Consider the following 135850-nt stretch of genomic DNA (forward strand, 5'->3'; position numbering starts at 1 on the left):
AGAGGGGAAGGGGGGTGCTAGGGGGTGAGGGGCTGGTGTGTGCTAAGTCGCCTCCGTCGTGTCTGACTCTTTGCAACCCTGTAGATGGTAGCCCGCCAGGCTCCTCTGTCCATGGGATTTTCCACGCAAGGATACTGGAGTGGGTTGCCACTTCCTTCCCCAGGGGATCTTCCCGACACAGGGATGGAACCCATGTCTCCTGCTTTGGCAGGCGAGTTCTTTACCACTAACTCCACCTAGGAAGCCCAAGTGGGTCAGGGAGAAGCTAATTTAAATAAGTGTTTGGTTGACTCCTGCAGAGGTGACATTGGAGCTGAGAGGGAGCCAGCCTTTCTCACTCATCTGGGAAGAGTGTCCCGGGCAGAAGGCACAGCAGTGCAAAGGCCCTGAGGCAGGAGGCTGGGGACCTGAGGGAGTGGGATGGAAGGACTCGGTAAACTCTGCAGGGCTGTGCACTTGGGAGGAGGGGTCACTCCTGTGACTGTCATTATGTCAGGACCGGGGAGGAGACAGGGATGTCAGGCAGACAGGCCCCAGCTGAGAGCTGCCCTGCATCGCTTCCTGTTCATGTACTCCACCTCAAGAATGCCCGGCCGGCTGGCCAGCCAACGTGCCCAGGTCCTTGAGCTGCAAAGGGCGTTCACTCAGGCCAAACTCGTTTGTTTCTTTGATCCTCCCAGTAGCTGTGTGGTAGGGCTGGCCAGGCTTATCTTCGTTGCGTCCATTCGATGGACAGGGAAACTGAGGCAGGGGTGCACACAGGATGGTGGCAGCGGCTTGCTGAGATCACCTAGCTCAGTCATGGTGACGCTAAGCCGCACACACGCTCAAGAAGCTGGTTCTCGGGCTGGTCCACACTCCAGCCTCACCCCAGCATCTGGCCCAGCACCCACAGACCAGCACACAGCCTCCACCAGGAGGTGCCAGCCACCCCCCAACCCAGGCTCCAACCCAAGAAGAATGCAGCCTGACCCTCCCCGTGGGAGCTCTGGTCAGCAGGCCTTGGCAGGAGAGAGGCTGGCTGAGTCAACAAGAGGCTGGCAGGGGCTCAAGCTGCCCACTGAGGTGGAGTCAGGGTCCTAGAGGGGCGGCCCACTCCCACTGCTCACTGTCCGTGAGACCCTCCCTCCTGCTGCGCGCCGGCCCTGTTAACCCCTGCAGGCCTGGCAGGGGAAATGGCCTGGTGAGAATCAATTGATCAACTACCCTGCAGAAAGGTGCTGTGGGACCTCGGGTAGGTCACTTCACCTCTCTGGGCCAATTTCCTCACCTGTGAGATCCTTTACTTACCCATGAGGATGGTGTCAGAGTCTTTATGAATTAATAAACATTACTCTGCACAAGACCCTGATGCTGGGAAAGATTGAAGGCAGGAAGAGAAGGGGACGACAGAGGATGAGATGGTTGGATGGCATCACTGACTCGATGCACATGAGTTTGAGCAAGTTCCGGGAGTTGGTGATGGACAGGGAGGCCTGGCGTGCTGCAGTCCATGGGGTCGCAAAGAGTCGGACACGACTGAGCGACTGAACTGAACTGAACTCTGCACAGGGCTGCCCAGGTGGCACTAGTGGTAAAGAACCCGCCTGCCAATGCAGGAGATGGAAGAGACCCCTGGGTTGGGAAGATCCCCTGGAGGAGGACATGGCAGCCCACTCCACTATTCTTGGCTGGAGAATCCCATGGACAGAGGAGCCTGGCGAGCTAGAGGCAATGGGGTTGCAAAGAGTCCGACGTGACTGAAGCAGCTGAGCACATCCTCATGTACTCTGCACATAAAACTATACAAGCCATTGCACCTCCCCTCTGCAAGCTGCGGTGCAAATTCCTCAGTCCAGAGGCAATGGCTGTGCCCTCTTGCCAGGCGCTGAGGAGTCACTTAAAGAGTGCTTGCTATGACGTGACAGTTCAGTTCATGAAACATCCCGGAATAATACAAACATCCTAAACACCTGCAGTCATTATGACACACCCCCAGCCTGCGTTTGTAAAGCTTCTTTCCCAGCCATCTTCTTTGATCACAGGTGTTATTACTCACCTGTTATTACAGGTGAGAAAACTGAGGCATAGAGAGGCCAAAGAATTTACCCAAGACCCACAGCTGGGACTGGTTGGAGCCAGGTCTTCTGATTCCTGGCAGACGTTTGGAAAGGGGAACTTCAGGGGCATCTGGGTGCAGCCCCAGGAGGTGAGGGAGAAGCAGTGAGCAGAGCTTGTGGGGAGCTGATTTCTGCTCCATTTCAGGAGGGACCTCCCGGTCACCAAAGATATAAGTATAGGGAACATCCATCAGTCAGGGAGGCTTCTGAGCAACCCAGCGCCAGGGGGATGTGAGTGCGACATGTAGGGTTCCTCCCCACGTCCTCACACTGGGAGGAAAGCCCCCCTTCATGGGCAGCAGGGAACTGTGGATGCCACAGACCGAGGCTTATATCCAGTGGGGCTACTTCTGAGCCATGAGAGGTTGAGGAGGTGATGTTATATCCTTGGCGTCAGTTTCCTTACCTGTATAATGGTGTTGTGAGGATTAAGGCCAATGCCAGTAAAGCACCAAGCCCAGAGTTCAAGCTCGCATCTGGCACTAAGCGGGGGGCTTAATTACCACTCCCTTCCATTCTGTGCTTCATTTATTTATTTATTTTTGGCTGTGCTGGTCCTTCGCTGCTGTGCCGGCTTCGCCCTAGTTGCAGCAAGCGGGGGCTACTCTCTAGCTGCGGTGCCCCGGCTTCTCATTGGTGGCTTGTTTTTTGGAGCCCAGGCTCTAGGGCAAGCGGGCTTCAGTTGTGGCAGCACATGAGCTCAGTAGTTACGGTTCCTGGGCTCTAGAGCACAAGCTCAATAGCTGTGGCGCACGGGCTTAGTTGCTCCATGGCGTGTGGAATCTTCCCAGATCGAACTCGTGTCTCCTGCATTGGCAAGCAGATTCTTTACCACTGAGCCACCTTTGGAAAGCCCTCCTCTCCCTTCTGATCATCCTTCTCTTATCATCCGTGCAGAAAAGAGAGGAGGAAACCAGGAGCTAAGAAGCACTGTGGGAAGGGGATCATGGGATGAACCCAGGATTCAGTGCCCAGGGTACCGGGTTCGACTCTAGCTCTACAGACAACAGGCAGGGCCCACAAGCCAGTGGGAAGGGCTTTCCTCCTCCATTTCTGCATCCATCACACAAAGGAGATCATGTTTGTACAAGCCCTGCATCCACCGAAGTGGGCTGGCTTCTGTTAGAAGAAAATGGATGGACCCATGGATCCCGGAATGAGTCCGTAGTTGTGGGGGTGAGGAAGGAGCCCCCTGCTCCACCCAGGCAGGACCACGTGCAGCCCCAAGCGCGGGGCTGGGCTGGAGGAGGCCATGCTGGAGATGGTCAGGACAAGGCAGGGCTGGCCTCCAGCCCACCGGCCTATCTCTCAGGCCAGGCGGGGCAGCAGAGAATAGGCCATTGTTTCTGCTCCTCAAACACTTTTCCTGTCTCCCCGCCCTCCTCTCCTTTCTCCATACCCACCCCTCCTCATGTTGAGAACAAAGGTCTCCTGGAGGACCCCACCCCCACCCCAACACTACCCTTCCATCCAGGTCTCTAGCCACCTGTTCGAGCTTTGAAGAAGCCACCCCATCACCCCTGAGATGACAGGGGCACCCGGCCCGGGCCCCTCTGCTATCCCTTGCTGCCCCCTGCAGCTCCAGGCACCTCAGATGCCCACGCCCCCCTCCATCCATCCGACTGTCTTCCTCAGGGGTGGGGCTGGAGGAACTGACCCCACATCCTTCCTTAGCTCCCCCCCACCCCCACCCCCCGCTTCCTCCAACTTCTTGTCCTGTTCTCCAGGAGAAAGGGAGCCTGTGGGGGGAGGGGGCTTCCCCTCCCCCATTTCCCTGAGGAGCAGTGAATAAGGAACCAGGGCTGAGTTGGCCTGGAAGGCTCCGGCTGAGAAAACTCTTCCATGTGGCCAGTGCTTTTCCCAGAGCCTGGAATTCCAGAGGCGTTTCCGGCCCTGACAGCTGCCTGCTTCTGGGAGCCATGCTCTCCCTGTAGGCCTCACAGTCCCGCCCTCTAAAATACCCTTGGGATTAACTCCCATCCTGACCCTGCTGCTCCCAAGAAGCCACTGACACCCAGGCATCACTTCAAGAAGCAACCCAGCAGGGACAGCCAGGGACTCATCTGTCATCACCCAGCCCCCAGGCCGGTCCCCGGCGCCCCAGCAACTCAGTCATCACTCCAGCTGACACCCTCATGGCACACACACCCATGCCAAACACACACACTCGGTGTACTCAGCCTGCCTCTCACACTTTCTGGTTTTCACGTCTGCGTAGAGCCGTGTCCCACCTCCTCCAGGCAGCCTTCCTGGAGCCCTGCCAAGTGTGTGGTCTGTCTGAGCCTTACTCTCTGTGACCCTGTCTGCTTCGTCCTGTTAGGCTGGGAGCCGGCATGCAGTAGGAACTCAGCAGACACTCCCTCACGCTGAAGGCAGCCATGGGGTCTGCAGTGGCCGGGGACTCCGCTGTGCAGCCCTGGCAAGTCTCTGGGCTTCAGCGTCCTCAGAAGTCCACTGAGGCCCTGAAACTTCCCACCAAGTGTTGACTCTTGGGGGTCTGAGTAGGAGGAAGGAACTAGAACGGAAGGCTTACGCTTCCTTCCAGGAGGGTCTCCGTCCCCTGGCTTCCCTCAGAGCACATTCCTATCCTCAACGTCAGCCAGGGGAAAAAAAAAACCTGGGGCCAGCTTGCTGCAGACCTCTGCTAATGAGAAAGCCCAGGAAGGATCCCAAGACACCCCAGGGGTCTGTGACACCTGAGGGCAGCCCCTGCAGAGGAAAGGGCAGAGGCCCAGGCCAGCCCACACCACAGAGGGCCAAGGGCAGTGTTCAAGGCCTCTCTCCCATCCTCCACAGCAGACCATCTCCAGTTCATCTGCTCCCTTTGTGAGACCAACTCTCTCCCAAGCTCACCTGTGGGCACTCTTACCCCAAAACACAAGGTCCAGATCAAATGCCACCTCCTCCAGGAAGTTTCCCTGGACCTCCTCAGGCAGTCCTCTGCCTGCCTGGCCCCTTCTACTGCTGTTTTGGCCCTTCTGCTGCTAAGTCACTTCACTCGTGTCCGACTCTGTGCGACCCCATAGACAGCAGCCCACCAGGCTCCCCCGTTCCTGGGATTCTCCAGGCAAGAACACTGGAGTGGGTTGCCATTTCCTTTGGCCCTTCAGCCCCCACCAATTCCTGGCCTTGATCTTTCCCACCAGACCAGACAAATCGCTGAGGGCCAGAAGTGCATGTGGCCTGGCCCACAGCAGGCACTTACTTAATGTGTGTTAAGTGAAACTGTCTCCTGGGGAAAGAAAATTCTAACAATAGTAAAACTATAGCTACCCTTCCTTGACCATCAGCCACAAGTCAGGTCGTGAACTTGACGGCTCATCACACATGAGGCCCAGGTAAGGAAGTGGCTCGTCCAAGGTCACTCTGCTAGGGCAGCGGTCCCCAACCTTTTTGGCAACAGGGACCAGTTTCACGGAAGACAATTTTTCCATGGATTTGGGGTGGGGAGAGTCGTTTCAGAATGATTCAAGTGTGTTATATTTATTGTGCACTTTATTTCTATTTTTATTATATCAGCTCCACCTCAGATTATCAGGGATAAGATCCCAGAGGTTGTGGACCCCTGTGCTAGTGAGAGGCAAAGCCAGGATTTGAACTTGGGTTGGTCTGATTTGGAAATGCATGCTGGATGCTAGAACTGAGAAACATGGGGATGGCACCCTTGGCCCCACTGCCAGTCTCCCCAAGCTGGGGAACTAACCCACAGCACAGATCACTTGGAGAACACAATGCCGCCCACTTCCCTGCAATGCCCAGGTCTGTCTGAGCCCCTGCCAGGATTCCAGCCCATAGAGAGTGTTCCTGGAGAGGTCCAAGGAGGGGTGTACCTGCCCTTGTGATGGTGCAGACCAGTTGGGGTGACAAGTACCTGCTTCTTATGCTGGCCATAGAGAGGTGATATTGCAAAGCAGTTTTCAAGGATGTTTTGCCTAAGGGTGACCCACTGATGAAGGTGAGGGAGGTGTGTGCCTGTGAGAAAAATAAGGACATATTCAGAAACTCATCCCGGTCAGCAGAGGCCAGGTGTGAGCTGGTATAAGGTTATCATAGGATGGAGAGGCAGATGAGTGCATGAGGCCATGGAGGGACAGGCAAGAGGTAGGCGGCGGGGGTTGTTGGCAGTAGAACAGGATGCTGGGTGGATAGGTGGGGGAAGATATATGGGTGGGTAAATGGATAGGGGTGGGAGGAGGCACGGGCGGGTAGGTGGATGGATCGGTGGGGGCAGATAGATAATGAGTAAGGGTGTAGGCAGTGGGTCAACTGAAGATTAGTAAGTAGTTAGGTGACTGGATGAAGGAAATGGCAACCCACTCCAGTGTTCTTGCCTGGAGAATCCCAGGGACAGGGGAGCCTGGTGGGCTGCCGTCTATGGGGTCGCACAGAGTCAGACACTACTGAAGTGACTTAGCAGCAGGTGACTGGATGGGTGTGAGTGGTAGGTTAACAGACGGATGGGTAAATTGGTGGTTAAACAGATGGGTAGATGGGTGGAGTGGAGTGTGGGTGGTGGATAGATGAGTGGACACTCAAAAGGTAGTCCTCACTGGGAATTCCCTGGCAGTCCAGTGGTTAGGACTTTGAGCTTCCACTGCAGGGGCATGGGTTAGAACCCTATCTGGTTGCAGAATTAAGATTCCACATACTGCATGACATCTCCAAAAAAAAAAAAAGAAGAAGAAGAAGACTGAGAAGACCAATCGAATCGGTCAGTGAGCAGATGCATAAGCTGACCAAAAGCCAAGCCAGACTGGGACGGAAAGGATGCACCCTCTAGGGAGCGGCTGGGATGCAGGCTGGAAGATGGGGCCAAGGCTCCCCCGCCAAACCTCACTGGAGCCTGGTGGGCAGCCACTGGCATCCCTGGGTCCCCAGAGGGGAGGCGACCCCGTTAGCTGTGCCCTGCCCCCTCCACTAGAGCACCAGAGAGGACTCCCTGCCCAGAGACCGCCTCCTTCCCATAAGCCCCGTGCCTCGGCCCACCCAGCCTGCAGGGTGAACTGAGGGAGCAGCTGAGCTCTGTGATTACAGTCCAAGGGGCCTGGTTCCTCAGGACAGGGGAGGAGAGGGGGGCCTCCTGAACTCCAGGCAGCCAGTCCCACCTAGCAGCTCCCAGTCCCCAGCTGGGAGGCATTTGTTCTGCGTTCTGCACGGTGATTACAGCTCTGCCAGGGTTAACCCCTGCACTCCTGGGCACAGTCCCTTGACAAGGGAAAGACGGGGACCACAGGAAATTGGGAGAGGAGAAAACCATGGGAAATGCACATCCCTGCATCTTTCACAAGGATGCCCAGACTTCCCCCTTTCTCCCATTTCCATAAAGAAAAACTGAGTTGGATCCTTCAATCAGGAGTGGAGCCAGGAACAGGAGTGCAGCCTACATAGAGAAGTACTTCTATCTGGAGGGAGGCTTAGAAAGAGGGGAGAGTGCCTCTGGCCTCAGTTTACCTATCTGTAAAATGAGGTGCAGAATTTCTGACTCACGCAGTGCTTTACAATGAGCTAGCAGAGACAAACGACTGGCACAAAGTAGGAAGTTCGCTAAGTTGTGTCCAACTCTTTGCGACCCCATGGATTGCAGCACGCCAGGCTTCCCTGTCTTTCACTATCTCCCAGTTTGCTCAAATTCATGTGCATTGAGTTGGTGATACTATCTAACCATCTCATCCTCTGCCACCCTCTTCTCCTTTTGCCTTCAGGCTTCCCCAGCATCAGGGTCTTTTCTAATGAGTCAGCCCTTCACATCAGGTGGTCAAAGTATTGGAGGTTCAACTTCAGCATCAGTACTTCTAGTGAATATTCAGGGTCAATTTCCTTTAGGATTGACTGGTTTGATCTCCTTGCAGTCCAAGGGACTCTCAAGAGTCTTCTACTGCCCCGCAGTTCAAAAGTGTCCATTTTTTGGCGTTCAACCTTCTTTATGGTCTAACTCTCACATCCATACATAATGACTGGAAAAGCCAAAGCTTTGACTATACAGACCTTTGTCGGTGAAGTGATGTCTCTGCTTTTTAATATGCTGTCTAGGTTTATCATAGCTTTTCTTCCAAGGAGAAAGTGTCTTTTAATTTCAAGGCTGCAGTTACCATAAGCAGTGATTTCGGAGACCAAGAAAACAAAATCTGTCACTGCTTCCACTTTGTCCCTTCTATTTGCCATGAAGTGATAGGACCTGATGCCATGATCTTAGTTTTTTTAATTCACTGAGGGCCTCTGACATCACACCAAACTGCTTTCTTTACCAGATGCTCTGGGCAATCTTCTGACTAGAGTGATGTGTAATTTATTGTCCAACCAGGTCATCTTTGAGAGTGAAAGGAAGTCTTATTAATAATTATGCTGGGATATTGGGCATCATGTGGGACTCTCCTGGGAAAACCAGGAGATATGGACAACTTGCCACAGCTGGAGGCTTTGCAAAGTCATTTTGCTTCTCTGCAAAATGGACATGATGGCAGTATCGTCCCTACAGGGATCTCATATGGATTCAATGATGAGCAGGTGAGGGGCGACAGGGCCTGGTTGTTGTTCTGATGTTGTTGTTTAGTTGCTAAGCCATGTCTGACTCTCAGTCCTACTGTTACCTCAGCAAGCACTGGAATTCTCTAAACCTCAGTTTCCCCATCTGTCCTGCTGGGGAAATAACCTCCTCCCTTGGTGGCTAGCATGTGCATTCTGGGAGCCCAGGTGGAGCTAGTGGTAAAGAATCTACCTACCAAGGCAGGGGGCTTCCCTTGTGGCTCAGCTGGTAAAGAATTTGCCTGCAATGTGGGAGATCTGGGTTAGATCCCCAGTATTATGGCCTGGAGAATTCCAAGGACTGTATAGTCCATGGGGTTGCAAAGAGTCAGACAGGACTGAGCGACTTTCACTTTCACTTCACTTTCACCAAGGCAGGAGGCATAAGAGACTCCATCCCTGGGTTGGAAAGATCCCCGGAGAAGGAAGTGGCAGCCCACTCCAGTATTCTTGCCTGGAGAATCCCATGGACAGAGGAGCCTGGTGGACTACAGTCATGGGGTCGCAAAGAGTCAGACACGACTGAAGCAACGGAGCACGCACATGAAGGAGGTGCAGCCAAAAAACCTCCTCTTTCCACGTGTGTGTAAATACGGCCCCTCCTCCTCCAGCCACACCTGCCTCCTGCATGCGGATCCTTAGTTCTAAGCCTTTGCTTGTTCTGTCTCTTGCCAGGTGTGTGTGCGTTCCCACTGCCCTTCCCTTTGCTGTGTGTCCTTTACAGCTTAACTCAGGTAACACCTCTTCCAGGACACCTTGCTGAGCCCCGCCCCTCTCCTGCAGACTATGTTATGGGGCTGTGTGCAAGATCTTCCCGCTTGTCCTCAGGAAGCTCACGGTCCCAGAGGAATATCGTTCCTGTTGTTTAGTCTCTAAGTTGTGTCCAACTCTTAGGGAATGTTGAAACAGCATAAGCTGGGGATCAGAGATCCATCTCCCCTCCTTGAGGACAGCACAGAGTCCTGTGCCTGGCTGATTCCCTGACCCTCGTGGGTGGAGTTGAGGAGTGCTCAATGAAGCTTCGGGAACCCACCCATCCGAGATGTGACCTCATGTAATTAATTGTTCAGCAAGTCTGCTAGGTGCTGACACAGCAGAGAACACTTAGCCACATAACATTTTATGCCTGCTGTTATTATCCCATTTTACAGTTGGGAAAACCAAGGCATGGAAAGGATAAGCAGCGATCAGCACAGGATAGGAAACCAGGCTGTTGGGTTCCAGGGTCCACAGCCTTGACCACAACACCACACCACTCTACCAGCGGCCTGGCCCCAGTGTGGCTCATGTCTGTGTTCTGGTAACGCGGGGTGGGGGTGGGGGTGGGAGAGCTGTACTGGAGCAAAAAGGAAAGGGGGGTTAGGAGAAAGGGAGTGGGTATCCCAGCTTGTAGAACTTAAGGTTTAAGCAGGAGTCGTGCAGGGCCTCGGAGATCTGGCTTCCAGGTTCCCCAGACTCCTACAGGGTGCGGCTGGAGAGCCCAGCAAGCGGAGTTGTCAGGTCAGGCACCCCAAGGCCCTGCGAGGAGACGGTGGGAGAGGGTTTGGGAGTTGGGGACCCGAGTCACCTCTCCCGGGGAACCCGCACGTTCCCGGTTCCCCCTGCCCAGGGCAGCCTACAAGAGCCTGACCTGGCGCCCCCTCCAGCTTTCACAGTCGCCGCTCGGGGCGGCCGGATCGGTGCCCGGGACTGGGGGCCCCGCCCCGCCCGCGGCCTGGAGCAGAGAGGCGGGAGGAGGGAGCGCGCCCACACCCCGCCCCCGCCCCCGGAGCCAGCCCGCGGAGCCCGCGGCCAGGGCGGCGCAGACCGGCCCAGCCACTCGCCAGGGCTGCGCGCGGGGACGCACTGCCGCCGCCGCCGCGTCCGCCCTTCACCCCCGGCTCCCGGGGCGCGCGGAGAGAAGGTAACCGCGAGCTGGCCCGCTGGTCGTCGAGCCCAGGGTGGGCGTGGACGCGGGCAGGGGGATCGCGGCGCCGAAAGATCTTGGCACCCCCTAGGTTCCTGGGGCGGGGGAGGGGGCCAGCCTGCCAAAGTCGCCCGGGTGCCAAGGGACAGGTCGGGATCGCCGGCCGCGGGAGCGGCACCGGACGCTCCAAGTTCTCGGGTGGTTTCGCGCTGGTCCCGGCGAGTAGAGGGCGGCAGAGAATTGGAAGGTAAAGCGGGTTGCGGGAGGAGGGGGCGAGCCGAAGGCCGTCTACGCTCTTTCCCGCTCTGGGAAAGGAAGGGAAGGAACGGGGAGGGGGGCATGTGTCGGAATGTCGGGCCCCTTGGCGAGGCCGGCGGGGAGAGCGGGAAGTGGGGGGGACCGCTGGGGAGATGGTCCAGGCACCCTGCCCCCTCCCCAACCGCCGCATTCCAGGCCCGAGCAGCGGGTGAGGTCATCCCGTCCGGTTCCCCTCGGGCCAAAGCAGCCGGCTGCCCCCTTCCCCGCGGAGCGACGACCCTCCAACATTCTAACCTCGTTCCTCCCAGAGGGAATGTTTTCTGGCCGAAATCTTTCAGGGACTTCCCATCCCCACCGCCCTCGAGACTGTTCTGTTCTCGCCAAGCCATGCGAGACTCACGAAGTTTGAAGCCCCTTTTCTGGATCGGGAAACTGAGGCCCAGAGTGGCCAAAGGGCTGGCCCGCGGAGGCCACAGCTGCGCAAAACGCGGCGCAGTGTCTGGAGACCCTGCCCTTAGGCCAATCAGCCTCGTCGTCAAAGGCTGATTCGGCTTTAACTTGGGGTCCATGGTGCTCCCTCCTACTGTCCCCCTTGACGGCCTGAGAACAACGTGCTATCCTTTTTCTCGCCTCAGTTTCTGCCTCTTGAAGCGGCTGGACTTTGAGGAGCTTGAAAAGGCAGCCCCCAGGGAGTTAACCCCTTATTCTGGGAGGCTAGAACAGCCCTAACGGAGACAGGGTCCCTCTGTCCAGCGGTAAGGATGGTGTTACTACCCAGCTGGACCCTGGCGGGCGGGGTGCTGTGAGCAGGGAGTGGCTTCCAGGATGAGAGGTGGTGCCCCCTAGGGGCCTGCGCGTGACTCCCAGGTGAGCCCTAGGGTGCCGCCACCCCCACCTCCGCCTCACCCTTGCCTCTGCCCCCTTCCCCACAGCCATCAGACAGCCCTTGGCCTCCAACCACATGCACTTCCACAGCGGCCCCTGTTGGCCTCTCCTAACCGCGAGGTCCCTACTTCCGGCCCCAAACCTTGTCCTTGTGGTCACCACTGCTATTGAGTAAGCTCCTACCCCAGTACCCGGGCCTGACTATCTGTAGGGTAAGCTGAATCTGCAGGGCTGGGTCTCCTGCCTCCCTGGCCTGCCCTGCTGTGCTCAGCGGCTGGGCATCTGCTCAGCACTCCTGGAGCCTTCACCCACTCCCCTGACACTCACTGCTGAGGCTGGTAGACTCCTGACTTTCCCCAGTGGCTCAACAGGTGAAGAGTGCACCTGCAGCGCAGGAGACCCAGGAGGTGCAGGTTTGATCCCTAGCTCGGGAAGAGACCCTTGAGGAGGAAACGACAACTCACTCCATTTTTCTTCCCTGGAAAATCCCATGGACCAAGGAGTCTGGTGGACTACAGTCCATGGGGCCACAAAGAATCAGACAAGGCTGAGCAACTAACAACAACAGTAGAATCCTGGGGAGATTCCTGGCTACGCCTCTCTTTTTGCTCTCCAACCTGGGACAAGTCAGTTTCCTTTCCATGTCTCAATTCTTCCATCTGTAAAATGGGTGTTTGTGAGCATTAGCAGGTAGTATTTCTGGGTTGGTGAGCAAAGAGAGGCCACATACCTGGACAGGCAGAGCCCTGCTTACTCTGGGGCCAGGTGGGGCACACCTAACCACCAGCGATACCTGATGATCAGCTTCAAGGGCCAAATAGGCTACATTGAGGTTGGAGCCTCTCCGTCTCTCCAGAATGAGAGACATTATTAGTGTAAGAATGTTGGCTCTGAACCCAGCCCTGCTTCAGGATCCAAGGGTTTAATTACAGCACCTTCCACTCTTAAAACTCTCCTGGGAGAGGACCAGCCTTGTTTTGCACATGGGAAAACAGGTCCCCAGCAGCAGTGTCCTGTCCTTGGCTGAAAAGTGCCATGGTTGTCCCTACAACAGTGGGCAGGGTGGAGAGCTTCTGGAGATGCCCAGAGGCATTTGAGACATAGGCTTATCACAAGACTTGGGCAGAAGCTGGTGTCTCAAGTCAAAGTGGCCACAGTGGTGGGGTGGGGACCAGGACCCCTTTTGCTGAGAAGGGAGGGGCTGGGGAGAAGTAGGTGTGGCCACATGACGGACATAGTGACCTCTCCTCATGACATTTCAGAATGACACTCCCCCCCCCGCCAGTTCCCTCCCCTCTGCCCCCAGATTCAGTCTTCCCCAGAGCAAGGAAATGGCTCAGGCGAGGTACCTGCCACGTGACCCTGGCCAAGTTCCTTCTCTCCAAGCCTTGGCTCTTCCTGTAAAATGGGCTAACCTTCCAGCTTCAGAGCTGTTGGAGAATCAGATGACATCATGCAGTGGTTGGCCAACTGCAGAGTGCTTCATTACTTCAGCAAACATTCCACGAGGACATCTTGGTGCCGGGGGTGCCAGGGAAAGGAATGATTCAGATACGCCCCCCCGGGTGGGGAGGAGTCAGGGTTGGGGGAGGATCCCATGGTGGGAAGGAAAGAGAATGCAGTCAGAAAAGAAAGCAAGCTTTGTCTTCTTGCCTCCTTTGTTTTTATCTTGTTATTTAACCTATTTTGAATTTCAAATAACATTTGAAGGGCAGTATTGAGATTTTTATGCTTGGAGGTAGCAGAAATTTTTTATTTTTATTTTAAGTTGACACTCAGATCTAGGTGTTAAGAATCTATCATTATCAAATTTTATCAGCTCGGGTCCCAGGTCTGGGCAGGTAAATAACTTGCCCAAGGTCACACTGTGAGGCCACTAAATCCTCTACCTGCCCTCACTCAGTCGGTGGCAAGGGTGAGCCTTTGGCATGAAGGTATCACGGAGAACTCCTGGTACTGATTGGGCACTTGGCCGTGTGCAGAGCCCAAGCTGAGTGCTGGAGGGAGGGAGGCAGGAAAATCCAGGCCCCACCCTTAGAGTGTATTTCGATCTGGAGAGACAAGACAGGGCTCCACGGGCCACTAAAAGCCATGTGAGTCAGAGGCTCTGAAATGACATATCTACTCGTTCTCTTGATGTGAACTTGAAGAAGCTTGGCCTCTCCAGGCCACAGGAAAACCAAATATGGGACCATAGGTTCATAGGTGTCCTCCAGTGCATACTCCTAGGGTACTAGAAGGGGTGATGATGTCAAACCAAGGGAAGCTTAGAGAAGATTGGGATGGAGGAGGAGGGTGAGGAAGAGATCAGAACAGAAGGGAGTAGGCAAAGAACAGCTTTTGGCACCAGCTGAGCTTTTTCCAAAACTTGTTCCCTGGTAACAAGGCTTTGACATCAGTTTGAAAAAAAATAATGTTCTTCCTGCGGGCCTTCTCAGAGCCTTGAATGTGCTCAGACATGTAATAAGCAGCTGGAAAAACCACTTTTGACCACAGGATCCTTTTTCCAGAAAGCATTCAGAAAGCGAAGGGTTCTGCTGGTTACACAGCAGTTCATAAAGCCTTTGCCTGTCACCTCCTAGCCTCTGTGAGGGGAAGACAGTTTAACACACCAAGAAGGGAGGTGACTTAACTCCACCTGCCAGCAGGAGGCAGTGTAGTTTGGGGCTCAAGGGCTCTGGGGTTGGAGGCTCCGCTTCACCATTGCCTACTGTGTAGCCTCAGGCAAATCCCTTCATTTCTTTGGGCTTCCGTGTCTCCTCTGAAGCCTATAGTGCCTCCCTCAAGGTTAAATGAGTGATGAACATAAGCCATTGGCACTCAGTAGGTGCTTCATCAATGGGGACCATATAATGACCATTCATAGGTTTTAACCAGTATACAGTTGAAGAAGAGTACAGCTCCATGAATTTTTTTGTTTTGTCGTTGTTAGTTGCTAATTCGGTCCGACCCCATGGACTGTAGCCCTCCAGGCTCTTCTGTCATGGGATTTTGTTTCACCTGCACTTAAATTTCCTGGATGTGGAATCATGCCACGTGCCCTCCTCTGTGGGTCTGTTCAGCATTTTCTCCATGATCCTCATGTATTCTCTTCAGCTGTTATTATTGGACCAAGATGCCCCCAGACCCTCCACTACCTTCTTTCTCTTAGGTCTCCGCTCCTGGGCAGGAGAACTGTCCACATCTGAGGCACATTTGGTGCCATCTGCGTCCTTGGCCAGAACATCTGCAGCTCCTTCCACGGGACTGGGAGCCAGGCCTCAGGGCAGACAAGCCATGGACCCCCCACAGCCTCAGCATGTGGGGGCAGCACCTTAGCACAGAGGGGCAGCTTCCTTCCACCCCCTCCCACCAAGAAGGAGGGAGCTGAGAAGTGAACCCTTCACCTAGCCTAGCGCTCTCCCCAGGCCCCGGTGAGCATGGACCAGCAGCTGTGAACAGCCAGAGCCGATGCCGGGCCCCCAGGGGGCCGGAGGAGCCCCGACCATGAACCTGGGCAAGCTCTCACCCGTGGGCTGGGTGTCCAGCTCGCAGGGGAAGAAGCGGCTGACCGCGGACATGATCAGCCCCCCGCTTGGGGATTTCCGCCACACCATGCACGTGGGCCGCGGTGGGGATGTCTTCGGTGACACCTCCTTCCTCAGCAACCATGGTGGCGGCTCAGGGAGCACCCACCGCTCGCCCCGGGGCTTCCTGGCAAAGAAGCTGCAGCTGGTGCGGAGAGTGGGGGCCCCGCCCCGGAGGATGGCTTCTCCGCCTGCACCCTCGCCTGCTCCACCAGCCATCTCCCCCATCATCAAGAATGCCATCTCCCTGCCTCAGCTCAACCAGGCGGCCTACGACAGCCTCGTGGTGGGCAAGCTCAGCTTTGACCGCAGCCCTGCCAGCTCCACAGATGGCCACTCCGCTTACGGTGAGGGCCTGTGCTGTCTGCCTATTTTTCAGGGGCTGAGGTGCAGCGGGTTTGATGGTTCAGCCAACCCTCCAAGTGAGTTCTTCCCCACAGTAGTTTGGTCTCCATGGAAGTCAGACCCAAACCTGAGATCGTGAATGGCAAGGGTGGGTCAGAGGGTGGGAGCCAGTTCACTCCCCACAACACTGAGGTTGAGAGGTGAGGAGGTGGGGTTTGAGTTCTGCCTGCCCCTAAGCTGCCTCCCCTTCTCTGGGCCCTCGGCTAAGCCAACCCACCACCCTCCTTCCCCTATCCCTTGCCTGCTTCAATGGAAGCAGCTCCCTTGTGTCAGAACAATACAGGGGAGAGGTGGAGAGCCAGGGCCCTGGATTCAAATCCTGGTTCTGCCTGATTCTCAGTGAGCAAATTGACCTCTGTGAAGTCAAGTCCTGACCTCTATAATGGGCACTTAGGGCCACTGCTAAGATTCAGTGAAATGATAACACATATTCGATTGTGGCCTAGAATCTCTCACACAGTAGGTGCTCAGGACACAGGAGCTGTTGCTCTGTTGTTATTTGAACAGAGGTTCCTGTAACTTGACAGATTTGGAAAACCCCTCACATGGACAGACACCAGAGGCCCTTCCTGCCAGCGTGGGGAGGGGTGGGTGTCACTAGGCGCCTCTGGACAGCTCACTTGTGAACTGGGGCCCCTGCTGCCACCTGGTGACCATTCCCTGCCGTGCAGCTTTGCCCAGCACCAGAGGCTTCCTCTGGTACTCCCTGTCCAGGGGTGATGCTCAGAATCCCACTGAGGACTGGTCCACGGTCCCACCACTATGTCTCAGGCCTGGTAGTCCTGGAGCCAGGGTCTGAGACAGAGGGCGTTTAGAAGGCATTTGTCTGTCCTTTGGGTCTTGACTTCTATGTTGTCACACTGGCGGCTGGTTCTATCCTGTGCCCACAAACCAGTACATGTGCTGTGGATTCACGGCAGGGGACCAGGGGTCATTCAGGTTCAGTGTTGGGCCTGAGAGTCAGGAGGTTTGAGCTCCAGGCTCAGCTCCAGCCCATCAGACTTTGTGGCCCTGGGCAAGCCTTTCCCCTTGTCCCAAACTGAGCCTCACTTTCTTCATCTGGAAAATGGGAATGAGGATTATGTCGATTTCCAGGGCTGACAAGATTACTCAAGAGACTATAGAGTTCACTGTATTGGAAAGATGGAGGAAGCTGCAGTCAGATTGGGGGGTGGCTTGCTAAAGGCCACATAGCAAGCAGGTGTTGGTCCTGGCTCTGCCTTCCCCAGTTCCTGGTTAGGGCCTCCAGCTCTGACCCTGGTCCCTATTTGTCTTCTAGGCCTGGACTCCGGGTTCTGCACCATTTCCCGCCTGCCTCGCCCTGAAAAGCCTCGTGACCGAGACCGTGATAGCTCCTTCCCCGCTGAGCCTGAGCTTCGCCGCTCTGACTCCCTCCTGTCCTTCCGCCTGGACCTTGACCTTGGGCCCTCTCTCCTCACTGAGCTCTTGGGGGCCATGAGCCTCTCAGAAGGCTCTGCAGCTGAGACCCCCGCCCCGGCTCCTGCTGCAAGTCCCCCAGCCTCTGTTGCAACCCACCCGGCCCCTGCCTCAAGCCCCTCACCTCGTGGACGCTGCCTCAATGGGGTAACCACCAGGTTGGGCCCAGTGGCTGAGGCGAGGGCCAGTGCGGTGGAAGAGGGCCCCCGTGCGCCTGCTGACGAGGGCCCCAGCAGGCACTGGGGAGCTGTCTCGGGTGGCAGCCAAAGCCACCGCCACTACACTGAGGTGGATGCTCGGGGTGAGGGGTTGGGGGCGCTGTCCCAGGCTCGGGCCTCCTGGGGGAGTCTGGATGAAGAGTGGGGGGCATCCCAGGCAGGCAGCAGGACCCCCGTGCCCAGCACAGTGCAGGCCAACACCTTTGAGTTTGCTGATGCTGAGGAGGACGACGAGGTCAAGGTGTGATTGGCTGGGCACAGGCTGAGAACCCCGGTCAGCCTCCGGGCACTGCCTGCGAGGAGCCCAGATGCAGCCCCAGCCCCTGGCAGCTGGGTCTTGCCAGCGACAGACAGGAGAACCCAAGTTGTCCCCAGGCCCTTCCACACCTCTGCTGGACAGACATGGGAGGGAGGCCAGGGGAGACCAGCCTTGTTCCAGGACCCAGGTGTTCCCCTGGGCCTGCTCGGCCACCCCGCCTCCCTCCACTGCCACTCCGGACCTCCGGACACAGTAGCTATTCCCTGGGCCCACCCTCCACCCCAGGCCCCCAACCCGCTGGAGGGCCCAGCCTCACAGTGTAGCCTTTGTGTTGGGAAAGCTGCCCTTGCTGGGTGGGGGTGGGGAGCCTACCACATAGAGCCTTTGTCTCCTCTCCCGAAGAGACCCTCGGCCCCAGCTCATCCTGGAGTTGCCCCCAGCAGGGTCCCTCCTGCCTGTTTGAGAGCCCCTACAGCTGCCTCCCCAACATTCCCACCACCAGCCCCATGTCCCAGAAGCCTCAGAAAAGTCAGGTGTGACTTCACTGAGAAGGGGGAGGGTCCCACCTTCCCGTGCACCCCAGACCTGCCTCTAGGTCCTGATTAAAAAGGCTTTTTTTGATAAAAGGTGTCCCGCGAGATGCTTGAGGACCTGGGAAGACCGTGTCTGCACCACCTGCTCGAGTACCTTCAGCACTGGGCTTGGAAAGCCAAGGACATCCCTCTCCCCAACCAGGGCCCCCAGTGAGGGGAGGGACCAAGCCAGGGGGTAATGAGTAACCAGACTGGAATGAATAGCCCTGAGATAAGAAGCCCAGGTGGGAGCCCTTATCTGCAGTTCCGGGAACAGCCCCTGGCCCAGGTGCCTGGGACTGTAATCCCACAGAGCAACTTGGCACTTGTCCTGGTGACAAAAGGGCACTAGCAGGCAGGACCAGTGGCTTTGAGGTGTTTGGAGCTTATCCCCCACTGGGCAGCCTCAGTTTCCTTGTCTGTATCATGAGGATGCTAGGAGCATCAAGATAATGGAAAACACAACAGTTGGAAAGACTATAAAGGTGGATTCTTTTGTTGGTTCTGAGCCTTGAGGGCAGAGGATTAGGAACAGTAGGTGCATGGCTGATCCCACATGAAGAGCAGCTCTGGGTCAGGGATCTGCTTGCAGGGGTGGGTCTTGCTCTCCGGTGAGGTGCTGCCTCACTCCAGCTTGAAGGAGGAGACGAGGAAGTTCTGCACACCCAGGTAGCTCAGGTGGCTGTGGCCCAGCCTGTTGGGAAAGGTCAACTGGTGCCCATCTGGCAGCTTCACCTTGAATTCATTGTTCTCGAAGGTCACAATGAGCTGCAGTGGGAGGGAGGGCATCAGGGAGGCAGGAGGCACCCTGGAAATGGGCCAGGGCCATGCCTGGTGGCTCAAACAGTCCCAGCACATGTCTAGGCCAGGGTGCCCCCACAATCTGTGCTCCCCCCTTGAGATCTGTTTTCAGGCCCCTTTCCCCTTTGACCTCACCTTGACTTCTGACCCTGGGCTGAAGCACATGTGATTGTCGCGCTGCTCCGCCCCCCAGCTGTTGCCATCACGCGAGTTGCAGACGATGGTGGATTCACCAAAGCGTGGGTTGAAATGCAGGTTCAGTTTATCCGTCCCCTGGCCCAAATTAATCACAAAGCTGCCAGAGAAGGAGTAAGGAGTGAGGATAAGGGGCCAACCCTGGGTATAACAGCTTGGGGGGCAGCGTCTTGACCATAAAATTGGTAGAATCACCAAAGGTTGTGTTAATTGAGGTTTGTGCCTTAAAACAAGGGAGGTGACAATTTGATCGGACTTGGCACTGGAGTATCACATTCCATTTAGAGCACAGACTAAGGCTCCTGACAAGTTAACTAACAGTGACATTTCAGGAAATGAAGGTGTCTATCCTTGGGAAAAACTGCTGTTCTTAACTATTTCTGAAGACCCATTAAGTGTGGCCAAAAATAGTTGTATGCCTAAGGTAGTGAGGTCCCTGTCATTAGAAGTTTGCCATCAGGAGCTGTGTGATCTTTTAGAAAGATCACAACAGGGGCCTTGGTTAGCCCTTCATGGTCCCTGAGAGTGGGACATTCTGAGTCACGGGGTGTCTTCATTGGGAGGACTCAGGCCAGAGGTATCCCACATCTCTGCAAACTTGAGGGACCCAAGTAGGAGAAAGAGGTGATTTTTCTCTTGGCTCCTACCCAATGCTTCTGCCTGCCCCTCCCCAATCAAAAACTGATTGAGGTCAGTCTCAAGAAATACTGAGACTGTCCTGCACACAGGACAGCCTAACGCTGACCTGTAGCCCCTGAGGTGAGAAAGGTCTCCGGTTCCAATGGAGAGGGTACAAACCAGACCACTAGGTGCCCCCTAGTGGCTGCCCCTGGTTTGGTGCTGGTTGTAGTGGTTGTAGTGGCTAAGTCTGACTTTTGCGACATCATGGACTGTAGGGCTAGGCTCCCTGGTCAAGAATACTGGAGTGGGTTGCCATTTCCTTCTCCAGGGGATCTTCCCGACCCAGGGACTGAACCCTGGTCTCCTGCATCACAGGTGGGTTCTTTACCAACTGAGCTATCCCTGGTTTAATGCATGTGAGAGGCCAGTCCCTGGTCCTTCAGCAGTATCAAGAGGGTAGTGTCCCCGGGGGTTGGGGCCTTCAGTAGAGGCATCTGACTCGCAGAGACCTGGGCAAAGACTCAGGGATTTCTCACTTGCCCCTTCTGTGTCTGTTGGGGCCAAGGAATTGAGCACATGGCGTCCCATGTGAATTCTGCAGGTCCCTGAACCTGGCCTCAGATGTGAAAGCAGCCCACATGGAGCCAGCAAGGGCGAGGGAGGCATGCGAGAGGAGCAAGAATGTACAAAAGGCCCCCTGGGCAGAGGTCACTCCCACTGTCCCAACATCTCACAAGGCTGCCTTGCCTGCCCCCATCTTCCCAGCCCATGCCAGGTCTGTGGCCGCCCCCTCCCCGTCCTGCCCCACCCGCCCTCTCCCTGGCTCACCCATTAGCCCCGTCAGCGATCTTGCCCTTGATCTTCAGGCTTGACCCCATCTTCATGTCCATGTTCGCAATCTCAAATTTCCCCTGTGCCAACAGAGAGACATTCCACACAAATCAATCACACTCTTCTGCTGGTAAAGCCCACTCGCCAGCATCCTCCCATCCCAACCAGGCCCCAGGCCCCCCTCTCCCTCTCCCCACATGAGGCCTTGGAGCCAGAAAGGGAAAAAGCCAGAGAGCTCAGATCAAAGATTCCTGGAGCCTCCTCTTGCCCTTTTTGCTTTACTCTCATCCACCCCAGCCTGAAGAATAGCTGGATCTGGAGACACAGGGCCCAGCTGAGGGAACCTCCGTTTGCCCATCTATAAAATGGGTAGAGTGACCCCTGCCAACCCCACTGTTCCCAAATGTGGTCAAGTGATGAGGCACAATGCCCTCGGCAAAATTCCACAAACAAGGGTACATTTATTTCTTGCACAAACTTGGGAGTCAGTAAAATAACTGTATTAGGACTTACCTAGTGGTCCAGTGGTCAAGACTCCACATTCCCAATGCAGGGGGCCCAGGTTCTATCCCTGGTCAGGGAACTAGATCCCACATGCTGCAACTAACAGTTCGAAAGCCCCAGCTAAAAGATTCCATGTTCTGAAACTAAGAAAGATCCCATGTACCACCATTAAGACACACTGTAGACAAATCTTTTTTTCATTTTTTTTTAAAAAGAAAATAACTGTATGACAGGCAAGTCTAGGACCATCCCAAACAGAGAATCTGTAAAACTCCATCAGTCACACGTCTGAACATGTCCATCAAAGTCCCTCTCTAAATCCCACACTCCACATCTGTCAAATGGGCTGGTTTGATTTATTCATTCAAACCCAGTTCCCAAGCACCCTTGTGACAGATGCTATCGGATGCCCTGAGGTTAACAGCACCTTCTTCACCCTGGTTTGGAGGATGAGACCTCCCATTTGTGAAGCCCCTCAAACGGGACTTGGCACAGACTAAAAGCAAATCGAGGGGCTGTGGTCATTAGGCTTACTTATTGCTACTGTGGTATCCTTCTGCTTCCTATTTTTCCACAGGACCTGGGCAGCGCCTGACATCTATGCTCTAGTTAGAAGGGAGGTTCTCGAAGCTGGGTTTTCAAACCTTATGACCCAAGCCTGAGAAAATGTCCAATTATCCATGATTGGAGGGTGTGAGGCTGGGCCAGACAGGATTCAGCAGCCACAAAAGACTTAGAACACTTAATGGGGGAACACATTTATATTATAGGATTTCTGTTCACTGATGTCTTCTTTTTTTTTTTTTTCTGGAGGGAGCTCACTTGGGAAGCCTTGAAACAAGTTGTGGGACTGGAGTGCTTTGCTGAAAGTCAAGGGCACTGTCCGTGAGGGGTAGATTAGGACTTCCCCGCTGGCAGCTGCCTCCTTTCCACCGAGGGGGAAGACAGTCCTTGGGTTCCTACACGGGTGTAAGGTTGCCCAGTTCTCTTGGTGGTGGTGGTTTAGTCGCTCAGTCGTGTCTGACTCTTGTGACCCCATGGACTGTAGTCTGCCAGGCTCCTCTGTCCGTGGGATTCTCCAGGCAAGAATGCTGGAGTGGGTTGCCATTTCCTTCTCCAGGGGATCTTCCTGACCCAGTGATGAAACCTGGGTTTCTTGCATCTCCTGCATTACAGATGGATTCTTTACTGACTGAGCCAGCAGAGAAGCCCTCTCCTGGAGTCAGTACATTTTAAAAGGAGGCCTGGGGACATCCCTGGTGGTCCAGTGGTTAGGACTCTGTGCTTCCACGCAGGGGCACAGTGTCCATTCCTGGTCAGGGAACTAAGATTCTGCCTGCTGCCGGCCATGGCCAAAAATAAAATAAATAAAAGGAAGGCATGAAAGAGGCCACGCCAAGCCCAGGAGGGTGGAGCATCATGGCACGTTGGACCCTACGATGCTTCAGAGCAGGGTTTTCCAGGCTCAGCGCCCTGGACTTTCCGACTGAATCATTCTTTGTTGTGGGGTTGTCCTGTGTGTGTAGGAGGTAGAGCCTCCTACACACCGGGTCTCTAACCACCGGATGCCAGTAGCACCCTCCCCCCAAGCAGTGACAACCAAAAATGCCTCCGGATGTCCCCTGTGTGTTAGTCACTCACTCCTGTCTGACTCTGCGATCCCATGGACTGTAGCCCACCAGGTTCCTCTGTCCATGGGATTCTCCAGGCAAGGATACTGGAGTGGGTTGCCATTTCCTCCTCCAGGGGATCTTCCCAACCCAGGGATTGAACCCAGGTATCCTGTATGACAGGTGGATTCTTTACCGTCTGAGCCACCAGGGAAGCCCAGATGTCTCCAGGGTAGGTGGCATTTCACTGCTCTGAGAAAGTGGCGCTTAGAGGCCTAACCCCTCAGATGGGTGCTTAATGTAACACGTGGATCACCAGCCAAACTGGATTAAAATCCTCCTTCAGCCTCTCTTAGAAGGACAGAGAGCAGACCCCCTGGAGAGGTTGTCCCGTCCCTCCCAGAGGAGCATGGGGGTCCTGCCAATGAGCAGCCCTTCACAGTGTGTGCCCTGCAGCACCCACAGTCCCCACCAGGCGTCACGAGGAGTCTCCGGTATCCTCCCTGGGATGGTTAGGGTGAGACTGAGGTGGGGAGAAGCACCCTCGCCTCACTGCCTAGCTCCTGGAGGCTGCCTGGCTCAAACAGAAGAATCTGAGCCCCCAGAGCTGCTGCAGGGCAGGGGTGAGAGGAAGGCCGGGCTCAGGGGTCCATCTGGGCAAACAGGGATCCCCACGAGAGAGGGAAGGCCTAGTAACCTGTCCCCCCTCCGTAAGGTCTGGAGCACAGAGATAGACGGGGATGCAAAGCTGGGTGGAGGCAGGTGTCAGTGGTCAGGTGACTAACTGAGTGACTAGGGGCCAATGGTGCCCCTTTCTGGACCTCGGTTCGCCCATCTTTTTTTTTTTTAATATTTTGACCTCGCCTCTTGGCATGTAGGATCTTAGTTCCCCGACCAGGGTTTGAACATGTGCCCCCTGCATTGGCAGAGCAGAGTCTTAACCCCTGGTCCACCAGGGACGTCCCCCTCCTCTCTCTTTACTGTAAGACATTTGGACTAGGAAGTCTCTGAAGGAGGAAAGAAAGGGGAGGGTGAGATCAGGGGAAGGAGAAGTCGGGCACAAAGGCCCTCCCAGAGAGGCAGAGGGTGGGGAGGGCACCATGCCGTCCACGTTGGACCATCTAGTCACATCCAGGCCCACATCCCACCTGTGCTGACTCTCCCAGAAAACTATGCCCCCCTGGAGCCTGTGAATGGGACCTATTTGGAAACAGGACCAAGTTGAGATGAGGTCGTAGTGGTTTAGGGTGGACCTCAAACTCCATATGACTGACATCCTTAGAAGAAGAGGAAATTTGGATCCCAGAAATACAGACATGCAGAGAAGCTGTGTAAAGGCAGAGGCAGGAGTTGGAGGGAGACAGCTGCAAGCCCAGGAATACCACAGATTGCCAGCAACGAATAGAAGCTGGAGAAGGCAAGAAAGAACCCTCCCCTAGAGCCTTCGGAGAGAGCAAGTTCCCACCAACACCTGGATTTCAGACCTCAAGCCTCCAAAACTGAGAGAGACTAAATTTGTTACGGCAGCGGCAGGAAAGCATCACACCAGTCTCAGAAGATGCTGTCTGTAACCCAGTTCCCCAAATACAGGAGACAGGCTCAGAGAGGAGCAGTGATTTCTCCAAGGCCACACAGCAGGCTACGGCAGAGCAGAGTTTGGAATCAGAGAATTGGGGAGAAACCTTGAAGGAGATCCACTTGACCCCCTGCAATTTATAGATTTTGCTCTGGGGCAAGTTAACCTTCCAGTCTCAGTTTTGTCATCTTTTAAAGCTCAGGAGGTGTTAGTAGTTATCATTGTTGCCGAGATTAATGTTTTTGAGAGGAAATCCCCTGGCTGTTCAGAGCTTAGGACTCCAGTGCTTCCACGGCAGTGAGCCCAGGTTTGATCCCTGGTTGGGGAAATAAGATCCTGCGAGCCGAAAGAGATAGGCAAAAAATAAGCAAATAAATTACTGATGAGAAAACCAGGCTGGAGGGGGAAAGAGACAGACTCAAAATGGTGGTGGGGGGAACAGAGAGCCTTGATGCTAAAGGACAGTGGAGGCGATCTGTCCAACTTCCTCCCTACACAGATAAGGAAACCAAGGCTGGAGGGGCAGCGATGCTTTTTCTCCAGCATCCACCCCACCCCCACTCAGGTAAAGATTCGGAGCTGGCGTTCTCACCGACATGGTAGCGGCTCCGGACAGCAGCTCTGGGTTGCTCCTGGAGGTCTGGGCTCAGGGTCTCACCTTGCAGTCCAGCTGATATCCTAGAATATTACACATTAACTCCCCCCAGGCCATAAATGGGGACTTTGGTCCTTCCTGCCAGGATGTCTCTCCACCCGCACCTCCTGGTACCCAGAACAAATAGGCAGAAGGCTCATCGCCCCACCCCAGCCTGCCCAGCCCAGAGCATCCTCCTGGCCTCTCTCCAGCTCAGCCTCCCGCCTCCTTCCTGAGCCCTAGTGGATGTGACCCCGGAAGCAACGCTGCGCTGGGCGCCAGGAGCTGGCACAAACCATGTGAGCATGGCAGGCCACCCAACAACCCTAAGCCCCACTTTCTCATCCTCAAACAGAGAGATTTGCTTTGTAAAAACCTCTATGCTTCTATGATGTCCAGATTCACTTTGAGAATCTTTTGTTTTCTCTCCTCACCCCATGCTTTTTCTGATTGTACAAGTAAGGTTTGGGGGGGGTTAAACATTTTTTTTGTACATCTAAGCTTTAGAAGCAATCCATGGTGGATTTAAAGAAAATACCTAGAAATATCTACAACAAACTAAATAAAGAAGGGAGTAGAGGGGCTGGGGGTGTGCTGTGGGTAATGGAATTTCAGTGCTTTGCCCTTTACTTCTACTATTTATATAACTGACATGCTTACCATATGCAATGGGAGCTATTAAATAAAAAGAAAAGCAGGGGGCTTCCTTGGTGGATCCGTGGTAAAGAATCTGCCTGCCAAAGCAGGAGATGCAGGTTCAGTCGCTGGTCCAGGAAGATCCCACAGGCTGCTGAGCAACTAAGCCCGCGGGCCATGACTGTTAAGCCTGAGCTCTAAAACCCAGGAACCCCAACTACTGGGCCCTCGTGGCACTGATCCTGAAGCCCACACACCTAGAGCCTGTGCTCCACAGCAGGAGAAGCCACTGCAAGGAGAAGCCTTGCACAGCAACTGGAGAACAGCCCCTGCTCGCTGCAGCTGGGGCACAGCCCGTGCAGCAGCGAAGGTCTAGCACAGTCAAGAAATTAAATAATTAATCAATTAATTTAGAAAGAAGCAAAAACAGGGCTTCCCTGGTGGCCCAGTGGTAAAGAATCTACCTGCCAATGCAGGAGACCCAGGTTCGATCCCTGATATGGGAAGATCCCATATGTCCCAGAGCAGCTAAGCCGGTGCACCGCAACTATCGAGCCTGTGCTGTGGAGCCCATGTGCCACCACTACTGAAGCCCCCGCTCCCTCGAGCCGGTGAGAAGCCACGACGATGAGAAACCCATGCACCGCAACTTGGGAGTATCCCCTGCTCGCCACAACTAGAGACAAGCCTGTGCACCAGTGAAGACCCGGCACAACAGCTCCCCGGCCAAAAATTAATGAATGAATTAAAAAGTTATGTTGCAAATATACCACCTAAAATGTCTGTTAAAAAAATAAAAGAAAGAAAATAATCACCCAGAATCCCAGCTCCAGGATAGAATCTGCTTACTTTATTGGCACATTTCCTTCCATGTGGTTTTCAGTGGATTTGTATCATAGACGCCCCTGTATCTTACTCAATTGTTGATTCTGCTTCATCCGGTTAACTCCAAAGCCCATAAATCTATATTTCAGAATGATACCTTAGTGGCAGTGAAATAGTCTGCCTTTCAATGACTAAATTTATTCAACTAATTTCCTTCTGCTGAACACTTACATTAATTCTAAGTGTCTGTTATTAAAAATGCTGCTGCATTCAATTATTTGCACACAAAGTTTGGCAGCATCATGAGAACTTATTTAACGCGGATTCCCAGAAGTAGAATTTTTCTAGAGCCTTGGTTTGGCGAGCTGAAGGGTTTTCCATTAGAGCTGACGGTGGCCACTCTGGGTGGGGTGCTGGGGGACCAGCCTGCTGAAGGCCTTTCGGTGCCAGGAGCGGACAGGTGGCTCCCTGCCCAGCACTCACAGAAAACACCGCCTTCAGTTCCGCTCCCTCCCCCGTCCCCACCCCCAGAGGAGAGTGATTTCCTCATTTTACCCATAAGGAAATTGACCCGTGATCCTTTCTTGATCTTTTTCCCATGGCCATTATAAAACTCAAGCAAGATAAGGATTTTGCAAGTGCTTTATCAACGGAAACTCTCTAATCAACAGAAACTACACCTTGCAGAGGTGACATTTTTATGACGAGAGTAGTAATTCTAGCTCACTGTGGAAGGTTTTGGAGAGTGCACAAAGTAAAAAGAACTTGAAAGCTCACTTGGTTTAGAAGAACGCTTAAACACAGGGGATCATGACCACATTTATGAATTGTGCACTTTTCTATGTCTCTGATAGCTCAGTTGGTAAAGAATCCTCCTGCAATACAGGAGACCCAGGTTCGATTCTTGGGTCAGGAAGATCCACTGGAGAAGGGATAATCAGCTACCCACTCAAATATTTTTGGGCTTCTCTTGGTGTTCAGCTGGTAAAAAAACCTGCCTGTAATGTGGAAGGCCTGGGTTCAATCCCTGGGTTGGGAAGATCTCCTGGAGAAGGGAAAGGCTACCACTGCAGGATTCTGGCCTGGAGAATTTTTTCTGTGTGTATGTTTTACATCAATGAAAGATTTTTAAAATACTAATAAGAAAGAGAAAAAAAAAATCACAGACACTTGAATCTCCAACACTGTTCTCTTAATAATGCCTAACTTCTGAAGGGTAGTTTATACCCACCCCTCATCACAATAAACTCAGTAAATTCTGAAGGTGATCTTTGTTATGACCCCATTTTTCAGATGAGGACAAAGGTTCCCAGGCCTCACACAACCAATATGTAGCCGAACTTGCCTTTTCTACTAACCCATTCCTCAGATAACTGCCAAGGCAGTCACTTAGCAAAAAGAATATTTGACTTCCAGGAGGCATATGATCTTAAAACCTGTGTGTGGTGGCAGCTTCTTTGATGGCCCCCAGTGATCCCTACTCCTGGTGTTCATACTTGTGTATAATTGGCTACCCTTGACTGTGGCTGGACCCAGTGACTCAATTTTAACTAATAGCATACAGAATTCTAGAAGAGAATACTAGTAGATTAGGTTACAAAAAGCCTACTTATAAAAAGAAAGGTTTCAAAAAGATTGTGCTCTCTCACTCTCTCTCTTTCCCCTCTAGCTCTGGGAGAAGTGAGCCATGTAGTCAGCAGTCCTATGGAGAAGCGCATGTGCCAGGGAACTGATGTCTCCAGCCAACCAGTGACGCAGACCTGAGCCCTGCCGATACCCATGGGAGTGAACTTGGCAGTGGATCTTCTCCCCTTTGAGCCTTGGGATGGCCGGTGTTGCCAACACCTTGACTGAAGCCTTGTAAGAGACCCTGAGCCAAAAGGCACCCAGCTCAATCCTATCTGGTTTCCTGGCCCCAAGAGCTATAAGAAATGTGTTTCTTACTTTAGGCCCCTAGGTTTTGGTTAATTGGTTACACCGCAATAGAGAGCTAATACACTTTGCCAAGCTATTGTTATCAGAAGTTTGGTGGGAGAAATAATATTCATGAAAGCCTCCCGACTAAAGAATCCGCAGTTTGCACATGTCCCTAGACCTTCTACTACCTCGGTCTTTTCAAAGATCCAGCTCTCATTTTTTTTTCCTTTATTATTTTCTGCTTTTATGCTAATTTTTATTGCTCTTCTTCTAACTTCCTGAGTTAAATGTTTAGTTCATTGACTTTGCATCTTTTCTTCTTATTAACTGGGGCTTCTGAGGTGGCACAGTGATAAAGAAGCCACCTGCCAGTGCAGCTGACACAAGAGACATGGGTTCGATCCCTGTATCAGGAAGATCCCCCGGAGTAGGAAATGGCAACCCACTCCACGATCCTCGCCTGGAAAATTCAAAGGACAGAGGAGCCTGGTAGGCTACAGTCCATGGAGTTGCAAAAAATGTTACATGACTGAACACACATATTTCTCATTAATAAATATATTTAAGGCTATATATTTTCCTCTGCCTACTACTTTGACCAATTCTCATAGGTTTTCAGAAGTTCTGCTCAGTACTCCAAATGTTGCCCTTGAATCAAGCCAGATGATCAGAAAATTGTTCTCAGCACTTAGTACATTCTTAAGAATAAGTGTTTATTGACTGAATAGCAAACGTCATCATCACCATTAGGGAAGAATTGGAAAGTGAAACATCAATACTGTGCGACTGGCTAAGTGTATGGTGCCACAAAAATATAAATGAACTATTATGCAGTCATCAAAAATCACATTTTTTGAAAAAAAAAAAAAATCACATTTTTGGGAGACCCTTGATGGCTGTGGTTCCCTGCTCATGGTACAATGTGAAGTGAATAAAGCAGCTACAGAAGCGAGTTCCCAGGACTTTGTGATGGGACCTGAGTGATTTGCTTGCACTGAATGGTACAGCAGCCGCCAGGCTGCACTGAGGGGCTGAAGTGAGGAGCAAGGCCCCCAGGAGGACAGGCTTGGCTGGCCACACAGGGTCTCTCCAAGAGACACAGGCACAAAGGACTTGATTCAAATGCATGGGAGTGAGGGCCTCCGTAGAAAAAGGTACAAAATAAAGCCAGGCCTTAAATGAGGCCAAGTCTTGTAGAGAGACAAGCTAGGGCACAGGAAATGACTGCAAATAATTAATGACATCCCAATAGAAAGCTTCAGAAAGTCCCAGATTCCTGGGGTCAGGGAGGGTTCTCGAATGTCATTTTGAAGCCAGCACTAGAATCTGAGTTCTAACCTGAGTTCAGTCTCCTCCTCTGTAAAATGAGAGCAATAATATGGTGAGAATTAGGGAGATAAAGCCTGGCACTTCGTTAATAGTTAACAGAAAATGTTTGTTGTTTTTATCAGGAGCCCAGTGCCCCACCTGTGTCAGCTGGAAAGGAGGCCGCTCACCCCCATCTGGTGGCCAAGTCTGAGCCCCAGGCTTGTGAGGAAGTTCTCCTTGCAAATTTCCAGGGCCCCATCGTGACTTTTGTGAGCCTGAGGTGCAGATGTCCTCATGGGCCCCTTCCTCCATTAGAAAACATAGATGATGGATGTGCTCATTGCTCAGTAGTGTCCAACTATTTGCAGCCCTTTGGCTGTAGCCCGCCAGGTTTCCTTGTCCATGGGATTTCCCAGGCAAGAATATTGGAGTGGGTTGCCATTGCCATTTCCTTCTCCAGGGGATCTTCCCCAGCCAGGGATTGAATCTGAGTCTCCTGCACTGCAGGCAGATTCTTTACCAACTGAGCTACCAAGGAAGCCTCGTATTATATATACACAGACATAAATACTACACATAGATATAATTTCATGGCTTCATTGAATAAATGGATCAATGTTATATATTGAAATATTTTCATCTACCTAAAAATTCACTTTTTTCTTCTGATTTTACATGATAGTAAAACATTTTGGTGGGCCCCAAGAGTGTCTGGGCCTGAGCCTCTGTCTGCTGCGCCTAAGGGAGAGTTTGGCCGGTGGCTTCCAGTAAGTATCACCCATCGGCCTCCTGCTGTTGGGGGACTTTGGTCCTGAGGTCTGTGGTATCTCTGCTCATCTCCTCTCCTGTCCTTCTCCTCCCAGAGAACAAACAAGTCAACTCATCAGTGATATCTCTCTGCATCCCCCTCCTTGCTTGTTTCCTCCCCAGCATCCTCTTTCCCGGATAGGGAAAGGTGCCCGAAGTGTGGACGTATGGGGAGCACTGAATTTTGGGCGTCAGATGGGACAATGGTGCATCCTAGCTCTGTCGCCTACAAGCTGAGGAGCCACGTCAAGTCACTTCAAACCTCAATTTCTTCATCTGTGAAAGGGAACTAATAATAGCTTCTTCACAAGCTGATTATAAGTTGTTTTGCTTGTTTGTTTGTTTTGGGTGAACCACATAGCATGGGGGATCTTAGTTCCCTGACCAGGGATCAAACCCATGCCTTCTGCAGTGGAAGCGTGGGGGAATTCCCAATTGTGAGAATTTTAAAAGATCTTTTTAAATTAAAGAAGTGAACCTATATAGCAGGTGGCGTGCATATTAGATGCTAAAGAATTAAATAAATAAGCAGATGCCTGCCTTCCTTGCTTTGAGGGAGGATCCTAAATGGGCAGAGGTTTCATCTGAGACGATGACGCCAAGTATCCAGAGCAGTGGAGTCAGGAGAAGTGAAGTTGCTCAGTCGTGTCTGAGGAGCAGCATCCAACAGCTTGGACCCAGGCTGGTGAGCACATCCCTTTCTGTGCCCTGGAGGACAGGGCTCCTGAAGAAGGCAGGGTCCGTCCTCCCAGAGCCCAGGGAGCCTGAGACCAGAGCCTGGGGAGTGAGGAAGATGCTGAGACAGGCAGATGAACCACCTCAAGGAGCCAAATTATCACATCAGCAAGTTAGGGGCCCTATTGCTACTGAACATATCTGGAAACCCATGATTCATGATTTCCAGTCTCTGTCCAGAGAAAACTCCCTCTTATTCCCACAGTTTTGTTTTTTTTTCCCCCAGGTGGGTTAGTCTCAGGCACAGGGAAGTCTATCTATAGCTTCACATAACCTCTCTGGGCTCAGCTGGTCCATCGGCAAAATGGGATCTGTAACTGTCACAGCTTATAGGGTAGATGTGAGCTTTAAGGGAGAATACGTGGAGTGTTAAGCACAGTGTTGACCTCTGTTCAGTGCTGAATACATAAATGTTTGCTGTTATGAAATATCATCAGGCCTGTTTGGCTGTCCCGCCATGCTTCTCCATCTCTGACCGGCTGACTGCTTGCTCTTCAAGGGACATCCACAGAGCTCTTACCTTGTCTGGTCCAGGGATCTTCCTTGTCTAACCTGATGGCCAGGTTCTGTGGCCTCACCCTGAGCCCCAGCTGCCGGGTACACCTGGCAGCACTCAGCGGGCATCGTTCCAGGGCTGCCTAGATCTGCTGGAGCTCTTGGGTCATCCTCACCTCACCTGGAATTAGGGAGGGTCCTTGAGGGAGGAAGGGATGGGTCGCTGTCTCTTAGCTACTCCCCTGATCTCTGCTCCTGCCCCCAGAATCCTTTCACCACTCACTGTGGTCTTGGTGAAATGGAAATAACAACGCCCCACTGTCCTGCCCAAAACCCTCCAGTGACTTCTCACACTTGGAACAAATCTAAAATCCCCTGTTGGCTGACCAAGTCCCCCTGATCTGGTCCCATCCACCTTGCAGCCTCATCTCATCCCAGTTGCTCCCTGGCCAGGCTGACCTGTGGGTTCACCAAGCTCTTTCCAGCCTCAACACTATGTCCTTGCTCTTCCCTCCACCTAGAACTCTTCCTCAGCTCTTGGCTGGACCTTTTCAGGTTGGCCTTAATTCAAAAGGTGGAGAGAAAGATGGCTGGCTGGCTGGCTGAGTGAACGGAGGGATGACGAGGAGAGTAGGTGGTTGGCCAGGTGGGGGAGGGATGGATGGATGGATGGGTGGTTGTATGATGGAGCAACAGCTGGAACCACTCATCACAGAGCTGAGAGGGGGTATTTTCAGGGGCTCCAATCCAGAGATGCATTGCCTCTTCACTTCCTCTTCCCTCTGCCCCTCCCAGGATGTTACCCCAGCCCTTTGGACTGGGGAGGCTCAGGGGCACACCCACCTACGCACATGTGGTACTGAGTTTGTTTACTTAAGAGACCATGATGTCCTATAATGATGATGTAAGAGACCATGATGTCCTACCTCTTATAAGTGGCAAGAGGAACATTTTTCCATAGAGAACATCTCTCTAGAAATGAAACAATACAGCAAGCTGTTTCTGTTACTTGGATGGTCCTCAAGTACCCTTCTGGGGGAAAGAAGACCCCAGCCCTGAGCCTGGTTGGCCCTCCCAGGTCCAGGACACCCCAATCTTCCTGTGGACAGTGGGGTCTCAGATGCCTCAATGGCCTGGTCACAGCTGATAAGGCAGATGCATGGGGTATGGAATCGACACCTGTATTACAACCCCCAGCTGAGAATTCCCACTGGCTCCCAGCTCCTGATCAGCATGTTAATTCTGTCCCAATAAAGCTATTTTAAAACCAAAGATTCCATAAGGTCCTAGAGTCCATAATGACAACTTATTTTCACTTATTTTCCTTTTAAGACTCCACGTGGAGTCTGGGTTCCAGCCACAGGGCACAGCCATGGTGTTTCCTTTTCTATTTTATTTTTTAATTGTAATGGGAGGATAATTAAATTTGGGAGGATAATTAACTCTGCAATATTGTGATGGTTTTGGACACGGCATTTTCTGAAGATTGTAGAAGAGGAAACCTCTCCCTAAGAGAGAGAAAGCATTTGCCTCCTCCTGCTGGCCACTAGGAGAATAGTCTAAATTAGGAAGAAAAATAGCTTGTCAACTGCTATAAACATTTATCTCAGAAAAGAAAGAAAAGAAAAATCGACACATATGTGATTTAAAAAACACTTCATAAAGTTCAAAAGGGTTTTACTGGGAAAAGCAAGTTCCTCATCCAGTACAGTCTCCCCAGCCACTCAGAGGCAAATACCCTTCTCCGACTTCCTTCCAGAGATACCCTACACACCACACAGGTAAAAGTGTGCTATACTTACTGTCTTGTAGCTTGGTTTTATTCTCTTAATGTTCCTGGGAGATTGTTTCACATCAGTAAGATATTTTTGTCTTTCCAAAGGCTGTGTCTGACTTGAGTGAGATGCAACTAATGGGAAACTGACCTGGGCATACATTTAGTTTGAGCTTACTGGGTTACGGTTACAAGGTTCACAGTCAACTTCTAGAATATTTAGATGATTGCCAGTATCCTAGTGTAGGGAATGGTTCCCAGAAACACTCCAATTACCCACACCCACTCACCATGCCGATTAACTTGGTGCTCTGACCTACAGGTGGAGGGACACAGGTCAGTCACTATGTCACCATGACGTAGGTCCCAGGCACCTGGCATGGGAAGATGTGAGCAGTGGAGGAGAACCAAGATCTGCATTGTACAGAGCCAGGAGCTCGTCTATGGAAAACTCTCCCAATCCTCAGACGTGTAAAGTTACACGTGGAAGATTTAATTCCCACTGATCTAGTTACAGCAGATGTCCTTGCCATTGGGGATACGATTAATGACAAAGCATACTTAATTACAAATGCACCGTATGCTATTTTCTGTTTTTGGAGGGCGTTGGGGATCACACGCAACAGAACTGATCAGACACCTCTGTTGCAGGACACCAACTCCGAACAGTACTGAAATAGCAAGCACATCTGCGTATAACTTTGAACGTTTCATATATCACAACACATGGCGTTGTATCTCACAGGCAACACGTTTTGTTCTGACAAAATCTGCCATTCCTGGTGAAACAATATAGAAAATTTGTCTTTCGCAGATCTGACAAAATTAAACATGTCAGGTTTACATGACATCGCCAATAAAAGATTGTGAAGCTGAGAAAAACTTTCCTAAAATAACAAAATAAAAAAGATTTTTGATCAAACCTGTTAGAAGGCTGACTTTTCTTTCTCCTTGTAGAAAAGAATAGAAGAAAGTCACTGCTGTATGAAAATCATGCAGTCTAAAATAACCTTAAAAATTACAAATAAAGGTATTAAAGTGACATGTCAGGTCGTTAAGTAAAAATTTCTTGTTGTCCTGACTTTGTGATTATGGTATTTGTCAGATTTTGAAGTTTGTAATTTATAGGAATTCATTTTCTAACACTAAATAAATACCTGATTTTGCCTACAAAATTTTACACATATATTTTTAAGAAGTCCCCCAACTTTACCAACTGCAGCCTCCGCAAAACTTGAGTTCACTTGGTCATGGTGTAAAGCACATTTCTTACATTGTATCTCTGTCCCCTCTCCCCAAATAAAAAAGGTTGAAAAGCTCTGGACGTGATATGTTATCTCGAAGCTTTCTCCCAGCTCTGGAATTTTCTAAATCAGCGGGAAGTATATCCAGTTCCCTCTCCGCAGCAGCTGCAACTCTGACAGAAAGACAAGGAAGTCCTTTCTTGGAGTTTATCCACGTCTTTCCTGCTGTACTTGGAGTCCTTGTCCCCTGAGGCAGGGAATCAAAATGCCAGTGGGCAAAGCTCCAAGGGAGAGAGAAGGGAAGACAGAAAGTCTGAAGCTATAAGCTTTGGGGAAAAGGGAGAAAAGAGGTGTAGGACCAAAATTCTAAATCTAGGGAACAGAATTGAGGGACTCTCCCTATATGACAAGAGTGGTCACCACTCGGAACTTTCTTCAGCATTTATTGAGTGCACCTATATGCTATGTAGTCTTCCCAGGTGGCAATAGCTGTAAAGAACCCGCCTGCCAATGTAGGAGACCTAAGAGACGCGGGTTCGATCCTGGGGTAGGGAAGATCCTCTGGAGGAGGAAATGGCAACCCACTCCAGTATTCTTGCCTGGAGAATTCTAATGACAGAGGAGCCTGATGGGTTACCGTCCATGGGGTCACAGAGTCAGACAGGACTGAGCGACTAACACATACCAGTTTACTAGAATGCAAGTGCCATAAGGGCGGCGCCTGCCCCTGTTATTCGCCTCTGTATTCCCTGACTCAGGACTTGGCACAAGGTGGGAGCTCAATAATTGCTTCCATGTGTAACCTCTACCTCAAAGCTGCGCTCCAAGCCGCGTCTCAGAACTCAAGAATGAATGGTACGCATCTGTCCATCAACCAATTAAGGCAGGGCAATATTTGCATATTGCCTCCCTATTGGTGAAATCCACGGTCCCTAGTTTCCTTCCAGCCAGTAGAGGGAGGGTCATAATATCGGCCTCTGTGGCCACAGTTCAGTTGCGACCCCATACGCCAGGCTTCCCTGTCCATCGCCAACTCACAGAGTTTACTCAAACTCATGTCCATTGAGTCGGTGATGCCATCCAGCCATCTCATCCTCCGTCGTCCCCTTCTCCTCCTGTCCTCAATCTTTCCCAGCATCAGGGTCTTTTCAGATGAGTCAGTTCTTCGCATCAGGTGGCCAAAGTATTGGAGTTTCAGCTTCAGCATCAGTCCTTCCAATGAATATTCAGGACTGAATTCCTTTAGGATGGACTGGTTGAATCTCTTTGCAGTCCAAGGGACTCTCAAGAGTCTTCTCCAACACCACAGTTCAAAAGCATCAATTCTTAGGCACTTAGCTTTCTTTATAGTCCAACTCTCATCCATACATGACTACTGGAAAAACCATAGCCTTGACTAGACAGACCTTTGTTGGCAAAGTAATGTTTCTGCTTTTTAATATACTGTCTAGGTTGGTCACAACTTTTCTTCCAAGGAGTAAACATCTTTTAATTTCATGGCTGCAATCAACATCTGCAGTGGTTTTGGAGCCCCCCAAAATAAAGTCAGCCACTGTTTCCATTGTTTCCCCATCTATCTGCCATGAAGTGATGGGACCAGATGCCATGATCCTAGTTTTCTGAATGTTGAGCTTTAAGCCAACTTTTTTACTCTCCTCTTTCACTTTCATCAAGAGGCTTTTTAATTCCTCTTCACTTTCTGCCATAAGGGTGGTGTCATCTGCATATCTGAGGTTATTGATATTCCTCCCAGCAATCTTGATTTCAGCTTGTGTTTCTTCCAGCCCAGTGTTTCTCATGATGTACTCTGCATATAAGTTAAATAAGCAGGGTGACAATATACAGCCTTGACATACTCCTTTTCCTATTTGGAACCAGTCTTTTGTTCCATGTCTAGTTCGAACTGTTGCTTCCTGACTTGCATACAGATTTCTCAAGAGGAAGGTCAGGTGGTCTGGTATTCCCATCTCTTTCAAAATTTTCCACAGTTTGTTGTGGTCCACACAGTCAAAGGCTTTGGCATAGTCAATAAAGCAGAAGTAGATGTTTTTCTGAAACTCTCTTGCTTTTTCCATGATCCAGCAGATATTGGCAATTTGATCTCTGGTTCCTCTGCCTTTTCTAAATCCAGCGTGGACATCTGGAAGTTCATGGTTCACATACTGTTGAAGCCTGGCTTAGAGAATTTTGAGCATTAGTTTACTAGTGTGTGAGATGAATGCAATTGTGCGGTAGTTTGAACATTGTTTGGCATTGCCTTTCTTTGGGATTAGAATGAAAACTGACCTTTTCCAGTCCTGTGGCCACTGTTTAGTTTTGCTGGCATACTGAGTGCAGCACTTTCACAGCATCATCTTTTAGGATTTGAAATAGCTCCACTGGAATTCCATCACCTCCATGAGCTTTGTTTGTAGTGATGCTTTCTAGGGCCCACTTGACTTCACACTCCAGGATGTCTGGCTCTAGGTGAGTGATCACACCATTGTGATTATCTGGGTTGTGAAGATCTTTTTGTACAGTTCTTCTGTGTATTCTTGCCACCTCTTCTTAATATCTTCTGCTTCTGTTAGGTCTATACCATTTCTGTCCTTTATTGTGCCCATCTTTGCCTGAAATTTTCCCAAGTTATCTCTAATTTTCTTGAAGAGATCTCTAGACTTTCCCATTCTATTTTTTCCCTCTATTTCTTTGCATTGATCACTGAGGAAGGCTTCTTATCTCTCCTTGCTATTCTTTGGAACTCTGCATTCAAATGGGAATATCTTCTCTCCTTTGCCTTTCACTTCTCTTCTATTCACAGCTATTTTTAAGGCCTCCTCAGACAACCATTTTGCTTTATTGCATTTCTTTTCCTTGGGTATGATCTTGATCCTTGCCTCCTGTACAATGTCTTAAACCTCCGTCCGTAGTTCTTCAGGCACTCTGTCTATCAGATCTAATGCCTTGAATCTATTTGTCACTTCTACTGCATAATCGTAAGGGATTTGATTTAGGTCATACCTGAATGGTCTAGCGGTTTTCCCTACTTTCTTCAATTTGAGTCTGAATTTGGCAATAAGGACTTCATGGTCTGTGCCACAGTCAGCTCCCAGTCTTGTTTTTGCTGACTGTATAGAACTTCTCCATCTTTGGCTGCAAAGAATATAATCAATCTTATTTTGGTATTGACCATCTGGTGATGTCCATGTGTAGAGTCTTCTCTTGTGTTGTTGGAAGAGGGTGTTTACTCTGACCAGTGTGTTCTCTTGGCAAAACTCTATTAGCCTTTGCCCTGCTTCATTCTGTACTCCAAGGCCAAATTTGCCTATTATTCCAGGTATTTCTTGACTTCTTACTTTTGCATTCCAGTCCCCTATAATGAAAAGGCTATCTTTTCATTACTGGTTGGGGCATAGACTTGCCTTGGAAATGAACAGAGATCATTCTGTTGTTTTTGAGATTGCATCCAAGTACTGCATTTCAGACTCTTTTGTTGACTATGATGGCTACTCCATTTCTTCTAAGGGATTCTTGCCCACAGTAGTAAATATAATGGTCATTTGAGTTAAATTCACCCATTCCACACCCTCCTGTAAAAACCAGTTCTTCCTACCTGCTAGTAAAGGGTATGGGTTTAGAGGGATGAGAGCGGGGATGGGGCTGCTCAGACCTTTCAGTCCCCAATCCCTTATTCTCCAATCTTGTTGGCACACAACTCAGTCACACAGCAAGTGTGACCCTATCTGGTATATCTGAGCTCTGAGCTGGGAGATGCTGATGTTACCAAGAGCTGGGGCAGGGGGTTGTAGGGAACCAGAGTCTCACTAAGTTGCAGCTGATTGTCCACACTGCAAAGTCAGACCATCGGGATGGGTCTGTGTTACCCTAGACGGGCACATCTTGGATCTAAGGTCCTTGAGGAACCAGAGCAGGCAAAGGGGGTTCAGGGAACAGGGGGTGAACTGAGCATCAGTTCAGTTCAGTTCAGTCGCTCAGTCGTGTCCGACTCTTTGCGACCCCATGAATCACAGCACGCCAGGCCTCCCTGTCCATCACCAACTCCTGGAGTTCACTCAGATTCACATCAATCGAGTCAGTGATGCCATCCAGCCATCTCATCCTCTGTCGTCCCCTTCTCCTCCTGCCCCAATCCCTCCCAACATCAAAGTCTTTTCCGATGAGTCAGCTCTTCGCATGAGGTGGCCAAAGTACTGGAACTGGAACTGAGCACACGATAAGGCTAACTTTGGAGTACAGATTCCTGGGCCACACACCCAGAGTCCTACTTAAACTGCCCAGGAGCCTGAATTCTGCATTAGCTCCTCAGGGGATTTTGACAGGTAGTCACCTCAGGGAAAGCAACAGTTGGGTTAGTTATAGCTGTTTCATGGACAACTCAGGTCTACTTGTCCATCCACTCCTAGGGGTTCCCCAGGTCACTCAGAGGAACACATTTGCAAACGGCAAAGATGAGGACAGCTGCCAAAGGCCCAGTTCCTGCATTTCCTGTTTCCTGTGTTGGTCCTCCTTCCTTTCACCATCCTCAGATCCTTCCTTCCAGACCTTCTATGCTGACTCCCCCTCCTCCAAGTCTGGGCCCAGGCCTTACCTTCACAGTCACTTCCTGTCTCCCTCGCCAATCCTTGCTCTCCAGGACTTAGTGAGGCAAGCCTAGAGCCTTCATTAAAGGTAGGATCTGTTTTCCCTCACACACACGCACACACACACACACAATACAACACACACTCCCTGAGCAATGTAGAGCACATTCCTGCACCCTTCCATCCATAAAGCTTATGAATAATAGTTTCAACTCATTCACTTATTCAATGGGTGTTGATTGAACACCTATGTGTCAGCTACTCTTTCAAGCCTTGAGGATACATGGGTGAACCACATAGCTGAGATTCCTCATCCTCACAGAGCTTACATTCCAGTGGGGGGAAAAGACAGAAAACACAACGAGAAAAAGGAAATAGACAGTGGAAATAAGTGCTAAGGAGAAAAGTTCAGCAGAGAAAGTGGTTGGAGAGCATGTACTGGGGATTCACTTTGCAGACACCCATCCATTGAATTCTCACAACCAAGTTTCAGAGGAGAAGCCTGAGATCTAGGGAGTCTATGTTACTTGTCCTAGGTTACACAGTTTAGAAAGCAATCAAGTCAGAATCTGAACCTTGGTCAGATCTATGCCATCTTTAAAAAGTGAGTCTTGACAGCGTGTGTATACCGTTAAATCAATGTGGTAAGTGCGGTTGCATTTTATTTCTGTAATAATTCATTTCAGTAATAAAAGAAACAAAGGAAAAGAGCTCTAAGCACATTTTATGTTACAGCTTTTATTGAGGAATGCAATAAACATACGTATCATTTTCCTGTACAATTTTAATGGCCTGTGGGGGAGAATCTTAAAAAACATCCCAGTCTGCTGAATGGTTGAGTTTAGGGGAAAAACTGACCCAGCACATGCCTCGCAACTCCCTGATGAGGTCACCGTGGTTCGGCAAGGTGAATCGAGGTCGCTTGCCAGGGCGACGGCCAAGCAGAACCGGAATCGCCAGATTCCGTTTCGGTCTCCGCTTTAACCCTCCGAAGACCGGGAGGCTTGAGTGGATATCATGGGTCAGTTCCCCGACGGGCCGCCAGGGGACGACAGACCTGGATGACCCTGGAAACCGGGCTCCCTCCGGCCGCGGGTGGGAAAAAACAGATGAAGAGGGTCTGTGATGGAGAAACGGCAGAAAAGGCACCGAGCCTAGGAAGTCTGTTCATTCCGCCCTCCTTGATTTCAGTCCAGCACCGGTCACTGTCGCGCCTGGATCTCTCTAAAACAAAAGCCTGACTTTGTCATCACCACTCGTTGAAACTCTTTAACGACACCCCCAGCATAGTTTACAAGAAAAAGCTAAACGCAGGACCTGCGTGATCTTGCCCCAACCTATTTCCAGGCCAACAACTTCTGGAGCCGTATTAAGCTATTCTGAATTATTTGACCTCATCATCCTCTTTCTATCCTGTGAGTCCTGAAATGTTTGGTTCCCCCCACCTGGGGTACCTTTCCACACCAGGTTTACTGGGAGAATTCTGTCTTTCAGCCAAACATCACCTTCTCTGTGGAAACCTCCTGACAAGACACCCCCAATCCCCTATCCCCGCCCCAGTTTGGGGTAGGGAGTCCCTCCTGTGTTGCCGTTATCCCTGGGCTTCCCCCATCTTGTTGTGTAATATCTGGCCTTGTCTTTCGGTTTCAGCGCCTGTCCCAGAGCAAGACGAATAGAGTGCATGAACTGACTGCAGAATGAATGCAGGAGATAGCACAGGGTTCAGTCTCGGCCACTTGTGTGATCTCAAACTATCTGGTTCACGTTGTGAGAAATAGCAAATCATTAAAACAGTACTTAAAAACAGTGCCTGGAACACTGTAAGCACTCAAACGTCATTTTCACAGCGGCCAAGATGCCATTGCCCTTTTAAGGACCCCTTCCCCACTTTCGCAGCTAAGCGGAATATCCGCTCAGGGATCCGGAAGTGACCTCAGAGCCCCTCAGAAACATGGCCCCGGAACGTTCTTCCGGAAGCGGTCATAGGCATCTCCGTGACGCACAGCGATTTAGAGCGTCCCGCAGGGTTTCCATGGTGCAGCCCTCAGTCCCGAGTACCTCGGCTTTCTCTCGTTCCCGAGCGCTCTGAACAAGGCAGGAGGCGAGTCGCTCTCGCGACGTTGACGCCGCTTGGAGGGGTTGGGAGAACAGGTGACGCTCTAGGCAAGCCCGTCTTCATCTCTATGGTGCCGAATGCTCTTGCGCGCCGCTCCAGCTTGTCGGGACGGACGTTGCCCCTTTAATCGGCGGAGGGCGGTGCCAAGGAGGTCCCGCGAGAGCGGCGGGGGGCGGGGGGCGGTGCCGAGGCTGGGGGCCTGTGGCCGATGGAGCCCGCGATGGAGCCGGAGTCTCTGGAGGCGCGAATCAGTGAGTGTCCGGGAGGGGCGCGGGCCGGACCGGAACCGGAACCGGGGGCATTAGGCGGTCCCCTTCCCGACGGGGGCGGGGTACAGGGCGCCCCCTCCTCACGCTCCGCCCCCGGCCCGGTAAGGGGCGGTGTCCCAAAACCCAAACCTCAGACCCTGCGGTGAAGGAGGGAAACCCCCACCAGCTGCATGGACCCGCAGTGGGAGCAAGTGCCTCCCATCCTTCCGATTCCTGGGCCTCGACCCCCGGGGCCGAGTGAGCTGCCCCCAGCTCGGCGCCCAGAACGCCCGGGATGGAGAGCGCAGCCTACAACCTCCTCGGGCCCAGAGTTATCCGCGGAGCGGACACCCAAGTCATTCCCTGGACGCTCGGCGAGCGTCCCCGAGGGCTGCACCACACACCCAGGAGGGAGGGACCCTGTTCCCATTAAAGCCCCGAATCCTCCACTTTCTGGCGGTGCCTGATGGGACTCCCTCCTATCTGTTCCTTGAGCTTGCAACTCATATTGGGCTGTTTCCCCACCCAGGAAGGCAGGACTCATTAACCCATGGAACCCCCCCCCAAGTTCTGGCCACATAGAAACCCCTGAACTCCACAGGCTTGGGAGGGTCCCGTCTCAAACTCCAGAAGTAATTTCAAGTTCTGTATCACTACCCTCAGTCCAGTCCCTCAGATTTCTGCACCCCCACCACAAACTCTTTTTCTGCCTTTCACCAAGTTTCCTCCAAAGGCCCGTGCATCCCTCCCTGTGTCACCTCAGACCCCGCTTCCCTCTCCTTCGGCTTCTGAGTGCTGGCCCCTCCATGGTCCATCTGGCCTCCCTGTCTCACACTGCAGAAGATCCTCCCCTCTCATAACCCACTCTGGACTCGGCTCCTCAGAGCAAGGCTTGCTTCTCCCTGGACTAGTGACAGCTCTTCCTTTCCACTCACGTCTGCACCAGGGCTGCAGGGAAGCCTCTGGGTCCAACCTCAGCTCAGCCCTTTGGTCCCAGGCACACCAGGGAGCCACCCAGGGTGATTTGGGATTATGGACAACCCCTTTTAAGCCAGTCTTGTGCAGCGTTGAATCTGGAGGTTGGTCTCAGAACCACACCATCTCCAGGGATGTTTCACAGTCAGTCTGGCCAGTGGAGGGGGTGGGCATGGAAAGGAAGCACTCAGCGTCGATCGAGATGGTTCTGGAATGCCACAAGTGTCCAGGTCTCCACTATCACTTGGGGGTGGGGGATGGGCAGGGCCCTGACTGACAGATCTGACCAGAGGCAGGCCTTGAGCCATGGGTGATACAGAATGGTGTCAGGGTTAGCAACAGTGGACTTTCTGTGAGAGGCCAGGGAGTTTCGTCTCAGCAGGAGGCTGAACTCTGATAGACTGGAACTGAGGGTGTTTTCTCTTTTTCTTCCTGTTGGTACCCTGGCAAAATTGTAAGCTCTTTCCTTGCAGTTGACTGGGGGTGAAGAGTAGCTTTTGTTGGGTAAAATATGACATTGTCACCACTGTAAAGTGACAAAGTGGAGTCACGCCCTGTTGTGAAACACCTCCTTCCCTGGGTGTTCGGCGCTGAGGCCTGCTGGGGGAAGTGTTCCCCCCAGGTAGAGCTAAGAGGGCTTGGAGTTGAGGGCCAGGCCCAGACAGGTTGGTCAGATCTCCTTGGACCCAGAGGCCCTTGCTCTGAACCAGAGACAGAGAAGATGTCCCGCGATGCCACTGCTTCATCCTCCCTGGCTTCTGACTTAGGAGCAGACTCTGGAACTCACTCAGACTCACGTGTCTCTTGACACTTTAAGAGACTTCCTGTTTTAGGTTCCCCCAGCTGGGTGTCACTGAGTAGGCAATATCCAGCCCCATGCTATCTTTCTGACTGCAGACTGATGTTACCCAGGCTCTGTCCGTGTTGCAGGACTGGGAGGCAGAGCTGATGGCTGGGGGGGTGGGGGGAGGGCAGCTATTTCTGGCATTCCTGAGTGGTCAGCAGGGGCTTCGTTTCTCCCCGGGACTGCAGGGCTCTGCAGGGCTCCAAGAACAGAGACGTGTGCACAGGGAAAATGCTTCATTCAGGTCTCCGCTCAGCTGGACCTCTGAGGGCCATCCCAGAGAGCAGCAACCCCCACAAACACACACATGCTGTCTATACCGTCTCTCTGCTCTGAGTTTCTTTTCCTTTTTTTTTTAATGCTGTTTTTCTTAACAGCACTCTGCAGCAGTGTACAGCACCCTGTGTGGTGGCTTGTCTGAGCAGTCAGTGTTTCCTATGCTGAGCCGTTGAGTTCCAGGAGGATGGGGGTTTTGTTCACTGCCACAGCCCCACACTCAAAATATTTATTGAATAAATATGAATTGAATGATTGGTTGCCTGGCTCTGAGACCCTAGGGCACCAGGCCTCCCACCACAGCACAGGACCCCAAATAGGCAGGCGCCACACGCTGAGTCCCCAGCCTGCCCCTGGCCACAGCTCCTGTGTCCCACCTCCTGGGCTGTTCCCTCCACAGCCCCCGCGCAGTCCTCAGGCTGGGGTGGAACTGACCGGGACAGGCTGGGAGGTGACAGAGATCCAGCTCTGGCTGCCCCCGCCGCTCCCCCTGGGTAGAGTATGTTGTCATCCCAAATCATTCCTAATTTTGCCGCAACTTTACAAATGGGGAGATGGAGGTTCGGGAAAGTTCTGACGGACTTAACAGTTTGTGTGTGTGTGTGTGTGTTTTTTCCTTTTATTGAAGGATAGCTGATTTACAGTGTTGGGATCATTTCTGCTGTTCGACACAGTGACTCAGTTCTACCCATACATACATTCTTTTTTATATTCCTTTCATTATGGTTTATCCCAGGATATTTGAATGTCCTTTGCTGTGCTCTACAGTAGGATCTTGTTTGTCTTTAATTGTTGTTTGACCGACACTGGCGGGGGGCGGTCAGGCGGCTCTGTCTGGCCTTGTTTATCACCCCTTCCTGTTGGCCCTTTCCTAGCAACCACCCACTCTGGATTCGAATTCCCCCGGAACCTCTCCCTGCCAGCCTGCCGCCGCGCCCGTGTCCATTCACTCGTTTACTGGGGGAGACCGATGGGATGCGACGCAGTGGCAGACCTGGGCCCGCAGCGAGGGTCAGGTCTGGGGGTCACAGGCGCACGCTGCCCTGGCAGTGCTGCCCCGGGCAGGTATGACCTTAGATAAGGAGGAGGCATACCTGATCACGCCCCTCATGCCTTGCCCTGCGCTGTTATCCACAGCTCTTCTCACATGCAGCCCTTGAGCTGTTCCAAGCCATGTTATCCCCAGCCTGGTACTCCCTCTTGTGCTGCCCCTTCCGGGCAGCCTCCCCTGAGTCCCTTCCCCTGGTTCCCAGTTCCCATGACCCTTTTGCCTCCCTCTGTCACCTTGTACTAAGAACCTAGCTGCCCTTGGCCCACTTCCCAGCTGCGAAGCTCCTTGTGTTTGGAACCGTGGCTGTTTTTCCCATACCTCTAGATCTCCTCTGAGAGTGAATTCCGTGAGAATTACAGGGACATTTTAGGAGCAGAATCAGAGGAGGTGTGGTTGGATAGGCTCAGAGGCTTACAGCAGAAGTGACAGTAAGGGAATAGGCCCTGAGCACTCTCCCTCGACTTGGGGCCCTTTGGGGAGAAGCTGCGAGGGGATGCCAAAGGCCAGCAGGTCCTCTGTGCTGTGACCTGATGGACGTCAGTGCTGGGTGCTTGGGGCCGTTGGGGTAGGGAGTCAAGGAGAGGCCTTTCCGTGTGCTCAGAGGTACCCCAGGGCAGGAACTGAAAGAGGCAGGGGTATCCTTTTGCCAGATTGCACTAGCCCTCTGTTCTCCTCCAGACAGAGCCACAAACCCCCTGAACAAGGAGCTGAACTGGGCCAGCATCAACGGCTTCTGTGAGCAGCTCAACGAGGACTTTGAGGGGTAGGTGACTTCCCTGTCCTTTGCTCATGTGCTCAGCACCTGCCGTGCACCCTCCAGACCTGGCCTTGGGCAGAGACGAGGGTGGGTTGAGACCCAGTTTGCATTCTTAATGAGCTCCCAGATTAATGATGGCAGCAGGCGCTCTCTACCACCCTCTGAGGTAGGCGTTACTGGACCCATTTTACAGGTGAAGAAACTGAGGCTCAGGGAACTCAGCAGTTGCCCTAAGATCTCACAGACCTGATGAGGCTCAAGGCTCCCTGACTTGTGCCCAGGCTTGTTTGGGGAGGACCTGCCAGAGAACTGCATACTTCCCAGTTGGGGTACCCTCTGCTCAAGGCAGAGCCTGAACTGCCTGCATGAAACCCACATGGTGTACTTGTCAAAACTGTCCATTGGTGGTGCGTCCAGGCTTGGACTAGACCACTCGGCAGGGAGCTTGAGGGGGATGTTGTTAGTGGGCTCCCAGGTGGTGCTGAAGTTCGAGGAGCGCAGCCCAGCATGCTTCACCTCCGCTGCACCCCTCATAAGTGCAGGCGCTCCGCTCAGGATGCCATGTGGACCATGACGTGCGTGGTCCCCAGACCAGCTGCTCGGGCCTGATCCTATCCCTTCAGTTAGGGGGTGGCCTGGGCGAGTACTGGATGCCTCTTACCCTCCATCTCTGCAACTGTAAAGTGGGCGTGATAGTGCTGCCTGCCTCAGGGGGCTCTTAGGAGCTTAGGCAGGAAAATGGAGGTGAGTCGCCTTGCACATGAAGCACTCAGTATGTGTTAGCTGTTGCTGTCACTGGTGACAGTTAGGATCTGGTAGGTGATGTCACCATTCTCCCAGCAGAATGTTCTGGGCACATTGTCGCGTTCTGCTCCCTGGCTGGGCCCCTGTAGACCGTGGGCATGTCTGTGTTAGGATCTGGTAGGTGATGTCACCATTCTCCCAGCAGAATGTTCTGGGCACATTGCCGCATTCTGCGCCCTGGCTGGGCCCCTGTTTCGGTATTTGTCTCTATAGCCACCCAAGGGTACGCGAGTCATAGTTCTCAGTACAGCCAGCCAAGGAGCTGAGCTGGTGCCTTTCAGAGGCTGCCGCCCTGTGCACCCTGCCAGGACCTGCCCTGTTGTGCCAGAGTCTCTGGCCCCAGTCAGTCCAAAGAGGGAGCTGGGCCTTTGCATGTGCCCTGCAGGAGCCTCTGCAGACTTCAGGTCTGGGGGAAAGAGTGGCAGCACTCTCACGGTGCCTGGGGCTCTGTGACTAGTCTGGCTCTTTGCTCTTCCTCTCCCCCAGGCCTCCACTTGCCACTCGGCTGTTGGCCCACAAGATCCAGTCCCCGCAGGAGTGGGAGGCAGTCCAGGCCCTGACGGTGAGAAGGAGAAACAGTGCCATCTGTCCCCTGACCACGTGGATGGCACCAGGGGTGGGGTTGGCGGGGGAGACTGAGGTTTTTGGGGTCCCGTCAGGCTCCTCTTTAGAGCCCAAGGGAATTGTGCCAAGATGGCCTAGAGTAAGGGTGTGTGCCAACCTTTGAGCACGCCATGGCAACCAGTGAACCAGCTGGCTGGCCTCCCATCCCAGACCCTGCACAGGTAGGCCTCTTGCAGGAAGGAAGCCCTCAGTCATCTGGTCTGGGGATTCCCAGCTCCAGCTGTCCCTCAGATCTTCTGGAGGCTGACTCAGGGCCCCACTCCAGACCTGCTGACCAGCACACCTGTCGTGTGTGCATCCAGGAATCTCCGTGTTTATAGAGCTCCCGGATGCGTTGTGGGGCCCGACAAGGCCAGCCTGTCGATGGCCTCCAGACACAGCAACACCAGGCACCCTGTTAATAGTTCGGTGTTTGTTTTAACATGTTAGGGTTTCGGTGTTTTTTTTCCTCTCCTCACATGTTAGTTCTCTGATTTCACATATGTATGGCTTAGGATGAGGCTGAGGTTGATGGTGCCTATTTACGTTTCAAAAAAACCATCAAAGGAAAATAGTAAGAAAATAATTTGCAAGTGGTACTCAGATGTGGCCAGGCCATGAAGGGACTAAGTTAGTGATGTGAGTTGGGTGTCACCAGGCTCTCAGAGTGGCCCGGCCCTGTCTTCCAGGGGTGGTGATCAATCTCAGAGGTCTCTGAACCTCAGAATCCCTTTTTTTCCTCAAATCATTTTCTCCCTTCTCACGACTGGTCTCTGGACTTCTGGGCCCTGGCTGAGATGTAGGAGAGAGGCTGCCTCCCCTGACTCACCCAGGGCCCCCCGTACCTCACACCTTCCCCCCCAGGTGCTGGAAACATGCATGAAGAGCTGCGGCAAAAGGTTCCACGACGAGGTGGGCAAGTTCCGCTTCCTCAACGAGCTCATCAAGGTTGTGTCTCCCAAGGTGGGTGTCTCTGCCATATGCTCAGACCTGTGCTGCCATGGAGGGTTGAGCAGCGAGGATCCCAGATCGAGAGAGGAGGGTGACGGCCCTCCTCCTGACCTGGCACAAACACAGACCCTTTCTCGAGGGTCTTCACACAGCTGAATTCAGGACAGCTGGGCTTCTAGGAAGAATATCCCAGGCTGCCCGGTGGCTGGCTGACTCTGGAGCGGCTCGGCACTTAGGGAGGAATGACTGCAATGAAAGACAGCTTCCCCAGTGCGGGCTGCTCGGGTCTGAGCTCTCTCCCTGCAGACCTAGCCATGGCAGGTCTGGGCACCAGGGCGGGGTGCCCTGGTGTCCCACCTAGGTGTCTAGTGGAGGGTCTCCCTGTCCCCACTTACAAGAGTGGCCTCCTGAGGCCTCGGATCTGAGGCCCCAGAGTCCTCCCATAGGGCACGAACAGGTTTGGAGCCCCTTGTTGGGTGGGTGAGAGCCCATCCCTTTCGCCCATCCTCACTCAGGCCCATCCCTTGGCCCGAGCAGCTGAATGACCCAGCAGCTGTTCTCAGGAGTAGATCAGTGTGAAAGCTAGTTCCCTCAGCCGACTGTACTGCTGGGAAACTGAATGGGGCCTGGGGCCAAATGGTCCCACGCCTGCTCCTTCCCTGGTCAGCCAGGAGCCTGGTGGCTCCTCCTTCCTGAGGTCACAAGGTTAGGGCTTCCATGAGCCGACTGTGAGTAGATGCTGGGCTCTGGGCCTTTCAGCTCTGCATCCCCAGTGTGGTCCCGCTGCTGTCACCTTACTGAACAGGTGGGGGACTGGGACGCCCAGGGCCGGCTCAGCTTGGGAGCGGCAGGGCCTGGAGCTCTGCCAGGCTGGTCGGGTGGGACATGAGGGTCCTGTAGGCTGAGGTTTCAGAGGGAGTCCTGGGGTGGCAGCCAGGTTTGGGCTGGGGTTGGGGCTGCAGTGAGTGAGGCCAGCCAATGCAAAGCCTCCTCTCCCCTCCATCCCTGAAGTACCTAGGTTCTCGGACATCAGAGAAGGTGAAGAACAAGATCCTGGAGCTTCTCTACAGCTGGACGGTTGGCCTCCCCGAGGAGGTGAAGATTGCAGAGGCCTACCAGATGCTGAAGAAGCAGGGTGAGGCCCCAGAGGTGGGGGTGACCACCCCCTCTGTTCTGCCCTGAGGCTCCAGCAGCTTCAGGGCCCTGGCAGCAAGATCATGGGTGTGCCCTTTAACTGCTCAAGACCGCAGAGTCAGTGGTCTTTATGGCTCTGCCTGAGGCCAGATGGGCTGGAGGGAACATGGGTTTGAGTCAGCCTTCCCTTCAGAGAGTGGCCCCCCGTGGAATGGTCTCAAAATAGAGGCTCCTAACTACGCCCTCTGCCGGCTGCTATTTGGCATGGTGGTTCAGGAGCAAGCCTTGAGCCCTGAAAGGCAGCACCAGTGCGCTGGAGAAAGCCTGTCCTCCATGCTCCCTCCTACCCTTGCCTGCCCCCCATACCCCGTCCCGCCCCAGCCCCGAGACAGTCTCCCCACCACCCTCTGCTGCAGGGATCGTGAAGGCCGACCCCAAGCTGCCAGATGACGCCACCTTTCCTGTTCCTCCACCACGGCCAAAGAATGTGATCTTTGAAGATGAGGAGAAATCCAAGGTGAAGCTTCAGGGAGGGCCAGAGGAGGACCCCAGGTCCCTTGAGGGTCAGCGGATCCCAGCCCCTGGCGGCGCTGTCCCTGGATCGGAGGCTCACACTGAGTGCGGCTGCGTGGCGGGTGCAGGCGCCAGGTGTTAAGCCCTTACACGTGCTGATGCTGCCCGCGCGGTGCCGTCACTTGGTACACACAGGCCTGAGCCTGGTGGCCGGGGGGTTGGTCTGAGGGCATTTCATAGCTTGATCAGCAGGTTGCCTATCTTTATGTCTGTGACTCTCTCAGCAGTAATTTTGCTAGCTTTTTGTTAAAGAAGCATGTGCTCATGGGCAAGAACTTAAAACAGCCCAGAGGTAAGATAAAAAAAAGCTCTTCTCTACCCAGTCTAGTCCCAGAGGATAACTGCTGTTGAGTTTCCTGTACTTCCTTCCAGAAGAGTTCTCTAGCAATATTAATGTAATTTTTCACGCCATTTGTGGAGAACCTATTTCTGCTGGGCACTGTGGGAAGCACTTATTTGCAGTGTGCCACTTGTTCGTGGCTGCCACATAATATTAAGATGTCAGTAGGTTCTTTAAAAAAAAATACAGGATTCATTTATTTTATTTCATCAGCCTGTCGGCATGTGGCATCTTAGCTCCCTGACCAGGGATCGAACCCACACCCCATGTGGCGGAAGAGTGGAGTCTTAATCCCTGGACAGCCAGGGATGTCCCCACTCTGAATAGATCCTTGCCACCCCATGGAGAGCTTAGTGACTTATTCATGTCCCGCCTCCAGGAAAAGGAGCCAGCACAGGACCCCAGGCCCAGAGAGTGCCGTCCCAGCGTGTCCCTCTGTCTCCACAGATGCTGGCCCGCCTGCTGAAGAGCTCCCACCCCGAGGACCTCCGAGCAGCCAACAAACTCATCAAGGAGATGGTGCAGGAGGTGATAGCTGAGCCCAGGGCTCAAGGCGGTGGCGGGAGGGGATGTCGAGCTGGGCCACCGAGGGGAGCTGTGTGTATGTGTGGAACTCTGCGGTGACCCAGCTAAAGGGCTGTGACAGCACAGAAAGGGCTGACCGAGTCAGGGGACCCTGTGGGCAGAGCCAGGGTCAGTAAGCACAGAAGAAAGCATTTCCCAGCAGCCGAGCTGACCTGCGCTGGCCTCTGTGAGACTGACTACCTCTTCTATAAAAGTTAGAAGGAAATTAGCTCTTACTGTACTGAAGATAGAGTATGTATACAGAGAAGGAAGAATATACGTGTATTTCATAAGGACGTATACCTGTGTTGGGGGGCCGTGCTGAAATCTTTTTTATTGATAAGGGTAAGTCATTAAAAGTATGCAGTCCAGATACACAGAGGCAGACGTTCTGGGCTATTTTAGGGTAAGCTGTGTGCTCTGACAACCCAGAGAAAGTCAGGGCAGCCCCTTTCAAGGAGGACGACTGTGTCAGACAGCACAGCACAAGCCCGCCTTTCATTCCGCAAGGGAGTATCGTGCGGGGGGAGCAAAGCAGGTGCAGGATAGCAGGGTCCCTTCTGCAGCAGCCTTTTAAGGCCGTGAGCTCCCCGCCACTTGCCACACACTGACAGACACCTCACGGGGTGCCGGCACTAGTTTCTCTGTTGGTGACCACTCAGGTTCCCTTTCCCTCTCAAGTACAGGCACCTCCTTTCAAGGGACAGACACAAGGAGCGGGAGGGTCGTGGAGAGCCACAGGTGTGGATCTAGGCCCCAGGCCTCCAGCATCACCTGGCAAATGTGCTGGACTCACAGATTCCTGGGCCACCCCTGCAGATTCTGCTGAGCTTGTGCGCCTAGGGTGTTGGCGAGAGGAGAGGAAAAGTGAACACAGGGTTGGCCAAGGGCTTCTTGGACCAGAGTGCCCTGTCTGGGGCCCGAGGGGCTCTTCGCAGGGGCTGATCCCACACCCAGTGGGCGCCCTCCAGGGTGGTGGGGGGCAGCATCCTGGCTCAGGTCCGGGCCTGACCCGGGCTCTCCGGGGCTGTTTGCCAATGCCTCCCCAGGACCAGAAGCGGATGGAGAAGATCTCGAAGCGGGCGAGCGCCATCGAGGAGGTGAACAACAACGTGAAGCTGCTGACTGAGATGGTGATGAACCACAGCCAGGGTGGCGCGGGGGCCCGGAGCAGCGAGGACCTCATGAAGGTGCGCCCGCCCCCACCTGGCTCCCCACCCCCACCCCAGTGCCCCCGCCGGCCCTGACCTGCTCGCCCTGCTGCCCCCAGGAATTGTACCAGCGCTGTGAGCGCATGCGGCCCACCCTTTTCCGACTGGCCAGTGACACGGAGGACAATGACGAGGCCTTAGGTGAGCTGCAGTTAGAAGGAGCTACCACTAGGGGCCCCCCCTTCTCCAGCAGTGATCTTGGGTTTCTCCACTTTGATGAAGAAGGAAGTGAAGCTGAGGGGCTGACCCTGAGAGACTATGGGCCAAGCCCCTCCTTGGCAGACATCTCTTTTACTGCCTCTAAGCTGCACAGGAAGGGGAATTGTTCCTTTTTCACAGCTGGGGTTCAGGGAGGGAAGTGGCCTGTCCAGATCAGGGAGCAGAGCGGTGGCAGGGCCAGGGAGGACCAGAGGCTCTCCCTCCAGATGCTGCCTCCTGGTAAGGGTGAGCTTGAAACCACGAGCAAGTCCCTCAGGCCTGAGCGCCTCCAGAGCTGGGCCCCGTGGCCACACGTAAGGGTCTCATCCTTGTTCTATGCCACCACACGAGCCACGCCTCCCCGACAGTGGTCTGGGTACCATCTCAGCCTCCATTCGTGGAGTTCCTTGAGCGCCTCCCACGTGCCAAGTTCCTGGTGCACCCAGGAGGCTCGCCCCTCAGCTCCCCCTCAGCCCTGGCCCTGGAGGACCTGGTTTGTGCTGACACTGTTCTAGGCCCGGGGCTATGGCAGTGACCAAAGCAAATAGAGCCAAATCCCCCAGGAGCTCTTCCCCCTGAGAGGAGACAAGGAACTGGGGCTGTGGGCCTGGCAGTCTGTTGGGCGGCGGTAAGGGGCATGGAGGAGCGCAGGGAAGGACCTGGGGTGTGGAGCTGGGGTGAGGGAGGGCCTCCCTGAGGTGACGTGCGTAAAGACTGGAAAGCAGGAAAGAGTGAAGCCCTGTGGAGATCCAGGGTCTCCAGACAGCAGGGCCAGTGTGTGGGCCTGGAGGCCAGGGCCTGCGTCTGTGTTGAGGGGCTGGCAGGGGCAGCCAGGGAACTGGATGAGGGCCACGAAGTGCCTGAGGCAAAGGAGTCAGGAAGGGCTGCCCCCAAGCCCCGCCCCTCCCACGAGGCCTGGGATGCAGGTGGGGCACCCCTCCCCACCAGAGGCCCCCACAGTCCTTCAGCCCAGCCCCTCCCCTCCTGCCTGTTCCAGCGGAGATCCTGCAAGCCAACGACAACCTTACCCAGGTCATCAACCTGTACAAGCAGCTGGTGCGGGGCGAGGAGGTCAATGGCGACGCCACCGCCGCCTCCATCCCCGGTGAGGAGGTGGCGGGAGAACTGGGAGGGCCCATCGGCCAGAATCCAGGGTGGGGCACTGGTCCCAGAGCTCAGTGGCCCCTTAAGATGGGGGAGCCCCCCACTGGGTGAGCTGGGGGAGGAGTCTGTGCCAAGCCTGCAGCTGCAGGGGAGGAAGTCTGGATGCGGGGTGGAGGGGAGGGGGCTGAGGGTCTGGCAAGGACAGGCTGGAGAAAGAGGGCCTCCCTTTCATTTGACAAATCTGACGCCTGTTGTACGGGCCTGGATGGCATCCCAAGGCTTAGTTTAATTAAGTGCACAGGGAGGGCTTGACACATAAACATCGCAGCTCAGCTCCACTCCGGGTAAAGCGACAGCAAGGGGAGGCTGGAGTGGGCCCTGTTGGGAGAAGCTGGGGGACACTACGCGGAAAGAGTGGAGTCTAAGAGGGGCCTTAAAGGACAAGAGGCAATCCGCCAAGTACGAGGGAAGCAGGAAGTACGTTCTGTGCAGAAGGGACACCACGTGCCAAAGAAGGGGCCTGGCAAGCAGATCCCAGGCAAGGGTGATGGGGCCAGGTGGGGAGCTTGCTGCTCCCCAACCCCAGGGACTCTGCGTGTTCTCCACCCAGGGCTGGCCTGACTCTCCTTTCCCACCCCAGGGAGCACCTCGGCCCTTTTGGACCTCTCAGGCCTGGATCTCCCTCCGACAGGCACCACCTACCCAGCTGTGCCCACCCGCCCTGGCGACCAGGCCAGCCCGGAGCAGCCCAGCACCTCGGTTTCCCTGCTTGATGATGAGCTCATGTCTCTGGGTGAGGAAGGGGCTGGGGCCAGGCCCGGAGGCTCAGCTGCAGGTGGGGGGAGACAGCCCTGGCACATAAGGCAGCTTTCAGAGTGTGGTCAGGTCAGCCTGTTCCTCCTCCTCCTCTGAGTCCTCTGGAGGATGGGGGATGGGCATCAGGCCCATTTCATAGCTGAGGAGGCTGAGGCCCAGAGAAAGCAAGGAGATCCTGCCAGGTCCTACTGTCAAGGGTGAGGCTGGCCCCACCTCTGATAAGCCAGCCACACCTAGGCTCTGGTGGCCTAAGGGAAAACAAAGGGACTTCGCTACAGCAGGTTAGAGCCTAGAATTGGGGAGCTACCCAGGCAAAAATCAGTAATCTCCTTGCCCCTGAGAGGAAGAGGAGGGGAGCTCTAGGCTCTGAGCACCAGAAGCTCCAGGGAAGCTGAGCTCTGTGACTCCCGCTGGTCCCAGACCAGGCCTGCAGTCACTACGGGATGGGTTGGGGCTCCTGAGCCTGGCGGGGAAACGGGCTCACCCTGGGGCAGAGCAGGGCACGCAGCCGGGCACACAGTTTTCGAGTTCCCAGCTTCCAGGGGCAGCCACCCCATCAGAGAGCGTCAAAGCACGAGAGCCTAGCAGCCACCTCCTCACGGTGGCCCTGAAGTTATGGCAAAATTGAGGTAGGTGGTCGGGCTCTGTCACAGGAAACCTTTCCCTGTCACAGGCGCCTCAGAGGATATGTTAGGAAAGTGACTTGGAAGCCGAGTCAGACTGAGTTCTCCCGAGTTGGTTCTGAGGTAAAACCCATACCTGACAGACTCCAAGAAGCGACGGAGGGCTGGGGTCCCAGCGGGGGCACCCCTGACACACCATGCTGCTATCGTAGCCCCACTCCCCTCAGCCCAGGACACAGTGAGGCCAGCACCCCTGGTTTACAGATGCCAGAGCCAGGCTCCGAAAGCTGAGCCACTTGCCCAAAGGGCCACAGGCTTTGGGCAAGACCCTCCGATTCTGAAGCCTCCCTGGGAGCCTCTCTGCTGCTCTGACTCGGCCATCAGCCAGGACAGGGAAGCGAGGACTTGGAGTGCGGAGGGGGACGAGGGGGATAGCAGACCAGGTTGAGGTCCCCTCTGCGGGCCGGTCAGCCAGCACTCCTTCCCTGGGAGGCTCTGACCACAGTGCGTCCTGAGGCCTGCATTGGAATCCCACCTCCTGCCCCCTTTGCCTTTGGAGCCAGGGGAGACTCTGAGAGAACCGAGCCCGCGCTGGGCAGCAGCTACCTGACCTGGCAGCGGGCATGTGAGCCCAGCTCCCACCCCACCCCCAGCCAGCGGCTGCCGCGAAGCCACCTCCCTGTGAAAGGCTGTGTGCTCCGCACTTCCTGTCCACCCCCCCCACCCCCGTCACTTCAGCAGAGCCCTGAGCCTCCAGCTTCCTCTGCTTGCTGCTCAAAGTGAAGAAAATGTGGGAACCAGAACCCGACGTGGCAGGGTAGCAGCCGCCCAGCTCCCCCAGCTCGGGGCAGTGGAGGAAGCCTGGGACCACAAAGGGGGCTCCTCCTGAGCGGTTCTCTGTGGCAGGAAGGGCGCGGGGTGGGGGTGGGGCGGGCAGCGCAGGCTTCCCGCCTGCCCGGGAGGGCGCCCGGCGCCTCTGCGTCTGAATTGTCCGATTCATTAGCGACAGCAGTCCTCAGAGGCAGATGCTGTTGTCTCCGGAGGCGCAGGAAGGTTGTCACCAGCCCGAGGTCACAGCTGAGTGGCAGAGCTGTGTCTGAACGCCAGTCTTCGGGCCTTGCTCTGCTCACGTCCAGACTCTGGGGTTTCCAGTGGTGTGACCGTGGGCAGGTTGCTTAACCCCTCTGAGCACCTGCTTCCTCATCCCTAAGGGAGGCGTGAGAAGCCCACACCCACCTTTGAAGATTGCCTGAGGATTGAGGCCCGTGTCTATAGTGCCTGCCTCAGGTGTGGGAGCTGATAGTCTCCATTGTGGGCCTTGGTCTCAGACGTGCCCAGACGAGGAGGCCCCGCAGTTGCAGCCTCCCTCACCTCTGCCCGTCAGGTAGCACGTCAGCCCGGTCGTGTCCAACTCTGTGACTGCCCTTGGACTGCAGCATGCCAGGCCTCACTCTTATTCAGGCTTTGCTACAAACAAGACAGAGGTCAGACTGCCTGGTGACCTACCCCCCTCTACTGACGAGCAGGCAATGAGCAGGCCCTTCCAGAGGGACCACTGCCCTCTTTGCCCCCGTCAGCCAACCTTTTTGGCACATGTCAGGGCAGACAAGGCCTTTTATGTCTGCCCTGGCCATCATCCGCATGCTGTGCTCAGGGCCCCTGCGGTCCAGCCCAGGGTTGCTCAGAGTCTAGGTCGGGCCTGGGCCTAGCGCCCTTCTGATGCTCAGAGGGTATCCGTCGAGTCAGTCATTGGGCGGGCACAGGATGCTGACTCCTGCTGCCTGGATCTGTGAGAAAACAGACCTCACATAGTCTCCCACCCCCTGCACCAGCTCCCACCTGCCCACTGTCAAACAAAGGCGACCTCAACCCTGCCCTTAGTGGTTGAATTGGCCTCTGAGCGGCAAGAGAGGAAGCGTGTTTGGGCCAGGGAATAGGCCCTTGGGATCTTCAGTTTCTGCTTCTCTCTGCTGAGATGGGGAGGGGGGTTGTCACCTTTGAGCTGAGCCTCTTGGAAGAGGGGGCGCAGGGGGAGGGTGGAAGCCAGGAAACCCTGGCCTGACACAGAGTCCCCCCAGCTCTCTTGCCTCTGCTCACAAACCCATCTCCTTTACCTCTGTCTCACTTCCTTGTAGGCCTCAGCGACCCCACACCCCTCTCTGGCTTGGATGGTGCTGGGTGGAACAGCTTCCAGGTAGGAGGGGTGGGGTAGGGCAGCTGGGACAGGCAGCCTGAGGAGGCAGGGACGGGAGAGGTGGGCAGGAGGGGCCCACGGCAGGGGTGGTGGGGGTGGGGAGCACCCATCCCTGGATGGAGGGAGGTGGGCAGGCCTCTCCTCACTTTCAGCGCTTTTCCCTGGGGTCTCAGCCTTGGGTTGAGCTGGGGGCTCCCCGTTCCTTTCTTGTGACTCTGAGGTCCTTGAAATGGGATGTTTTCTCGAGTGGAACCCCAGATCAGACTTGGCCACCAGTGGCCTTGGAGTCAGGGGCTCAGGCCCGCGGGGATGTCGTCTGCACCTCTGCTGCCGCTTCCCCAGATACCACCTGCCAGGAGGGGAGGGGGCCCCAGGGCAGCGCCAGGTGCCCGACACCTTTCAGCGCAGCCTCACCCCCTGCACCCTTTGTACACCCGACAGTCGTCCGATGGCACGGAAGCCCCAGCCCTGACTCCGGCCCCCAATGTGGACAGTCGGCCCCCAGCGCAGACACCCCCGTCCGCGAGCAGTGGTCTGGATGACCTCGACCTCTTGGGGAAGACCCTCCTGCAGCAGTCGCTACCCCCGGAGTCCCAGCAAGTGCGGTGGTGAGGGTCCGCCCTGCCCAGACCCTCCTCTGCCCCGGACCCAGCAGAAAGAGGCCCGGTGCTGGTTTGCTCAGTGAATGGCATGGCCAGAACACCACCGCATGCCAAGTGCTGCCCAGGGCTCGAGGGACATAGCAGTGACCAGGGCAGACGCAGGGCCCATCCAGCAGGGCATGGAGCGTATGAGAGATGGGTCCATGCCCCACCCACACACCCTCCCCCAGGCCTGCTGGCCCCTAAGAAAGACCCAGAGAGCTGCCAGGAAGGAGGGCGCTGAACCCAAATGGGTGGGGGAGCACGAGGTGCCTGCTCTAAGGCGAGGAGGCCAAGGCCAGAGAAATGAGGTGTCTGAGCCAGCCGTCAGGGACCGCGAGGACCCCAGCTGCTCCTGTGCCCCTCATCTTCTGGGCCCTGAAGATTCACCTCTCAATGCACCATCCCCCCAATAAGGGAGAAGCAGCAGCCAGCCCCCCGGCTCACACTCCGGGACCTGCAGAATAAGAGCAGCTGCAGCTTGCCCAGCTCCAGTGCCACCAGCCTGCTCCACACCGTGTCCCCTGAGCCCCCCGGGCCTCCGCAGCAGCCCACGCCCACCGAGCTCTCGCTGGCCAACATCACTGTGCCTCTGGAGTCCATCAAACCCAGTGAGTAGGGCAGCGGCACGGCAGCGGCCGGCCCGACTGGGGCAGCTCCCTGCCTGCGCATCCCTCCTCTCGCTACCTTGTGCTGTTGGGAGCTAGATCCGGGGCAGCAGGTGGGAAGATGGGCTCCCCTCCCAGCCCTGCCCAACTCGGTGGGGGACTCTGGGTAAGACGCTTCCCCTTCCTAGGAGTCAGTTTCCTCACCGGTCCTGGAGTGTCACAGAACTGCATTCGAAACTCTAGGATGGGGAATTCCTTGGCAGTCCAGTGGTTAGGGCTTGGCACTTTGACTACCAAGGGCCCAGGTTTAATCTAAGACCCCACCAGCCATGCAGCATGGCCAAAAGAATAAATAAACTCCAGGGTGGCTCCAGGGGACTTCTCATGGGTGGCCCCTGCATCGCTCCCCGGGAAGGGCAGGGCCAGGACACAGGGAGGTCTGGGGGGGCGGTCTCCCCAAGACCACAGGGATAAAGACCCAGGTCCGAGCCTGTGCTTCTGCCCAGGAGCAAAAGAGGGGCCACTTACAGCACCAGACTATGACCCAGACAGAGGAAGGCTGGCCAGGCTTCTCAGCGCTGTCCATCTCGATGACAGGGGCAGTCCTTGGGAGCTGGTTAGTGGTGCCACTGTCTTGGCCTGGCAGACCCTGCACTCAGAGGAACAGAGTGACTGTGCCTGGGTCACACAGCGAGAGCATGCCCACAGCTCCTGCACAGCCCTTCTACTCCAGCATGCCAGGAGTGGCCACACGGCACTGCGTGAGCCCAACTAGGACTCAGTTCCAGGGTGGGCGTCCTGCCTCCACCATCACGCTAGAAGTCCACCTGCCCATCTTGGCCCCAGACTATACCCCTGACTGCACTGCTGCCCAGGGTCAAGGCAGCACGCTGGGTCTGGGTCTTTTCATTCTTTCTCAGCAGAGCAGCGAGCACCTGGGGTCAGCCGGGTGTGAGGGGCTGATCAGATGTGCTTGGGCTCAGGCTTGGCACCCCGCCTCCACCCCCTGCCCCCATCAACCTCTCCCCGTCTCCTCTGCCAGGCAGCATCTTGCCGGTGACCGTGTATGACCAGCATGGCTTCCGGGTCCTCTTCCACTTCGCGCGAGACCCGCTGCCTGGGCGCTCCGACGTGCTGGTGGTGGTGGTTTCCATGCTGAGCACCGCCCCCCAGCCCATTCGCAACATCGTTTTCCAGTCAGCTGTCCCCAAGGTGACGTGGGTGTGCCTCTCTCCTCAAAGCAGGGTGATTTGGGGCTGGATGTGGAGTCAGCTCTCTGGGGCAGGGGGTAGGGCCTCTGTTTCTCTCAGGGAGTCAGAGGATAGAAGGGAACCCAAAGGCAGGGCCCTGGGGCCCTCAGGGTGGAGCGGACAGGAGGCTGGCTTTGTTCCTGAGGGACTGGGGACAAGAAGCCAGGGCTGGCTGTCTCCAATCTGCCCTCTGACCTTCCACAGGTCATGAAGGTGAAGCTTCAGCCACCCTCAGGCACGGAGCTGCCAGCATTTAACCCCATCGTCCACCCCTCAGCCATCACACAGGTCCTGCTCCTTGCCAACCCCCAGAAGGTGAGTGAGGGGCCCGGCTGTGACAGGGCGTGGCCGTGGGGTGGGGGCAGCCTCTTCTCCCGCTCTGACCCTCTGCCTTCACCATCTCTGCTTTAGGAGAAGGTTCGCCTCCGCTACAAGCTCCTTTTCACCATGGGTGACCAGACGTACAACGAGATGGGGGATGTGGACCAGTTCCCCCCACCAGAGACCTGGGGGAGCCTCTAGAACCGAGAAGGCTGGGGAGAGGAGGGGCCTTGGCACTGGCTGCTGCCAAGCCTAGGTGGAGGCCATGGCGGCCTGGGTGTGTTCCCACGGCCATATTCCCCTGGGTCTGGTGCTTCTCCCCTCACCCCTGCAGCCCCCGCCATCGTTGCCCCCTCCCCTGCGGAACCAAACCCAGCAGGAGGCTGGGCCTGGGTTTGCACTGGTGGGGACTGTCATCACAGGTGGGAGCCTGGAGCAGGGAGGGCCCACACGGCCCCGGAAGGACTTGCAGTCGTAGGGGAGAAGCATGGCTGTCGGGCAAGGGCTAGGGCCTGAGGCCTACTCCAGACCCTAGCCTGGGGAGGGGTCCTCCCTGCCTGTCTCTTATGCCTTATGGGAAGGCCCAGCCATAACTCGGGGCCGTGCTGGAGCCGGGACCAGCTCAGGCCTCCTCCATAGGAACCGGGTGACTGTGGGGGTGACGCCCGCACCCCCATCCCTTTGCACTCTCGGGTTTGTGGTTTGATTCTCTTAGCTTTTCTCTCTGAGTGGCCCTGTGGTCACCATCTCAGGGGGCCAGTGTGGGGAGACCCCTCACCTGTCCCCCACTCCTGGGGATCTCACTCTAGCTGCCTGGCCCCTTTGCTGTCAGGCCTCTGGGTGGGGGGACTATGGGGGTCATGTGACTGCTGGCCCAAAGGTAATGCCCCAGGCGGTGGCCCCAGCTGAGGGCTCCTGGGCTCCTGGCCAAGGGAGGTCCTACACTGGAGTTCTTGCGTGTCTCTTTCGTTCATTGGGCTTTGTTCACCCATCTATCCATGGGCAGAAGTGGGGTCGGTGCGTGAGTGAGAGCAGGAGTATTTATGGAAATAAAACGTCCTTTTTCCTGGACCAGCTGCTCTTGTGGCCCTTCTGAGAGAGGGAGTCAGGAAGGATCCAGGCGTGCGAGGTCCCCAGGGGCTGCCCCGAAGACTCCTCTGCCTCTCCTGGGAAATCAGGCCAGGGTTCCCCTCCTCGCCTCAGATCCCGGCACCGGAAGAGGCCCTGCTCGGGGGCCTGTGGCCACTGCTGAGTCATCAGAGAGGACCCGCAGGGCTGTGGGGGCCCAGAGCCATCCCAGCTGGAAGCGAGTGGCTGCTTGGGCCTGCCAGGAGCCCCAGCTGCTGCAGACACTGAAGGGGAGGCCCCTGGCCACTCACGACTTCCTCTTGCTGCACTCAGCCCTGAAAGCACAGCTGCAGTGCAGCGCCGCCTGAGGCCCCTGCCTCAGCTTCTCCCTCTCTCCAGAGGCAGCTCCCAGGGCGCAGGCGCCACCAACCGCAGCCTCTTTCTGCAGGGGCCCCCTGCCATTCCCGGGGACAGCACACTCCCCCTGGGTTTTCCGGGTGTTTCTCTTCATTGGGAGGCTGGGGTCCCGGCCTGGGGCGTGGCTTAGAGACTGGCAGCTGAGGGAGCCAACCAACATGCAGCAGAGCCATTGAAAGGCATCCCCCTGCAGGCCTGCCTATGGCAGGGAGCAGGCTCTGTGTGCCCTCTGCCCTCTGCTAACAGGCATCTGGGGAAGCCTGCCCGCCACTTCTCTTTCCTAGAATATGGTGGGAGTTCTGCTTTGAAGATGCGAGTTTTCACTTTTGTCTAACCCAGTGTTTCCCAAGTCTGAATTTGGGCGCTGAACACTGTCCCTTACATACTGTTGGGAAGGGCTGGAGGCCAGTCCAACCTGTGTGCTCATCCAGCAAATGACAGCTCTTCTCTGTGCCAGCCAACACTGGACGCGCAGGGCAAGGGCTTCTCAACGGGGAGGGCGTGCTGTCGAGGGCACAGGAGAGGGAGCAAGGCCTCTGAGTCGGCATCTCCAGCTCCTCACAATCAGGAGCCTCCTGTCAGATCCGCCTGGTGTGACCACCATCCCACATCTGGGCCTGCAGACACCCTGATCTCAGGCTCCTGGCTTCCTTCCTGTTCACCTCCCTACTCTCTGGGCCGGACTCTGCCTAAACACTTAAATGATGCCTCAGAAAGATAATCTCTCCTTGGAATGTTCTTTAAGAAGAATGTTATTCTTTTACATGAGACAAAACCGTGCTCCCTGTAGCATGCCCCTAGGGTCCCAGAAACTCCCTCTCGGAGCATGTGTTCCACAGGCCATGGAAGGGTTGTTGTGGGCCTGGGCGCCAGCGTGACTGCCAGCTGGGAGCCTGGGAGCTCTGGTGGGCTGTGTGACTTTGAAGAAGGTGCTTCCTTCTCTGGCCTTCAGTTTACTTGTTTGAAAAGGTGGGAGGGACCCAGTGACCTGTAAGTCCCCTCTGAAGACTCCTTGGGCCAAAGGGCCCCCTGGCTGTCAACTTGCAGTGACCACAGGGGCAAGAAGATCTGTTCAGTCTTTTAGACCACCCTCGATCCAGTCTACCCATCCAGCTGTCTGCCTGTCCGTCCTGCCACATGCCTCCTGAACAGCCCCGTCCTCAGACCCCTGAGCCAGGAGCATGGCCACCAGAAGCTGGAGGTGGACGGGAGGTGCTCCACAAGCCTGCATCTGTCTGAGGGGCCATCAGGGGTGCTCTAATCAGAAGAGAGGACCCTTTGCCTCCACCACCTGTTGCATCATTCCCAAATACGGGGTGTCAATCTAGACAGGTCCAGAGCCTCCGGAGCCCTCGGGCTGGGAGAGAGGGACACAGGAAGTGTTCTCTGCCTCCTCAAGGGTGACCCCCACCTCCACCCCAGGAGCAGTGGGACTTCCCAGGCCTCGAAGCCACACTTCCACTTCTGTTTATGCCGCTGGAGGCAGCTGCTTTCCTAAGAGCAAGCACAGGACACTGCTTTTCCCTTCATAGCAGCCAAGAGACAGAGGCTGCCACTCACCCAGAGAGCCTGTCTCTGCTGTTCCCTGATGCCCCTGCCCCCATCCTCCACAGGCCTCCTGGCAGGGTTCCAGGCCAGCAAGGTAGATAAGAGGGGAGCTGGCCTAACCTGGTGCTGCGCAAGGCCTGGAGCAAGCAGCCCCTCCCTCCAGCCCCGTAAAAGTAAGAAACTTGAGGCTTGGGGAGCTTATCCAGTGCCTGCAGGCACATGTTAGGGCCCAAGTGTGACCAGCAGTCCTGGGAAGTGACCACACTGACTGCACATCACCACCCTCCTCACCCCCCGGCAGGTGCTGTCCCCCAGGGCCAGGGTTGAGGACACATGCTCTCCAGGGCTGTAGGGACTGTGGTGTGTCCCTGCCCCAGCTCCACCCAGGATTTCCTGGGAAGTCCTTTTGGCTTGAGGACGTTTTTGGAGCCACAGAAATGACTGCCACCCGCCTAGCTGCTTCGGGCAGAAGCCTCCACATGGACGGCAGCACCAATCCGGCCACAAACACTTTGTCAAGTGTCTAAAAGGGGATGTTTTTGCTCGGTTCTGCGGCCCCACCGCTGACCCCTGCTACCACCACCTTGACGCCAGCCGCTGGCCTCCCTGCCCACATCCTGCTGGAGCTTCAGCAGTGGGCGCTTCCCATGCCGTTGCAGGTTTTTGCAGACAATCTGCACTGAAGCTGCTGGGCCTCCTGAAGCAGCCACGGGGATTAAGGCGGGAGGCGGGGGCCGGCAGGGACCAGCATTTCTGGAGTCTCCAGGCAGTGCCATCTGGCGCAGCAAGAGAGCACGTGGCTGTTTTGGAGCCTGTCGGATTTGCTTCCTAACTTGGCTTCTACCATTTAGCCGCCCAGGGACGTGGGCCAGGAGCCTGGGTCTACTCACCTATAAAACCCCATGATCCCAACCTCACTGGAGAAGGTGCTAGAGTATCTGACAATAAGTGCCATTGTCCCCCTGTAGCAGGATACAGAGGGCAAGGGGGCAACTGAGGCAGGAATGGGGGTTAAACGATCTTTCCGTTCCTGACTCTGCAGGCTGAATAATAAAGTCAGGCACGGTCTTAAGCATTTTACATATCAATTTATTTAACACAACACCCTATCAGGTAGATGCAACTATTATTCTCAAGTGAGCAAAGGCTCAGGAAGGTGAACTGCCTCAGTTCAGGTCACCCTGCTAGTGAGAGGCTGAGCCCAGCTAGTCAGCTCTGTCTATACCAGTGAACTCTGTTCCTGCTGCCTCTGGGCTGGAGATAAATGTCCTCTGATGCAATGTCTTCACTTGCCATTCAAGTCAACTGTTTGTTGAGCTCCTGTGACTGTGGCACGTTGTTCAGCCCCTGAATTCGGCATGAGCCAGACAACACGCAGGCCCTCGTCAGGAGGACACTGAGCAAGTCATTGCCTGGTGACCTCTGCAGTCCCACATATGCAGTTCTAAAACTATGATCTCAACATTCACTGATTGAAACCTCTGTGTCTGAAAGTCTCTGATGACAACATCCTTCAAAGGAACAGCTTATGCTCCACCTACAAGGGCTTCAAACCTTTATATGATTGTTGATGATCTGAGTGTGCTCAGGCTTAATTATATCCTAAAATACACCCCTTACCCAGCTAAAAGGTATGGCAGTGCCACCCAGGCTGGACACAGAAGAGCCAGGTGCCCTTCCTGCAAAAGCTCTTGGGTTTGGCTGGAGGGAAGTCTGAAGCCCAGAGGGGAGGCCCAGAGTTCAGATGGCCTGATCATGTGGCCCAGTTGTCTCCACAGCAGCTGCTGCTACAGTCCACATGGACTGAACCCTCCTTAAGCTGGAGCTGGGGGCTCAGACTCAGGCAAAACTGGGAAGGACAGAGGTACAAGCCAGGACTTGCCCTCAAGTCCCTTCAGAACAGCTGGGGAAGTGATCAAGTCCAGGCCAGTATGGTCTGGGCCAAAGGCAAGGCTGGAACAGGGTGGGGACCTGGAAGTTTCCCATATGCCAGGACAGTGGCACCTGGTGTCACGTTGCTGCCTCGGGAGTCTTCCGTTTCCTGATTCTTCACACAGCTGGTTGCGACAACTGCAGAGACAGGGGAAACTGAGTCACCATGAAGTCCAGTAGCGAAGGTAGAGAGGCTAGAACTAGAACCCAGACATTGCAAAGAGCAGCCCCACATCTTAAGAAGCCAAGTCTACATTGGACCCTGATGTCTCTTTCCATCAAGGCATTCATCAAGCCCTGCCTTCCTCAAGAATCCCTCCTGGGGGGCCTTCCAGCTGGGAGAAGGGAAGTGGGCAAGGAAACCTAGCCTGGGATTGATCCCCTCATCCTGGCCTGAGCCTTTGATCCAACAACTTTTCAACTTCCGGCCAGGATTCCGCATTCAGCTTCCCTTCGCAGCCCCTCCACACCCTGCTAGGGCCTGCCTGCTCTCCCTTTAAAGAGTGGAGGGGCAGCCAGTGCCCAACGCATGCCCAACGCATGCCCAACTGTGTGCCAGGGCCCATGCTGGGCACTGGGAATGTGTCAAGATGTCCAAATCGGAGGCTCTACTCTCAGAAGTCCCCAGTCTGCCCACTCATACACAGTAGTAGGTGCTCAAGTAACCCTCAAAGTGAACTGAAGCTCTAACAAGGCAAAGAGCAGTGAGTGAACCAGGACTCTACCTCAGGCCCCCCGCCCCCTACCCTCGGAACTCCTGATGCCCAAGGGGTGCAGAGGTTCAGAGTAAAGAGAGCCTACTGTTGCCCAAAGGCTCTCATTTTGAGTTTACTAGCAGTTACGGAGCATCTCCCCGGAGAAGGCCATGGCAACCCACTCCAGTACTCTTGCCTGGAGAACCCCATGGACAGAGGAGGCTGGTGGGCTACAGTCCATTGGGTCACAAACAGTGGGACACGACTGAAAAGTGACGCACGCATGGAGCATCTACTGTATGTCCAAGTCTGTTTTGGGTGGAGGCTCAAAGAAATAACTACTGCTGAGTTTGGGGAGGTCAGAGCATCAGCCACATCACTGCCTCACAAGAAGTTAGGGCAGGGACTGAGGAAGTCCTCCCAGTGAAGGGACTTCATAGATGGAGGAAACTCCATGTTGAGGCCGGAAGAGAGCAGGATGGTGGAGAGCGTCTGCCGTGGCTGAAGGAAGGTGAGTACCCCCATGAAAAGGGAGATGCCAGCAGAAACGGGTGCTACAGGAGAAGGCAGGGGTATCTCGTCCACTCTGCCAGGTGGGCAGGGTTGGGACAGCTGACCCACAGGCCATTAGAGGCAGTGAGGCCAGAGTTCCAGGGCCTTGTCCCAGGGCACACGGCAGCCAGGTGCCCCAGGACGCCAAAGTGGCCAGCCAATCATCTTCCAGCAGGGGCGAGGAGGCTGACCTTTGGCTCCAGGTGGCCAGGGAGTCCTTTGGGGAAATGAGTGGCAGGACAGCATCCTTTTGGGAAACCTGGATGGACCTGTTCTTGGCATCTGACTCCTAAGCATGGAACCCTGTGTCTCCTTTAAGAGGGTGCTGAGGTTATTTATACCTTGGCCCCGCAGGCCAGTGGGTGGGGCAGGAACCCAGGAAGCCAAGCTGGGCAGGCGCGGCGGCTGGAACGGGCTTACCTGCTTCCCGCCACCGGGGCTGGGCGGGGCGGAGAGGGGAGGAGGGGCCGCACACACAACCTGTGAATCGCCGGACGGCCGGCGGACCCACACTCGCCGGGACCGGCGGGGGACAACGAGGGGCCCGGAGGGGACCGGAAGACGCGAAAAGAGCGAGAAAACAAACTTGGGAGAGAGGAGTGACCTGGGGGCCGGGGGCGGAGTCGCCAGCGGGGGAGGAGAGAGCGAGCCGCAGCCAGAGCGCGGCTGGCCCAGGAAGCGAGGAGCACCGCCCACCCATCCGGGGCGAGAGAGGCGCCGCAGGCCGAGGCAGGCTGGGCCGGGGGCTGCTGGGCCCTCGACCCCCACCGTGACCCCGCGGCCTCCAGCCTGCCCCCAAGATGATGAAGAGGCAGCTGCATCGCATGCGGCAGCTGGCCCACACGGGCAGCCTGGGACGGTGAGTGTCAACTCTTTCCTCCCAGCCCCATCCTCACCCTGGCAGGACCCTGGGGAGGCCAAGGACAGCTGGACAGCCACCTTATGACTGGCCACCTCTCCTCCTTCCCCCGAAGGCCACCCCCACCTCCAAGGCAGGAGGAGCAGGCCCTGGCCTTTGGGGCAGGGGAACCCCCAGCTCTCATTGGAGGGTGGGTGGAGGATCAAGGATATTGGGTCTTAGCTGTCTCTAGGAGCCCTGGAGTGGATGGTCCTCCCTGACCTCACTTGTCCCCTCTGTACAATGGGGATGTTAACCATCCCTGGTTGCCTAGGGGAGGTGATGGTCGCTTAGGGACCCAGACCTAGGGGGAACAGAAGACACCAGGTGCAGGCAGTGATGGAAGGAGGGGCTTGCCCTTGTCCTGCCCTGCGCCTCTTCCTGCCACCACCAGCCCCGAGGCCTCCTGCTTCTCTGTCTTGCTTCTGCTTTTCGTAGCCTCAGGTGGAAACATCCCCAAGTCCACAAACCTCTGGGCTGGTGGGATGGAGGCCGGAAATATAGGGAGCTCCCAGAGCCTGCCTTCTCTCCTCTTACCCACTGGGCCCAGGGAAGGGGTCTGGGTGTCCAAAGACCCGCACAGACACCTGTGCAAGCGTGGGCAGCCAGGCCACCTTTCTCTGAGCCGCAGTGTCCACCCATGTCCTGGGCCCCTGCCGGCCACCACAGTCCAGAGTCCTGTGTGACCAGCAGCTTGGGAGTTTGAGCTTGCACACTTCCCGTTCTTGGGGCCAGCCCAACCCTCCTCTCCCTGGGTCAGCAGAAGAGAGACTCCTCCAGTCACCGCTTCAGTTTCGTCCGCCCTGTCTCAGGACACAGCCCTGGGTGGAGGAGGAAAAAGCCCAGTATCCCATTCCCACCCTCACGGAATGTGTTCCGACTGGGATCGAGTGGGCGGGCCACCCAGGGCGGCCTGACTGGGAGGGGCACTGGGAGGAACAGGGGTTCAGGTGCCCTGATTGGGGAGGGGGGCAGGAGGAGGCAGGGGGTTTCCTAACTTGGGCCCACTCAGCAGAACCTCTCTCCCCACTGCAGCACCCCGGAGACTGCAGAGTTCCTGGGTGAGGACCTGCAGCAGGTACGTGCCTGGGCCGGCAGCGGATGGCAGGGCAGGTCCGTACAGGCTGTCCGCAGAGGCCCAGGAGGGGATGCCAGTGGGGGCCCCCGAGTTGAGTCATTCGCACTCTGTTGGCCATGGGATCCCCGGGAGGAGCGAGAGAAAGATAGTTTCTGCTCTGGAGGAGAAGAGGGCAGTGGGGCACGGGGGATGACAACCCCCCATGATCTATAACCCCCGGACCCCCTCCCAGGTGGAGCAGCGGCTGGAGCCAGCTAAGCGAGCAGCGCACAATGTCCACAAACGGCTGCAGGCCTGTCTGCAGGGCCAGAGCGGGGCGGACATGGACAAACGGGTGGTAAGTGGGCGTCCCAGGGAGGAGGGGCTTGGGCAGGACATCTCGGTCCAGTGGGACAGTGAGGTAGGGGCTGGGGTCACCCTGCTAGTCTGAGTCTGGCACCAAGGGGGTGGAGGTTGCTGTGTCCCAAGGCTCTTCCGGCCCCTCACTCATGAGGTCCTATTTCTTCCCCTCCCCTTCTTGACCCCGCCCCCTCAGCGCCAATCCTCTGCACCAAAGCCAGGCCCCTGACCACCTGAACGGCTCTGTCCAGTCAGCACCCAGAGCAGGTGCTCTCAACTCCGCAGCCTGTGAGGGCTTCCTGAAGGAAGCGGCATTTGAACTGGATTTTGTGTTACTCACTAGTATTAATCAGCAGCCAGTATTTATGGACTGATTACGGCTAGTCTGTTGCTAAGATATGTCTATGCCTTGCCTCACTGAACGCTGACAACAGCCGTGGGAGGAGGCTGCCTTTATTAGCACTGTCTGCAGGAGGAAATGGAGATAGAGGGGTAGAGGGACTCGTTCAAGGTCACACAGCTAGTACGTGGCAAAACCGAAATTTGAACTCTGGTCTCCCTGATCTAAACTGGTGCTCTCCACAACACTAGCTAGGGACGTGGGAGGCATGTTTTATAATCAGACAACCATTCAGTATGGCCAGAGCAATAGGGAGCCATGGAGGGTTTCGAATTCCTCAGAAGCTAGGTCAGCTGAGGCCCTGCGGCAGGGGTAAGGGTCTACTCCAAGGCTGTCTTCCTGGCTCCCCAGTCTCCCCTAACTGTGCACGGACCTCAGGCAAGCTCCTTGCGCCCTGTTCTTAGTGTTCCATTCAGTGATGGGACTTGGTCTTTCCTTTTTACCCATTCAAGTGGCTTCTGGGAGGGGGCAAGGGGGCCTCAGGTGGGCCGGGGCTCTGCATTGTCACGCGGAGATGCCACCTCCACTGTGCCTTGTCATTATCTCGCTTCTACTCTCACCTGTCGCCGTGGCCCTCCTGGGTTCCTGCCGCTCGTGTCCAAGCCCAAGGCCTTGTTGGGGTTCTGCCACCAAGAGACTTGCCATGTGCTCAGACCGGTGGAGTGGGGGCTGGGAGGGTGGGGAAGGGTTGAGGGAAGCCCAGCAAGCATGCGTGTGTACTCACACTCACGGCCACCCCTGCTTCTCCCTGCAGAAGAAGCTTCCCCTCATGGCTCTGTCCACCACGATGGCCGAGAGTTTCAAGGAGTTGGACCCCGATTCCAGCATGGGGTGAGCATGGACAGGGCCTTCAGCCCTCACCTGGAGATGCCGAGGAGGGATCTGGGCTGGGAGAGAGTCCCGATCAGAGAGGGCACCCACTGTGGAAGGCTGACCTGGGTGGGAAGAAGGCCCGGGCTGGGAACAGTGTCCAGAGGTCAGTGAGGGCAGCCAGGCCTGGGAGGGCATTGGGCTCGGTGAAGATGAAGGAGAGACAGAACAGATAGGAGGTTGGGACTTCCCTGATAGTCCACTGGTTAAGACTCCATACTGCCCATGCAAGAAGTGCAGGTTCGATCCCTAGTCTGAGAACTAAGATCCCACATGCCATGCACATAATCAAAAGAATTTTTAAAAAAGAGACAGGAGGTGATAGGGAGGGAAGAGGCCCTCAGTCTCTCCAGAGAGGGGGTGAGGGGCTGTGGGAGCCCGGGCCCACTGGGTGCTGTGTCCACAGGAAGGCCTTGGAGATGAGCTGTGCCATTCAGAACCAGCTGGCCCGCATCCTGGCCGAGTTTGAGATGACCCTGGAGAGGGACGTACTGCAACCACTCAACCGGCTGAGCGAGGTGACCCCTCCACACACACCTTCTGCCCCCAGCTCCCCCAGCCCCCACCTCTGCAGCCCGCTGAACCCCCACCCCCACCTCCTACCCACGCCTGCCCCCAGGAGGAGCTGCCAGCCATCCTCAAGCACAAGAAAAGCCTGCAGAAGCTGGTGTCTGACTGGAACACGCTTAAGAGCAGGTGGGAGCCACAGCCTCTAGGGGGGTGGTTCACGCCTAGGTCAGCCCATGGATGTGGCCGCAGAGCTTCGAGACCACCCCCCCCACAACTAGGAGGATGCTGCAAGGTCCTTAGGGATATAGTGTGTTTCTTTGTGCACACACCTGGGGCTTAGGAAGACATATGGTAATGGTGCATGCGATGGGGCCTCTCTGCACATGCTTGTGCCAGCTGGAGGTAACTTCAAAACCTGGGAGAGCCATCAACAACCCTCCAAGAACCCTGGAGGGCGCCCACCCTCCACTCTGGAGGTGGATGGCTAGGATCACCGAGCCCGCCACCAGGGGGGCGCCCCAAAGCACTGCTCATGCCGAGCCGAGACCCCAGACCTGTGCCGCCCTGGGATTTGCGTCTATCAACCCCCAGAATCCTATGGGGTTGGGCCGATGGGGGGCACTTAGCTCTGAATGTGCCATGGGAACAGTGACCATCCCACCTTGGGATGATCCTCAGGCTGAGTCAGGCAGCTAAGAACTCCGGCAGCAGTCAGGGCCTGGGCGGCGGCCCAGGCAGCCACACCACCACAGCCAACAAGGTAGAGACGCTGAAGGAGGAGGAGGAGGAGCTGAAGAGGAAGGTGGAGCAGTGCAAGGTGAGGGGCACTGGCAGCTTCCTGGGGGTGGGGGTGGTGGGGTGGGCGCTGTCCCCACTGCACAGGCCGTGTGGCTAGGAAGCAGCTGAGCCAGGATTTGAATCCGGGCTGCCAGGCTCTGGGGTCTGTGTACTCAGCCGTTACCTGGTAGCTGCTTCTGTCTGTATCATACCCATAACACCTGGGCAGGAGGGGACAGGGAGGAGGGCAGGAGGGGAGAATCTTGGCGTGTTGGCTGAGTGAATGAGTGAAGGGTGAGTGAATGAGAGAGTGGTGAGGGTATATGGACACAGAGGAGAGGAACAGGAGAGCCCCTCAAGAGCTTGGAGGGGTTCCCGTGGGCTGGCCCAGGAGCAAACCTTGGCAGAGCGAGAGTAGAGTGGACTCCAACCCTCCCATACAACTCGGGCAAACCTCTACCTGCTCCAAGCTTCCCCAGCAGGCCCCAGCCTCCCTGGTACAAGCCCTGCTCTCTTTGTCCCCAAGGACGAGTACTTGGCCGACCTGTACCACTTTGCCACTAAGGAGGACACCTATGCCAACTACTTCATCCACGTGAGTCCAAGACCAGACTCCAGCCACCTGGAGCTCGGGGGCCACTGAGATCCCCTGCAAGGTGGTGGGAGGGAAGGGTCTGCGTTTGTGGCCCCTGGAGGAGACTCAGCTTCCCTCACTTCCCCCCGCCCCCCGGGGTGGGGGGTGCCCCCTTGTCCCCACAGCTCATGGAGATTCAGGCCGATTACCATCGCAAGTCTCTGAGCTCGCTGGACACGGCCCTGGCTGAGCTGAGGGAGAACCACAGCCAAACAGGTGGGGACCTGACCCCCACCCCTGTCCCCCACCCTGCTCAGGGCCTGTTAAGAAGCTTGCACTCCATCCCGAAAGGCACTGGGGAGCCCGGAATGAGTTCTATCCAGGGGAGGGCTCAGTGAGATTTGTGATGGAGAGATTGCTCTGGCGGCTGCATGCAGAATAGAATTAAAGGGCAGGATGGAGACCTGTTAGGAGGCAGAAGGGAAGTGACGGAGGCCCAGGCTGGGGTAGAGGCAGTGGAGGTGGGTGGTTTGGAGAGATGTGTGGGATGGTTTCAGGATGTGTCCTGTGGGTGGTCAGGAGGGTGGTGGAAGCCCCCTGACCTGGCTGCTTAGAGGTGGGAGGACCCTGGGCCGCTGATCTGTCTCGTCCCTGCAGACCCCTCCCCTTCGATGACGGCCGCCCCCTTCTCCAGGGTGTATGGGGTGCCTCTGGGAATCCACCTGCGAGAGCTGGGCCGGGACATTGCCCTGCCTATTGAGGCCTGCGTCATGATGCTGCTCTCTGAGGGCATGAAGGAAGAGGTGGGGCTCGCTGGGGCAGGTGGGGAAGGAGCACGGGCCCCTCATCTGGTCCCACCCCTCCCACGCATGCCTGTGCTGGGGTGTAATCCCACCATTAGCGCCCAGGTGCCAAGAGAAGGCATGGCCTCCTGCAGTTGAACTGATGCCACCTCCCCCTTAGTGATGCTCACATGGACCAGGCCCTGTGCTATCAACCCTTTGCACACCTTGCTCCATTGCATTACCCCAATAAACCTTGCAGGGAGCCTTCCATTTTTGCAAGAGGTAGACAGAGGCCAGTGGGTCGGCGTGCCCAGTGGCAGGTGAGAAGGTTGGTGGAGAAGCCGGGGAAGCCACGTCAGTCTCGGCCCCGTGCTGCCCTCATCCACCCTGCGCTCCTCGGTCCTGCTAGCACATCGGCTGCTTTCCTGAGGGCAGGCCTTTAGGAGGTGGATCATGCTTCAGAGACAGACCTAGGCTTCAGGACAGTCCTGCGGGGCCTCTTGTCTTTCCTCCACTCCCGTCCAGACTCCAGTCTTCTCATGATTTTCCCAGCTCCTCCCAGGCTTCTCGTTTTGCTCAGAATCCTAGACCTTGAGAGTCGAGAGGAGCCATGGACACAGTAGTGTTCGCTCTGCCCACCAGCCCATGGGGCCCCCGAGGCCCCCTTCCCCTGGGCCGGGAGTGGACCAGTGCCTCCTAGGCAGGGGGTCCTGCCCCTACCCTGACCCCTCTGTGACTCCCACTCGCCCCCTCTTGCCCCTCAGGGCCTCTTCCGTCTGGCCGCTGGAGCATCGGTGCTGAAGCGTCTCAAGCAGACCATGGCCTCAGACCCCCGCAGCCTGCAGGAGTTCTGCTCTGACCCCCATGCTGTGGCAGGTACCTGCACCGAGGAGCCCTGGGTAGAGAGCCTTCCCCCAGGGCCCTCCCCTGAAGCTGCCTGAAACGGACCCACAATAGTTTAGCTTAAGGCCTGATACTCTGCCAAGAAGACACCTGAGGAGGCATAGGGGTCCTTAACGTGGGGTCCATCGTCAGCCCCCTGAAACACGTGTACGTTTTTCTGGGGACAAGATCACTAGTCTTCATCGTTTTCTCGAGAGCTTGTGACCCAAAGAAACGATTCAGTTCAGTTCAGTTCAGTCACTCAGTCATGTTTGATTCCTGCGACCCCATAGGCTGCAGCATGCCAGGCCTCCCTGGTGCTGCTAAGTTGCTTCAGTCGTGTCTGACTCTGAGACCCCATAGACGGCAGCCCACCAGGCTCCCCTGTCCCTGGGATTCTCCAGGCAAGAACACTGGAGTGGGTTGCCATTTCCTTCTCCAATGTGTGAAAGTGAAAATTGAAAGTGAAGTCACTCAGTGGTGTCCAACTCTCCGTGACCCCATGGACTGCAGCCTACCAGGCTCCTCCGCCCGTGGAATTTTCCAGGCAAGAGTACTGGAGTGGGTTGCCATTGCCTTCTCCAGGCCTCCCTATCCATTGCCAATTCCCAGAGTTTACTCAAACTCATGTCCATTGAGTCGGTGATGCCATCCAGCCATCTCATCCTCTGTTGTCCCCTTCTCCTCTTGCCTTCAATCTTTCCCAGCATCAGGGTCTTTTCAAATGAGTCAGTTCTCCGCATCAGGTGGCCAAAATATTGGAGTTTCAGCTTCAGCATCAGGGTTAGACCTAGACATGTTAGTATGAACGAGAGCTACAGGTTCCTAACATGGAGAGAGCCAGGCACTGGGGGTAAAGGTAGGGGCTTTGGGGGCTGAATCTAAGTCCCTGCCACCACTCTAGGTGCCCTTAAGTCCTACCTGCGGGAGCTGCCAGAGCCCCTGATGACCTTTGACCTCTATGATGATTGGATGAGGGCAGCCAGGTGAGGATGAGGGGCATGTGCTGGGGAGGACTAGGCTGCAGATAGGCCGTCCAGGACAGCTCACCCGGTCTTTCCTCCTCCCCAGCCTGAAGGAGCCAGGAGCCCGACTGGAGGCCCTCCAGGAAGTGTGCAGCCGTCTGCCCCACGAGAACCTCAGCAACCTCAGGTAAGTACCCAGCCCACCCCGCACCCCACCACCCCCACCACCCCCTCTGCCCTGGCCTCCCCAGCCAGAGCCCAGCTGGCCCTTCAGGGCCCTGGGCTGAGGTCCTCCCGCCTTGTACTAGGCAATATTTCTGAAAATACCTCTTTGATGTATTAGCCATGTGTTTTTAATACTAGACGTTGAACTGAATATATAGCTTGAACCCTGAAGCCATCCCACCCAGTGGCTTTGGATCGCTCCTCTGCCACTCTGTTATCCCGGGCTAGAAATTTAATGCTCTGTGCCTTGGCGCCCTCACGTGGAAGACATGGAACATAACAGTCCCAGTTCTGTAGGGAGGCTGGGGGTTCGCAACTTAGCGCCCGCCATGGAGGTGGTGTTCAGTAGGTCAGCTAACGTAACTAGTGAAAAAAATGTTTAAATGTCCCATATGGTGTCTTTGCTGCTCTTTGGAAACCCTGGGCTGGGAAGGTCTCAGGCCTTGGGGGCGTCCATGGGTATTCATGGCCTAAGATATCCGGCCGCTGGTCCAAGCCTCCTTCCCACCCCCCAGGTATCTGATGAAGTTCCTGGCACAGCTGGCTGAGGAGCAGGAAGTGAACAAGATGACACCCAGCAACATTGCCATTGTCCTGGGGCCCAACCTGCTGTGGCCCCCTGAGAAAGAAGGGTGAGGGGCTGTGGGTTGGGGGAGGGTGGCAGTCTTGCCCCCTGTTTCAACATCTGCTTATTTTCCCCCTGGGCCCCAGTTTCTCCATCCTTGGAGTGGGTTGAGCAGCTTCTGTTGTCAAGGCTGCTGTGAGGATCATGGGATCATGGACCCCACTGGGCTTCAGAGATAGACATTCTGGGTAATGGCTTTAATGGGGTGCTTGGTGGCCTGTTGCAGGAGCCAGAGATCTGGTTCCAGCCTCACCCCTCCAACCTTCCAGGGATGAACCTTATAAAGTCACTCTGGACCTTCATTGAGAAACTAGACAAACATTGAGAATTTTTGCTTTGGGAATTTGATGAGATAATAAATAGAGAAATGTGTTATAAACTGTAAAATGTGGTGATACGTGAGGGGTTGTAATTCACCTGGCCACAGATGACAAAAGGATTGATCCTTGTGTCCCCGGCACCCAGCACAGGCCCAGAGAGTTGGTCACTAGACTTTGCTAAATGATGACTCACTTTGGCTCTCTTTTTGTCCCAGGGATCTGGCCCAGTTGGATGCAGCCTCGGTCTCATCCATCCAGGTGGTAGGCGTGGTCGAGGCTCTGATACAGAACACTGACACCCTCTTTCCTGGAGGTAAAACTCCTGTCTTTATGAACTATCCACCCAACTTGGCGCCCTCCAGACTCAGTTTCAGTCCCTGGCAGCCCCGCAAACTCACCAGGAGGCCTGGAGGAAGTGGCTTCTCCCCCGTAGCCTCAGTTTCTCATCTGTAAAATGGGGATGATTGTGCCTGCTTTGTGGGATTGCCGTGAGGCCCACCTGGGAGTGGGAAGGTGAAACAAAGTCTAGATAACATCAGGATAAAGGGAAAGTGGTCCTGACGCCTGCCAAGGTGGGGAGGCCGGTGGAAGCTCTGAAAGTTCATACCTGCTCCCTCTGTCTGCAGATATCAACTTCAATGTGTCGGGCCTGTTCTCAGCGCCTGCCCCCCAGGACAAGGTCAGTGACAGGCCAGCTTCTGAGGAGCTTCCATCGATTCCCACACCTACCCCAGCCACTGTGCTGGCTCTCGGTCTGGCCCCTACCCTGGCCTCAGTGGCTACCAAGGAAAGGTAAGGACTGATGGGTATGAAGGGCCCCGTCCTGGCCCCAAGATGCCCAGTCAGAGGCACTATCTCTCAGGGCATCCAAGAGCATTTTAGGAAATATCATTATTATATTTTCCTCCCAAATACCAGGTTTCCCAGTTTGGAGTGGGTGGGACTCAGGCATATTCTTCTCAGCCTCTGATATGTTCCCTGCTATGTTCCATAGCTCTTTACTGAGCACCTGCTCTGTGCCAGGCACTGACTCAGGCCCTGGAGATTTAGGGAACTGAGCATTTTGGAGTTTGTAAATACCGTACTTTCCAGTCTTCTCTTTGATCCTTTAAACCGGAAGAAGGGCTGCGTGGTGCTGTACTGTCTCCTTAGCCAGTGGGTGTTGTTTAGTTATCACAGACTGCTCGGGCCCAGAACGTGAATTTCCTTAGATGAAGAAGACAGACACGTGCTGCCGTTAGGGCTTGCATTCCATGGGGTGGGAGACAGAATCAACCAGAACACCAGTATAATGTCAGCCAGTGATGTGTGCTACGAAGAACAGTAGAACAGGGCTGGATGGTCGAGTAGGGAACAGGGATCAAGAAAGTGGGGGTCAGGAAGGGCCTCCCCAAGGAGTGGCCAATAAAGCAGAGCCAGGAATGAGCCATGGCCTCCTCTGCTTCTCATCCGCTCTGTGGCTTCCAGTGGTCGAAACATCCCATAAAGATCACATGGAGGCTGGGACTTCCCTAGCAGTCCCGTGGTTAAGAATCCACCTTGCAATGCAGGGGACATGGGTTCAAACCCTGGTCGGGGAACTAAGATCCCACATGCCACAGAGTTGACTGAGCCTGCGAGCCACAACTTGAGAGTCCGTGCACCACAGCGAAAGATCCCGAGTACCACAGCTAAGATCCGACCCAGCCAAATCAATTACTTTTAAAAGCAGGTCGCATGGAGGCTGAGAGCTGAGACTTTCTGCCCCCACATCCTGGCCACATGGGGGACCATGGACACTGTCACAGTAGCACACAGCAGCCAGGCCTCAGTGGACGCAAACTCTGGCCAATGCTAGAGGATCTTGTCAGACCCCAGGCCCGGCCACAAGGTGGTGGGGAACAGCTCCAGGAGGACCCAGACTCAGCCTGTTGGCTGGGAGTCTCCCCAGATGCCTGGAGACCTCTGGGAGATGCCATGGCTGACCTTGACCCTCTCCTTCCCTTGCAGGGCAGAGTCCGAGGCACCCCACAGACCAACCTCCCCCAAGGTCAGTCGGAGCCCCCCGGAGGCGGCCGCCCCAGCAGAGGAGATGGCTCGGAGGAGTGAGTTGGCCGTGGGAAGAGAAGGGGCAGAGGGTGGGCAGGGAGAGGGATCAACAATCCCATACTGCCCCATGTTTTCAGACAGTCAGGGGAGGCATGGAATCGAGGGGGCTAAGGGCCTGGGTTTGCTGCCTGACACTCTGCGATCAGATTCCAGCTCTGTGACCTTGGACAGATGACTTCACCTGTCTGTGCCTCAGCTTCTTCCTCTGTGTAATGAGACAATAACTGCACCTACCTTGAAGCTGTTTAGAGAATTAAATGGGGCTACCTGGCCCATACTCAGCACCCAGTAAATGCTCCATAAAAGTCAATGACTGTGAGTGTTGAGGTCAGTGGAGTCCAGTCCCTCAAGAAGTCCCAGGATCACGGAGTACAGAGGGAGGTGGGGTCTTCAAAGCACAGTGAATGAAGGGGTGGCAGTGCTGGTGGTCAGCTGGTCTCCTCCCGTGCCTCTGGTACAATTACATGTTGAAGTGGCCTAAAGTCAGGCAGGTGAGAAGGTCAAGGGTTCAAGTGGAGAATCTGCCAGGGTGACAAGGACACTTGAAAGGCCCAGCCCAGGAGGCGCTAGAGTTTTCCACCTGGATGGCAGTGGATGGAGCAGAAAGCTCTGGACCGGCTGGAGCTGGCAGGTCACACAGGGACCTTCTTACAGGAGGGGGCATCTAGCCACTTTTCCCAGAAGGGGTGGGGACAGATGGGATGTTAACTCACCAGAGGACAAGATAAAGGACTGTCACCTGGGCTCATCCTCACGGCAGCCCTGGGAAGTCAAAGCCGTCACCCCATCTCAGTGATGAAGCAACTGAGGCTCCGGGGGGCAAGTCCCCCAGTGGGTGGAGGCAGAGCTTGGAGCAGAGCCCAGCTGTCCTGGCCCCACCCAGCCCCTCGGCTGCCTTGCGAGGCTGGACCGTGCAGACAACTCTGAGGTGGGGCAGCCCTAGTGGGCTTCTGAGCGAGGGGTGAGGAGGACCCAGCTGGCCGGTGGGACAGGCGGCATTTCTTTATCCAACAAATATGTACTGAGTGCCTACTCTGTGCCACCCATGTGCTGTGCCAGCCAGCTGGACAGAAGATGGCCTCACTTAGTTTGTGTTCTAGTCAGGGAGACAAGAAGTAAGGGAGCAAAATTAAAACTGACAAGATCATTCCAGAGGACGAAGTCCCCCATGAAGAAATTATGACTGGAAGATATGACAGTAACTGGGGCCGGGTCAGGGAGGGGCCTTAGAGCTGAGGACAGATGTGGACAGAGGCCTGAATGGTGAGCAGCCAGTGTGGACCCTGTTCCCTGCAGAAGGGACAGCAGATAAAAGTTCTTGTGGTGGCATCAAGCTTGGGGGTTTGCCCCAGGCACTATAGACACCTAACCACCCCTTTCCTTCCTCCACAGCCAAGCGCCCAGCACCCGCCAGGCCCACCATGCCGCCCCCCCAGGTCTCCGGCACCCGCAGCTCCCCTCCAGCGCCACTGCCACCCCCTGGCTCTGGCAGCCCTGTGACCCCTCGGGCTCTGCCCCGCCGTCTGGTTGGCAGCAGCCTCCGGGCCCCCACGGTGCCACCCCCGTTGCCCCCTGTTGCCCCCCAGCCTGCCCGGCGTCAGAGCCGGCACTCACCAGCTTCCCCCAGCCCAGCCTCCCCAGGTCCGGCCTCTCTCAGCCCAGTTGCTCTGAGCTCACCTGCACATGTGGACCTGGGGGCGGCCACTGAGGAAGGAGAGGGCCCTGAGGCTGCAGGCAGGGCCCCCACTGCCCCAGTCATCCCCCCTCAGGCCCGGCCCAGGAGCCTCGCCTCAGAGACCAACTGAGCCCACAGCTCCTCCCCGACACCCCTCAGCACCCCTTCCCTCCCACCTCGTCCGCCCAGGACACAGCCCTTACCCCTCCCAAGGGGGCGGGAGCCTCCAGCCTTTGCCTAAAGTGCCTTGGTGCCCGCTGGGTCGGTCCCCAGGGCAAGAAGGACTCAGGACAGTCCTCCATTTCCAGACCTTTTCCTCTTGGATCACCCTGGGCCTCAGGGGCCCCTCAGCCACCTCCCTGCTCTCTGGCAGGATCCCAGGGGAGCCGCCGGAAGGAAGCAGAGGCTTGCCTGCTCCCACAGGACTTTTTTTTTTTCTCTTGCCAACATTTTTTTTTTTTTTTGTAAGGCTGGCAAATAAATTATTTTGGACAAAACTGGAGCAGCTACCCAAATGATAGTTCTATTTTCTGTCCTTGAAATAAAGAAGCCACTTTAATAAATGGGGAAAAAATTACTTATTCTTTGCCTGCTTTCTTTTTTCTTGTCTGAAATAGTAACAGCCAACATTTTTAGTGCTTACTCTTTACTACACATTGTACTTTTCTACGCATGAGTTCACTTAATCCTATTTTGGGGAAGTAAATCCCATTACCTCTTAACAGGTGAGGAGACTGAAACTCAGAAAGTGACCAAGGTCACATGGCGAGTGAGGCATGGACCTGGCCCAGGTCTGCTTGATTCCAGAGCCTGTCCCTCACATCCTGAGCAACTGGAGTTTCCTTTTCTTCAAATGTGAAATTACTTTAACAGCTTCCACCACAGAGATGTTGTGAGGATTAAATGAGACACTTGTAAAGCCCGAAGCACTGCCCTTGCACACAGAAGTGCCCTGCAAGTGATGGCTGCCGTCGCTGTTTTCCCCCACCTGTGGTCTCTGTTCCCAGGGAAGGCTTCCCAGGGAGCAAGGATGAACCTGTCCTCAAACATTCCCTGACATGCTCTGTGCCAGACTCTAGGCGAGGTCCCAACTCAGCCCAATGCCCAGGGAGAAGGGCAGGAGAACTGACAATTAGAATCATGTATCATGGGAGTTTCCTGGTCCAGTGGCTAGGACTCCGATTTCACTGCCAAGGATGCAGGTTCAATCCCTGACTGGGGAACTAAGATCCTGCAAGCTGTGTGACAGGGAAAAGAAGAAAAATTAAGTGTCATGGCACCAGGAACCCATGAGAGCCCACTTAGGAGCAAGCCGTTTAACCCACTTCCTGGAGGGGGCAGTATTGGAGAGGCCAGTCTTTCCGGAGCTGGCCAGGTAGAGGAAGAAGGAAGAACATTCCAAGTGAAGGAGACCACCTATGCAAAGGTCAGGAGCAAAAGCCAGGCCAATGAGAAACAAAATATAAGCCCCAGAGGCTGAACGGTGTGCCTTTTCTCGGGTCTTTGAAGCTCCAGTTGCTCCTGGGGGTCAGACCAGTCTTCAGAGTCTTCTCAGAGGTTGGCAGACAACCTTAGAATTGTGGCACATTCCTCACCAAGTAGGGACCAAGCTGCCTCTAGCCCAGTGTCTCTCCATTCTGGCCTCACAGTAGAATCCCTGGGTGATTAAAAAACAAATCAAAAAAAGCCAGGGCTCACCCAAAGGAATTAAAATCAGAATTTCTGGGGCCCTATCACACGTTTTATAAGGCATCGAACTATACACTTAAGATCCACACATCTTACTGTATGTGAATTATATAATTTAAAAAAAATACGTTTCCTTGGGAACTCTACTGCGCAGACAGGGTGGAAAACCAAAGGTCCAGGCCAAGGGCTCCAGCGTCTGAGGGGACACCATGTGCCTCTCTCCCCAATCAACCACACTGCATCCCAGGACTTCTTCCCAGGGCTCCGCTCGGAACTGGAGCATCTAGGGTTAGGAAGGCAGTGAGAGTTGACCCGAAGATAACATCTCCTTTAGTATTTGTTTTCCTCCTAGCAACCATCTGTCTTAAGCTTGTGATTGGCTGGAGAACGAGGAACGGGCCTTATTTTTCCATTCGTAACTCCTTATTGGTCAAAAAGGTCAATCCCTCTCCCGGCAGGCGGCGAGTCGGAGCTGATGCTCTGCGGCTACTGGTCCAGAGGAGCTAAGAGGCGGGACGAAGGACCAGGCTAGGTCTTCATTGGTCCCCCTTCCCTTGGTGGCGCTCGAGATTCCGCCCTTTTCGCCAGGCTCGTGTAGCTCCCAGCCCCCCGACCGCTCCTCTCCGAGACTCTCCCTCCCATTGGCTGCAGATCAGGTCGTGGCCCCGCCCCCTGGCCCTTCTGGCGCGCCGATTGGCGGGTGCCCGCGACAAGCCTTCTGCGGGCGAGCGCGCTGTGCCCGCGGGAAGAGAGCGGGGCGGCTCCGGTGTTCGGGCAGCCAGCCGGCTGCATGGCGCGCTGCGAGCGGCTGCGCGGCGCGGCCCTGCGCGACGTGGTGGGCCGGGCGCAGGGGGTCCTGTTCGACTGCGACGGGGTGCTGTGGAACGGCGAGTGCGCAGTGCCGGGCGCCCCCGAGCTGCTGGAGAGACTGGCTCAGGCTGGCAAGGCGGCGCTCTTCGTGAGCAACAACAGCCGGCGCGCGCGGCCCGAGCTGGCCCTCCGCTTCGCACGTCTCGGCTTCGGGGGGCTGCGCTCCGAGCAGCTCTTCAGCTCCGCGCTGTGCGCCGCGCGCTTGCTGCGCCAGCGCCTGCTCGGACCTCCGGACACTCAGGGCGCGGTGTTCGTGCTGGGCGGTGAAGGGCTGCGGGCCGAGCTGCGCGCCGCCGGGCTGCGCCTGGCGGGGGACCCCAGCGAGGACCCGGGCGCGGCCCCGCGCGTGCGCGCCGTGCTTGTGGGCTACGACGAGCACTTCTCCTTCGCCAAGCTGAGCGAGGCCTGCGCGCACTTGCGCGACCCCGACTGCCTGCTGGTGGCCACCGACCGCGACCCGTGGCACCCGCTCAGCGACGGCAGCCGGACCCCCGGTGAGCGCGGGGAAACAGCTGGGGTGGGGGGCGGCGCTTTCAGCTCCATGCCTGGGGGTGAGGGCTGGGGAAGGGGCGTCTCCAGGCGATAGGAGGGGGACTGGAGGGATGTGCGGGCGGTTCCCACCCAGCAACAGCCCAGCATGTCTTCATGGCCACATCTGGTATTTCTTGCAGCTTTCTTGCAGCTGCCACCCTGTGAGGGGCAGAAGTGGGGTCCGGTTGGACAGATGAGGACACTGTGGCTCGGGGAGTCACAGGTGCAATCCAGGACCCCGACTCCCAACCCTAGCCTTCCTGAACCAGCCTCCATGACTCCTGTCATTTTCTCCACCCGCCATCGGAGTGAGGTGGGAGAGTTGGGGACAAAGCTTGCCCTCCCCCCCCCCCCCCCCGCCGAGGGTTGGAACAGGCGTTTCTGGCGGCAGATTGAAGGCAGGTGTGCGGAGAGAACGGGCGGTGGATGGAGTTTGACCTGAGTTCCCAGCTGCAGGGCTCTGTAATCTTGTTAAATTACATAACCGTGGAGCATTTCCTCTCTGGGGGTAAAATGGGAATACTAACCATGTCAGCTTTAGTTTCGCTGAGGAGAGAGTGATCAGGGCAAGCGCTTGCTCTGTAATAGGTGCTGAGATGATGTAAATTGTATCTGAGCCCTCTCCTGTTACAGAGCTTTATGAAGCACCTTGGTGTATTATTTAGTTTCAGAATTATTCTGGAGGTGGAAGTTATTGTTCCAAGTTAAAGCAACTAAGGCTAAGAGAAGGGGCGTGAGCTACCCCAAATCAGGAAGACCTGAACTTGGCTCTTGAGACCACCTTATCCCCAGCCTCTAGACCACACCCCCACATCCAGGGCACTCTTCGCTGCTGTCCTCTGGGAATTTCCCATCTGCAGAGGAGGCGGGAGCAAAGGAGGCTCCTACATCTTGGAGGGTTCACAGTAGACAAGAGCAGAGAGTAGCAAAGGCTAACTGACAGCAGGGACAACCCATCAGTCGGCTGAGGGAGAGATCGCCATCACTTTCTCCCTGCTGGCGACTGACTGTATCGATTCCAGATCCTAGGAGGGCAGGGTGAAATTGATGGAGTAGATAGAGTATTATGATGGGTGGCAGGGAGGGCCTAGGGCTGAGGAGACCTGGGAATGCTTCCTGGAGGAGGCATCTTGCAGGACAGGGCTCTCAGGAATGGAACAGGGCTTGGGCCATGGCAGAATCAGTTCCAAGCTGGGAATCTTAATAGTTCTAGGCCTGTCTTGGCTTTGCCGCAGACCTGCTTGCTGCATGACCACTTCAGTGTCCCCATAAATCCAAGGGGAGAGCACTGCTCAGGGCTCCCAGCTGCCAGCGGCTCCTGCCTGCCTGAGGCCATGCTGTGAAAAGTGAGTTTCTCCAAAGGCCTCAAAGCTCAGGTGAAGGCTGTGGGTTCAGAAGCTCGCCCAAGGGCTCAGGAGGGATGGTGCTGGGGAGAGACCAGGTCCTGCCCATGTGTGCCCCTTGAATCTCAGCAGCCACTTGGCTGTGCCCACCAGCTCTGCTGGTCATTCCCACAGCCAAGAGGGGGAGACAGAGCTCAGGAAATACACCACTGCTGTCCTGTTTGAGCACGACTGAATCGTGCAGCTTTGTAAGTGGATAACATTTTAAATAAAGACCCCAGTATGCATAAAATCTGAAATAATGTGAATTTCACCCCAGTTTCCCCTCCCATCCCCATGTGTCTGCTTAATTGTGTGTTTATCTTGTTACCACGTGGCAGCCACTTGAGCCACTTGAGGCGGCAAATAGAAAGGCCTGCTGTCTTAGGAATACGTCACGAGCAGAATATGCAGGACTCTTGCCTGACAGGATGTGGAGAAGACTGGGATGTGATGGTCTGAGGGCAGAGTTGCGTTCAGACGCCGCTGCTGGGATGTTTGCTGCCCCAGAATACGGATCTCTGTTTCCTTCACTGCTCTGTCCCTGGCGCCTGGCACATAGTTGGGCCTCAGTAATACTGGCTGAGTGAGGTGGGACACGAGGGGCCGAGAGTGATAGGCTCAGACCTGGTAGGAAAGGAAGATGCTAACAGAGCGATGGTCCTGGAGCCGAGAAAATCCCTTTAGCCCTTCTCATTCTGGAAGGCATTTCTAATCAAAGGGTGAATGGCTTTTCCTTCTGACCCAGTTCTTAGGAAACTGAGTAGGCAAGTTCTAGGTCAGAAGTCAAGGAGACCTGCCCCACAGGGTCACTCTGGGCCAGCGCTGCCTTGATCCCAGGGAAGTTCCTCCTCCTCCTCACAGTTGCTGTTTGTGCACCTTCTGTGCCTTTGGCTTAATCACGTTGAATGTCATTCATTGTGAGAAGGGAGACAGGAGGCCCAGAGTGTTTGGGGTCAGACCAGTGGTATACTGATAAATCTTTAAGAACCCGAAGAGCCTTGATTTACACTTTTGCCAATTTCTGTGGTGTTCGTACTCCCCCCGGTGGCCGATTTCAGCCTACCAACATGAGGTCACTTCCCATCATGGGCTTGGGAAGAAAAGTAAGTACACATCATTCTGTAATATTTTCATCATTACGGATGTAAATAACCTCAAGAGCATAGATACTGGTAAAGTAATTAGGCACCGATGAGTTTTGAGAATTTATTACCTTTGTTTTAAACATTTTATTTTATTTAAGTTCATATGAGTTGACTTTAAACAGTGGCTTTAACTACCAGCTCACAGAATTCCTGAAAAGGAAACATTCAGCATTCCAGAGCCAGTACAGGCCGGCCCTCGTGTGTCTGAGTCAGACTTACCTGAATGCATCTCCTTTATCTGCCACTTACTAAGCTGTGGAACCCTGGACAAGTTACTTAACAACACTGAACATCAGCTTTCTCATCTGTAAAATGGGTATTCACGAGCTCCCGCACAGCCCCTGGCACTTTAGAATGTGCTTAGTAAATTGTGATTATCATCATTTGTTCAAGGACATTAGTGTAAAGGTAGAACATTCTGGCACAGAGACGTACCGCTGGGACGGGCACAGTGGACTCATTGTATGGGGCAGGATGGTACTGGGCTGAGAATCAGAACCGTCCTTTTCTCAACAGCCTTCCTATTGTTCAATACTTGGGTGTGTTCCACAATTCTGCTTATTATAGTTACTGCAGCCACGGACATCTTCAAGCATGTAGCTTTTGTCTCCAGTCTGAATTCTCGCCTTGTGATCACTCCCAGCGGAGGCAGACTGGGTCAGAGGTGCAAACATTTCTGTGCCCTGCTGTGTTCCAAAAGAGCTGGTGCCAATTTCCGATGCCAGAACACATTGTTGTAGCAATAACCACAACTGCCGTTGGTTAAATGCTTTTCCATTTCCAAAGCACTTGCCCCTGTGGTGCCCACAGCACCTCTTTGAAGGCAGGCATCACTTGGATCCCTCTTTCCAGTGAGTCCAAGGAAACTCAGAGAGGTTGGCTTGCCCAGAGGTGTATGGCTGCCAGGGTGAAATAGCAAACCATAGGCAGGACTGACTGAGCCAGGCCTGGTTATGTGCAGTGGCTCCATATTCGAGATGGGAAAACTGAGGCACAGGGAGGTTAATAGCTTGCCCAAGAAAAGTGGAGATGGGATGTGAATGCAGGCAGCTGGTTGCAGAATCTATGCCCTTAACCCCCACACCAAGACTGGGGAGCAGGTGGCCTTTTCACTCATTTCAGCCTGATTTAACCCCCGTGCCAAGCTGCCTCTGAGGATTCCAGTTCCCAGGCCTGGATGGATGCCTTTCCCGCTGCCTCCCGCACTGACCAAGTGTCTGTGTCCTTGCAGGCACCGGGAGTTTGGCTGCCGCCGTGGAGATAGCCTCGGGCCGCCAGGCCCTGGTGGTGGGCAAGCCCAGCCCCTACATGTTCGAGTGCATCACAGAGCACTTCAGCGTGGACCCCAGCCGCACACTGATGGTGGGTGACCGCCTGGAGACTGACATCCTCTTCGGCCACCGCTGTGGCATGACCACCGTGCTCACGCTCACGGGCGTTTCCCGCCTGGAGGAGGCCCAGGCCTACCTGGCGGCCGGCCAGCATGACCTCGTGCCCCATTACTACGTGGAGAGCATCGCGGACTTGATGGAGGGGTTGGAGGACTGAGCCCACTGACATAAGCGCAGCCACTACCCTCCCTTACCCTGTTCCCGTAGGTGGAGGTGATGGGCCAAGAGCTGCACTAAGGGCTACCGGCTCCTGCACCCCAGTTTCTACCCGGGTGGGACTGGAACCCAGGGAAGGAGTCAAGGTCCCCACACCCACTCCCAGGTGCCCCCTCCCCTCTTACTGGTTCACCCCGGCCTGACCCAGCCAGGTGGCCTTATATCCCGCCCTGTGACCTCCCCTTGTTTCAGTCTGGGCCCTGCTGCCTTGTGAAGATCTCCCCAACCCTGAGCACCTAATTCCCCACTTCCGCCCTGGGGCCCCTAGAGCTCTTCCTGGGTCCTGGCCTGGGATGCCTGTTGACCAATCAGAGGTCTAGGTAACCAGGAATCATTATTGCCCTGAGCCCTGAATGGACCAATCAGAAGGCTAAGTGATGGTGATGCATTGCTGTTGGGTCCTGAGTGGACCTGTTGGAAGCCTAAGTGACAGTGACCCTCTCAGGTCCTAGGTCCTGGGTAGACCAATCAGGACCCCAGGTAGTAATGAGCCATTCGTCTCTTGGATCCTAAATAGAACAATCTAGAAGTCTGAGAAGACAGTGGCCTCTCGACTATCTGGGTCTGACTGGACCAGCCAGGGGTCTAGATTTCTGTTCGTAAAGAAGGGTCCAAGTGCTGAAGACGCCTCTCCTCCACAAGGGGGCCCTAGTGACTCGGGAGGCTTCTGTAGTGAGGGCCCCACCCCTCCCTGCTCATGGTATCAGACCAGTGCTGATGGTGGCCACAGCTTGGGAGTGGGGCTTTTGTGCCCCCGCCTTGCTATCAGTGTTTGCTGTGCCACCTCTCTCCCGTGCCCACCCCAGTTATTTATTATCGTGTGCCACTGATGGTGGGGGTGGGGGCTGAGCCTTCCCCCGCCTCCTCTACCCCTGTTGTAACTAGTCCTCCCGTACTTAATAAAGTGCGAGTAGGAGTGTCTGTGTGGGTTCAAGTCTGTGTCCAGGGTGGGACGGGGGGAGGAGCCCCTGCCTGAGCCTGTTCTCCCCAAAACTGGCCCATTCCCTCTGTGAAATGATCCACCCCAGTTCCAGCATGTTCTCTGTGTAGAGTGGTACCTTAGCTTAATAGCACTTTATGCCTCACTGAGTTTATTTTTTAAAAAAAATTTTGGCCATGTCACATGGCATGTGGAATCTAGTTCCCCGACCAGGGGTTGAACCTCCGCCCCCTGCACTGGAAGTGCAGAGTCTTAACCACTGGACCACCAGGGAGCGTCCGCCTCACTAAGTCTTTGTATAACAATATGTTTCAGTCCTTTGGAAAATCCAGCAAGCTTGCATTACTCATTCCACTTTACTCCTTGGGGAACGAGGATCAAAAAGGTGATGTTAGCTTACAGAAGGGCACACACCTAGAAAGTGTGACCACCTGAGTGGGGCTGAAACTTGTGTTGACTCTGAGAGGCTGCAGCCCCGCTCTATAGAGACTGAAGGGGGAGACAGGTCCTTGCCCTCCTCCAGGAGCTCGGGGGAGATGCAGTGCACACCCCTCCACGGGATTTCACGCATCCTTCACACCTGGGCTGCTGCTGTGACTGTCTGCCCTGCTGGCCTCGAGATTTCCCAGGGCCGCCTCCAGAGCAGGTGCCCAGCCAGAAGCTGGTTGATGGGCAGGCCTGACTGTCACTGATACACTTATCACTTGAGCTTGCACAAGCCCCTTGCCTGCTCAGCCTGTTTCCTCATCTGTAAAGTGAGGGATGGGACTTCGAGGTCTGGAAAATTCTCTTCAGTGTGGTTCCTCTTGGGAAGATGGAGTGCTTGACTGAGTCTGGCTGCATCAGGAGGTAGGAGCAAATGTGCTTTTCTGGTGACTTTTGGTTAAGGCATAAAGGAGTTTATTGGCTGCCCCGTGAAGTGGTCCAACACCCTCCAGGTGCATCCCCCTCATCCTCTCACTCTTACGGGCTTTGGATGTGGAAGCGGTTGCAGCCATTATGTGATCACAAGGCATGGCCCAGTATATTTCTCTGCTCTGTGACTCTGCTTCAGGAAAATGGGAAGCACTTGAGGGTATTTTCCCTAGACCTCTAAAGGTTGCAAACCATCAGAAAAAGTCTAAGAACAGCACAATGAATACCATATGGTCTTCACTAGATTTCTAGCTAATATTTCAGGAAACCAATGACACCGATTGATGAAACGACTCCTTCACATTACACCCCCTGGTTTCAATAGTTTCCTAGTTTTGCCTCACCCCACCCCCACCCCTGCCTGTTGACTACTTTCTTGGTGAACAGAAGCCTGAGAGGGACCTTCTGTTGTTCCTGCCATAATTTTTCCCCCTGGGAGTGGCTTTGAGTTAAGGGCCAAAGTTCAGACTCGCTGAAATAAATCTGAGCTTAGTCTAGCATCAGAGTCCCACACAGCACTCCCTTTTGATTTCATTTTATCTATTACAGTTAATCATAACTACAGGTCTATAAATTTTACTTTTTTCGCAATTCCTTATGCATCCATTTAGCTGACTCCCCAGGACTTGGAGCCATGTCTAAATTCCACTGGTAACATTTACCTTTATTTAATTAAAAATTTTGAAGAAGGCACATAATTTTTTTGCTTTTTGCCAAGCTGCGTGGCTTGCAGGACCTTGGTTACCCAGTCAGGGACTGAATCTAGGCCCTGGGCCATGAAATTGCCAGTCCTAACCACTGCAGTGCCAGAGAATTCTAGGTTTACTTTAGAGGCAAGGCTGCACTGCTGCTTGGAGCATGGATGACCACATGACCACCTAGGAATCAAAGGTTCCTCACCCTTGCCCTTTCATACTTTCTCTTTTCAACCCACACATTTCTATGAGCCAGGGCCTTTGTAGCAAATCCCACTTCTCTGACACCAACTGAAAGGGAAAGCTGTTTACCCACAGGATACAGTACTTCTGACACCAAAATGTGCGAGGTTTCTACATCAAGCAATTCTCCAGTTTTCTGCAAATACCGCCTGGATGTCCTACAACCTAATTCAATTTCAACACTACCTGGAGTCAGTGTAGACCCCACAGGTTAAGGGCTCAGCCCCCCTAGACTTTCCCCTACTTCAGTGCCAGGCCCAAATGCCAGGTTCTTACCTGTACTCTGATCAACCGGCTATAAATCAGAGGTTCCCACAACCCCCTTCTCAGGTTTGATCATTTGTTACAATGGCTCACAAAACTCAGGGAAACTATGATTATGAGTTTATTCTATAATAAAGGATATGACAAAGCATTCCAGTGAACAGCGAGATGAAGACCTATACAGGGTGAGGTCCTGGAGGGTACTAAGAGAAGAGTTGCTGTCCCAGTGGGGTTAGGGTGTGCCACCTTGCCAACATGTGGGCGTGTCCACCAACCTGGATGATCTCCAAACTGTGTAGCTTGGGGATTCCTATGGAGGGGGTTTATCATGTTGGCATGATAGATCATTAGTCTCTAGCTCCTCTCCCCTTCTTGGAAGACGGGTGGCAGAGCTGAAAGTCCCAAGCTTCTGAACACTGCTTGATCTTTCTGGTGACCAGCCCCCACCTTGAAGCCATCCAAGTGCCCACCAAGAGTCACCTCATCAGAACAAAAAATGCTCCTATCACCCAGGAAATTCCACAGGATTTAGGAGCTCTAGGTCAGGAACCAGGGTCATAAACCAAATACACGTTTCTTACTATGTCACACTCCCTCAGTTGTTTACTATTTATTTATTGACTGCACCAGCTCTTACCTGTGGCATACAGGATCTTAAGTTGCAACATGTGAACTCTTAGTTGTGGCATGTGGGATCTAGTTCCCCAACCAGGGATAGAACCCAGGCTCCCGGCATTGGGAGCGCAGAGTCTTAGCCACTGGACCACCAGGAAAGTTCCTAATTTATAAAAGTTTCAAACCAACAGAAAAGGTGTAAGTGAAAGTGAATTCGCTTAGTCGTGTCCAACTCTTCGCGACCCCATGGACTGCAGCCTACCAGGCTCCTCGGTCCATGGGATTTTCCAGGCAAGAGTACTGGAGTGGGGTGCCATTGCCCTCTCCTAGAAAAGGTGTAAGAATGGCACAAGGAACACTCATGCCCTTCATCTACATTCCCAGTTGTTTTCTATTTGTCCTGTTTGCTTAGTTGCTCTGTATGTATATTGACATTTTTAAACAGGCTTGTTCGAGAGTATGTTACAGATGTGAAGACAGTTCATCTTAAATCTTTTACATTGTCTGTCCTAAAAGCAGGGGCTAACTGTGGATTGTGGTTGTGCAGAAGAGTGAGGACTCTCTATATGGCCATAGTCCATGATCATACAGGAACCCAGATCTTGTATGATTTCATTGAGCCACTGAATTAATCTGCTATGGAAACCTCCTAGCTCCAGACTGCTTGGTATGTGAATTTTTCTTAATTTTAAAGCAGTTTTTCTTGAGTTTTCTGTTACTTGCAGCCCCAAACTCTCCTGATACATCGGTCCCAAGCATTTATAGAAAACATTAAAATGCATCCACAGCCCCCATTAAATATATTTATGGGGGGGTTACTATACTTATCCAAATAGGGAAAGGAGTACATCAAGGCTGTATATTGTCACCCTGCTTATTTAACTTATATGCAGAGTACATCATGAGAAACGCTGGACTGGAAGAAACACAAGCTGGAATCAAGATTGCCAGGAGAAATATCAATAACCTCAGATATGCAGATGACACCACCCTTATGGCAGAAAGTGAAGAGGAACTAAAAGCCTCTTGATGAAAGTGAAAGAGGAGAGTGAAAAAGTTGGCCTAAAGCTCAACATTCAGAAAATGAAGATCATGGCATCTGGTCCCATCACTTCATGGGAAATAGATGGGGAAACAGTGGAAACAGTGTCAGACTTTATTTTTTTGGGCTCCAAAATCACTGCAGATGGTGACTGCAGCCATGAAATTAAAAGACGCTTACTCCTTGGAAGAAAAGTTATGACCAACCTAGATAGTATATTCAAAAGCAGAGACATTACTTTGCCAACAAAGGTCCATCTAGTCAAGGCTATGGTTTTTCCTGTGGTCATGTATGGATGTGAGAGTTGGACTGTGAAGAAGGCTGAGCGCCGAAGAATTGATGCTTTTGAACTGTGGTGTTGGAGAAGACTCTTGAGAGTCCCTTGGACTGCAAGGAGATCCAACCAGTGCATTCTGAAGGAGATCAGCCCTGGGATTTCTTTGGAAGGAATGATGCTAAAGCTGAAGCTCCAGTATTTGGCCACCTCATGCGAAGAGTTGACTCATTGGAAAAGACTCTGATGCTGGGAGGGATTGGGGGCAGGAGGAGAAGGGGACGACCGAGGATGAGATGGCTGGATGGCATCATGGACTCGATGGATGTGAATCTGAGTGAACTCTGGGAGTTGGTGATGGATAGGGAGGCCTGGCGTGCTGCAATTCATGGGGTCGCAGAGTCAGACATGACTGAGTGACTGAACTGAACTGAACTGAACTATACATATCTCCAATGATTTTTATACTTTCATTTTAGAGATTATTTGGCTATGGGGATCTAATGTAAGAGTGATCAATCTCTAGGAAGGCTTGGACATGCTTTTGAAGAAGAAAATTCCACCCACAAAATTGTTTTCAAAGGTAATACAGTTTTTATGACTAGCAAGGGTTAGGTTTGACCAAAGTAAACATTATTAACTTCAGCTCTGCAGTCTTAGTATTTGGGGGCCAACACATTTTTTTTTTCTTCAAGTCTCAAATATTTTCTAAGCTCTTAAAAAGCTCTTAGCTTCCTCTGAGTCTATAATTATGTCACCCGCCCCCTGCCCACATACACACACATACCAAAGAACCATTAAAAAAAAAATAAAGACTCATGCCTGAGCCCTGGAGGATAATGAAGGACAGGGTCTGGACCTCACCTAGACCTCATACGAGAGGAGAGGTGATTCTCCAAAGGCAAGCTGGGGCCTGTGTTCAGAGAGGGACCAACACTAGGTGGGAAGGCAAAGTGACAGAGCCCCCTGTGTTTGGGGAGATGGCTGGCTGAGCACATGGAGCAGCGCAAGCAAAGGCAGGGAGCTGAGAAAGGATGAGCAGGCAAGTGAGGAGGTGGGCTTCAGCACAATCTGCTTGGGAAAGTATCTGAAGTTGGGGGCATCCCCCAACTAGTCCTTCCGATCCTTCATGGAAAGATCACTTTTGAGGTCCAAGAATCCCAGCATCACACTGTTCTACCCTTGGCTCAGCAGATGAAAGCACTGCAGCCCAAGCTCCCCATGTGACCCTGGCCAAATGGCCACCCTCTCTGGGTGGTCTCCAGATCATTAAATGAAGGAGCTCTGGAGCTGGCCGGCCAGGCTGCCTGGGGGTGCAGAGGGTATCTCAGGGGGTCTGGTAGCCCTCCCCACCACGGTCAGCTGGAGGAGCCACAGCCTTCCTGGGGGCTGGGTGGGAGCCGGCAGCCTTGGAAGAGCCATGCTGGCCTGGATCTCCTGTCTGGACAAGCTCAACTCATTTCTCACAGCAGCAGCCAAGGTCCAGCCCGTAGGGCCAGGCTGCAGGATGGAGGAATTCCAGACAGCTGGCTGCCTCCACTGCAGTGAGGCATAGGAGAGTCTCTGCACGGGGAGGGGCTTGGCCTTGGAGAGTGCAGGAGAGAGAGCTGACTTTCAGCCCCCCTCACATCACTCCTATAACACTCCAGGCAGATGGGTAACATCCCCACTTTCCAGGCCTGGATACAGGTTCAGGGAGTACAAGGACCTTGGCTGGAGTTACAGCCCGGTAGCCCCCAAATCAGGACTTGCCCCTCCTCTCCGATTCTGATGTCAGCTTCGCTTCAGGGCCCCAGAGCAGCTTCCCTGTGCAGAAGTCCGACCCACGTGGCTGCTTCAGGAGGGAGGTGAAGATGAAATGAGATAACGTACGAAAGCGAAGCACCTGGCACAGGGTCTAACAGATAAGTGGACGCCACCAGCAGAAAGCCCTGAGACTGTGGGTGGGTGGGTGGGTGGGGTATAAAGCAGCTTGTCCCTGCCCCCCACCCCCAGAAAAACAGTCCCTCTTATTTATAGGGGACACTGGACTCTGTAGAGACTCCCACCAGAGCCTGGGGAGAGGGGGACTACCTAGGGATGACGTGGGGGTGAGAGGGTGGGCTCCCAGAAATGTTGACCCAGGAAAGTGAACTCAGTCTGGAAGAAGATACAAGAAGGCAAAACCCTTCTGAGACTCTATGAACAAAAGAATCATTTATTAAGGATATACAACAGACCTGAACTCTACCTTGCGCTAACCTTGTGCAAGAGAGCAGGGCTGCTCATGCCCAATTCACAGACAGGCAGACTGAGGCAAGCAGGGAGAAGCAACTTGCTGGGATGCCCTGGGAGGGCATGACAGGGCTAGCACAGGAACGTGAGTCTCCAGACTCCCAGAGGGGCCTTCCGGGGCCCTCCACCCCATGTCACCGTCCCATTTCGTCTCCCTACAAGTCCTCAGCAGGCCAAATGCCACAGAGGAGTAAAGCAGCCCTCATCCAACAACATACACTTCCTGGTGCCGAACCCCATCTTCCAGGATGGGGGAGGAAATGAAGGAGCAGCTCCTGAGGCCCCAAGAGCCCCAGCACTGGGGAGTAGCCAGCCAGGCCCACCTGATGGCTGTCACAGCAGGGACTGCATCTGAAGCATCTCTGGCTTTGGTCCAGGGCTCCTTCTGAAATACCCTCATTCCTTGTCCAGGCAGAGAGGGTGTCTGTGGGCCTCAGAGGGGAAGCACAGAGGAAAGGCAGTGGGCCTGGGCACCACCCACCCCTGCCTAATGTGGAGGTCTGGAGGGAGGCCCTCGAGGAAAAAGGGAAGCACTTTTGCTGGTTGGTTTCTGAGGCAGTTGGCTTGGTCTAGAAGGGGTGAGGGGCTCACAGGGGGGTGCCACCCAGCCTCTCTGGGCCTGCCTCTCAGCCCGCTGCCCTCCCCTCTCCTCCTGTGCCAATGTGGGCCTCCGTCTCTGGAGGAAGATGGGGGCTGGGGAGGCAGTGAGCTTGGGGCAGGGCCTCTAGATGTGAGTCACCCCTGGTCCACATCTTAGCTCTTCAGTGCTGGTAATTTCAGAAGGGGGACAGTGATGTGAAGGAGGGCCTGTTGGTACCTCTCTTAGCAAGCCCCCCACTCCACCCGCCCAGGGCTCCCCGTGCTCCTCTCTCTACTTGGTTTCTGAATGTGAGGTGAGCACCCCTTGAACCCACCCTCAAGTCTGTTGCTACAGTGGTTTTCCCTGCAGTCTAAATCTGGCCTCACTACTCAATCTTCATATAACTTTCTGTGGCCTACCCAGCACCCTCAGATCAAACAATACCCAAACCCCTCCGTGAGGCCCTTCATGATCCAGTACCATTGGCCGCCCAGCCTCATAACCCCATCTTTCCCTAGCACCCTCTAAACTCCAGCCATGCCCAGATGCTCACAGTTGCCCAGATGCTCACAGTTCCCCAGACGTGTGCTGTCTCATTTCTGTGCCCATGCTGGAATGCCAGTCCCTGCTTCTTCACCCATCCTTGAAGACTGACCTTCTAGGACTTCTCTGGCAGTCCAGAGGTTAAGACTCTGCCCTTCCACTGCAGTTGGCACGGGTTCAGTCCTTGGTCAGGGAACTAAGATCCCGCATGCCACGTGGGGTGGCCAAAAAAAGGAAAGACCCACATTCTTCCCATTCTGGACCACCCCACTACAGTGCTTTCTCATGACTTCTCCCAGAGCCAGCATCGTGCTACTTCCTAATTAGGTTCACAGTCAAATTCTGCCCCCAACAGAGAGCTACTTGAGAGCAGGGACTGAGGGCTTCATCTTTGAATCCTCTGAGGCCAGCTCAGGGCCAGGCACATAATAGGTGCTCGGTAAAATACCTGCTAAACGGATGGGGAAAAGAAGTTGTGCCTGGTGTCAGAGGGAGAAATGGAGGCGGGTGCACAGACCCGGGACCCCAACTTTTTATGGCCTGGCTCACCGTGGGCCTCCTTCCAGGCCTGACCCTCTTGGACAGGCCAGAAGCTGTTAGGCAGGGGCTCCTGGAGGATCCGCAGCAGGGCCCTCGGGAGGGCCAAAGCCTGCGGCCTGAGTCCCGAGTCTGGGCGGCAGCCTCAAGCCTGGCACCAGCCCAGCCTTTCTTTAGCGCTAGTGAAGAGCAGAGCAGCAGCCGCAATCCCTGTTTCCGGAGGAGGCAGGGCTTTGTGGTTAATGGGTCCTGGGCCCTCTGCAGAGGCGCCCAGAGTGGGCCACGCCCTGGCCCCTGCCAAGGAACAGAGCCTCTCGAACCCCAGATCTAATTCTCGAGGGACCCTGCACCCCTTCAGCTGTTTTCTCTGGGTATCCCCCCAGCTCAGCCAGCTAGCCCTGGCCCTCTTCTCGCTAACTCTTGGACCTAATTCATCCTCAAACTATTTTCCACTGGCTTCCCCCAATCCTTGCCACAGCACAATTTTGGGAAGGGGTAGGAGAATTGGGATGTGGACCCTGGACCTTGTGGGAGTGGCTAAGAAGGAATGACGGGGGAGGGGGGGTCTCCACTCCGATTGGTCATCTCTGCTTCAGAACTGGCTTCAAAATTCCATTAACTCCGCCTCCTGTGGCCCCCATCCCATTCCTGAGTTACAATTGGCTCAGCATCCAGGGGGCGGGACTCACCGGGGTCTGGTCCACTTAAAAGAGTGGGAGCGGCCCAAAGCCCATTTCTCCTGCAGAGTCTTCAGACAGCTGGTGCCGAAACTCCAGGAACATCCTTCTCTCTTCAATCATGGCTTGTGTGAGTATGCGGACCCCCCTACCCTAAGGCCCAGAGATGGTCTGGGGGCTCAGCTGGGGAGAGCTAGGGTAGATCAGGATCTGGGTTCTAGTTCCCGTGGTGCGGCCTTGAACAAGTGTCTTTTCTGGGCTTCAGTGGCCATGTCTGTAAAATGAGGGTAGGGCCACAGTCCCCCAAGGCCTTCTCTGGCTTAAGAAATTTCTGGATTCCTCCAGAGTCTGATAGCACAATTATTTCTGCCATGGTCTGACTTACTGCAGCTCTTTTGAGAAGTGGGAGTGGAAAGGGTGTGGCCGACTGGACATGGGGGCGGGGGGAGCATTTTCTTAGTGCCCAGGACACTCTCCCTTCCCCCTCCTCCACCCCATAGAAACTCCTCTCCCTTCCCCCCTGCAGCTGTCCCCAGTCCCTGGGCCAGGGCAGAGTCACCCTGTGCTCCAGAGAGCTCTGAAAAGTGGCCAGGATCTGAGCCACACTCCCTGGGGGTAGCCTGTATAGGTTAGCCCGCAGCAGTGGGTGATTCTGTCCAGATGGTCAGATGAAGGTTAGGGGAGAGTGCCCTACGACCCTTTCCTCCAGGCTAGGAGGGGTGTGTCTGTGTGATAAGGGATATCAAGGAGGAAGCTAGAATATTCTGCAGGCCCCGAGGGACAGGATTCAAGTTTTTGGCAGGAGGAACCACTCACACCAGTTAAGCTTTGCATTTGCATTTGTTAACCCTGAACCAGCCAGGGTGCAGGCTCCTACCCCGGGGCCCATTCTCCCTTCTTAGAGGGGTCTAACTGTGCTCCTTAGGGGACTCCTCTCCAGCCCCTGTCCCTCTCTGCACAGAGGGCCTTGAAGGGGATGGTGGACACCGCCCAGCTCCAGGCCTCTTCCTCTCCCTCTCCAGCAGATGTACAGACAGCCTCACTTGCCTTCCTTTGCCCCTAACTCGCAGAGACCATGTGGAGGTTGACTCTCTCCATCTATTCAGCGAGGCAGGCAATGGAGCAGGCTAGACATGGCATCTAAAATCCCCAGGCTAAACGGCAGAAACTTCTAGATCCTGTCTTCTTAGACTCTCAGTCCTGTTACAGACAAGAAATTGACCCAGCTGGGAGTAGGGACTTGCCCAGGACCACACAAAGATGGAGAGCCTAGAACTTGCAGCCGGGTTCCTCAGGCTTCAGGTCGGCCTGGTCAGAGCACCCTAAAAAGGGGACGACCCCACCCCTTAATCCCCACCCACCTCTCTAGACACCCCCCGCCCCCGCCATTGCGTCCTCTAACCCGGCTGGGCGGGGTCTCGTCTAGCAGGGTCTGGTCGCCAGCAACCTGAATCTCAAACCTGGGGAGTGCCTCAGAGTGCGGGGCGAGGTGGCCGCAGACGCCAAGAGGTGAGGGGTACGAGGGCTGGGGTGGCGGGCGGCAGGGGCGGGGGCTCAGCTCGAGGGAGGAGCCGGGCCCGCTGAGGGGCGTGGCTGGCTGGGTCCGGCCCCTCCCTCCGGCGGGGGCAGGTTTCAGGTCCGCGGCCGCTGAGGCAGTGTCTTCTGGATGAGTCACTTTCTCCGCGGGGTCTGGACGCCCCCACCATTGTCTCATCCTTAAACTGAACCAGCTGCGGCCTCGTCATCTACCTCGACTGGCCTTCCTCCCGCCCCTTTTGTGGGCGGGGCCTGAGGAGGCGGGGAGAAGGGAAGAAAGGGCGTCACCCTTGCTGCCCGCCTTCCGAGATCCGTTTTTTTTCTTTCACTTCTTCCTGAACTCATCATTCTTTCGGCCAGCTGGCCTAGTTTCTCCGGACTCTTGTGACCTTGCATCAGTCAACCCACCGCCTTGACCCTTATTTGTTAATCAGTTCATGGAGGGGGGAGGTTGCTGTGTGAAGGTGAAATGCTGGATCTCTCGGTGACGATGATGACCAGCTGACCGTATAAAAGAGCCGCAGGTTTCACGCGCACCACTTGTGCCATTCTTTCCAAACCCTCAGAGATAGGCATTGCTGTTAGCTCCACTCAGCAAATGTTCATGAGCCCCGCAGTTATTAAGCATCTACCTGCTGTGTGTCACGCTTCGTGCTGGGCACCAGGGCTACAGATAGACAAGACGGCCAGGACAGTTGCCCTCCCAGAGGACGCCATCTGGAGGGAGTCTCTGACCTTGATCAAAGGGGCTGGGACACACATTCATGTCTGCAAGAGTCCTGGCTGTCAGCATAGCAAGACCCTTAAGAGATGCTCTTTGTGCAGCCTCGGCTGTGTAGATATGGATACTGAGATCCAGAGAGGGGCAGGGACTTGCTCAGGGGCACAAAGCAAGGAGGAAGCAGGGACACAGCTAGAATCCAGGTTTCCTGCTTCTCAGCTCAGTGAGTTTCCCCAGCGAGGTGCATTCACACGGACTGGGGGGCACAGACTAGAGGGTCTGAGGGGGCTGTAGCCGGTGGAGGCAGCCTCAAGCCCACCTGTTACCCCCTAGCTTCTCGCTGAACCTGGGCAAAGATGACAACAATCTGTGCCTGCACTTCAACCCTCGTTTCGAAGCGCATGGGGACATCAACACCATCGTGTGTAACAGCAAGGACGGTGGGGCCTGGGGGGCTGAGCAGAGGGAATCTGCCTTCCCCTTCCAGCCTGGAAGTGTCGCGGAGGTGGGCTGGGGCCTGGGGGCGGCAGGGGATCAGGGCACTGGGTGGGCTGGGGCAGAGCTGGGTTGAGTGGCTAGAGACCTAGGTCCCAACCCTCCAACCCCGGTCCCCCTTCCTCTCCCTTCCCAGATCCCTGCCCTTCCCTCACTAGTTGTGTGATCCTCAGTGAGCAATATCCCCTTCTCCCAACCTCAGGGCCTCACCCATGAAGCAGGGCTGTTGTCAGGGCCGAGTGAGGAAAGGGCTCTGGGAGGGCCTAGGACCTGCATGCTGCAGCTGTGGCCGTGGAGTCAAGGGTCTCTGTGGGGTCCACATGCTCACTGCCCTTCTGCATCCCTAGGTATGCGTCTCCTTCAACGAGACAGACCTAACCATCAAGCTGCCTGATGGATACGAATTCAAGTTCCCCAACCGCCTCAACCTGGAGGCCATCAACTACCTGGCTGCAGGTGGTGACTTCAAGATCAAGTGTGTGGCCTTTGAGTGACATATGGGCCCCAGCCCATGGCCCCCAATAAAGGCAGCTGCCTGTGCTCCCCCTGATCCAGCCTCCTGTGTGTGTGGGTGTGGAAGAGGAGGGTTCCACCAACTCCCCCAAGCCCTGTCTCTGCCCTTTCCTTCACTTTCATTCACTACCTTGATGCATACCTTTTTGGGGGGTGGGGCTGTGCTATGTGGCTCGTGGAATCTGAGTTCCCTGACCAGGGATGGAACCCAGGCCCATGGCAGAGAAAGCATCTAACTGTTGGACCCGCCAGGGCACTCCCTTGATGTTATACCTCTTAAGTGGGCTTCCAACCCACTCCAGTATTCTTGCCCGGAAAATCCCGTGGACAGAGGAACCTGGCAGACTACAGTCCATAGGGTCGCAAAGACTGAAGTGCAGGCATTCCTCTTACGTGCCACTGACATCTTCTTCCCCTGGGTCCCCTGGGCTGAACAGAAAGCTCAGTACCCAGTAGTGAGCTCAATACTAAATAAGCCCGTCATTACCCTCAAACAGTTCGCAATTCAGGGGACCCCAGCACACAGTAGATGCTCAAAAGGTGTTGAATAAATGAAAACAGGGAGAGAGGCAAGAACAGGCTGATTCATGCCATGGTATCAGGCAGCACAGAGGGAGGTAGAGGGAAGAATACCTGGGGCCCCCTCATTTGTTTTCATAAACTAAGAAGCCGTCTGATTTCAGACAGTGCAGGGAAACCAGCTGTGTGCCCTTCTGGGCCTTAATTGACCTCACTGAGCCTGTTTCGGGGAGGATAGCACGGAGCCTCTCACGGGATTGTTGTGAGGATGAAATGAGGTGTGTGAAGGGGGACAAGCGCAGGGCTGGCACATGACAAACACGCAGTGGATAGTATACCCGTCCCTGCCCCACTATCGCTTGAGATCTTATCCCCTGAATCTGAAGAGGAGGAAATGGGCTCTGGGTGGTGACTCCCTAGTCTGTACCAGGCCCAGCTGAGCCTTCTGGGGCTCCCCAAGCTCCCCAGCTTTGTGGTGCCTGGCCACACCCTTGAATGCTAGAGTGTAAGGGCAACCAGGGTGCCAGTCTGGAAACTCAGGACCCTTAACCCAACAATGGGAAGGTGGGCTTGGGCGATGGCCCTGGCACCACCTGCTGCCCCATTTCTGATAGGAGGAATGGGGGAAGGAGAATGCTAGCCCCTGCAAAGAGCCTAGAAATAGAGGCAGGTAGGCCTCCTGCTACACACAGCCTCTTCTTCCCTGCAGAGCAGAGGAGTGCAGAGGACTCACACAGCTTGTGATGAGGCCTCCATGAGCCCTTCTGCCGGTTTCCAGAGGATGTGCTTTCCAAGGCCAGCCATGCTGTGTTACTCTGGAGGGCAAGGCTTCACCCAGCTCCATCATGCTCATTTGTCACAAGGGATGGGACATGAACTGATTGTTGGGCAACCCTGCACACTGACCACGCCTCTGCCCCCTTTCCTTTCTGCTCCCTCCTGTAGGGCCCCTACCTCCCTGGGAAACAGCCCCTGGGGACTGGGCCAGTGTTCCCAAAAGGCTTAGAATCAGAACCTCAGCAGGCAACCCCCAAACCCCAGGGCAGCCTCCTGAGGTGTGTGTGGGGTGGGAGCTTGGCTAATTTCAGTCTCCAGAACAGCTAGCATCAGCTGTGAAACACTGGATAGGTCTCTTTCCCCCAGCCTTAGTTTTCTCACCTGTAAAATGCAGGCTATTATTTTCAACTGGCCTCTTTGGGTGGATCACTCCCATCTCAGTGGGTCCGCTGCAGGACACATTTCTATGTGGGCCTCGGAGGATGGAGCACACAGGCTGGGAGCTGCCTTGAGCCACACCCAATCTCCAGGCTCTCCTGGGGCACCCAAGTGGCCACCCAGAGAGAGACAGCTTTGGAAGTCTGGCTGTGGGTGGGGCGCCCTCTGCTGGACATTGGAGAAAGTGTCTCCTTGACTGCCTTTTTCTCGCCCTACTTACTCTCTCCACACTGGCTGAACACACAATATACCAGGACTGGGACTACAACCAGGCGGAGGAAAGCTCCTGGGGCAGATTAGGAGAGAGATCACTGACTGTGGAGGAAAGAAACTGGGCTTGGAGTCAGATAGACCTATGTTCAACCCCCAGTTCCATCACTACGTGCCCTTGGACCAGTTACATAACCTCTCTGAACCTGTTTCCTCGCCTATCAAATTGCATTAATACTAGTATCCACCTAGTGTGACTGTTGCAAGGATTAGCTGAGATAATGAGGAGAACTGCATTGTGCCTAGCACAAAGTAGGGGCTCTGTAAACATTGGTTCCCTTCACCTCTTTTCAGACCCCGTGTGTCCCAAGGGCCTATGAAACTGGGTCCAGAGAAACAATAAGTAGAGTTCTGTCTTTAGATGACAGGGCTCTACCCTCAGCACCTGCTCTTCTTGTCTGTGTGACCTTGGGTAAGTGACCACACCTCACTGAGCCTCATTATAATGGGACTCATATCTCAAAAAAGATAATCATTTAGGGACCGTGGCGGTCCAGTGGTTAAGACTCCACACTTTCACTCTAGGGGACATGGATTCCATCTCGGGTTGGAGGGCTAAAGATCCCACATGCTATGTGGCACAGCCAGAAAAAAAAAAAAGATAATCGTGCAAAGAACTAAATGGCAGCTGCTGTTAATTCTTTGGCTTATCACCTTCATCAGCATTTCTATTAAGAAAATGTGCCATCTCTTGCTGCGCCTGAACATAAAAATATGCTCAATGAACATAAAAATAATTACAAGGAGAAAGTGATCCAAAAGGGAAGTGTGTTAGACTGTGAGCTAACTGCAGCAAAGGGCTCTCAAGCTTTTGGAGTCTGGGTGGGGTTGCCAGTCCCACATCTATTTCCCTGGAGTAAAGGGGACCTGGAACTCCCAGGGAAGAGTTTGGAACAATGGCACCTGCCCGAGGTGGCGTGCTTCACTCTGCGCTGGGAACTTTCGCAGATGTGGCCTCCCTGAGCCCCTCGTGGGCTGGCAGCTCCAACTGGGTGGGCTGCGAGGGCCGACTGCACAGAGATCTAGCTGTCTTCTTACTCGGTTCCAGTCTCTGCACCTGACCGGACGTTCTAAGAGGGCAGAAGCACTCCACACACAGGGCAGCAATCGGGGGTGACGCTGCACACCACTTGAGAACGAGCTGACTTTAAGTTACTTCCCCTCTCTGAGCCTCCACGGAAGGCCTGTCGCCGGGCATCTTGCTGGGGGTAAGGCGGGGCGCACCACTGCAGCCAAGGCAATGCTTCTACCCAGTAGGGTGCCAAGGATGGCAAGCGGCATGGCCACTAGCGGCAGTGCAGGGCCAGAGAGACAGTTGTTCATCACCCTGTTGTTCAGCTGCGGGGAGTGGGGAACGTAGGGGCGGGGGCAGAGATCCCGCCTGTTATACAAGAAGAGAGGGACGGGAGGAACGCAGGGCGGCCCCTTTAAAAGGCGGGGTCCGGCGAGCGGAACGGCCGAGCGTCGCTGCGGAGCACTTCCGGGAGGCTGGCCGTCCTACAACCGGAAGTGTCTTTGGTGCGCGGAATCCTCGCCGCCGAAGCGTTCCTGCTATGGGCCGCAACAAGAAGAAGAAGCGAGATGGCGACGACAGGCGGCAGCGGCTCATCCTGAGCTTCGACGAGGAGAAGCGGCGGTGAGTGCCAAGGCTGAGCGGATCCCGTTCGGGCCGCCGGGCAAGGCCGAGGCCGGGTCTGTCCGCATACGCTCACGCGGAAGGCCCTTCCGGTCCCGCCCTCTCGGCGTAGTGCGGAGCCCTGGCGGGTGGAAGCCGCGGCTCTGGGCCCCCCAGCCCGGAGGGATGGAATCGTCCGCCCCGCCCTCGCGTCGCTTTTCTGCTCCCCAGGCCGCCTTGTGATGCTGTGTGCTCGGCCCGAGAGCGGGCTTCACCCTCCCCAACCTGGCGGTCTCGCTTGCAGTTGGTGGTGTTCAGTCTCTCAGTCCTGTCGGACTCTGCGATCCCATGGACTCACAGTAGACTCAGCTGTTTTGGATGAGTAATTAGCGAATGAAACAAAGGCCTCCGGACCTTTGAGTCGGTCCTCTAAGCCTTAGCGTCTGGTCTAGCCCCACTCAGAGTGCCACCTGGACCTATGGTAGTGGGTCAGCGAAAAGCCTGGTGTTGGGCCCCATAACAGATAGGAATGGTGCGGCCGGATCTAAGGAAGATGAGAGGGCCTGAGATAAGATGGAGCGTGGGGGAAGGAAGTGCTGGGGCATCATCAGGAAACTCAGGGAGGCATCAACAGGACCTACAGACGAGTCGAGGGGCAGAGTCCTGGGGAAATGGGTGTTGATCCAATGGACAGTTTGTGGAGGTCTGGGTGAGGGTGGCCTTGAAAGCCCCACTTGAAGCGGCCTAATTCACTGAGGAATAGAGTTTGCCAGTGAAGAAGGGACCCTCACCTGCTCTAGGTTCAAAGGCTCTCAGCCTATGCCCACCACCTGCCCCTGTTGCTGGCAACTAAGAGCCCAGGAGAGTGTCGAGTGGGGAGAGAGGCAGCACCTCCCTCTCTTTCCCTAACCTTACACTCTCTGACCCCCGTGGGCAAGTCATCTTACCTTTCTCTGCCTCATTGTCTCCCATCTGTGAATTGGGAATGGGTATCTGATTGAGGACAGGAGGAAAAGGGGGTGACAGAGGATGAGATGGTTGGGTAACATCATCGACTCAATGGATCTGAATGTGAGCAGACTCCAGGAGATAGTGAAGGACAGGGCATGCTGCAGTCCATGGGGTCACAAAGAGTCAGACGTGAATGAGCAACTGAACAACAGTAACCACCCAGTGTGCATGTTGTTAAGATTACATGAGTTAATACGTTTACATTTTTGGAATGGTGCTTAGCACATGGTGAGTGCAGTATTAGCTTCCCTGCTGCGCCCCCCCCCCCCACCCCCGTCCCCTTCCTGGAGTGAGCCCTTCTTTCCTTGTGTCCTGATTGTCTCTCTTTGCTATAGGGAGTACCTGACAGGCTTCCACAAGAGGAAGGTGGAGCGGAAGAAGGCAGCCATTGAGGAGATCAAGCAGCGGCTGAAGGAGGAACAGAAGAAGCTCCGGGAAGAGGTGCAGAGGGAGAGGGCAGGAAAGTGTCTCTGACTCCCAGGGGCCCTGCAGCCTCGCTGAGGGGCTGAGGGGAGGGGGCAGGCAGGCCTGGGGTGCAGTTTATGCAGATAGAGATGCCGTGGTCCAGGTGTGGGGAAGGTTCAGGGTAAGATCCCTTGATCTTTCCCTCCAAGCCATGGTCTTACTCATCCTGGAGGGGAGCAGTGTCTGGGTTGAGAGGCCATGTTCATCATATTGCCTTCCCTTCGGTTTCAGCGCCACCAGGAATACTTGAAGATGCTGGCAGAGAGAGAGGAGGCTCTGGGTAAGTCCAGTCCTTGACCTGACCTGGAGAATAGCCAGTCGGTTGAGTTTATTTATCCCTTGGTGGGTGGACAGGAAGGGGTACAAGACTGCAGAGAAGCTGACATCCCTAGCTTCAGGGATCTTGGTGGTGCCCTAGGAGCCAGGGGTGTCCTCAGGTACCTCTAAATGTCAGTCAATCAGAGACCAGGAGGAGACCCAGACCTCTTGGCAAACGGATCCTGAGCAGAAAGTCCAGTTTCTGAGGCCTGGAGGGACTGAGGGTGGCAGCAGCTCCTGGGGTCCAGGTGGGGACCAGGTGGTCTGGGGTATCCCTGGAGCATGAAGGGAGGAGTTGGGTCATTTCCAGCACTTGTCTGCTGGCCAGACTCTGGAGCCAGTGACTTCCGGGTGCCACTCTATAGAGTAGAGGGGGCCGTTACATTCCAGGGATGGAGTCAGGGGTGGGGTGTGTGCCGGAGCCTGCTTGCTTGTGTCCTGGGGCTGAGGCCTGGTCCTGTACCCACCCTGCACAGAGGAGGCTGATGAGCTAGACCGGCTGGTGACAGCAAAGACGGAGTCGGTGCAGTACGACCACCCCAACCACACAGTCACCGTGACCACCATCAGCGACCTGGACCTCTCAGGGGCCCGGCTGCTCGGCCTGCCCACGCCTGAGGTGGGGCTCCCTCCTAGCCTGGGGGAAGAAGGGACACAGGGTCAGCCTGGCTTATCAAGCGAGTCAGTAAGCGCTGGTCCATGTCAAGGGGCTGGTCCATGTCAAGGATTCCAGTACAAGGGGCTCTTTCCTCTGGGTAACCCTCCAGGGCCTGGACCAAAGCCCTGAACCCTGGGGCTTCAGAGGTCAGCTCTACCACGAGCAGCTGTGGAAGCTTGGGCAGGTTTCTCTGCCTCGCCTGCTTCTTCCTTTGACCAGTACATTGGGGGTCACTGATGATAGCAGCTGCCTTGCCGGGTCGCTGTGAGGATAAGGGTGGTCAGTCCACTAGAAGCCCTCGAGAGTGGCTGATTGTGCTTGCTACCCCTGCAAGACACATCTCTCTGCTCTGACCTGTGGGGTGTGAGTCATAGCAAGTTCCAACCAGCATTTAAAAAAAAAAAAGGAAACTATCAAAAGTGTCAGAAAGCATCCCAGCAGGTGTTGTCTTATGAAAGTATGTTTCAGTTAAGCTTGTGTCTGGGTTGTGTAGGGATTTATGCACATGAATGTGTATAGTTTGGAGAAGGAAATGGCAACCCACTCCAGCATTCTTGCCTGGAAAATCACATGGATGGAGGAGCCTGGCGGGCTACACCCCATGGAGTCGCAGAGAGACGGACATGACTGAGTGACTAACACACATATGTATAGTTAGTTACCAGGTAAACCACATCCCCTTGCGTGGGTTATAGTGTCTTTAAGTTCTAGAGCCACTGCTTTAATTACATCCTTTCTGAGCTCACACTTGCTTTGTGTTTGATGCTTATTCTTCTATTTGTTACCTGTGTGTGAAAGTTGCTCAGTTGTGTCTGACTTTTTGAGACCCCATGGACTATAGCCTGCCAGGCTCCTCTGTCCATGAGATTCTCTAGGCAAGAATATTGGAGTGGGTAGCCATTCCCTTCTCCAGGGGATCTTCCCAACCTAGGAACTGAACCCAGGTCTCCCGCATTGCAGTCTGAGCCACCAGGGAAGCCCTTTCTTCTGTCTGGTCTGATACAAAGACCAGTCTTGTCTCCATTTTAGAATTCTTGAGTTTGCGAGTGTTGGAGTGTGCCCACTGTGGGCCATGGCGGTGGAGGACTTCAGAACCCAGCTCTGCCCCATGTCATTCCTGCTTCAGGGCACACGTGGCCTTTCCCCACCTAGAGCCGCCTTCTGAGCGCCGAGCAGGCGTGGGCGGCAGCAGAGGGGTGACCGTTCAGGAGGTAGGTGCAGGCCTGTTGATCCGCCACTTCTGTTCTCTGCTTCTTTAGCAAGGGGCCGGGTCTGGGCCTGAGGAGGAGGTGTCATCCGTGGAGAAGCCGACCAGAGCCTTACCTAGGAAGTCCAGAGACCCTCTGCTGTCCCAGCGGTGAGCCCTGGCCTGTCCTCCCCTGTGAGCCTGCTCCTATGGCTGGCGTTGTGACAGTCACCTCCCGCTGGCCCATGGTGGGTGGTGTGGGGCAGAGTGCCTGGGGTAAAGGACCTTTGTAGCTGTGAGCTGAGGAGCTGGCAGGCCCTCTGGGACAGAGCATGCTGCCTTTAGAATGGGATTTGGGGCCTGTCCTGACTTCCTTTGCATGAGCTAGGCTGTCAGGCACCCCCCAACCCAACCTTCCGCCTATACCTTATTCCCCAGGGTAAACCGAGGCTCAGGCCTCACCAACCTTCCTCCCATAGGATCTCCTGTCTCACGGCCTCACTGCATGCACACAGTCGCAAGAAGGTCAAGAAGAAACGTCTTTGCCGGGCCCAGGACACCACCAAGAAGCCCCCAAGCGCCACTCGTACCAGCAAGACACAGCGCCGCCGGCTGACAGGCAAAGCCCGGCACAGCGGGGAGTGAGCTCTGAGACCCTGGCCAGGCACCAGCCTTTTCAGGAAGGACCTGTCCTGTCTCAGCTGGGCTATCTCATAACCCAGCCTGCACCCAGGCAATGACTACAGCCCAAACTTGGGAGGCCAGCACCCCTCCAGCCTGGGGTTCGGGCTCCAGAAGGTGTGGGCAGCTGAGAGCTGGCCTCCCCCAGGAGGAGCCTCCGGGGACCAAGTTTGGGGCATCTGCCCAAATGTGAAGCTCCCTGGACCTTCATCAGATTTGTGAAACTAAGCACATGTGTGGTTGGTTTGTCCCTAACCCTGAGGCCACACACCAAGGGCAGGCATTTTAGGCGGTGGAAACTGCTGGACATGGGTCACCCTCGCTGTCCGACAGTTCTCCCTGTGGGTGTGTAAAAGTGGTGCTAGGCCTGGGCCCCCTGATGGGGTGAAGCCCAGCGCCACCCCTGGCAGATGCAGAGTCTGCCTGCAGCCCTGGAACGCCAGCTGGTGGGTGAGCAGGGATGGCCTCTGCCTTTTCCTAGCTGGGACATTGGGCCTGTCCCTCCCCTTGGCCTTGCTGGTCTCCTCAGCTGACGTCAAAGGAGTGGAGATGGGGAGTCCTGGAGTATTCTCACCCCCAAACTTGGGCAGCTTTCATAGGTTTCCAGCAGCTCCCAGACAGCCCAACAAAAAAAGAGTGATAGTCATTTGTAAAGAAAATCTCTCTCTCACTGAAAGCGTGGCTGGTGGGTGCTTGGTGAGGGCTGCCAATTCTTCATACTTCTTCCAGGTGCGGCTTCAGAGCCGACAGAAACCAGCCTTGTAGCACACTCCCCGCTCTAGTGACGGAGCTGGGCTGGTGGCAGGGTGTAGGTCCGCCTGCTGCAGGTGGGTGTGGTGCGAGGGTGGGTAGCCCGAGCACCTGTTCTGGAGATTCAGACCCTGCCTGCGCTGACTGGTTCCTGTGGTTGTGGACGAGGGCCCAGGAATTTTGGGTGCTGCCCTGATTCGGGGAGCCATGCCCAGCCCTGACACCAGGAGTGCAGAGGGCTGAAGGGTGAGCTCTCGGCCCCTGTGAAGCTGGTGGGCTATTGAGTGTGTGTGAAGGGAATGCAAGTTCCGCCCCTGCACTCGGGGCTCCTGGAGGAAAGGGGGCAGGGATCTGGGGTCTGCAGGGCAGGCCTTCCCCTTCACTCACCATGGAGGGCCTGCTGGACACAGTCTTGGCCCTGCATTGGGCAGGCACTCTCCCATCACCATCAAAACCCACCATCGGGCTTCCCTGGTGGCTCGAGTAAAGAATCCACCTGCCAGTGCTGGGGACATATGTTCGATTCCTGGTCCAGGAAGGTCACACATGCCACAAAGCAGCTAAGCCTGTGTGCCACAATACTGAGCCCCTGCTCTAGAGCCTGCTTGCTGCAACTAAAAAGCCCGCGCAGCAGTGAAGACAAAAAAAAAACCACACCATCTGGTGCTGGCTGTGCATGTCCAAAGGCCACACCTGGCCATGGGAACATATGGCTGGGAGGCCCTGTGACCTGGCTTCTCTGGCTCCTTCCACCTGATCTCCCTGCTGCCTTCCTGTTGTCCTCCCCATGTGACTTAGGGTGGGGCCACTTGCCTCACTTGGCTGCCTCCATCCAGGGCAGAGGGCGGGGTCTGTTACTGGGCCATCTAGATGGTTCTGGTACTTGACCCAGGGCAGTGAGTCTCCTGACAGGCCCTCATGAGCAGGAGCAGAGACGAGCCTGGGGGCTTTGCACACGGCCGGGCTGGGGTTTGAGTCCTACTGCTATTACTGGCCCGCTATGTCAGCTCCCCACTGCTGACCTCCCTGGAACTGTTACCCCCCATGTAAAGTGTCATAAGACATCTACCCTGCAGGCCTGCCCAGAGGCTGAAGTGAGACCACGTGTGTGTGTGAACCACTTTCCACGGCTCCTGACCTTCCGTGTGTGCAGCTGCTTCTGACACCTGACCCTGCTTTCCATCCCCAGTGCCATAGGGTCTTTTCACAGCTTACAATCTACGTTTGTAATGTTGACCTGTATTACATTCTCATCTGTCTGTCTCCCACCTGTGCCCAGCAGACCAAGGAAGTTGAATCATAGTGATCTTTGTCAATCCTAAGATCGAAAGTGGTGGAGTGAGAACCCTCTGGAGAACTTCCCATGTTCTACCTGAAGTCTTCCTGTCACTGTCCATCTGTCAGGCCCTGCGGTTTGGGGCCTTTAGGAGCTTAATCAGGAACGGTTAGATTTAGCTACATAGAATGTGAAACAAGATTTAAAAATAACTGGCTTATATAAAACTAGAGTTCTCAGGTTAACAGAAATGGAAGGCAGTGAGCCTGAAGCTGAGAGGGCAGGCTTTTAGCTTTTGGATTTGTGCCGTTTTCAACACGGGTTCTACCTCGTGGTCTGAGATGGCTGCCTGAGCTTCAGCCATCATATCTGCCTCTCAGCTACAGAAAGTAAGAAGGAATGAAAGTCAGGTCCCTCCTTTTAGAAACACATGGTGCTTGTGCTACTAGGCAGGCAGCAAAGGCTTTAGGGCAGGAGGAAGAAGGAACTTCAAGCTGCCAGGAAGGCTGAGGAGCGTGGCTTGTTCTGGAGAACCATGTACCCCCCTAAGAATTGGGGACTGTGTTGCTGAAGGGGGAGTTGGTATTGGGGTGCAAGGAGCAGAGTCTCCTACAGGAGCCAGAACTGTAAAGGGCTGACGGGATCCAACCGTGGAACTAAAGCCATAGGAGAGGCTTATCGGTTCCTGTTACTACACGAGTTTCCTGATGGGTCAGGCCTGTGCTCGTAAAACAAAGCCATGGCCATAGTTACCGGGAGCCAGGCCTCGGCTCAGCAGTAGGCTCTGGTTTTGGGGTAGCCTGATTCTCCCTGGAGCTTAGGGTGAGGAGGCCAGGTGGAGCCGCCCTGTGGGTCTGGAACTGAGGAGGAGAGGGACTGGATGTCAGGGAAGCCTTAGCTTCCTGTTCCAAAATCCTCTGGATCCTGGGACTTGTCTGAAGGTCCAGTGGCTAAGGCTCCATGACCCCAATCAATCCCTTGTCTGGGAACTAGATCCTGCATGCTGCAACCAATACCCTGTGCAGGCAACTAAATAAATATGGGGGAAAAAAATTCCCTTGACCTTGATGTTCCCTAGACTTGAGCTGTTGCCCTTCCTTTGGCTATGTGGATGGTTCTGAGGAGAGGTTCCCAGTTCATCCTAGTGTGGGGTGCTCACTCCCTACTCTCGTGAGCAGATCCGTCTTAGCAAAGTCCTGTTCTGAACAAGCATCTGCCTCCTTCAGACACTATAGAAGCCCTTTCTTTAGGTGTTCACAGGCCGCCCTCAGCCTGTCCCGCTCTCCTTGGCTCTCAGTTGCCTCCTCTGGGAAGCCTTCCCCGACCCCTGGGAATTAGTCATTTCTTCATCTGGGCTCCAGGTATACTTTGTGTTTCTTCCTTTTAAACACCGATCATGTTCTAACTGGGTTCCCTGAGCAGAGTGGGAAGTTTGTGTCGGTCATTTCTGTGTGTCTACCCCCGCACAGGACTGGAGCCCCTAGGTTTTCAGCCAGTTCTGGCTGGATTACACTGAACTCAGTCCCCCTCCCCACCAGTGTTCTCATATAATCCTTGAAATAATCTTTTTGAGAATTTTCTTGGCCCTAGTGCCATGCTTGCCTGTCTGCAAGTTTCTAAATCTAGTTTTTGCTTCTCACCACAATCATCTCCCTCAGGCCTTTGCTGAGACCTTCCCTGTCCAGTGAACTTTGCTCTCTCCCTTTCTCTTAGTCACCATGACTGGCAAATAATCAGATGAAGGAGGATAGGAAACAAATTTATCAAGCGCCTCCAATGTGCTAGTGACATTATCAACTTACAACAGTATTGTGACATGGGTACTAGCTCCATTTGGCAGATGAGAAGACTGAGTCTCAGATTACCCTGTTAGAACTAATAAGACATGACCCTCACATCTCATGGGAGAGACAGACACGTGGAGGTCACCCTGGAGGTCAGGGTTTGATGTATAGGCCTGGGGGTGGGGCACAGAACAGTGAAGAGGTGACGTTGACATGAGTCTTGAAAGATGGCTTGGCCAGGTGGATGGGAGAGGGGATGGGCAGGCAGGCAGAGAGCCCTTGGGGAGCAGAGGTTGGGGAGGGGTGGTCAGAGGAGAGGAGAAATCTGCAGAGGCCTGAAGGGACCAGAACCTTAAGGGTCTCAGATGCTGAAGTAAGGATCTGGACCCTTATCCGGTGGCCGGCAGGAGTCCCTGAGTTGGGGAGGGCTTTCAGCCTGAGGAGGGTCAAAGTCAGGGATTCATTTGAGAGAAATCTCCCTGATGGCATGGTCAGGAAACACTGAGGGTGGGAGGAAGACTGGGACCAAGTATTTACTGAGCACCATTAAGGAAGTGCTTAGTAAAGTACTATTACACGCTCAGCACTGAGCAGAACAGGGTGGTCCCTGCCCTCAAGGGACTTATATTCCCTGAACTGTCTCTATGGGGATGGAGAGGAGGAGACTTGAAGAGAGAGAAAACATTTGTTGAGGTACTCACTGTTTAGCAGCCCCTCTTTACCTGGTTTAACTCACCAAGTTCTCATGGTAACCCCACAGGGTAGGCAATTCCATTGAGCCCATTTTGCAGGTGAGGCAGATTTAGGTGACCCCCACCCCACCCTGATGTGTGCCAGGACGTGGCTTTAGCTGAATTCTAACTATATTCACTGTCTGTTTGAGCTGGGACTTAAGCTGTAGGTGGTCTCTGGCTGGGCACATGTACATCTCCAGGGAAAGACCCAGAACATAAGTATGCCCAAGTCGTGGGTCCTTCCTCACATACGTCATGCTCTAGATACGTATACTAACACTGCCAGACTGGCTGAAGAAGGCCTGAGAAATGGAAAGTGGAGATCCAGGATCTTACCTCCAGGGGGCGCCACTCACGAGGTCGACAATGTGAAAGACATCCTAGGACCATCGGGAGTCGTGCCCAAGATCCTGGCAGAGGGAGCCCTCCCCCAAGTATGCGGTAACCAGGGAGGGCGTCCTGGAGGGGCTGGCATTTAAATCATCACTTCTTGTTGTTTAGTTGTTAGGTCGTGTCCGACTCGTTTGAGACCCCATGGACTGTAACCCACCAGGCTCCTCTGTCCATGACATTTCCCAGGCAAGAGTATTGGAGTGGGTTGCCATTTCTTTCTCCAGGGGATCTTCCCAACCCAGGAATTGAACCCATGTCTCCCGCATTGCCCACTCCATCCTGAGCCAGGATAACCTGTTCAGGGAATCTTTACCGCTGAGACACCAGGGAAGTCCTAAGTCATTGCTAATGGATGACAATCTGTGATTTACCATTCCAGAGACACTGCATGAAAAAGTCCTGAGGATTCATTTGGTTACTCACACAGTGTTTAAAAGCAATTTGACTTAGCCATATTTTAAAAATTTGAGGTTTCATCTAAATGTTCAGATTTTCAGCTTCTCCAGTAAAAACAAGCCTGGTGGCTTTGAATCACCACTTACTTCACAGGGTAGCCTTGGGCTGGAGCCTGCCCTGATGACCCCTTCAGAGATTCATGCCTTCCTGCCCATGCTCAGTTGAGTCACAGCCCCGTTCATCACTATCTTGCCTGCCGAGACCACATGATTCTCCAACAGGCTGGTGAGCCAGGAGGCCTGGGATGACCATTCCTGCTTGAATAGTGAGGAAACTGAGGCTCAGAGGGATAGAGGGGGTTAGAACTGTCACTCATTGCTCTGCTTCCCCAGATCTCTGAAGAGGTTATCTGGGCCCAGGGGAATGGTGTGAACAGAGGGCTGGAGGCGAGCAGGCACAGACTCTTCAGGGATCTGAAAGAGGAATGGGAGACTGGGGCGAAATGGTGACAAGAGGTGATGCTGCCTGGCCGCCACCATCATGCCCTGAGCCACCCCAGAGAACTCAGAGTATGTTTTTAGACCAGGCACTGTCATCGAGGAACCGAGTCTGAGTTTCCCGTCTATATAATGGGGCTGTAGCTGGCCTTCCCATATCAGGGCTGAAACTACCACTGTCCCCTACAGGAGGGGGCTTCCTCAAACAGCCCCCTTCGCTGCTCCCAACACACCCTTGGCTCCCCAGCCCCCTCCTCCTGCCTTCTTCTGGACCCTGACTGCTGCCCAACCCCCCACGGTTTCCCCTGTCTTGGAGAAGTACAACCAGGCAGGCTCCAGAGATACAGAGAGCCCTCAGAACAGCCCACCAACCCTGCCCACTGATTCTCCCCCACACCCTCTTATTCTTTCCACTCCAGCCTCGCTGCTTCTGTCCCCTCAGCCTGAAACACTCTTCCCTGGGACCTGTAGGCTCACTTGGCCTTGTCTTCTCCAGGTCTTAGCTAAAAGGTCACCGTCTCAGAGAGGCCTTCCATGACCACCTTATCTAAGAAGTGATGCCCTGTGTGGGAGGGAAGTTCAAGAGGGAGGAGATGTGTATATCTATGGCTGATTCATGATATATTGCTGCTGCTGCTAAGTCGCTTCAGTCGTGTCCAACTCTGTGTGACCCCATAGACGGCAGCCCACCAGGCTCCCCCATCCCTGGGATTCTCCAGGCAAGAACACTGGAGTGGGGTGCCATTGCCTTCTCTGACATGACGTATGGCAGAAACCAATACAACACTATAAAGCAATTATCCTCCAGTTAAAAAAAAAAAAAGGATAAAAATAAAAGTCCTTCCCCCCAAAAAGAAGTGACTCCCTCCCCACACCAGCCATTTCCAACCCCACCCCCACCCCAGCTTCAGTTTTCTCCTTAGCACTACCACCAGCCAGTACACTCCATATATTGCGTATTTATCTTGTCTGAGATCTGTTTGTCTGCACTAGAATGTAAGCGCCCTGAAAACAGGAGATTTGCTCTTTCGTGCACTGATGAGTCCTCAGCATATACAACTGACAACTCAGGGGCTCCGTAAGTATTGAATGAATTGAACTGTCAGTAGTGCCACCCTGAGTTGGCTCCTGGTTTTACTGCTTGATGGTGGGTAGAGGACCATATCTGAGCTTCAAACTCAAACCAAGCACCCACCTCACCCCCAGCTCAGAGAGATCAAGTAACTGTCTCAAGGTCACACAGCCAAGACGTGCTAAAGGCCGACTGCTCCCTGTTTTGCTTACAGTGATTGGGGCTGAGCAGAAAGATCATTATCCTTGTTATGAGATGTGGTTTCATTCACTCCATCCTGAGCCAGGACGACCTGTTCAGAGGTCCGTCTCTCCCACTAGTCAGTGGGTGTGCCCTTTCAGAAGGAGCCACACTTTGTTCACGTTACCATTTCCCTGGTGCCCAGCACAGGCCTGGCGTGTACCAGGTACCTGTAAGTGTCTGAAAGAATTAGTAACTGAAGATGCTCTGTAGTGACCAGCAGAGTCCAGACACACCAGGATTTTAGTCTTGGTTCTGCCACTTACTAGCTGGGTGACGCTGATGAGTTAGTTAATTTGTCTGATCCTAGTTGCTGTGAAATGAGGACCTTGGTACTGAATTCTTCAGGTTACTACATCCTCATAGATTTAAAGATTTTGGAATAGGAGCTGGCACACAGTGCAGAGTATCAGCTTTAAAAAGAAGGCATATTTTTAAAAAAGGAGGAACTGGGCATTTTATGAATGAGCTCCACATCAATGGAAGTGTGCAAATGAATGTGCAAACAGTTGAAAACTCCTGGGCTTTTCATTTCGTCCTCAACATTTACTACTTCCATTTTATAGATTAGAAAACTGAGGCACAGAGAGATTAAGTCTCTAGCCCAAGGTATGGGCTAAAGCCAGACTAGGGAACTGCGGCGGGAATGAACCGAAGGGAAAGAGATTAGAAAGATCCAGGCTCGCCAGTGCCAGCCGCCCCGAGAGCCCCCTGGGAACCCTGACGCCGCTGCTCAGGCTAAACGTGCGGCGGGTCCCGCACTCGGAGACATCTGGGCTCCGCCCGCCTCCGCCCCGCCTCCGCCCCGCCCCTTTCCCTCGGGTTGTCCAATCCCACACTCTTCATGTAAATGAAGCACCTAGGGAGAACCTATGCGAGAGCGGCAGAGGCGTGGTCTTCGCCCACCTCCCGGGCAACGTTCTGATTCATTGTTAAAATAGAGAGGCTGTGACCCTTGGCACCCCACCCCGGCACCCACTGTGTGTGGAAACCCGAGCCGAGGTTAGTACCGCGAGCGGAAAGGTGAGAAGGGAGGGGAGGCTAGTGAGGAAAGGTAGAGGAGTGAGGGACACGGGGAGGGACTGTCTGACTAGCTGGATGGAGAGAGGTCCAGGGATCCATTCTCCGGGTGGGGCATGCATGTCCGCTGAAGGTTTCTAATTGAATCCACACCTAAAGTGCATTTTAGAGAAGGGTTCTTAATTGGTTGGGGGTGGGAGGAGGACGCAGGATCGGTGAAGGGCACGTGTAGTTGAGCACCCCACACTCGCCCGCAGGGAAATATGCAGTGTTCTCGTCTGAGGCTCCTTTATGTGGCGGGATCAGGAAGGAACCGCCCAGACTGGGCAAGACCGATGCGTCCCCCCCACCTTCCACCACTGGGAGCAGGGAAGGACAAGGAGAGATAACGGCCCTGGGTGGATTAGAGACCCCGGGGCTAACCAAGGGCCAGTGGGTGCTTCCTAGCCCCCTCAGTGCCCATCTACTTCCCCAGGTCTGATGGTCAAGGAGCCAGGAATCTTCTCCCTGGTTGCCCCAGGGGAGGATGTGAAATCCCCCAGGTCTCCGCTGAGATTGGCAACTAAGGCCAGATCCCCTGGGACACTTTGGAGGAAACTTGACAGGTATGAGCTGCTGACCTGGGGGCACGGTAAGGTGCATGTGTGCTTGGGGATATGGATTACTCTCACTCCACCCTCCTTGATGGGGGTGTGAAGAGCATCTTCAAGTCACACTCTTCTAGTGGGGCTCCCCTGCCCCCCTGCCAGGGCATGGGGTTGGAGCCCTCAGTGGAGCCCAATGGGGAAAGCCCGGTGCTGCTCACAACTCCAGGGTTTCTCTTTGGCTGAGCTCTGCCAGACTTGCTGTGTGACCTTATGTTGTTCACTTTCATCCCTGATTTTGTCCTCAACTCTGAAAATACCTGGCTGGCCACTTGCCTCTCTTCCCAGGGTTTCCCAGGGGATCTGTGTGAGTGGACAGTGGGATCCAGCGTCCCTCATGCCCACCTCTGAGAGTGCAGGGAGACACACAGCCTGGGTTTGAATCCAGTTCAGCCACTGGGACTTTAAGTGAGTTATGGAATCTCTGTGAGACTTAGCTGCCTCATCTGAAATTGGCATTCATTTTATCTACAATGCATGTTAACTGTAAGTCAAGGGCACTGAAACTTTGGGGTGCATTGGAATCACCTAGGAGACTTGTATAAAATGCATTGTATAAATGCCTTGTGTGTCTTATCTCCAGAGATTCTGAATGGGTGGATCAGGGAAGGAACTGGGAATATGCATTTTATAAGCAGCTCAGCTGAGTCTAATGCAGGGTCCTCAAAATACACTTCGAGCAACACTGCAGTAATGAGTAGAAATCACATGTCAAACGCTTGGCAGAGTGCCTGGTGCTTAGGAGGTGCTTAATGAGTGTTTGTTGAGTGAATAAACGAACAGATGAAAGAATTGATGGATAACCTCATTTCCTTGGTCCTTGACCGTCTGGGATTAAACCAGGGCTGGAGTTCAGGTCAGTTGGTCTTTGCCTCCCCCTGCCATTCTTCCCAGGCTGCACCATCGGACTGAAGAAGCTGCCTTGGCCTGACTCAACTGATATGGAGGGGGTGGCTGGAAATGCCCCCTGCGAACACTTTGAAGCTGATGTGCTGGCCCAGAGCTGCTGTCAGGACTGCTGCCACCCTGAGGAGGCCCAGAGAGCAAGGCATCAGGTGGGTAGGCTTCCCAGAGTGGTTGGGGTGGTTTGGGACAAGGCAGTCTATGATGTGGGTGCTTGGCCAGGCCACTAACTTGCAGCTGAACCCAGACACTGACCTTCCTTGTGGTCAGAACCTCTGTCTTCCCAGTCTGTACAGTGAGGCGGTAGAACCATGCTCATGTTTCCTGAATGCCAGTTGTTCTCCTGCTCTGACCATTTTTTGCCAAGCCTCATAACCTATTTCTTGCTGTGTTGCCGCTTCAGTTGTGTCTAACTCTTTGCGACTCTGTGGACTGTAGCTCGCCAGGCTCTTCTGTCCATGGGGATTTTCCAGGCAAGAATACTGGAGTGGGTTGCCATGCTCTCCTCTAGGGGATCTTCCTGACCCAGGAATCGAGTCTGCGTCTTTTAAGTCTGCATTGGCAGGCGTGTTCTTTACCACTAACGCTACCTGGGAAGCCCATTACTTGCTGTATTATTCTTTAAATCCATGCCCTTTTTTAAACTTATACTAAAACAAAAGTTTACATCACCACCACAGATAGAAAACTAGGATCATGTCCTTCATATAGAAGATCAAAAGGAAAGAAAGGAAAAGGAAAAAGAAAGTCAGAAATGCCATTAAATTCTAACCAGGAAATATCGTTACAGGCTAAAGGCTCTGAGCTTGGGACTTCCCCAGCAGTCTTGTGGTTAAGACTCTGTGCTTCCACTGCAGAGGGTGCTGGTTTGATCTCTGGTCGGGGAACTAAGATCCCACATGCCAAGTAGGGTGACCAAAATTTTTTTCAAAAAGGGGTTCTGAGCCTGGGTCCTGCTGTCTGTCTGTTAAAAGGGAGATTGGTAGGTGTTAGGTATTATAGATACCCCATACCCACTGAGGGCTTTCTCCTTGAAGGTACTGGAGGAGTGAAAGGGGAGGCACTTTCTCACTTTGTGATGGATGAAGTTTTAGTCTCAGCCCTGGTCTGTGTAAACCTGGGGTTATAAGAAGCATGGGACCGTGACTCTTCAAAAGTGCTTGACGCTGACCTCCTAATGACTCTGCTATTCCCAGTGCCCCTCTTGAGCCTGGTGGCCGTCTCCATGCAAGCATTAGGCTCTGAGAAGTGGTCATTATAAGGGAGTTGCTATTCAGCTTTGGAGCCAGGCAGATCAGAGTTCCAGTCCTAGTTTGCCATTCACCTGCTGTGTGACCATGAGTCATTGACCTCTCTGGTTTCACTCTCCTGATGGGTAAAGTGGGGCAACAAATGCTTTCTCTCAGGGCATCCAGCCCTGCGTAGCCCAAGTCACATGTGGCTAATTCAGTACACACTAGTTTCCTTTCTTCCATCTTCCCAACCAGAAAAATAAACCTGGCAGATTCTTTTCTACCTGTCCTGATACTGCCAAAGATAGCTCCCCGGCCCTCAGCCCCAAGTTCAGGAAGCAGATGCTTGAAAGCCCTCTGAGTCCTTCTCCCCTGCAGATGACCTTCTCCCAGTGGGTGGGGGGATGTCAAACTTGGAACAGGAGAAGGAACCTGGGTTCAGACATGTCTGAGTGCTAGTCTCAGTCCTACCCCTTCCCAGATGAGACCTTGGGCCATCTCGTGTGTTCACATGTATTGAAGAGGTGCTTTTTTTCTTCTTTTACTTTTTTAATTTTATGGATGTACCACATGGCATGTGGGATCTTAGTTCCCTGACCAGGAATCAAAACCTTGCCTCCTGCAGTGAAAGCATGGAGTCTTAACCACTGTACTGCCAGGGAAGTCCTGAAGAGGTGCTTAAAATGTGTCAGGCATTATGCTAGATTTGGGGGAAAAGTGCTAAATAGAACAGACAGAGTTTCTGGTTCATGGGTTTGTAGTCAAGCAAGAGAAATGGAGACAAAGTAATCAGGCAAATAGTTCATGATGGCTGAGATAAATGTTGTAAAGGAACAGCAAGTGGCATGAGGATAAATGGTAGGGTATTGGGGAATGTTACTCCAAGTGAATATTTTAGCTGCCTGGTGAGGACTATGAGGGCGTGGCCAGTGAGGTTGGGGGAAGAGGAGGGAAACAGTGTGTGCAAAGGCCCTGAGGCAGAAAGTAGGAGGCACACTTGAGAAGGGAGAGAAGCCCAGGATGGAGAGTGGGGCGGGGAGCTGGTCTCACTAGCCTTGTGGGGACGCCAGACTTTTCCCTGAGAGGCATGGGGAACCACTAAAGATTTTAAACACGGGAGCGATGTGATCAGATTTGCATTTTCCAAGGTCACTCTGACTGCAGGACAGTGAATGGACAGCAGAGTGTGAGTGAGCCAGGTGACCAAAGAGGAAAAGGTGCTATTACTCTCATCAGAGATGACGGAGATTTGGGGATGGAGGCAAATGGACACATTTCAAAACTAACTGAATAGGAGAATGTAAAGGATTTGGCCGCTGAGTAGCGTGAGGGGCCAGAACATGGTTGACTGCTAAGTTTTTTCCTGGGGCAGGATTCCTGGGATAAGAGGTTTGTTTGGAGTTGTTTGGGGTGGTAAGTGCGAGGTGCCTGGGGGACACAGTGAGGATGAGGGGGCTTTACTTACTATAACGAGCTCAGGAACCAGACTCAGCGGAAGATAGAGGCTTTCGAGTCATCAGGATCTAGCGCTGATGAAAGCCCTGCTCACAGATGAACAGGTTCAAACATGTGGAGTCACAAAATCTGTGTGTTAAAAAAGCACCCCCCGGCATGGATGGAGCTGCGTATTTCCCAGCTGAATCCTTAATTACACTGTGGAGCAAACTCATCCCTGAGGGGCCTGATAAATGTATCACTTGGGGTTAGAGCCAGTTCTGACGTCTTCACCTATGTTGGAAAATGCAGGGACTTCCCTGAAAGTTCAGTGGTTAAGACACGGAACTTCCAAGTCAGGAGGCATGGGATCTGATCCCCGGTGGGGAACTAAAGACCCCATATGCCATGGGGCATGGCCAAAAATAGATACATTAAAATAAAATCGAGAATTTTTTTTAAAGGAAATGCAGAAATGGCCCCAGGCCCCAGAACCCTTTCCCAGAGGCTTACTTCAGCTCCCCTAGGCTGCTAGGCTCTGGATGCCTCTTTGCTGTGCTCTCAGCTGAGTCTCCCAGGCTGAAAGGTGCGGGCGGGCTTATCCCTGGAAGTCACACAGTCTTGACCAGGTCATGGCCAGGTTCTGGATGGAGGAGTGAGGGGCTAAGTGCAAGGGTCTTGCTGTATGTCAGGCTCCACGTATTCCTTTTCAATGTATCTATTCTTAAGTGTATTTAACATATCATTGATTTAACACTGATAAAGTTACATTGATTGTTTTTACATTGTTTATGATATTAATATGTACAGACCAGGCAGCGTTATAAGCCTTTTACTCATTAACTGATGTAATTCTCATAACACCCCTAGGAGGTGGGTCCATTAATTACCTCCACTTTATAGATGAGCAAACCAGTCTCAGAGAGGGAAGTCACTAGGCCGAGATCACTCAGCTGGGAAGTAGAGGCGCCAGGATTGGGCCTGATGTTTGTCTGAGGCCAGAAACAGAGCACGTGCTGACCCGCCAGACAGGAAATCAGAGCTGGGGACTAGCTGCTGGGCCTACTCGTGCGGGTGAGGGGTAGTGATGGGGCTGGAGGTAAAAGCAGGGAGCAGGTACCAGGACAAACTGGGGGTCCTGGTGGCCCCAGCTGGGCTGGGACCTCTTGACGATGCCCCAAGAGCCACTCCCTCTTCATTCACGTGGCAAGGTCCCCAGGGCAGCCAAGGCGCCAGGCTGGGCTGCAGTTCTGACACCTCCTGCCACCGGGCGCTGATCAGAATCTGGCTCTGGGGCAGGGGGTGAAACTGAACCTAGCCGGGCATTCTCTGGCTCAGCCTGGCTCAGCAGACACTCCAGCCCACTCCTTGGCACTGCCCAGGTCCCCGAGGGGTGGCCTCCCTGGAACCCAGAGACTCTGTGCCCACCCTGGGGCTGTAGCCTCCGCCCTGGTTCTGGGCTCCAAGGTCCCCAGGGAGCCCGTGCCCAGGCCCCCCACCCGCCCCTGCTCTCAGGTGAGCCGCGAGGATCGGGTTCCTGCGGTTTCATGTCCTGCATTGTTCTTGGCTGGGCCCCGGCTTATGAAACAGTAATGAGGGGCCCCTGCTCCCACAGCTGGGCCCTCTAAGGTTTCTGCTGCCTCGGCCGCTGCCGCCACGGCCCAGAGTCGGGGCCTGGGAGGGCGGCAGCGCGGGGGCCTGAGCCGGAGCCCCCCGGGGACAAAGGTGCTGACAGCCGACAGCCGCCACCGCCGGAGCCCGCCGCCCAGGTAACCCGAGAGGAGGCGGGGTGCAGAGTGCCGCAGCCGCTGTCTCCCCTACTGAGGGAGGGCCCTGCCACCCCAGGAGATGGGGAAAAATGGGGGGGCCATCCCAGAGGTGAGCAGCCGTTCCCCCCGGGTGAGCCCAGCACCTGCCTCCGCAGGTGTGGCCCTGCTTAAGGCTGGAGGCAGCGAGGAGCCGGTAGTTGGTTCAGGGACCCCATCCCCACTCCTGGGACCTTGACCTTCCAGCCCTGGAGCCCCAGACTCTCCTTTTGGAGGGCGTCTCTCTCCTTTTCTCCAAGGTCTCCTTTCCCATCTCTTCCTCCCTTAGACATTTTCCTACTTTCTCTGGTCAACTTGATCCTCCCCCTCCCCCTCGGTCCTCAGCCATGTCTCTTGGTGACAGAAGACCCTTTGGGATCCTTTTGTGTGCTTCACATCCTCAGGCACACACTCACACATGTGTGCCAACACACAGAGGCTTGCTTGTGTACACAAATCTAGTGGGTATGTTGATGCCTGTGTTTATAAACACGTATAAACAAACGTATATGCACTCTGCAAACAGACGCACCAACATACCCACTGGCCATGCACACATACGTGCACACGCGAATCCTTGCACACACCGCAGGAATTTACACGAACACATACCTACATACTTGTGCACATGCACACACCCTGTACCTCTGCCAGTCCCCAGCTTGGGTCCCCAGGGGCGCTTCCAGTCTGACGGACAGCTCTCCTTGAGAAGCGGAGATCCCCGAGGAGCTGTCTGGAGTCTTCCACACTGCCTGGTGGGGGGAGGGGCTGCGCAGGGGGAGGGGAGCCTCCACGTGGGCCGTGAGCTGCCTCCTCTCCAACTCTGTCTTAGGAGCCTGGGAGGCCTTCGAGCGCTGAGGTGCCCTACTGCGACCTGCCCCGCCGCCGGCCTGCCCCTGAGGACCCGCTCAGCACCCCGACCTCCAGCTGCCAGTCTGTGGTGGGTCCGGGCCGTGGGCCAGAGCCTGAGAGGTGGGTAGGACCCTGGGGCCTGAGGAGGGGTTCCCGGGGTAGGATGCCCTCACCCCTCCCACCCCGCACCCCTTCATGATGGCAGCCTCTGCCTGTGATGGCTGCTGGCGTGGGTCACATGGTCCGTCCACTTGGCCTGGGCACAGGAGCAGTGGGCACGTTCCTTTGGGGGATGAAGCAGCCGTGTACCCACCCTGCGTGGGCATGGCCCAGAGCCTGCTCACATCTCCTGGTTCCTTTTGCTTTAAAAGATTAAACAGTCTCACACCCAGGGGCACTTGTTATCAGGCACCTATCTGACCATGCACTGCTCCAGGCTGTCTCCACTCTGGGCCTCAGTTGGACTGAAGTCCCTCTTTGGGGCCATGGTGCCTTGGAGGGCATGGCTGAGAGTCTTGAAACCTGAGTTCTAGCTTCAGCTCCCTCCCTGATGGGCTGCGGGAACTTAAAAGCAAGTTTTGGCCTCTTTTTATACCTCAGTTTCCCTGTTTTTTTTTTTTTAAAGAGTTATTGAATCACATCAGCATTGTTTTGGGACTGTGTGTTCCTATTTAAAAACAAAACAGTGCTGAATTAAAATGTTTCAGAAAGTCTGGGATAAACAAATTTGAGTATCTTTTTTTGCAGGACTTGTCAGAGGTTTTAGTTTGCTAGCATGCATGTGCTTTTGGGTGGGGAAGGTAGAAGTATGTAATATATTTCAAACTTATTTGATCACAGGCCTCTTTTAAAGGTCGTCACCCTTTTCTATCTCACAGGCTGATCTGTGGGTCACTCTTTGGGGATAAAGCCAGCTCTAACCTACTGGCTTCTTTAAAGCAGGGCTTTCTTTACAGCCCCTCCCTGGTATCCATACTGGTGGCCCTGTCACTTCCCCTGGAGCCCTGCTACCTCTCAAAGCCCCGCATTAGCCCAGCACGATTCTGTCTGCTTAGTCTTACCGAGCTTGGGATTCTTTCTTCTGCTCCAGGGACATGGTTAGGGCTGGGGCCACAGCCCTGAGTCACAATGCTTTTCTGCCTTTTCCTAGCTCTGTGACCTTGTCCAGCCCCTTCACTTCTGTGAGCCTCAGTTTCCTCATCTGTAAAATGGGAATCATTACACTCACTTAAAAGGGAGGGTTTTGGAGCTAAATGAGATAGGCCCTGTGAAGGGCGGCGGAGCACAGACAGCCCTTGGTGTTAGCTTTCTCCTCCGCCCAAACATGGGCTGTGTGTGTACCTGAGCGGTGGTGGGGTGTTACTCCTTAACTCCTATTACTTTGAGGGAAAAAGTCATGAGTCTGTCTCCTCTCCCAGGGGCCCGCCAGCAGGGCTCCTGGCAGAGGGCTTCACAGCTGCCTCCAGGAGCCGGGAACCTGAGGCAGCTCCCTACTTCGAGGGCCTGGCCTCCTCCCCGTGTGGCAGCTTCAATGAGAGCCCTGACTCTGGCACCAGTGAAGCCCCTGATGATACCAGCGACTCATCATTGGTGGTGAGATGGGGGCGGGAGGCTAAGGCAAGAGCAGGTGTCAGCCCCAGGCCAGCCCTGGGATCCCGCCCAAGCCTCCAGACAGGGCTGAGCCTCTCACACCAGGGAGGGGAGCCCAGGTCCTCTGCAGACTTAGCCAGCATGTTGCACTGCCCATGGAGGGGCAGGGACTCTGCAGGGCCAGCCAAGTGGGGCTGAAGGTCTGGCTATGACAAGATGGAAGCAGGCATTTCAGCTCCCGGTGAATCACCAACGGGCTCCGGCTGCCAAAATCTCTCAGCTCACAGAGGCTGGGATGTTGGGTGTGGTGCCCAGAGCAAGAGTGAGACTGGCCCTGGGCCCTGCCCTGGTCACACACTGCTCAGCCCCATAACCAGCCCTGGCATAGATCTCGGAGGATCAGAGGAAAGAGAGCAGGCTGGGAGGCCTGGCAAGGGCAGGGTTGGGGGCGGGGGTGGTGGCCGTTTAGCCAGGAAAAGAGGAGACTCAGGGGAACTTCCTGGGACATTCAACCCTCAAAGGTCTGTCCTGGGCCACAAGAGGCAAACTGTCCATGAGAGCATAAGGGAAAGTGAGAAGATTCAGAATAAAACATCCCAGCCCGTGGGCAGTGTCCTGGGAAGTCTTACCACCCCTCTCTGAGGCAGAGACGTTCATGGCCCTGACTTGGGGCAAGAAATCTGAGTCTCAGAGAAGAGAATCGTTTTACTTGAGGCCATACATCTGAGAAGCAGTGGGGCTAGATTTTGAAAACACCTACTTCTCTGGGGACTCTGTAATGTCTCTGGGGTGGGGCCCCCATACCAAGGCCCTGCTATCACGTGGAGTCTGACTCCCCTGGGTACAAGTCTCCTCCCATATAAACGATTTCCCAGCTGTGTGACTTTGGGCAAAGTCTTAGCGCCAGTGGACGTACCTACTGCACAGGGTCGATTGAAGATCCCAGCACAGTCCTGAGTATATAGCAGGTGCTGTTTCAACGTCAGTTCCTTTCCCTTCCATCTACCCATCTCACGCGGGGAGTGCAGGCCCTGGGCTCTCTCTTTTTGCATTCCAAACAGACTTTCTCCTCCCCTTCTCGGGCAGGACTGGGACACTGTTGAGAGACGGGAGGAGGCCCCCAGTGGGGACAACTTCACCGTGATGATCCCACGGAAGTCGCAGGAGGTGCCAAGGGCTGACGGTGCCCGCAAGGCTCCTCCTCTCCTCACCCAGGCCCCTGTGGGAGGAGGAGACACTGCAGGCCGGAAAAAGGAGGGTAAGTACCTTCTGCCAAGCCAGGTTGGTCCCTGTGACCACAGGTGTGGTGATGGCCCGGGAACTTGGAGCCAGATAGCCAGGTTTCTGGTCACATGGTCCCCTGGTTACATCTTATTTTGACAGCTTAGATCAATAACAGTAACAGTTCCCATATAGTTATGGAGCAGACATAATGTGCCATGCAACTTGCTTTAAATACATCATCTCACAACTGGTGGGTCAGGATCTTCAGGTTGCAAGTGACAGAAACTGACTGAGTGAAAGTCTAGGGGAATGACTTCAGGTTTGGCTGGATCCAGGTGTTCAGACAGCATCAGAAATCTGGTCTCTGCTCTGCTTACTTCTGTGTTGGCTTCATTCTCAGCCAGATCCTCCCCTGATGATGACATACTGAGCAGCAGCAGTGCCAGGCTGTATCTTAACCTAATTTTCAACTCCCACAGTAAAAGGGTACAGTCTTCCCTATTGATGTAGCTGCGGTCCCAGGAAGGGTTCTCTGTGGACCCAGCATGGTTCTTATGCCCAAACTGGTGACCAGGGATGGGATCAGCCCCCTGTGCAAACCTCATGGTCTGAGAGTCAGGGAGAGGAGATGGCCTGGAGGAAATTAAGGTGATGTTTCCAGAGAGAAACAAAAGATGCTGGTCAGGCCAAGCCCACTGATGCCTGTGACACTGGTCCACCCAGGATGCTGGGCCCTCCATCACTACTCCACTGTGTTGCCTCCAGGCCCGTGTCTTCAGCATCGCGAGGATTTGGAGATGTGAGATAGGGCATCCGTGTCCTAACCCCACGGGGCAGTCTGGGCTTTCCACGGCCCCTGTAGCATTCAGACATCAAACATATGAGCACTAACTGTGCGTAAGACCTTATGCTGGACGCCTTGGGTGTTCAGGGGGAGATAGACATGGTCTCTGTCCCAGAAAGCTCATCATTCAGTAAAGCAAACAGACAGGAGATCAGAAGCCCAGGACACAGGAAGAGCAGAAACAGCTGCAGGGACAGAGGCAGAGCAGAAAGAGCTGCATTCCACCCAGGGAAGGACTCAGAGGAACACCTTCTGGACGTGGCGCTCTAGCTGAGGAAACTGCTGAGTACAGGCTAGGAGTGACGAGGGAGTATCCTGGTATGCGCAGCTTCAGCAAAGAGGGAGGTGTATAGTTGGGCCAAACCATGCAGGGCCTCGACTCGAGCCAAGGGGTTTGGACTTTCTTCTTCTCTCTCTCTCTTTTTTAAAAGTGTCTCTATGTCCTTTATTTTTTCTTTGTTATTTCTCTGACTGTGTCGGGTCTGAGTTGCAGCATGTGGGTTCTTCATTGCCTTGTCATGCAGGATCTTTCATTGTGGCGCACAGACTCTAGTTGTGGCAAGCAGCTTCAGGAGTTGCGGCATGCAAGCTTAGTTACTCCAAGGCATACGGGATATTCAGTTGCCTGAGCAGGGATCGATCCCCCATCCCCTGCATTGCAAAGCAGATTCTTAACCATTGGATCACCAGAAAAGTCCCTGGACTTTCTCCTCCAAGTAGTAGGGAGCCACAGAAGGTTTCTGAGGAGGGGAGTGATGTCATTGGTCCTGAGCCTTAAAAGAGTTTCGCCAGGGCAAGGATGCAAAAGATGTGGGGTGAGGCTGCAGGATGAGAAACCAGGCAAAGACACTGTCACGGCCACTGTAGGAATAACTGGTTCAGGCACAATCACTGGCAGACGCTAAATTCCTGCATGAAGGGTTGTTGGGGAACAGGATATTCACATGGCCTCAAAGTATCACCCCTCAGATTACACATCGATTACGAAGGGAAAAGACATCCTTAGGATGGGGAGATCTGGCAGACACCAGCTTAACCAAGTGGTCGCTCAGCATTCTAGCATGGGGCAAACTGGCTGGGTGCCCCTGCCTGGTGCACAGGGGAGGACACAGCATCTTTTCCCAGTTTGGCTGCTAAAAAAAAAAAAAAAAAAAAAAGAATCTATCACCTGCCTCTAATCCCAACAGAACATCAGACAAACCCAAACTGAGGGATATTTTGCAAACTAACTGACAGGATTCTTCATGAAAGACCAAAAAGGACTGAGGAACTGTTCTTGAATAAAAGAGTCAGGGAAGCGAAATGCCATGCGTATCAGGGCTTGGATCTGGGATAGGAAATAAAGAGCTATGAAAGACATTATTGGGATAGAGGGGAAGTTTGAATGTGGATTTTATGTATTATATCCATGCTGTACTTCCTGAGAGTGATGGCAGAAGCAGCCTGTCCTCACTCAGGAGGTGCACATGGAAGGGCTCTCTGGTGGCTCAGACAGTAAAGAATCTGCCTGCACGGCAGGAGACCCAGGTTTGATCCCCGGGTCAGGAAGATCCCCTGGAGAAGGAAATGGCTACCCACCCCAGTATTCTTGCCTGGAGAATTCCATGGACAGAGGAGCCTGGTGGGCTAAAGTCCATGGGGTTGCAACGAATTGGATGTGACTGAGTGACTAACACTTTTCATGGATGGCTTAGAGGTGAATTGTCATGAGGTCTTTTTAAAAAAATTATTTATTTATTTGGCTGCGTGGGTCTTGAAGCACAGAGGATCTTCAGTCTTCACTGCAGCACGCAGGATCCTTCAGTTGTGGCATGTGGGATCTAGTTCCCCGACCAGGGATTGAAGCCAGGGACCCTGCATTGGGAGTTCAGAGTCTTAGCCACTGGACCAGCACAGAAGTCCCTCCTTATGCTTTATGTCCAATCAGCAGCAGTTCTGGTCAGCACCTCCAAAACACATTCCAAAATATGTCTCCTTTTTGCCGTCTCTGTCACTGCTCCCTGATCAAACTAGGGGATATTGCTGGAGCCTCCTCGAGTCTCTGGTTTTGCCAGGCCCCTTCAGTCCATTCTCCCTCCAGCAGCTGAGCCATCTTTTAAAAACATTCATCAGATCTTGTCAGCACCCCACCCCCACTGCCCTGCCCTCTCAGGCCCTGGGGAGAGGGCTTGTGGAAGAAGTGCCTCCCCAGTGTGAATGGCCTGATCGTGGTGGGATTTTGTACTAGACATCTGCTTTCTTGCTCTTAAACACAGGGTAGGGGGGTGGGGGGTGGGGGAACCCTCACTATGTGACGGCAGTGACTGCCGTCCACCTGGTGGCAAGCTCACAAATTGCAGCAGGAGGCCACGGCCTGGGAGGAATCAGCCAGGTGCGAGATGCTGGGAATGCTTTGACATCCCTCTAGGGCTCCTCCCAGTTTGCAAACACACTGGATGGAGCAGGCTGTGCCGAGCCCCCGGCTGGCTTAGGGACAAAACACAGATGCCCTGACCATCTGCATAGTCTGCCCCGTGTGCTCAATAAAGGGGCTGCAGGAATGAAGTCAGATCCTGGTTGGGCCAGGCTCAAAGGATGCACTGATGAAGGGAAAGGGAAGGAACTGGGCCTGGGGTGCTAAACCAGCTGTGAGCCTCTGGGAGGGGCAGGAAATGCCGTCTCAGCCAGCACCCAGGCTCTCACCGGGCTGGAAGACTTCACGACGAGGCAGAGCTCGGAGCTGGAAGGTGGTGGTGCAACATTACTGCTCACTTATGGTGTACTAGGCACAGGAGACACAGCTGTAAGTGAAAAGGTGAGACCCCTGCCCACAGGGACCTCGGAGGCCAGAGGAGGTGGGCAGAGCCTTGCTGGCCATGGGAAATGCCTGGGTTTTATTCCAAGTGCAGTTGGGAGCCCCGAAAGTGGTTTGTGTGCTTGTTTTTAAATGTTTTAGAATAGTTGCAAAAATCGTACAGAGAGTTTTGATTATACTCTTCACTCGGGTTCCTCCAGTGTTGACATCTTACATAATTATAGCCCAATCATCAAAATTAAGAAATTAACACTGGTAACAATGTTGTTAACTAAACTACAGACTGTTGTTTTAAATGTTTATGTGTTTATTTGGCCGTGCTGGGTCTTAGTTGCCACATGTGGAATCTTTTAGTTGAGGCATGTGAACTCATCTACAGCACGTGGGATCTAGTTCCCTGACCAGGGATCGAACCTGGGCCCTCTGCATTGGGAGTGTGGAGTCTTAGCCACTGGACCACCAGGGAATTCCCACTGCAGACTTTCTTTGGATTCACCTTTTCCTCAAATGTCTCTTTTCTGTTGCAGGACCCAATCCAGAATCCCACTTTGCATTTAATCATTATGTCTTGTGAACTTTCTCCCCTTTGAGATAGCTCTCAGTCTCCTTGTAAGCTGGGGTGGTCTAGCTAGGTTTGCTCTTTGAAAGGATCTCCCTAGGTAGATGATGACCTTGTGCCCGGAGTGTACATGTTGGAGGACTATTGTAACCATCCAGGTGAAAAAGGAGGGAGGCTGAGAGCGGGGAGGTGGGAAGAGGTAGATGAGAGAAGGTGGCAGATTTGGAATGTCATGGGACGTCAGTCCATCAGGCAACAACAGGCAAAAAAATTTTCTCCTCGGGGGCAGTGCTATGCTGGCTTCCAGGATCCTAGTTCCCTGACCATAGGTGGAACCCGGGCCCTGGCAGTGAAAATAACGAGTCCCACCCACTGGGCCACCAGGGAATTCCCAGCAATGAAAACTTTAAGTGCCACTCTGTGTGTGGTTCCAGTCCCCTGAAGGGCACTAGAGACTCAGTGTTCAGTGATACCAGCTCAGAGAGCTTGGAGGAGGCAGAAGTTTTGAAGTGGGAGAAGAGGGATTCCTTTTTTGTTTTTTTGGCCAAGCCATGCGGCTTGTGGGATCTCAGTTCCCCCACCAGAGACTGAACCCTGGGCCAAGGCAGTGAATCCCAGCCACTGGGCCACCAGGGAACTTCCCAGAAAAGAGGACTCTGAAGCATGGCCTTTAGTGAAGGCAGTCATGGCCCCGTCAAGCTGAGGCCACAATAGTCTTTACTTCTCTTCTGAAGCACCAACCCAGGGACGTACGTGCACAGGGCTGGTGGCTACCATATGCTTGGGGACCAAGGGACTGAGAGGTGTGGACGGTGAGAGGCACCATCATGCTGCCCCTTCATGGGGATGGGGGTTGTGAGGGTGTCCCTCCCTGAATAGGGAAGTTACGCGAATCCCTTAGACTAAGGCTTCTTCAACTCTGGCGTGTGTGCAGATGGCCTTGGAATCTTATTAAAATGTGGATTCTGATGCAGTGTGCCCGGTGTGGGTGGTGGTGCTGAGAGCCTGCATTTCTAGAGACCCCCTCAGGTGAGGCCATTGCTGCCTGTTCACAAAAAGAAATTTCTAGAGCTATCACACAGGAGTCTCACTGGAAGGGAGGGAGGAAGTTCTGGGAATCCAATTGCAGAAAGTAGAACAGAAATGGAAAGTTGTTGGTAGCTGCTATGAGATCCAGCTCTTCCTCTCTGGGCTCACAGAGGCAGTTTTCAAAACTACTCTTGAAGAGTTTGCTTCTTTTCTGAAGGTCACTATGTGACCTTTGGCTCTACCACCCACCTCACTTTGATGGAGTCTGCCTGGTTTTCAACTTCAAATCCCTGACTTCAGCCTGAGAGGGGCGCCTAAGCCCTCCTGCAGTCTGCTTGCTCCGAGGGGCAGAGGTGTGTGAGGACCTCCAAGGAGATGGTATGGGGTCTGCCCCAGTCATCCATCCTAGGGAAAGGTAGGCTGTGGGAGCCGCCTGGACCTCTCCGCTTGCCTTGAAACTGCCTCCTCTCTCTAGGCTCTGGAGGTGGGAACCGAAGTGCTGGACAGCACTGGGCCAAGCTCCGGGGAGAAAGCGGGTACTTTTCCTTGGAGCGGTCCCGGTCGGCGCCGACCCCTGCCTCCCCTGCGACACCACAGAGCGGTCCGCGAAGTGCCACCTCCCAGGCTTCCTCTCTCCATCGCTCTGCTCCAAGGAACACTGTCCAGGCTGTTTCCCCACAACGCGGGGCCTCCCGAGCCTCCTCTCCCCTCCGAATCATCCAACGGGACAACACTGGAGCCTCACCTACTCAACAGGATGCCCCCAAGACCTCTTCCATGCAGCGGGACACCCCCAGAGCAACCTCTCCTTCAAGAGGTGCCCCACGAGACAACCTCAGAACCTCATCCAGCCAACAGGACACCCCCAAGACCTCTTCCACACAGCGAGACACCCCCAGAGCAACCTCTCCTTCAAGAGTTTCCCCAAGAGACAACCTCAGAACCTCGTCCAGCCAACAGGACACCCCCAAGACCTCTTCCACGCAGCGAGACACCCCCAGAGCAACCTCTCCTTCAAGAGTTGCCCCAAGAGACAACCTCAGAACCTCGTCCACCCAACAGGACACCCCCAAGACCTCTTCCACACAGCGAGACACCCCCAGAGCAACCTCTCCTTCAAGAGTTGCCCCACGAGATGACCTCAGAACCTTGTCCACCCAACAGGACACCCCCAAGACCTCTTCCACACAGCGGGACACCCCCAGAGCAACCTCCCCTTCAAGAGCTGCCCCACGAGACAAACTCAGAACCTCGTCCACCCAACAGGACACCCCCAAGACCTCTTCCACACAGCGGAACACCCCCAGAGCAACTTCTCCTTCAAGAGTTGTCCCACAAGTCAGCCCCAGAACCTCATCCACCCAGCGAAATAATCCTTGGGTTTCTTCTCCCCCAAGAGCCACCCAGCAAGACACCTCCAGAGCCTCTTACACCCAACAGGACAACCCTCAAACTCCTGTTCCAACTTGTACTCCCCAGCGGGGCAACCCCAGACCTTCTTGTGCTCCACAGAACACACCTAGAAGCTCTTCTGCCCAAAGGGACAACCCTAAAACCTCTTGTACCCAACGGGACAATCCCAAATCCTCTTCCTCACGGCGGGAAAACCCCGGAAGCACCTCCTGTCAGGGCTGCACCCAACAAGACAATCCCAGAGCATCCTCTCCCGATCGCTCCTCTCAGCGGAACAATCCCCGGAATGCCTCTCCCCACCGTACCAACAAAGACATCCCATGGGCCTCCTTTCCCCTCCGGCCAACGCAGAGCGATGGCCCCCGAACCTCTTCCCCGTCTCGTTCCAAGCAAAGTGAGGTTCCCTGGGCATCCATTGCCCTCCGGCCCACCCAGGGCGACCGGCCTCAGACCTCATCTCCTGCTAGACCAGCTCAGCGGGACTCACCCCAGTCTTCCTCTGGACCCACCCAGCACAACTCACCATTCCGGGCCACTGCCACCTCCCATAACCCAGGCCACCATGGGGCCTCCAGGACCTCCTCGCCTCTGCATCCCACTCCCCGTGGTGCACCCCAGACCTCTTCCGAGCTCCCCCAGCCTCCGTGTGCTGTGTGCATTGGGCACCGGGACGCCCCTAGGGCCTCCTCGCCTCCTCGCTATTTACAGCATGACCCCTTCCCCTTCTTCCCAGACCCCCACACATCTGAGAGTGAATCACCCCACCATGATCCCCCCTATATGCCCCCAGCTGTATGCATTGGACACCGGGATGCCCCCCGGGCTTCCTCACCCCCCCGCCACACCCAGTTTGACCCCTTCCCCTTCCTCCCAGACACATCGGATGCTGAGAACCAGTCCCTGCAGCATGACCCTCCTCAGTTCCCCCCACCTGTGTGTATTGGGTACCGAGATGCACCCCGGGCCTCCTCCCCGCCCCGCCAAGCCCCCGAGCCCTCCCTCTTGTTCCTGGATCTCCCCAGAGCCAGCACAGAGAGCCTGGTCCCCTCCATGGACTCTTTGCGCGAGCCTCCTGCCATCCCCACACCGGTATGCATTGGGCACCGCGACGCACCCTCCTTCTCATCTCCCCCTCGCCAGCCCCCCGAGCCCTCCCTCTTCTTCCAGGACCCTCCTGGGACGAGTATGGAGAGCCTGGCCCCCTCCAGCGACTCTCTGCGTGGCTCCCCAATGCTGCCCCCTCAGGTGTGCATCGGGCACCGGGATGCCCCTCGCGCCTCCTCCCCACCCCGCCACCCTCCCAGTGACCTAGCACTCCTGGCACCCTCTCCTCCTCCGGGCAGCTCGGGGGGCTCCTGGGGTTCGGCACCCCCAGGGGAGATCAGGCACAACTTGGAGAGGGAGGAGTACAGCGTGCTGGCCGATCTGCCCCCACCCAGGAGGCTGGCGCAGAGAGAGCCGGGGCCGCAGGGCAGCAACGGGGGCCGCACCCGCAGCCCCGGCCGCGCAGAGGTGGAGCGCCTCTTCGGGCAAGAGCGCAGGTGAGCCCAGGATGGGGGCGGCCAGGTGGGCTGGGGAGGAGGCTTGGCAACAGGCCAGGTGGAAAGTCTGCAGGCTTAGGTTCCAGATGAGGAAAGGGCTTAGATTCCCCGCCTGCTACTTCCAGGCTGTGTGACCTTGGGCAAGGCACTCCACCTCTCTGTTCCCAAGTGCTAGAGTTGTTTTTGACAATTAAATGATAATACACATAGCCTAGTAGTTAAGAGCAAAGGCCAGGGTCAGGCAGGCTGGGTTCAAATCCTGGGTCACAGCCATTCCCCAACCTATGTGATGCAGCAAAGTGATTTAACCTACTTGAGCCTCAGTTTCCTCATCTGTAAAATTGGGACTTTAATACATTTATTTAAATGAGGTCAAACTCTTCGTTGGAGAGTCACAAGTTTATTTTACTTTTTTCCCACCTTATGTGAGTGGGGAAGAAGAGTCCATTTTTTTTTTTTTCTGCTTTGACAAACAAGACTCATGGGTCCCATACATTTCAGAAAACAGAGATGTCAATTTAAAAGTATGGCCAGGGGACTTCCCTAGTGGTCCAGTGGCTAAGACTCTGTGCTCCCAATGCAGGGGGCCTGGGTTCGATCCCTGGCCAGGGAACTAGATTCCACATGCTGCAACTAAGTTCACATGCCACGACTTGGCACAGCCAAATAAATAAATACAAATAAATTTATTTTAAAAATATAGCCAGAGCCATATATCTTAAATAAGAGAACCCGCAGGATGGCAGACTTTTTGGAAGTTCAATGTCCCTTTTCTGGGATACGGTGACAGCACCTGAAGTCCAGGCATCACACGAATCTCCTTGGTCATCGGCTTCATTTACACGGGCATTTAAGACCCAGCAGAGCATCTGCTTTTCCACAACCTCAGGGAGGAGAAACATTCCCTCCGGATCCAGCTGAGATTTTCATCAGCAGTTCCAGCCTCATAGTCTTTAAGGGTCAGGGCTGGAATTAATTAGTTAGGGACCCAATCCCAGTTAGGGTCAAGAGAACCAAAAACATATAGGTCTGAAAGTCTTGAAACTTTCGGTGTAGAAGTCAATAAATTACAGCGTATTTACGGAGACCAAGTTGTACAACCATCAGCACAACCTAATTGTAGAACATTTCTATCGCTGTAAGGAGCCGGTAATATTCTGCATCCACAGTCCCTCTTTTCGTTGTCCCTTAGACAACATTTTCTCTTAGATTTGAATCTGCATGAAAAATCTTATCTCTTCCTCTTCAGATTTCCTTTCCCAAAAAGTTTTATCCATTTACTACCCAGGTGACAACCTTTGTGGGCTCCAGCCTCAGTTGTAAAATACACTTTTTGTTAGTTTTTTTTTTCTTTCTAGAAAAGTTTTAAGGGTCACAACAAAGTTGAGTGGAAAGTACAGAGATCTCCTGTGTAGGCCCTGTTCCCACAGGTGCACAGCTGCCTCCACTATCAACATCCCCGTGGTCCACTTGTTATGAGCCATAGGCTTACACTAACGCGTTATCACCCAGAGCCCACAGTTCACAGCAGGGTTTACTCTGGCGATGCACATTCTGAGTTCAGACAAACGTTTAATGGTACGTGTTTACCATCAGAGTATCACAGAGTAGTCTCACTGCCCTGCAAACCCCCTTTGTCTTTGACTTTTTATTATGACTCTTTTTAAAAAAAGATTATTTATTGTTTTAATCATTTGGCCATACCTTATGGCATATGGGATCTTAGTTCCCCCACCAGGGATCAAACCCAGTCCCCTGCATTGGAAGGCTAGAGTCCTAACCACTGGACCACCAGGGAAGTTCCATAACTCTCTTTGGTTTAATGTCAATTTGCACACGTTTGACTTTATCTGGTAACTCAGCAGGGTCTTTAAACCAAAACTGAATTTTCTTTCTTTTTTTTTTTTCCTACTGTGGTAACTTTTAGAGAGATAAAAAATTTGTTGCAGAAGTCTGGAATATGTTTATAGTTTGATTAACCATTTAATTGTTTCTACACAGATTCTTCATTTTATTTTGCTCCCTTTGAAGTAGATTATCTTTTTAAAAAGCTTTATTAAGGTGTGATTGATATATAAAAGTTGTATATTTAACATATATGTTTTGGTAAAGTAGATTATTTACCTTTTAACCAACGTTTTACAACTCTACTGAGTAATTAACATTTCCCCTCTTGTATGGTATTTTTTTCCAAGTAGGAAACCATTTGTCCTCTGAAGATAAAATTTGAAAACCTATTTAAGTATCTGTAAGGGACAGGCTGAAATTCATGAATGGGTGGCTATAAAGTGATACTTTTCTCTCATTTATTCATTAATATATTTATCCAGCATCTACTCTAAGCATCATTCTCACTGAGCCTGGAAAATTTTCCTTAAAGGGTTATCACATTAAAGCATTAGGAATTTTGGCTTGACATCTTCATTTCCTACCCTCTTAATGCCTTCGGAATCTTTTTTTTTTTAATTGAAGTATAGTTGCTTTACAATGTGGAATCTCTTGTCTTAGAATCATATAAGCATTTCCCAGTGTCTTAAATTCAAAACAGAGCCTTCACGGAATTTGCTAGACTTGACAGCTGTTGTTCTTTAATACACTGCAAGTGGAAGAGCCCATCCAAGCTTTCAAAGGAAATGTATTTCCTTTGTCACCCTTGGTGCAGCCACACCAACCCTCAGGAACACATAGTCCAAGGAGACACTGTTGCTTCAGCATCAGAAAGGCTGGGTCTCAGTTGAAGGGTCAGAACCTTCTTGATCTCTCCATCCCACATGGTGGGGGACATCTCAGAAGGAATACTCATTTAACACACTGGAGTTTATATGGAAAATGCCCTCACTCGCGCGAGAACACACATTTGCCTCACCAGCTGCACAGGGTCTTTCCTGCCATTCTCCCCACCTACTCAGCGTTGGGGTTTTCACTTCACAGAGGCTCCTGGTTCTAAGAGAAACTCACTCTAAGGTTCAGATCTCACAGAGCAAGGAAACTCTCTCACTTCAAATTGGATTAAAAATCAAACCTGATTAGGCAGCCTTCAAACTCAGAAACACTCCAGAGTGGGGAACTTCAGTTCCCTGTGAGTCACATGCCAAGAAGTGCTAAAACAGCAAATTAGTTTATGGATCTGATTCTAATGACATTGACAAA

The 135850-nt window shown here is 54.3% G+C and overlaps 9 protein-coding genes, 1 long non-coding RNA gene and 1 other non-coding gene across 22 annotated transcripts in view; 7 read left to right on the forward strand and 4 right to left on the reverse strand.

Annotated features, from left to right (window-relative positions):
- Positions 1–10422: 10422 nt before the first annotated feature.
- CDC42EP1 (CDC42 effector protein 1) lies at positions 10423–18181 on the forward strand. 4 transcript variants are annotated; one of them, XM_060414266.1, is made up of 4 exons: positions 10423–10774; positions 11421–11652; positions 14822–15583; positions 16921–18181. In XM_060414266.1, the coding sequence occupies exons 3-4, from the start codon at positions 15121–15123 to the stop codon at positions 17541–17543; spliced, it is 1086 nt and encodes a 361-aa protein (XP_060270249.1). In that variant the 5' UTR covers positions 10423–10774; positions 11421–11652; positions 14822–15120; the 3' UTR covers positions 17544–18181. The 4 variants fall into 4 exon arrangements, with proteins under 4 accessions (XP_060270249.1, XP_042103642.1, XP_027823881.1 ...); XM_042247708.1 differs by having other exon boundaries at positions 10423–10524; positions 11421–11540; XM_027968080.2 differs by lacking the exon at positions 11421–11652.
- Positions 18182–18595: 414 nt separating this feature from the next.
- LGALS2 (galectin 2) lies at positions 18596–24907 on the reverse strand. 2 transcript variants are annotated; one of them, XM_027968083.2, is made up of 5 exons: positions 24858–24907; positions 21089–21222; positions 20573–20655; positions 19064–19223; positions 18596–18895 (listed from the first exon to the last, which is right to left on the reverse strand). In XM_027968083.2, exons 3-5 carry the CDS (start codon positions 20632–20634, stop codon positions 18752–18754), a joined length of 366 nt encoding a protein of 121 aa, XP_027823884.1. In that variant the 5' UTR covers positions 20635–20655; positions 21089–21222; positions 24858–24907; the 3' UTR covers positions 18596–18751. The 2 variants fall into 2 exon arrangements, with proteins under 2 accessions (XP_027823884.1, XP_027823882.1); XM_027968081.2 differs by lacking the exon at positions 21089–21222.
- Positions 24908–39938: 15031 nt separating this feature from the next.
- Positions 39939–41608, reverse strand: LOC105609489 (uncharacterized). The gene is made up of 2 exons (XR_001039546.3): positions 41279–41608; positions 39939–40444 (listed from the first exon to the last, which is right to left on the reverse strand). It is a non-coding gene; the product is annotated as an uncharacterized LOC105609489 (long non-coding RNA).
- GGA1 (golgi associated, gamma adaptin ear containing, ARF binding protein 1) lies at positions 41232–60493 on the forward strand. 2 transcript variants are annotated; one of them, XM_027968087.3, is made up of 17 exons: positions 41232–41587; positions 45409–45493; positions 46778–46853; positions 47759–47857; positions 48857–48980; positions 49396–49496; positions 50340–50420; positions 51506–51646; positions 51727–51808; positions 52863–52970; positions 53610–53762; positions 56544–56602; positions 57044–57210; positions 57661–57854; positions 58894–59063; positions 59306–59416; positions 59513–60493. In XM_027968087.3, the coding sequence occupies exons 1-17, from the start codon at positions 41545–41547 to the stop codon at positions 59621–59623; spliced, it is 1905 nt and encodes a 634-aa protein (XP_027823888.1). In that variant the 5' UTR covers positions 41232–41544; the 3' UTR covers positions 59624–60493. The 2 variants fall into 2 exon arrangements, with proteins under 2 accessions (XP_027823888.1, XP_060270248.1); XM_060414265.1 differs by having other exon boundaries at positions 53661–53762.
- A 3030-nt stretch (positions 60494–63523) lies between these two features.
- LOC105609488 (uncharacterized) lies at positions 63524–66455 on the reverse strand. Its single transcript, XM_042247710.1, has 2 exons — positions 66055–66455; positions 63524–64525 (listed from the first exon to the last, which is right to left on the reverse strand). The coding sequence occupies exons 1-2, from the start codon at positions 66453–66455 to the stop codon at positions 64270–64272; spliced, it is 657 nt and encodes a 218-aa protein (XP_042103644.1). The 3' UTR covers positions 63524–64269.
- On the forward strand, positions 66292–79222 carry SH3BP1 (SH3 domain binding protein 1). Its single transcript, XM_004006977.6, has 18 exons — positions 66292–66493; positions 67568–67610; positions 67843–67947; positions 69104–69180; positions 69626–69737; positions 69839–69915; positions 70408–70546; positions 71033–71101; positions 71266–71356; positions 71738–71883; positions 72630–72741; positions 73652–73733; positions 73819–73899; positions 74453–74569; positions 75098–75195; positions 75509–75674; positions 76872–76966; positions 78363–79222. Exons 1-18 carry the CDS (start codon positions 66435–66437, stop codon positions 78773–78775), a joined length of 2082 nt encoding a protein of 693 aa, XP_004007026.3. The 5' UTR covers positions 66292–66434; the 3' UTR covers positions 78776–79222.
- Positions 79223–81042: 1820 nt separating this feature from the next.
- Positions 81043–86793, forward strand: PDXP (pyridoxal phosphatase). Of its 2 annotated transcripts, XM_060414267.1 has the most exons (3): positions 81043–81698; positions 81876–82048; positions 85497–85641. In XM_060414267.1, exons 1-3 carry the CDS (start codon positions 81125–81127, stop codon positions 85527–85529), a joined length of 780 nt encoding a protein of 259 aa, XP_060270250.1. In that variant the 5' UTR covers positions 81043–81124; the 3' UTR covers positions 85530–85641. The 2 variants fall into 2 exon arrangements, with proteins under 2 accessions (XP_060270250.1, XP_004007027.1); XM_004006978.5 differs by lacking the exon at positions 81876–82048 and having other exon boundaries at positions 85497–86793.
- An 8733-nt stretch (positions 86794–95526) lies between these two features.
- Positions 95527–98773, forward strand: LGALS1 (galectin 1). Of its 2 annotated transcripts, none has more exons than XM_027965758.2 (4): positions 95527–95601; positions 96901–96980; positions 98062–98233; positions 98571–98773. In XM_027965758.2, the coding sequence occupies exons 1-4, from the start codon at positions 95593–95595 to the stop codon at positions 98715–98717; spliced, it is 408 nt and encodes a 135-aa protein (XP_027821559.1). In that variant the 5' UTR covers positions 95527–95592; the 3' UTR covers positions 98718–98773.
- A 3449-nt stretch (positions 98774–102222) lies between these two features.
- NOL12 (nucleolar protein 12) lies at positions 102223–106902 on the forward strand. Of its 2 annotated transcripts, none has more exons than XM_004006979.6 (6): positions 102223–102376; positions 103702–103807; positions 104063–104111; positions 104626–104768; positions 106067–106164; positions 106473–106902. In XM_004006979.6, the coding sequence occupies exons 1-6, from the start codon at positions 102294–102296 to the stop codon at positions 106636–106638; spliced, it is 645 nt and encodes a 214-aa protein (XP_004007028.1). In that variant the 5' UTR covers positions 102223–102293; the 3' UTR covers positions 106639–106902. The 2 variants fall into 2 exon arrangements, with proteins under 2 accessions (XP_004007028.1, XP_012031015.1); XM_012175625.5 differs by lacking the exon at positions 102223–102376 and adding an exon at positions 102482–103594.
- Positions 106903–114750: 7848 nt separating this feature from the next.
- TRIOBP (TRIO and F-actin binding protein) overlaps positions 114751–135850 on the forward strand; it is a 59029-nt gene continuing 37929 nt past the window's right edge. For all 4 annotated transcript variants that reach the window (XM_042247714.1, XM_042247711.1, XM_042247712.1 and 1 more), the window contains exons 1-7: positions 114751–114818; positions 115312–115441; positions 116375–116535; positions 121687–121826; positions 123125–123299; positions 124383–124554; positions 130222–132700. In XM_042247714.1, the coding sequence (XP_042103648.1) occupies positions 116422–116535; positions 121687–121826; positions 123125–123299; positions 124383–124554; positions 130222–132700 (3080 nt within the window). In that variant the 5' untranslated portion in view covers positions 114751–114818; positions 115312–115441; positions 116375–116421. The remainder of the gene's footprint in view (positions 114819–115311; positions 115442–116374; positions 116536–121686; positions 121827–123124; positions 123300–124382; positions 124555–130221; positions 132701–135850) is intronic.
- Positions 128552–128624, reverse strand: TRNAG-CCC (transfer RNA glycine (anticodon CCC)). The gene has a single exon. It is a non-coding gene; the product is annotated as a tRNA-Gly (tRNA).

Source organism: Ovis aries, chromosome 3 (genome assembly GCF_016772045.2).
Source record: "Ovis aries strain OAR_USU_Benz2616 breed Rambouillet chromosome 3, ARS-UI_Ramb_v3.0, whole genome shotgun sequence".
Lineage (NCBI taxonomy): Eukaryota > Metazoa > Chordata > Mammalia > Artiodactyla > Bovidae > Ovis > Ovis aries.

Bases quoted from the DNA above. Each gene is read 5' to 3' on its own strand.
- CDC42EP1 (XM_060414266.1), top strand. From the start codon at position 15,121: ATGCCGGGCCCCCAGGGGGCCGGAGGAGCCCCGACCATGAACCTGGGC. The intron at 15,584-16,920 runs GTGAGGGCCTGT...TTTGTCTTCTAG, and splicing joins AGATGGCCACTCCGCTTACG to GCCTGGACTCCGGGTTCTGC.
- LGALS2 (XM_027968081.2), bottom strand. The intron at 19,224-20,572 runs GTGAGCCAGGGA...CTTCTCTGGCAG, and splicing joins ATCGCTGACGGGGCTAATGG to CTTTGTGATTAATTTGGGCC. The intron at 18,896-19,063 runs GTGAGGTCAAAG...CTCCCACTGCAG, and splicing joins GCCCAGGGTCAGAAGTCAAG to CTCATTGTGACCTTCGAGAA.
- GGA1 (XM_027968087.3), top strand. From the start codon at position 41,545: ATGGAGCCCGCGATGGAGCCGGAGTCTCTGGAGGCGCGAATCA. The intron at 57,211-57,660 runs GTGAGGGTCCGC...CCCCCCAATAAG, and splicing joins GAGTCCCAGCAAGTGCGGTG to GGAGAAGCAGCAGCCAGCCC. The intron at 57,855-58,893 runs GTGAGTAGGGCA...CTCCTCTGCCAG, and splicing joins TCTGGAGTCCATCAAACCCA to GCAGCATCTTGCCGGTGACC.
- SH3BP1 (XM_004006977.6), top strand. From the start codon at position 66,435: ATGATGAAGAGGCAGCTGCATCGCATGCGGCAGCTGGCCCACACGGGC. The intron at 71,357-71,737 runs GTGGGGACCTGA...TCGTCCCTGCAG, and splicing joins GGAGAACCACAGCCAAACAG to ACCCCTCCCCTTCGATGACG. The intron at 73,734-73,818 runs GTGAGGATGAGG...CCTCCTCCCCAG, and splicing joins GATTGGATGAGGGCAGCCAG to CCTGAAGGAGCCAGGAGCCC.
- LOC105609488 (XM_042247710.1), bottom strand. From the start codon at position 66,455: ATGCAGCTGCCTCTTCATCATCTTGGGGGCAGGCTGGAGGCCGCGGGG. The intron at 64,526-66,054 runs GTAAGCCCGTTC...CTGTCTCTGCAG, and splicing joins GCCCCGGTGGCGGGAAGCAG to TTGTCGCAACCAGCTGTGTG.
- PDXP (XM_004006978.5), top strand. From the start codon at position 81,125: ATGGCGCGCTGCGAGCGGCTGCGCGGCGCGGCCCTGCGCGACGTGGTG. The intron at 81,699-85,496 runs GTGAGCGCGGGG...GTGTCCTTGCAG, and splicing joins CGACGGCAGCCGGACCCCCG to GCACCGGGAGTTTGGCTGCC.
- LGALS1 (XM_027965758.2), top strand. The intron at 96,981-98,061 runs GTGAGGGGTACG...GTTACCCCCTAG, and splicing joins GTGGCCGCAGACGCCAAGAG to CTTCTCGCTGAACCTGGGCA. The intron at 98,234-98,570 runs GTGGGCTGGGGC...CTGCATCCCTAG, and splicing joins AGCCTGGAAGTGTCGCGGAG to GTATGCGTCTCCTTCAACGA.
- NOL12 (XM_004006979.6), top strand. From the start codon at position 102,294: ATGGGCCGCAACAAGAAGAAGAAGCGAGATGGCGACGACAGGCGGCAG. The intron at 104,112-104,625 runs GTAAGTCCAGTC...CACCCTGCACAG, and splicing joins AGAGAGAGAGGAGGCTCTGG to AGGAGGCTGATGAGCTAGAC. The intron at 106,165-106,472 runs GTGAGCCCTGGC...TTCCTCCCATAG, and splicing joins GACCCTCTGCTGTCCCAGCG to GATCTCCTGTCTCACGGCCT.